Source organism: Bufo gargarizans, chromosome 4, assembly GCF_014858855.1.
Source record: "Bufo gargarizans isolate SCDJY-AF-19 chromosome 4, ASM1485885v1, whole genome shotgun sequence".
Classification (NCBI taxonomy): domain Eukaryota; kingdom Metazoa; phylum Chordata; class Amphibia; order Anura; family Bufonidae; genus Bufo; species Bufo gargarizans.
The window spans coordinates 492,198,585-492,342,763 of NC_058083.1; the positions used below are offsets into that span (position 1 = coordinate 492,198,585).

The 144,179-nt window shown below is 44.7% G+C and overlaps 2 protein-coding genes across 2 annotated transcripts; both read left to right on the forward strand.

Annotated features, from left to right (window-relative positions):
* The first annotated feature begins 5,756 nt into the window (after positions 1-5,756).
* Positions 5,757-11,723, forward strand: CALM2 (calmodulin 2). Its single transcript, XM_044289648.1, has 5 exons — positions 5,757-5,911; positions 6,208-6,351; positions 6,427-6,533; positions 9,740-9,875; positions 10,928-11,723. The coding sequence occupies exons 2-5, from the start codon at positions 6,282-6,284 to the stop codon at positions 10,954-10,956; spliced, it is 342 nt and encodes a 113-aa protein (XP_044145583.1). The 5' UTR covers positions 5,757-5,911; positions 6,208-6,281; the 3' UTR covers positions 10,957-11,723.
* A 6,919-nt stretch (positions 11,724-18,642) lies between these two features.
* STPG4 (sperm-tail PG-rich repeat containing 4) lies at positions 18,643-117,523 on the forward strand. Its single transcript, XM_044291280.1, is given in 7 exon segments — positions 18,643-18,984; positions 44,556-44,621; positions 48,812-49,063; positions 56,422-56,486; positions 70,076-70,130; positions 101,441-101,545; positions 117,386-117,523. Coding segments are annotated over 7 exon segments (1,023 nt in total).
* The last annotated feature ends 26,656 nt before the right edge of the window (positions 117,524-144,179 follow it).

A 144,179-nucleotide genomic window follows, 5' to 3' on the forward strand; every position in this document is an offset into this window, starting at 1 on the left:
TTAAAAAAAACTGCAGAGCCCCTTAATTTTTATATATTTTTTGCCCCTCTTGTCTGCATTGGTTGAGTAGAAGGCTGAACTACTTCAACAAGGCCTCATGCACCCAACCATATTTTGGGTCAATATCATGTGCTGTCTGCATCTGTGTGGCCAGTCCCCGAATTATGGAACGCGCCCCATCTGTTTAGTGGACAAGAATAGGCACTCTAATGGGGGCAGAGGAAAGTGTGCAGACCACAAAACGGCTGTGTACACGGGGCCTAAGGGTGTATTTTAATCTGCCCCTCTGATCCTGTTGGGCCTACAGTGGTCACATGCAAAACCCGTATGTGGCTACTGGCTGGTAGTTGGATCCCTGCTGATATATTAATCACCTGTCCCAAGGATGGGTCCATATCCATTTTGGGGGTCCAGATCCAGCACCCTTGCAGAACAGGTGTTTGAAGAGGTTGCATCACACTGAGCACTGCAGCCTCTTCCTAGGCTAGTGATGTCACTTTCATTGGTCACATGGCCTAGGTGTAGTGGAGTCCTATTTAAGTGAATGGTCCTGGGCTGCAATACCAAGCTTGGATGGTGTGCTTTGAGTAGGCCGGAGTGCCACTGCCTCTTCCGACAGCTGATTTGTGGTGGGTGCTGGAAGTTGGACCCCTGCTGATTCATATACTGATTACCTATAATGTGGATAGGTCATCTATAGTCCTGGGGCTGCCTGGTTTCGTGATGGGACATATGGTCAACCAGCTTGGTCTTTGCTATTCAGGCCATTGCATCAGTGGTCTCTTGCATTGTATGTAATTCATATATCTGCATCTGGATGGATTTTATTTCCTGGGGAAACTTGCTACTATGGATGCAGCCACCATGTAGTCTCAACCAGTCAATGGAGGGCAACATACACAACCCAGAAAATGGAAGTCCTGCGTTCAGAGAACATTGAATGTACTGCTGGTTTTCTATTGTCCCTTAAAATGTCAGATGGCATTACTTTAAGAAACCATGTCCTTCTGTGGAAAGGATGGAATTGATGGCTACCTGGGGACTATCTTCTGTACTGAGCCTTGACTAGGTAAAAGTTCTACAACTGTGGTCCTTTCTCCCTACAAGAGGCAATGTATTGATGTCCTGTGACTTCAGGTTTCCAACTTCATCTGGGTGAGAACTGATCTCTTATCAAACCTGTAGAAGTTTCACAGTATTGTCCATCTAGGCTAGTAGTTCCATACAAGGCTATCGGCAGGCTGTTCTGGAAGAGGAACAGCCTGTCTGTTCACCATATCGGCCTAGCTGGATACTGCCATTCACCACCAGACCCCACTGACTAGAAGTAGATCTGGCATGAGGCAATGTTACTGCTGGACAAACTGGTGCATGCACTGGCTTTTATCTGGCAGAATTCTGTGATCATGCCAGATCCCATTAGTCAATTGGGTCTGAAGGAACAGAAGTCTCTGGCTAGGCCATATGGTGAACTTCGGTACACAGGTTCACTACTTGAATAGCTTGAAGTGTGGAACTAGCCTTGGCTGTAGGCCAGAGAACTATGTAAACCTGCATATTGGTGCGGCATGTCAGAATTGGACTGCCTAGTCACTTTAGGCTAGTTTCACATCAGTGGAGGCTTCCAGTGATGGTACTAATGGGTGGGCATTAGCGTTGCTCTATTTAGCAGGTTGGTGTGAAGGTAGCCTTAATGCTGCGCTGCTATTTTGATAGTTATTGGAAGCTTGTATGTTGGGGCTACTTAGTGACTTGCCGCCACATCTTGTCATCTGTAGAAGTGAGCTTTAAGAGTTGGTCAGCACTTATGACAATAATAAATTGGCAGCACATGCATGCCTCTAGTGGAGCATAGCAGGGGTAGTGAGAATATGAACCCCTTTTCTGCTATATTGTCTTGCAAAGAGGAGTGGCTGAGAAGTCCCACCTACTGGGCATGTGCAACAGCAGGAGCTGGCAGAATAAGTTTATCTTCTCACTTCGCCTCAAACTTCAAGTATGTTCATACTAATCTAATTAGCATGGTCTAAAAATGCAGACAGTATTGGGGCAACTGGCTCCCCCCCCCCCCCATATAAACTGCACCAGGTTGTGAATTGTTGCTGCGGTATTGGGTCTAACTGTAAATGAGTGGAATAGGTTTTTGGAAGAAAATGGCCATGATCTGATCCTCTGAGCTCTCTAGACCTAATGTCTGTGGAGATGGTCTTGAGTGCACTGGTGACCCTTGAAGAGGGGCTGTGAAGTGCATTCACCTGCAGGACTTCCAAAACTGGCTGAGTGGCTTTTGTTTGACAGTCCCATTGCCGTGAATGACACATGCTCCTGCAGGACCCACTCCTATCAGACCTTTTATGGCATATTATGCAATTAATATCCCGAATGAGACAACTCCTTAAACTCCCAGAAAAGCTTGCGATGGGTGCACCGACTGTGCTGTGGTGGTTGGGATTTGATGTGAAGCATGCCTTGTCAGGCCGCGCCAAACGCTATGAACCCTGGGCTTTCAGATTGGTGTTTCTTTAGTAGATAGTCTTAAAAGCCCCCATACCAATTACTGTAGGTTGGCTGCCATTTTTAAAGTAATACACCTGGGGATATGCTGCCTCTGACCCACTTTCTCCAAGGGATTGTCTTTGTCCTCCCCAGAGATCATTTAACAGCTTTATCCTATTCCTGTTAAATACATACACACTTGGCCAAGCTAGATTTAAATGTATATGGGGGAGTTGAGTTGGTGGTGGGGATGGCATTGAGCGAGTCCCTATCTGTCACAGTTCTCCCAGTAGGATAAGCAGATTGCTGTTGGTGGACACCTGAATGATCATTTCTGGGCAGCAGGCCGTGTAATGAGGGATTTGCTTCCCTGTATAGACATGAGCGGGGGCAGCCGTCACTGCATACAGTGGAGGTGATCGCTGCCTGTAAATGCACTGATGAAGGAACACCCTGTTCTTGGTAATGGCTTGATCGCCTCATGCAAATGTGCCTTTATCTACACATCTAAGGCTACTTTCACATTAGTGTTTTTACTGGAGCCGGCAGGGTTCAGCAAAAAACGCTTTAGTTACTGATAATACAACAGTCTGCATCTGTTATGAACGGATCTGGTTGTATTATCTTTAACATGGCCAAGACAGATCGTCATTAACTCCATTGAAAGTCAATGGGGAACGAATCTGTTCTCTATTGTCAGAGAAAATGGATCCGTCCCCGTTGACTTGCATTGGGGGTCATGCTGGATCCGTCTTTCTCTGCATCCCAGGACAGAATGCAAACCGTAGCATGCTGCAGTTTGCTCTCCGGTATGAGAACGCAACCAAATGGAATGCACTTTGGAGCGTTCTATTGACAATGGGTACACAATGGAAAAGTTTTTTTTCTGGTATTGAGACCCTGTGACTGATTTCAATACCAGAAAATATTAATGCTATTGTGAAAGTAGCCTAAGTTGACTTGCCTGATTAGTGGTCGACGTGCTGGCCAGCAGAGATGGCGTGTCCTTGCAGGAAAGCTGTGCTGGGGATGGCATGTCTTGATGTGCACTTGGCCTTGTGAGTGACATTCCAAGAAGTCTCTGCCTCAGCCATAGAAATCCTGGTCATAGTTGTAGATGATGGCCGGTGATGTGAACATGGCGGCTGCTGCTCTATATGCCCTCTGTTTTGTTGTGCTGAGCACTGGAATTGTCATTGTTGTGTTAAAGGGCTTCTGTCAGTAGTTTTGTCCCTATGACACTGGGTGGCCTGTTGCCTGTGTGCTTGGCAGCTGAAGGCATCTGTTAGTCCCATGCTCATGTGCCCACATTGCTGAGAAATTATTCTAAAATATACAACTGAGCCTCTAGGGGCAACAGGGGCGTTGCCATCACACCTGGAGGCTCTGCTCTTTGTGCTGCGCCCTCTGCACTCTTAACGGGGACGTGCAGTGTAAATGTGGTCACACCTACCTGGTCAAAGTGCAGAGGGCTTGGCAGTTGCTGAGAGCCTCCAGGAGTAATGGTAATGCCTCTGTTGCGCCTAGAGGCTCACTTGCATATGTTAAAACATAATATTTCTCAGCAATGCGGGCACACATGAACATGGGACTGACACAGATGCCTTCAGCTGCCAAGTGCACATGTAATGGGTCAGCCAGTGTCATGGGTACAAATCTGCTGACGGATGTCCTTTAAAGGGTTTCTGTCACTAGAATTTTCAGTATTAAACTGGCTGACCTTAGCGATGTGCTAATGTCAGCTGCACTTAACTCTGCTATTCTAATTATCTTTCCCCCATTACTGTAGAATTCCTACTTTTATCATATGTAAATGGGGGGGGGGGGGGTCATTGCTCCTGCACCTAGAGGCTCCCACCAAGTGTTGATTGACAGGGCCAGGCATCGTTCGCATCATTCTGCCTGCCCTGGGGAAATTTTATGCTGTTCAGTATTCTGCGCAGGTATGGTGAGGGAAGGAAGCTTGCAGGCTGCCAGCTTCCTCACTGTGCAGAATACTGAACAGTGCAAGATTTTCCCAGGGCAGGCAGAAGGATGTGAACGATGCCTGGCCCCGTCAGTCAACACTTGGAAGGCGTGACTTGAGGTGGGAGCCTCTAGGTGCAGGAGCAACGCCTGCCCCCCTAGAGGCTCATTTACATATTATAAAAGTAAGAATTCTACAGTAACAGGGGCACGGATAATCATTAGAATAGCAGTTGGGTGCAGCTGACATTAGCACATCGCTAAGGTCAGCCAGTTTAATACTAAAAATTCTAGTGACAGAAACCCCTTAAGCATGCAGTCATCTGCTCAGGGTTGGAGGTGAAGCCTCACTTTTGGGTCCATTTTACTGTAGTTTTATTAGACAATAAATCCTGCTCCACATTTGGGTGACATTTGATTAGACAGTAACTGTGATCCAGTGATTGGAGTGATCAGATTTAGTTTCTGCTTAACAGTTGGGCACTTGCAAGGTCAGGTGTAATATCAGACTGTAGACCCTGGAGTCTACCTTCACTTTTGGTGTTGGATTGCCTACTGGTGTATTCTGACTTCTTCTCTACCTTGGTCTAGTTGGCTGACCGCTCAGGCTGTGGCTGACTTACACCAATGAAAACTGACATCTATAAACTCTACCAGGTTGATTGGGGGGGGAAGAAGTAGTAATAGTTTAGGGTGGAAGAATTCTACATCCAACCACTGGATAGGTGAATGCAGATCACACGTGCACACCGCTACTCCACTCACTGAGGACCTAGGCCTCTTGTAATCAGAGGGATTGCATGTTAACTATATTATGGATGGTGACAGATTGGGTATTCCTAATTTCCACATGGCACTGCTACAGGAGATGCCACATGTCGTCCACACCTATTTCCAGGGGATACCATCTTGCAGGCACTATACATGGAGAGGAGGCTGTGCTAAAATGTCCAGGTGTGTTTGTGGCTATTTTGAAGTCCCATAGAAATGGAGAGGGCAGCACCTTCACCAGCAATGAGCTTGATGTGGGTCCCTCTCCTATCGGACACTTATTAAACTGCATTTGCCATGATGGTTCCCTGTATGCATCTCGGGATACCTGGACTCGTTGAGTCCTTGGTGGCAGATAGGCCAATGCTGCTTCACATGACCTGATGCCAATGGTGGCATTGCTGACAGTGCAGTGAGTTGGAGTCTCATTCCTTGATTCCTGCCCAGACCTGAAGTGGTCTTCCTGCTTTAGACCAGGTGTCTGCAGCTTCTGTCATGCCCATGTTTCTCCTTAGGACAACCGGGATACTCTTATGCTGATATTTGCGGACTGGGTTGTGGTGGTTTTTAGGATGTTGGTGGGTTCACAATAGATTTCTATCTATACTGTGGGTTGTGAGCTTTACTCACTCCTGTCTTATCTTTCAGGCTGACCAACTGACAGAAGAGCAGATTGCAGGTAAGTTTGTCACAATAAGTTAGACATTAGACTTGTTTCCACATGTTGCATAATGATGCCTAAGGTATCAGTGTATGGATGTGACCATGGACATCTGCCGCTGATGGCCCTCTGAGCATTACTATGTAATTGGGGCTGTACATGACCCCTTGGGGCTTTTGTCCTACCCCTGCCATTTTTGTAGAATCTTTTCATTTATGGTTACAGCTGCATACATGAGTAGACTAGTAATAGTAAATCTGTAGGAAACTGGTATTCTATTTCTAGATGTCTTACAGAATTCATTTTCCTTCTAGAATTCAAGGAAGCCTTCTCGCTATTCGACAAGGATGGTGATGGCACCATCACAACAAAGGAGTTGGGCACAGTGATGAGGTCGCTTGGCCAGAACCCCACGGAGGCCGAGCTGCAGGACATGATCAATGAAGTAGACGCTGATGGTATGTGCTCTGGTCCATGCGCTATGTCTTCAGTTAGTAGTGTTTGTCTCTAATCCCACCTTCTGTCTTCAACAGGTAACGGAACAATCGACTTTCCTGAATTCCTGACTATGATGGCTAGAAAAATGAAAGACACAGATAGTGAAGAGGAAATCAGAGAAGCATTCCGTGTGTTTGACAAGGTATCGGCAAATTATGGAATTTAAGTGTCTGCTTGTCCCTATAAGTTAAAAGTAGTCTCTCAATTGCATTGACTGCTTGTATGGTGAGTGGTACACACTTGGCTTACATTTGGCTTTGCATCTGAGACAACAGGCAGGTTGAGATGTTCTGTCATAAGAATGCTGTCCAGTCTACCAGCATTGGGGTATGGAGGACATGGTTCTGGATAACTTGTAGCTGACTGTAATTGCTTTTCATGTGGTTGGGCTTCCAATGGAGAGGTGGTCTTGGTAATGGAGCAGCAACCGTCTCTGAATGTCTGTCTGCAAATATAGCTCAGTCATTGGGTATGGCCGGTCCTGAGTTTGGACTTCAATCAAAGTTGCACTGAATTCTTTCCCACTAAGCTCCTCCTCTAGAACATGCTTGTGGTAGGTCAGATGCCATGTTCAATGTGACAGGCTCCCAAGATTATGCATGCAGATCAGGAAACTACCTAAGCATGTAGGCTTGTTGGGAGCGCAACGTCTACTTGCCCTTGTAGCAGGCTTTGTTCTGAAGACACAGCATTTTTTAGCCTGTTTATTGCAGTATATTGGATGCTCATTTTATGTGACTCTTGCACTTTCTGAAGATGGGGCACTTTTCAGATGGTGTGGTTGTGCTGTAGTTCAAATACTGCAAATGCAGACTGTTCTTGGCACAGTGAAGGTAATGATCAATGTCTTTGGAGTAAATTTGACATGGTTGTTATACTGCCTTTCAGTTGTATGGGACTAGTTCTGACCAAGATGGGACACTTACTATTTGAGTTGTTTAAAAAAAAAAAAAAAGGGAATCTAATTCTAGACTTCTATTCTGAAAATGGCTGTTCCTTGGGCTAGTTCCACACCTGCAGTAAATCTAGCCGGCAGGCTGTCGCTGCAGAGGAAAAGCCTGTTTGAGTCCACAGCAACCTCTGTCAACTCCCAGATTCCTTAACTCGGCCGTTCTTTCACTTGTACAAGTATGTGTGAGAGCTGGGAGTTGTTGCACAGCAGCTGGAGGTTGCTGGTCCAAGAGGTCTGGAGGTAAATGACAGCATCTAGCTAGGCTGTTCCTCTGACACAGGACTGGAACTAGGCTCTTGTCAGCTTTATAAAGTCACTAAATTGGAATCTAAAAGGATGAAAACACCTTTCTGATCTAAAGGGGACCTGTCACCATCATATGAGTGCAGGACAATAGCCCCATGGGTGGCTTGATGTGCACAGCATCATAGTAACCGATGATGGTGTGCACACTATGTATGCCCGCTCACGGACTGTCTCAGAGGGCATACAGGCATGAGCCCAACGGGAAAGCTGTTTACAGCAGAACCTCCCTTGTGACTACAAGATAAAGCAGGGGTTTAAATGAACAAGTTATAAGATTTACTGCATCTCCTAAAACTCAGTATCTAGCTGCTCAGCACCTCACACCCTATACCACATTTGCATGGTGACAAGTTCTCAAGATGGGGTGTGTGGTATGAAGACTGACCATATCCTAGAATATACTATGCACTAACCTTGTTCCTTAACTCTGGTCCTCAGGGCCCACTTGCCGATCATGGTTCAAGATTTCCTTAGTATTGAGCAGGTGATGGAACTAGTTTCAATGCATTAGGACTCGCCACAGGTCTTCATTCTGTGGGATATTCTCAGATCATGACTGGCAGGTGGTCCCTCAGGAATATTGTGCTCAAACTGAGCATATTGGGGACAGTCTTGTGCCTTGGCAGTTGACTCTGCTTAGTGATGGGGCTGCCGTTGCACAATTACTTTCCATAGTAATTGTGTAGATTATAAGAAGCGCCCAAGCTGAAAGCACATATTTGCATTGTTTGTTCTGCAGGGCAGGATTGACACATGCAGCCTTTTTAGTTTGCATACATCACAATCTCAATGTAGACAGGTGCTTCTACCCAATAGTAATAGTAAAATTAGGAGAAATGTGTAGCTCCCGATTCAGCAGGGTGAATTCACTCGGCTCCAATGGCCAGTAGTCCAACGATGCTGACTTGTATTTGGTCAGGACTTGTACATTTACCATGTGCCTAGTGATGTTACACTGTAGATGACTTTTTTTTTGCATAAACACTGACCTTAAAGGGAACCTGTCACAATGTTCTGATATATATTTATAATTTTTTTTCTCTCAAATGTACCATAATACTTGTTTACCCTGATGGTTTCCAGTGATTGCTCCATAATTTTCTCAGGACTAACCTGCCCTATAAAGCTTTCCCACTCATTCGCGTAAATGACTTCTTCGCTTCACACCATTGGCTTATTTCCCTCCCCTAGACTTTGACAGCCAATTTCTGCTGCCCTCACTGCTTGTAATCTCGTCTGAAATCATGCACTTGATCTTTCCAACATAGTTCTGCCCAAAATGAATATTGCGCATGCATGAGATTTTATCGATGGGGCGTTTCTTAGGCGGAGCTGAGGTGCTTGACTCCGAGAAAATGACACTTCTCAGGTCAAAGATATGACTCGTATGTTAATTGGCATAAAGGGCAGGAAAGCTTTATAGGGCAATAAATTAGGACAGGTTAGTCCTGAGAAAATGATGGATGGATCGATCGCTGGGAACTATCAGGGTAAACAACAAGTATTAAGGTACCTTTGGTTTTATGTCAGAACATGGTGACAGGTTCGCTTGAGTAGGACCTTTCACTGCTCCTGACATGCCTACTTTAATGGCTACATGCAGTCCCCATGTAATGACCATTCTGGGAGCATCTATGACTGTTGTGCCACTCATTTATTTGTACTAGAAGTTATGAATGAATTGCCAGCAGTCTGCAGTAAGGGTATGGAGGGGTGGTAACCAGTTGGGTGTGTCCCTGCGCAGTCTGAAAATGGCTGCTCTGATTGGATAGTCTGGGCAGGTACCCCCCACTGGTTACTTCCCCTCTGTACCCTTCCTGAAGGCTAATGGCAATCATCATCACTTGTAGTACAAATAATAAATTAATGGGACCACATTCAGACATAATGGATGCTCCAGAATTGTTACATGGGGAATGCATGAAGATATTAAAATGGGCATGTCAGGAGTGGTGAAAGGTCCTCTTTAATGTACAGGCTAATCTGCCAACCTGTTGTGTAAGGCCACTGTGCACGGTCGTAGCTCTGACATGTGGTGATGCTAAATGCTTGGTTGCTGAGCTTACAGTCTGAGCTTCCATTTTCTACAGGATGGAAACGGTTACATTAGCGCTGCTGAACTCCGTCATGTTATGACAAATCTGGGTGAGAAGTTAACGGACGAAGAGGTTGATGAAATGATCAGGGAAGCAGACATTGATGGTGACGGCCAAGTAAATTATGAAGGTGGGTTCCAGTCTACAATAAGCTTGGGCTTCTCGGTCTCTGGTCCCCGCTGGACTGGAAGTGTGACCTGCTCTCTACACTCATGTGACTGTGGCTGGCCAATCAACGACTGCACGGCACATGATTGTGGCCAACTGACCAGCCACAGTGATGAGTAGACGGCTCGTCACTAATGGGGACTGGAAGCAGATGTGATGGAACTGGAGTATATTTAACTCTCCCCTCTGAAAAGGGGTTCCTGATCTTAGAAAGCCCCTTTTAAGCTTGTTACATGTATGTTTGTAGCCTCTGGTTAAAGTGGTCCAGCCAACACTCTTTTGTGGCCTAGGATCTCCTGCTTAAGGGTTGGGAAGTAAGGATCAGGCTATTTCATTTCTAAATACTCAGACCTTTTGTTCTCGGGCATTAAAATGGTTTTCTGGGATTTTAATACTGATGACTTATCCTGAGGATTGGTCTTTAGTATCTGATCTGTGTGGGTCTGACACCCAGGATCACTACCAATCGGCTGTTTGAGAAGGCATTGGTGCTCCTGTGAGTGCCCCGGCCTTCTCTCAGCTCACCAAGCACAGTACATTGTATAGCAGCTGTGCTCCAATCACTTCTATGGGCCTGAGCTGCTCCTAGGTCACATGACATAGACATGTCCTCAATGGCCTAGGAAAAGCTGAGAGAAGTCTGTGGCACTACTGCAAGCGCTGGTTCCTTCTAAAACAGCTCATCAGTGGGTGGTCCAGGGTGTCCAAAATCAGAGTCTTTATACTACCAGAGCACTACAAGGTGCATGTCTGGTGGGACCCTCTGAGATGGCAGTTGACTGAACACCAATATCGGGTGTATGTCTAAGGTGTACTCCCTTAAACTGTTATGGAGTAACTTGACAAGTGCTGCCACCTTTACTTTCCTGTAAGCAAAGCAACTGTGTTAAGGGCATCTGGTCTCACGTCTTTTGCTCCACTGCCTTTAATGTATCAGAAGAATGAGTAAAGACTTTAGAACATGTTGTAAGATGGTCTTGCTTGTGTTTTCACACTGTTCTTTTTCTCTTGCAGAGTTTGTACAAATGATGACAGCAAAGTGAAGATTGTACAGAATGTGTTAAATTTCTTGTACAAAGATGTTTATTTGCCTTTCTTTGTTTGTAACTTATCTGTAAAATGTTTCCCCTTACTGTCAAAAAAATGCATGTATAGTAATTTAGAATTCCATTCATGTTTCCCATATTCCTGTCACTGTCTTTTTCTTAAACTTTTTATTCTTTTGGTTTCCATGGAAAGTTGATCAGTAACAAATGCTGCATGTGGCTTACTCTGGATTTTACCAAAGCCCTTTGTGCACATGGAAGACCTTGATGAATTTAGTTACATGGGAACATCGGGGCTCTTCAGTTTTAATTTTTTACTTCCTGCCCCCTCTCAAACTTGGATTTCTTCAAGTAACTTGTCTGCTTGTTGGAATGTGGAGTAAACTACTCAAAACTACAGATGGTTAACAATATTGAACTTATGTTGCACTAATGCAAAGCTGGTATATCCAGATACATGTCTTGTTTTCTCCTTCCACCCTTCCTGCCTCTTCCTCCTGTATTGTTTGCTCCAAACCTGGAACATCTTCACATGCTTACAATTTTTATTTTATTTTTTTCTCATTTTGATTTTTGTTTTTCTTTGCATTACACTGATGTGAGGGGTCTTCATAGCATTACCCAGCAGTGAGTTGTAAGCTCCTTCACCAGTTTAAGGTTTACTTTGGTTTAGCCACTTTTCAGAAGAACCTGCTTATGGCACAATTTGCCTCAAATCCATTCCAAGTTGTATATTTGTTTTCCAATAAAAACAAAAAAGTCAACATTGGTGGTAATTTTATTGTATGTCTGGTGACTGTAAGGGTCTTGTTACACATTTTAGTAAGGGGTGCTAGCTAAAAAGATGCTGGATGCTGCTCGGGCCTTGGTAAGGCTACTTTCACACTAGTGTTTGATCGGATCCGTTCTGAACGGATCCGATCATAATAATGCAGACGGAGGCTCCGTTCAGAACGGATCCGTCTGCATTATTTTAGCATATAACAGCTAAGTGTGAAAATAGCCTCGTACGGATCCGTCCAGACTTTCAATGTAAAGTCAATGGGGGACGGATCCGCCTGAAGATTGAGCCATATTGTGGCATCCTCAAACGGATCCGTCCCCATTGACTTACATTGTAAGTCTGGACGGATCCGCACGGCCAGGCGGACACCTGAACGCTGCAAGCAGCGTTCAGCTGTCCGAGCGGAGGCTGAACGCCGCCAGACTGATGCAGTCTGAGCGGATCCGCTCCATTCAGACTGCATCAGGGCTGGACGGCTGCATTCGGGTCCGCTCGTGAGCCCCTTCAAACGGAGCTCACGAGCGGACAGCCGAACGCTAGTGTGAAAGTAGCCTAATGCTGTTGTCTTGTTTTAAAGCTTGGGCTACTTTCACACTTGCGTTTGGTGCGCATCCGTCTGGTATTTGTACAGACGGATCCGCTCCTATAATGCAAACTATGGTATCCGTTCAGATGGAACCGTCTGCATTATATTTTACTAAAAAAGTACTATTTGTATTCAGACGGATCTGTCCAGACTTTCCATTGAAAGTAAATGGGGGGGGGGGGGGGGCAGATCCGTTTGAAAAATGCACCGTATTGTCGCCTTTGAACGGATCCGCCCCCATTGACTTCCATTGTAACTCTGGACAGATCCGTTGGTGTCCGCCTGTGGAGCGGAGGACAGACGGTGCCAGACTGATGCATTCTGGATAGATCTGTTCAGGGCTGCTTGTGAGAGCCTTCAAACAGAACTCGCAAGCGGAGCCCCGAACGCAAGTGTGAAAGTAGCCTTAGATTGTCAGACTTCAAATGCAACCAGGCACAAATCTCTAGCTGCTAGCCAGACTGATGCAAAGAGTTAAAGATGTAACTGTTACTAATGGACCTCTTGGGGGTTAAAGAGCTTCACATGGCCCAACACTAATGTTACACTATTCATCCCCCTATTCACATTGTGTATTGTCAGCAGCACATTCTCCCCCACCCGGTTTATACAGATGACTGTTTTAGGTGATTCATGAAGGATGTAATGAAGATTGTTCTGGTGATCAGCAGCACCGTTTCATACACATACTATTGGGAATGAATGTCTGCTCAACTTACTAGTGGAAGGGGCCCTAATATTTGGTCTGAGGTGCAGATAATGTGATTTATTGGGGGGGGGGGGGGGGGGGGGGGGGAGATTTGCTAAAGGAGGCTAATGCATGACAAACGCCAGCAGCAAAATCCAGTACTTTGCAATGGAACAAATTCAGCTAAGGGTGAAATCTGCTGGAGCAACCTGCAGCATAAACTGACATGCTGCAGATGTCAAATCAACACTGCAGGCCAACTTACGATGCTTTAGTTGTACACCACATGGATGAGAAATCATTCTCATCTAGCCTGCTGGTTCTGTACAATGATGTGAACTTTTCACATAAAAATCTGACTGCAAAGCCACAGCTAATTGGTCACGTAGGAACCCAGTCTTAAAGGTATTGCACACCTGTTGATGGCACTTTGTACTGATTCTTGACGTCAGATCTGTATGTGTAACGTGCAGTAAGCTACTAGTGGGGTTCAAATGTACAGACTGCAATATTTTGCAGTTGTCTTGCTACTTCTGATTCGGCTTTCTGCAGCTGCCATGTACTGTGAAACAGATCATCTAATGCAGGCATACTCAAACTGCAGCCCTCCAGCTGTTGCAAAACTACAACTCCCAGCATGCCTGAACAGCCTACAGCAGTGCATTGTTGGAGTGGTAGTTTTAGGATGCCTGATCTAATGGCTCATTCTCCTGCCACTCTTGACATCTCAAACATCTGGGCTCCCCATACATTGGGCTGCACTTGTCTGTGCAACTTGAAACGGCCTGTGCCGGCACCGCAACTAGCAGTGAATCGCATGTGGTCACACTGTATGGGCAGCATTAAGCTGATTTATGCTCAAATTGAAGTTAAGCTTATATTACATCTGCAGATTTTTGCAGGCAGTTGGGGAGAAGAAAGCTGAAGAGACTATTTATTACATGCAGCAATCTCCACCACAGTATAGGAAGGAGCAATCGCTAATGCAATCTCTCATCCCCCCCCATACTGAATCAGTTTGCCTGCAATTTAGGCTACTTTCACACTAGCGTTCGGCTGTCCGCTCGTGAGCTCCGTTTGAAGGGGCTCACGAGCGGACCCGAACGCTTCCGTCCAGCCCTGATGCAGTCTGAATGGATGCGGATCCGCTCAGACTGCATCAGTCTGGCGGCATTCAGCCTCCGCTCCGCTCGCCTCCGCACGGACAGGCGGACAGCTGAACGCTGCTTGCAGCGTTCGGGTGTCCGCCTGGCCGTGCGGATCCGTCCAGACTTACAATGTAAGTCAATGGGGACTGATCCGTTTGAAGATGCCACAATATGGCTCAATCTTCAAGCGGATCCGTCCCTCGACTTTACATTGAAAGTCTGGACGGATCCGTCCGAGGCTATTTTCACACTTAGCTTTTAAATGCCAAAATAATGCAGACGGATCCGTTCTGAACGGAGCCTCCGTCTGCATTATTATGATCGGATCCGTTCAGAACGGATCCGATCAAACGCTAGTGTGAAAGTAGCCTTACACTGCAGCATAGAAAATATGTTCACAGCACTCAATTGTGAATAGTCCATTTATTCATACATTCAATACAGGGAGTAAAAGTACAGCCGGCCAATGGCAGTTTCGTGTGATGCTGTCTCAAGGCCTCTGAGAAAGCGTCGCACAACACGAAACTGCCATTGGCCAGCTGTATGTGCTGTACCTATACTCCCTGTATTGTGCAGTGCCATGGACATATTTTCTATGCTGCATTTGATTTAGGGGTTTTCCGACACTTAGCGCCCCTCTGATTTATCATTATTGCTATCCCATAACCTGGAGCCCGGTGGTCTTGGTGAGTAGTGTCGGCCATCTATCTTTCTATTTGGGCATTATTACACTGCTGGATCATTCCTAACGAGCATTCATACGAATGATTGTTAGTGGTCATCTTCACTATTATCTGCAGGTGTAACAAGCTTTCTTGGAAACTTTTGTAATTTTTAAATCTCCCTTAGGCCTCTAACACTTGCGTTGTCCCGATCAGCGTGTACTCCATTTGCCGGAATTACACGCCGGATCCGGAAAAACGCAAGTGTACTGAAAGCATTTGAAGACTGATCCGTCTTCAAAATGCTTTCAGTGTTACTATGGCACCCAGGACGCTATTAAAGTCCTGGTTGCCATAGTAGGAGCGGTATACTTACAGTCCATGCGGCTCCCGGGGCGCTCCAGAATTGTCAGAGCGCCCCATGCGCATGGATGACGTGCCATGCGATCACGTGATCCATGCACTTGGGGCGCCCTGACGTCACGCTGGAGCGCCCTGCGAGCCGCACGGATGGTGAGTATACTGCTCCCCGCCACACTTTACCATGGCTGCCAGGACTTTAGCGTCCCGGCAGCCATGGTAACAATTGAGAAAAAGCTAAACATCGGATCCGGCAATGCGCTGAAACAACATTTAGCTTAAGTCCGGATCCGGCCTTGCAGCAAGTCTTCCGGATTTTTGGCCGGAGCAAAAAGCGCAGCATGCTGCGGTATTTTCTCCGGCCAAAAAACGTTCCGGAACTGAAGACATCCTGAATGGATTTCACTCCAGTCAGAAGGCATTAGGATAAAACTGATCAGGATTCTTCCGGCATAGAGCCCCAACGACGGAACTCTATGCCGGAAGAAAAGAACGCAAGTGTGAAAGAGCCCTAAGTTGAGTCAGCCTAGGGACCTAGCAATTCTTGCATGTAGTGCAAGGTTACATGATTTGTTCTTTGATACCTACACTTTCTTGCGGTGCAATTTCATGACTTTATGTGGACACTTAAAAGGGTTTTCCAGAATTTTAGTACTGATCTAACCTCTGGATAGGTGATCAGTGAGGGTCTGAGACCTGGGACCCTTGCTGATCAGCTGTTTGAGAATCCAGCGGCACTGCAGCCGTAGCTTAGCTTTTCCGAGGCCAGTGACGACATGTTAATCTGTCTCATGGCCTAGGAGCAGCTCGGCCTCATTGAAGCGAATGGGGCTCAGTGTAATTCCATGCACAGCCGCTATACAATGTAGGGGGCTGTGCTTGGTAAGCTGTGGCACTGGTGTCAAACAGCTGATCGGTGGGGGTCCCAGGTGTTAGAACCTTACTTTCAGATACTGATGACCTATCCACAGGGTAGGTCATCAATGTTAAGATGTGGAAAACCCTTTTAATACTTCAATATCTGTATCTGACATTAAAAGGAACATGTCACTGCAAGATCTTACCTTCAAACTGCCTGAACGGTCAGCTCATGCTCTTTTCTATAGTTCTCACATCTGAATGCAGTGAAAATCCTCTGATCAGAGCTTCCTGACTGAAATTATAATTGCTGCACTCAAATCCTGCCCCTTTTCTCTGCTGAATGACGTTTCCTTACACAGGCAATGTAATCACGGGCCTCTCCTTGTCTGTGCTAGGAAATGTCAATCAGCGGAGAAGGGGCAGAATTTGGCTGCAGCAACCTTGACATCAGGAGGAAGTGTCGGCCTCCTTGACTTCAAACTCCTAGTTGGCATACAGCAGGAGCGGTGAAGAACTGCTGCATTTGGAAGACAGAAGAACCATGTAAGGACACTAGTTTTAGGAATGCTTTTCCATGACCGTAGTATTGGGTCCTGCAAGCCCGAAGTGACATTTAAGGAAAAACTCAATGAAATCTATAAAATGTGTAAACAATAGAAAACCTGTATTCTATGACTGTCATGGACATTCAGGTGGCCTTATTTTATTTGCAGGCCACAAAAATGTGGATCTATTTTGCGTTCAATTTTGCATGTCTACGAAAAAAGCATTTTTCCGGCCACACCAGTGTAAATCAGGACAAAAATAGAGCATTTTTATTTGTTTTGCCGGGCCGTGAAATGAAAGAAGATGGGGACAGCACACAGAGTGCTGTCTTCGTCTTTTGGGTCCTCATCTAATCTGCAAACTTGCGGATCAGGTGGGTAAGTCAACATACGGTCATCTGAATGGGACCTTAAAGGGAACCTGTCACCGGGATTTTGTGTATATTGCTGAGGACATGGGCTGTTAGATGGCCACTAGCACATCCACAATATCCAGTCCCCATAGCTCTGTGTGCTTTTATGGTGTAAAAAAACCGATTTGATACATATGCATGAGTCCTGTATTTGAGATGAGTCAGGGACAGGACTCATCTCGGGTTAATTTGCATATGTATCAAATCGTTTTTTTTACACAATAAAAGCACACAGAGCTATGGGGATTGGATATTGCGGATGTGCTAGCGGCCATCTAACAGCCCATGTCCTCAGCTCTGTACCTCAAATCCTGGTGACGGGTTCCCTTTAAGAACTTTTGGTGGTTCACAGGTGTTTGAAAAGAGACCAGTAATCAGCGCACAATGTAAACTCTTATGTCGGGGCAGAACTGATAGTGCAAAAATTGGCCAGGTTAGGTCTTGACTGCCATAGGGTAGGTTCACATGAGGGATTTTATCTGAAACCAAACCCACCGTGTATCCTACAGCAGAAACCGCTTATGTGCTGGCTGCTAGACATGAGACACTGGTATGCCTTGCAAAAGAAACTGTTCAAAGCCTGCAGATTTGTAAATCCACACTTATGCAGACTCATGGTTGCTAATTTGTGACAATTATGCACACCATTTATTTGTCACCTTCTCCTAAAGAGTTCTTTAGACGCCTTAGACTGAAAGCCTTTTTCTCAATGAGAGACATTGATACATCTAATTGTCAACCAATTGCATCCACTGATATGCTTATGTGTAAAGATTTTGATTTACGTAACAAAAGTCATTTTTCGCCGCCGCAAAACAATCATGTGGTTGAAACATATATCAGCTTTGTCAGGAAACGAATTGACCAATTGAGGGAGGGTAGCACTGACCAGTTCAGGCATAATCTGTCCCATGCTGAGAGGCGGGCTTTGTCTGAACTGGAACAGAATAAAAAATTGACTATCAAGCCAGCTGACAAGGGGGGTGCCGTGGTCGTCATGGATACCTGTAAATATATTAATGAGATCATACGACAGGTAGGGGACGTTAATGTCTACGAGATATTGAACAAGGATCCTAAATTTGATATAGCATGTGCTATAGGGGTACTATTGGATGAGGCACTTAGTCAAGGAGTCATCGATGATGAACTATATAATTTTCTGCAGGTGAGCCACCCGATTACCCCTGTAATATATGTTCTACCAAAGATCCACAAGAGTTTGGTGGATCCCCCTGGCCGACCCATTGTGTCGGGCAGGGGCTCCATCTTTAATCCCATATCCATTTTTTTGGATAAGGTATTGCGGATCCATGCGACCACGGCCCCCTCCTATATCAGAGACACTGGCCATTTCTTGACGAAGCTGAACGCACTTGTTTTGCCTGCGGAATTTTTACTTGTAAGTTTTGATGTTGTATCGTTGTATACATCCATCGACCACTCTTATGGTTTAAATGTCGTCGATGTGGCCCTGGCCAGCACGGAACTCTCTCCTGGGGCGCGCCGGCTGATCCTCGCCCTCCTGGAGGTGGTCCTGAGGAGAAATTATTTTCTCTTTGGGGACACCTTCTACCAACAAAAGCGTGGTGTGGCGATGGGGTCCAACATGGCCCCCACCTACGCTAACATCTTCATGGCGGAGGTCGAGGATCGGCTAGTGTATCGCTCCACATTTTTTGAGAGAGTTCTGTGCTGGTGGCGCTACATCGACGACATTTTCCTGATTTGGACAGGCACTATACCTGAACTGGAGGATTTCCATGTGCACCTGAACTCTGGGGTCCGGGACCTGCAGTTCACCGTGATGCACTCTGCCCGTGAGCTGCAGTTCCTTGATGTCCGGGTTCAGGTGCACAATGGAAGGATCGGCACTGATCTATTCCAGAAACCTACAGATAGGAATACCCTACTAATGTACGATAGCAATCACCCTCAGACCATGGTGAACTCTCTTCCGTGGAGTCAACTACTCAGGGTACGTCGTATCGTATCCGATGACACCCAGTTTGACTACAGAATAGATGAGATGTGTATGAAATTTTCAAAGAGAGGCTACCCTAAACAATTGATCAACCGTACCAAACACAGGATTACATCCATGAAACGTGGGTCTACATTGGTGAGGAAACCACAGAAACAAGAATCTGCCCGTATCCCTTTTGTGTCCATCTTTGGGGGTGACAGCCGCAATATTGCTGCCATCCTACGTCAGGATTGGCAGATCCTTCAGAAAGGACTGCCAACAGTTAAGGAGTTTTCTGTCCCCCCAATGATGGCATATAAACGGACCCGTAATCTACGCGACAGATTGGTCAAAGCGGACATAGGGGGTAAGGATTTAGACAAACAGAAAAGACTGGCACCACTCAAGAATGGTAATTTCCCTTGCCTCTCCTGCTGCAACTGCAGTTGCATCATGAGAGGTGATGGTTTTACTCATCCTTATAGTGGTAAACGGTTTAAGATTAAGGGACACTTCACATGCAAATCCACAGACGTGGTTTACATGATACAGTGTCCATGTAGCCTAATATATGTGGGTGAAACCACAATGGAACTGAGGGAAAGAATTAATAAGCATAAGAGCACTATTAGAACAGGAGCTATTGACAAACCGGTTGCCAAACATTTTATCGATTGTAAACATGCTATTAATCAACTAAGATTTCGAGTAATTGACAGCGTTGGGTATCTGAGAAGGGGTGGTGACAGGAAGGTGATTCTTAGGAAAAAGGAACTCAAGTGGATCCATACCCTCAGATCCCTTCAACCTTATGGGTTAAACTTGGAGTTTAACGTTACATCCATCGACTGATGTGGGTCGCTGGATGGTCCTCTTCAGTATAGGGACATCATTATTAATTTTTTATAATTAATTTTTTATATGTGTTAACACATCCCTAACATAGAGATTGTTATATTTGTATGATATAATGCCTTTTATTGCATCTGATGGGTGTTATTTTGGAAAATGTATTATACATAACGATTTTGCATGGTTGCGGTATACTGTGCTGGACATGGTCTCCACCTCTGTTTGATATGTGCATCGTCTAGTGAGAATGTGGCGATCATTATAGTGATCTTGATCTGGCAATATCAATCCAGCCACCTATGTGCATCGATTGGGTACATGTTATCATATTGATTATGCACATCGCTTTAGGTTAAGTTGCGCTGGTCACGGCGTCGCGGTTACCATGGCTCCGGTGTTTGCACTGTGTCTCCATTGGCTGCGCCATCCACGTGACCTATGAGATTGACGCACGGTTGTGCGCACCATATGGGATGTCACGTGAGAGTCGCGCAGACGATGACGACAGTGTGTGCTTCTGGCTGCCCATTGGCCGGAGACGTCAGTGCCGGCCGTAGTCATGGTGACTGATGACACTTCCGGCATGTGAAGCCGGCGAGCCGCGACTGCGCAGTGGAGGTGAGAACACGCTGTGGCGCACATGACGAGGATGGAGGCCATGCCGGCTTCAGTAAGTAGCAACTTGCATAGGTTCATTCCATTACAATAATTGGCTATGTTGATACAATGTGGGGCGTGTCTTTTAATGTGGGGGGGTATTTATATGCCTACCAACACTGATGTCATTAGGCTTGATAAAGACTGGTGAACAGTCGAAACGTTGCCATTTGTGTCTGGAGGTACGAATAAAGAAGTTTTTGATACTGCTACATGCTGCCGGAGCCATCTTCCTTCCTACATATGTATTCCAAGGCCTGATGGATCAAGGGCCTACGGCTAGGCTGCTGCATTGATCAACGCATTATCTTGAGACCATAAGGTGCTGCTTCTACACCTTCACGCTTCTCCTAAAGAGTGTCTGTCAGCCATTTTGATGCAAAACAGACGTGGGCACAGACATCGTAGTGCTGAGAATGAAATTTTAATTGAGTGGGCACTGTTACTGGAAGCGCTTCAGTGTATAAGCTGTGTAAGGGCTGTTGAGTCTGACCAGGAGACTGCTTCTGCTGTGTAAGGGCTGTCGAGTCTGACCAGGAGACTGCTTCTGCTGTGTGAGGGCTGTCGAGTCTGACCAGGAGACTGCTTCTGCTGTGTGAGGGCTGTAGAGTCTGACCAGGAGACTGCTTCTGCTGTGTGAGGGCTGTCGAGTCTGACCAGGAGACTGCTTCTGCTGTGTGAGGGCTGTCGAGTCTGACCAGGAGACTGCTTCTGCTGTGTGAGGGCTGTCGAGTCTGACCAGGAGACTGCTTCTGCTGTGTGAGGGCTGTCGAGTCTGACCAGGAGACTGCTTCTGCTGTGTGAGGGCTGTCGAGTCTGACCAGGAGACTGCTTCTGCTGTAAGGGCTGTCGAGTCTGACCAGGAGACTGCGTCTGCTGTGTGAGGGCTGTCTAGTCTGACCAGGAGACTGCTTCTGCTGTGTGAGGGCTGTCGAGTCTGACCAGGAGACTGCTTCTGCTGTGAGGGCTGTCGAGTCTGACCAGGAGACTGCGTCTGCTGTGTGAGGGCTGTCAAGTCTGACCAGGAGGCTGCTTCTGCTGTGTGAGGGCTGTCGAGTCCGACCAGGAGGCTGCTTCTGCTGTGTGAGGGCTGTCGAGTCCGACCAGGAGACTGCTTCTGCTGTGTGAGGGCTGTCGAGTCCGACCAGGAGACTGCTTCTGCTGTGTGAGGGCTGTCGAGTCCGACCAGGAGACTGCTTCTGCTGTGTGAGGGCTGTCGAGTCTGACCAGGAGACTGCTGCTGTTGCAGCAGGGGGGAGAGACGGCGGCGGTGGCTCCTGCACGGGAGAAATGCCCAACTGATTTCAAAGTTCATTTTCTCAGTCCTACAGATTAAGAGCAGTGACAGATGTATTATCCCCTGGGCCCTACATAGGTCTGTCAGCAGTTTTGCATCAACAAAACTGGTGACAGATTCACTTTGTCCAAGTTAGGGCGGGTTCTCATGTCTGTTTAAAACTGACAATCCTTGTATCTCATTTTATACATATTATCCTAAAATATGCTCATATTAGGCCGGCGCACAATCTGTGACTTTTCACCACTCAGGCTAGGTCTAAAAAAATAAATAAATAGGCTGGTAGGCCTATCTCGGTCATCATTTTCTACGCTTGTTTCTAGGAAGCTGGCTTACATTTAGACTGGTGCTGGATGCGGCAAAGTTATGTAGATGCCTGTGCCTCTTCATAATTTTGACAGATCCACCATGAAGATATAGGGGATAAGACCGGCTTCTAAAACCTTGGTCTTAACAAATGACCACCTTGGTTTTTTGTGAGTCTAATAGATTTAATACTTGGCTGACTTTTTGGGGGCTTAGTTTGCTTAATAAGCAACCTACAGTGTCTCAGTTTTACAGGATCCATATCGGTACGGCGGTGTGCATGCCAGTAATGAGTGCCGTTTGATACTGCCATTTACGTTCAGCAATCATTGTACTAGATGTAGGCGAGCTACTTGCATTTGTTATCTTTGCCGGTCTGTAGGCACCCTACCTTCCTAGTGCTCAAAAACCTCTGTCTGCCATATATAGTAAATGAGTAGGGAGAAGACCTATTACGGTCACAGAGACCTTTGGAAAAGTACACGTCGGTAAGATTCTACTCCACTGTTTGCGTTGGGGGCTCCATTCGTGGAAGATTGTTGGAGATTCCATCGACAGAAAATGCATGAAAACGATCTCTTTTTAAACAACTATATGCTGCTTGGTCGTTCAGTGGGTGATCAGGGGTACCTTTGCACAGGGCTATTATCAGGAATGAACTTTTGTTTGCTATAATCTCCCCAATATTAGTCCCGTGTAAGTGGACCTTTAGAGAAACCATAGGATTCCCTGGAGATTACATCATTCATTGATCCATTCTTCTTGAGGGAATGCTCATCAGAAACGACATGACATATGAGCAGAAGAGAAGCTCCCGTTTTAAGCTGCAGCAGTTATAAGGATAGAGGAGCCCGGGAGAAATCTTTAGGTCTTTACAGAAACCTTATTATCTATGCAGAGAGCCAGAGGAGGCAGGTCTGTGCCTCATCATAAATTACATGCCTCCTCCGGCAGTGCAAGCTCTATGAAGACAGTGAAGCACATACCAGATGATAAATCAGGGCCTGATGTTGTCATAGGTACATTAAAGGGGTGGTCTAGGATTTTACTACTCATGCCTATCCTCAAGATAGGTCATTAAAACCCTGACCAATGGTCTTCCAACAGCCCACTTCCCTTCCAGCTGTTTTGGGGTAGCATCGGAGTGGATGCTACCAGGGGCGTTGCTAGGGTCTCAAAAGATCCAGGGCCCAAGCCCCAATGAATATGGCCCAGTTCTCTAAGTCGCCACCCCCCTCCCCCCACATTTAGCTATACATCAGCACATACCTGTCACATCCAGTGCCTCCAGGTGACGTCTCTGATGTAGATCTTCTCTGTCATCATCTTCTCCATTTGGTCCGTATAACGTCTTTCAGCCGCCTCGTCTCTGCAGAGTGTGACACACAGACATCTTAGTTTCCTCACATTTCTATCATCATCTCCCAACCTGGAGTCCCCACAGTGTTATCCAGCTGCTTGCTGTGCTCCCCAATACCCCCAAATACTACTGCCCCCCCCCACCGTGATAACGCTCCCCAAGAGTGCCACCAATTAGTAGAAGAGCCCTCAGTAGTAATAAGGCCCCCATAGTGCTCTTAGTAGAAATATAGAAATAACAATAAAATAAAAATATCACCCCCTCCCCAGCCATCTCCAACATGCAATCCCATGTAAACATCACCCCTTCAACATAGTCCCATGTAACTAACATTACTCCCTCAACATTCAGTCCCATGTAAGTAAAATCACTCCCTCAGACCCCTTTAACACTCAGTCCCATGTAAATAACATCACTCCCTCCCGCAGCCGCCAATAACATACAGTCCCATGTAAATAACATCACTCCCACAGCCGCCTCCAACATACAGTCCCATGTAAAAACATAATCCCCTCCCATAGCCACCTTCAACATACAGTCCCATGTAAATAACATCACCCTGCCCCAGCCCTCTCCAACATTCAGTCCCATGTAAATAACATAATCCCCTCCCATAGCTGCCTTCATCATTCAGTCCCATGTAAATAACATCACTCCCTCCCACAGCCGCCATCAACATACAGTCCCTGGTAAATAACATCTGTCTCATGTAAATGTCATCCCTCCCTTCAGCCCTAACATACAGTGCCAGTTAAATAACCACAACTCCCAGCATTGCTCTGCTTCTCCCTTCACTTACCTCTCCTCATGTAGCAGATCTCACCACAGCTTCTTCCCCCAGGTCTTCTCCTCTTCACTGCAGTCCTCTCCTGCACTGGTCACATGATGGTGACATCATTGCAGGTCCTTCTCAACCACTGCCTGTTTTACTGGTCACATGACCTGTGATGTCACCACAGGTCCTTTAGCTCTTCCACTGCATTCAATTGTATTGCTGTCCTGAGGAGGGCAATACAGTTGTTTCTAGCTGGCAGGCAGGCCATTCGGGGCCTGGGCCCCTGATGTTTTGTCCCAGGCTCTAAATGTCTGCCTGCCAGCTCGATACAACTGTATTACCCAGGCCCCGATTGTTTTAATCTAGCAATGCCCCTGGACGCTACACAGCTCTGTGCATTGTGTAGTGGATAAGGCTGGTAACCGTCCATTTCACAATGGATGGAGCTACAAGTTAACAGCTGGTTGGTGAAGGTGCAGGGTGTTGGATGCCCACCGATCACACATTGTGGTCTATCCTGAGAAAATGGCCATCAACAGTAAAATCCTGGACAACCCTTTTAAAAGGCCCTTTGAATGGGCCAAGAATCTTAAAGATAATCGCTGAAGAGGGTCCATAGGAATAAGCGATTATCTGGTGGTGTAAATGTACTGCCGATGAATGAGGGAAACACTCATTCATCAGGTAATCCGACTTTTTGTGCACACACAAAAATCGTCGGCAGCAGACTGTGCTGTGTAAACAAAATCTGCTGCCGGCAAATGACAGTATGGGGAAGAGCAATGACGTTAGCGATTGCTCCTCCCCATACTGTCTCATGTAAATGCACCGGCCTCCTTAACCACTTCAACCCCGCTAGCTAAAACCCCCTTAATGACCAGGCCACTTTTTACACTTCTCCACTACACTACTTTCACCGTTTATCGCTCGGTCATGCAACTTACCACCCAAATTAATTTTACCTCCTTTTCTTCTCACTAATAGAGCTTTCATCTGGTGGTATTTCATTGCTGCTGACATTTTAATTTTTTTGTTATTAATCAAAATGTAATGATTTTTTTTGCAAAAAAATGATATTTTTCAATTTCAGATGTAAAATTTTGCAAAAAAAAACGACATCCATATATAAATTTTTTGCTAAATTTATTGTTCTACATGTCTTTGATAAAAAAAGAAATGTTTGGGCAAAAAAAAATGGTTTGGGTAAAAGTTATAGCGTTTACAAACTATGGTACAAAAATGTGAATTTCCGCTTTTTGAAGCAGCTCTGACTTTCTGAGCACCTGTCATGATTCCTGAGGTTCTACAATGCCCAGACAGTAGAAAAACCCCACAAATGACCCCATTTCGGAAAGTAGACACCCTAAGGTATTCGCTGATGGGCATAGTGAGTTCATAGAACTTTTTATTTTTTGTCACAAGTTAGCGGAAAATGATGATTTTTTTTTATGTTTCCTTACAAAGTCTCATATTCCACTAACTTGCGACAAAAAATAAAAAATTCTAGGAACTCGCCATGCCTCTCACGGAATACCTTGGGGTGTCTTCTTTCCAAAATGGGGTCACTTGTGGCGTAGTTATACTGCCCTGGCAATTTAGGGGCCCAAATGTGTGAGAAGTACTTTGCAATCAAAATGTGTAAAAAATGGCTTGCAAAATCCGAAAGGTGCACTTTGGAATATGTGCCCCTTTGCCCACCTTGGCTGCAAAAAAGTGTCACACATCTGGTATTGCCGTACTCAGGAGAAGTTGGGGAATGTGTTTTGGGGTGTCATTTTACATATACCCATGCTGGGTGAGATAAATATCTTGGTCAAATGCCAACTTTGTATAAAAAAATTGGAAAAGTTGTCTTTTGCCAAGATATTTCTCTCACCCAGCATGGTTATATGTAAAATGACACCCCAAAACACATTCCCCAACTTCTCCTGAGTACGGCAATACCAGATGTGTGACACTTTTTTGCAGCCTAGGTGGGCAAAGGGGCACATATTCCAAAGTGCAACTTTCGGATTTCACTGGCCATTTTTTACAGATTTTGATTGCAAACTACTTCTCACACATTTGGGCCCCTAAATTGCCAGGGCAGTATAACTACGCCACAAGTGACCCCATTTTGGAAAGAAGACACCCCAAGGTATTCCGTGAGGGGCACGGCGAGTTCCTAGAATTTTTTATTTTTTGTCACAAGTTAGCGGAAAATATGATTTTTTTTTTCTTTTTTCCTTATACAGGTCATTCTAAAAAAAATTGCATATTGTGATAAAGTTCATTCTTTTCTGTAATGTACTGATAAACATTAGACTTTCATAAATTTTAGATTCATTACACACCAACTGAAGTAGTTCAAGCCTTTTATTGTTTTAATATTGATGATTTTGGCATACAGCTCATGAAAACCCAAAATTCCTATCTCCAAAAATTAGCATATCATGAAAAGGTTCTCTAAACGAGCTATTAACCTAATCATCTGAATCAACTAATTAACTCTAAACACCTGCAAAAGATTCCTGAGGCTTTTAAAAACTCCCAGCCTGGTTCATTACTCCAAACCGCTATCATGGGTAAGACTGCCGACCTGACTGCTGTCCAGAAGGCCATCATTGACACCCTCAAGCAAGAGGGTAAGACACAGAAAGAAATTTCTGAACGAATAGGCTGTTCCCAGAGTGCTGTATCAAGGCACCTCAGTGGGAAGTCTGTGGGAAGGAAAAAGTGTGGCAGAAAACGCTGCACAACGAGAAGAGGTGACCGGACCCTGAGGAAGATTGTGGAGAAGGACCGATTCCAGACCTTGGGGGACCTGCGGAAGCAGTGGACTGAGTCTGGAGTAGAAACATCCAGAGCCACCGTGTACAGGCGTGTGCAGGAAATGGGCTACAGGTGCCGCATTCCCCAGGTCAAGCCACTTTTGAACCAGAAACAGCGGCAGAAGCGCCTGACCTGGGCTACAGAGAAGCAGCACTGGACTGTTGCATGTCATTCGGAAATCAAGGTGCCAGAGTCTGGAGGAAGACTGGGGAGAGGGAAATGCCAAAATGCCTGAAGTCCAGTGTCAAGTACCCACAGTCAGTGATGGTCTGGGGTGCCATGTCAGCTGCTGGTGTTGGTCCACTGTGTTTTATCAAGGGCAGGGTCAATGCAGCTAGCTATCAGGAGATTTTGGAGCACTTCATGCTTCCATCTGCTGAAAAGCTTTATGGAGATGAAGATTTCATTTTTCAGCACGACCTGGCACCTGCTCACAGTGCCAAAACCACTGGTAAATGGTTTACTGACCATGGTATTACTGTGCTCAATTGGCCTGCCAACTCTCCTGACCTGAACCCCATAGAGAATCTGTAGGATATTGGGAAGAGAAAGTTGAGAGACGCAAGACCCAACACTCTGGATGAGCTTAAGGCCGCTATCGAAGCATCCTGGGCCTCCATAACACCTCAGCAGTGCCACAGGCTGATTGCCTCCATGCCACGCCGCATTGAAGCAGTGATTTCTGCAAAAGGATTCCCGACCAAGTATTGAGTGCATAACTGAACATAATTATTTGAAGGTTGACTGTTTTTGTATTAAAAACACTTTTCTTTTATTGGTCGGATGAAATATGCAAATTTTTTTAGATAGGAAATTTGGGTTTTCATGAGCTGTATGCCAAAATCATCAATATTAAAACAATAAAAGGCTTGAACTACTTCAGTTGTGTGTAATGAATCTAAAAATATATGATAGTCTAATGTTTATCAGTACATTACAGAAAATAATGAACTTTATCACAATATGCAAATTTTTTTAGAAGGACCTGTAAAGTCTCATATTCCACTAACTTGCGACAAAAAATATAAAATTCTAGGAACTCGCCATGCCCCTCACGGAATACCTTGGGGTGTCTTCTTTCCAAAATGGGGTCACTTGTGGGGTAGTTATACTGCCCTGGCATTCTAGGGGCCCAAATGTGTGAGTAGTAGTTTGCAATCAAAATCTGTCAAATCTGTAAAAAATGGCCGGTGAAATCCGAAAGGTGCACTTTGGAATATGTGCCCCTTTGCCCACCTAGGCTGCAAAAAAGTGTCACACATCTGGTATCGCCGTACTCAGGAGAAGTTGGGGAATGTGTTTTGGGGTGTCATTTTACATATAACCATGCTGGGTGAGAGAAATATCTTGGCAAAAGACAACTTTTTCAATTTTTTTATACAAAGTTGGCATGTGACCAAGATATTTATCTCACCCAGCATGGGTATATGTAAAATGACACCCCAAAGCACATTCCCCAACTTCTCCTGAGTACGGCGATACCAGATGTGTGACACTTTTTTGCAGCCTAGGTGGGCAAAGGGGCACATATTCAAAAGTGCACCTTTCGGATTTTGCAGGCCATTTTTTACACATTTTGATTGCAAGGTACTTCTCACACATTTGGGCCCTTAAATTGCCAGGGCAGTATAACTACCCCACAAGTGACCCCATTTTGGAAAGAAGACACCCCAAGGTATTCCGTGAGGGGCACGGTGAGTTCCTAGAATTTTTTATTTTTTGTCACAATTATTAGGAAAATTATGATTTTTTTTATTTATTTATTTTTCCTTACAAAGTCTCATATTCCACTAACTTGCGACAAAAAACTCGCCGTGCCCCTCACGGGGAATACCTTGGGGTGTCTTCTTTCCAAAATGGGGTCACTTGTGGCGTAGTTATACTGCCCTGGCAATTTAGGGGCCCAAATGTGTGAGAAGTACTTTGCTATCAAAATCTGTAAAAAATGACCGGTGAAATCCGAAAGGTGCACTTTGGAATGTGGGTCCCTTTGCCCATCTTGGCTGCAAAAAAGTGTCACACATCTGGTATCGCCGTACTCAGGAGAAGTTGGGCAATGTGTTTTGGGGTGTCATTTTACATATAACCATGCTGGGTGAGAGAAATATCTTGGCAAAAGACAACTTTTTCAATTTTTTTATACAAAGTTGGCATTTGACCAAGATATTTATCTCACCCAGCATGGGTATATGTAAAGTGACACCCCGAAACACATTCCCCAGCTTCTCCTGAGTACGGCGATACCACATGTGTGACACTTTTTTGCAGCCTAGATGCGCAAAGGTGCCCAAATTCCTTTTAGGAGGGCATTTTTAGACATTTGGATCCCAGACTTCTTCTCACGCTTTAGGGCCCCTAAAAAGCCAGGGCAGTATAAATACCCCACATGTGACCCCACTTTGGAAAGAAGACACCCCAAGGTATTCAATGAGGGGCCTGGCGAGTTCATAGAATTTTTTTTTTTTTGGCATACGTTAGCGGAAATTGATTTTTTATTTTTATTTTCTCACAAAGTCTCACTTTCCGCTAACTTGGGACAAAAATTTAAATCTTTCATGGACTCAATATGCCCCTCAGCGAATACCTTGGGGTGTCTTCTTTCCAAAATGAGGTCAGTTGTGGGGTGTTTGTACTGCCCTGGCATTTGAGGGTCTCCGCAATCATTACATGTATGGCCAGCATTAGGAGTTTCTGCTATTCTCCTTATATTGAGCATACAGGTAATGAGATTTTTTTTTCCGTTCAGCCTCTGGGCTGAAAGAAAAAAATTAACGGCACAGATTTCTTCATTCGCATCGATCAATGTGGATGAAAAAATCTCTGCCAAAAAAAAAAAAAAGGAGGGGAAAGGCGTCTGCCAGGACATAGGAGCTCCGCCCAACATCCATACCCACTTAACTCGTATGCCCTGGCAAACCAGATTTCTCCATTCACATCAATCGATGTGGATGAATAAATCATTGCCGGGAATTATTATTATTTTTTTTTATATACAAAGTGTTTGCCAAAGCATAGGAACGCCGCCTCCTCCTCAGCTCGTATGCCTCGGCAAACGTATCTGTTACTGCAGAGTAGAAATCTCGTCTTGCAGCGCCGCATACACCGACTTGCGTGTAATCTGACAGCAGCGCAATGCTTCTGTCAGAATGCACATCAGTGCTGCAGCTAGTCGATCGGTTGGTCCACCTGGAAGGTAAAAAAAAAGAAAAAACCAGGCCGCAACGCAATAATTTTATTAACTTTGGAACAGAACATATAAACTTTAACTTTTTGAACTAAACATTAACCTTTTTGCTTACTGGTGTTTTTTTTTTTACCTTTATAGAACAAACCTCTCCTTCCCCATGGGTCAATGTGCAAAGCGCAAATCGCCCAAAGATGTGGCGAAGTGCGTTATGCACTTTGTCCCAGGTGAAAGGAGACGTTTGCAGCAGCTGTGAGTGAATGGGCCCTAATAGCCCTGTGTGCCTGTCCTGGTAAGATGATCCCTATGCTAGGTGTACCTGTGTGTGGTACTTCCGGAAACACTCCCCTAAGCATAGGGCAGGGTGGTCAGGACAGTCAGGACAGAAATAGCGGGTGTCACGCCTTATTCCACTCCTGCTACAGACACAACATCTTTTTCGGGGTGACGGTTGGGTTGAGGTACCAGCAACGACATTGGGGAAATGTCGCTTGTGTAGACGGCTAACTACACTGGTGGATGGGGCCACGGAACCTCCTGGGTACAGGAGGCTCTCGATGATCTCTTCCTGAAATTTGAGGAAGGATCGTGTTCTCCCAGCCTTACTGTAGAGAACAAAACTATTATACAGAGCCAATTGAATCAAATATACAGACACCTTCTTATACCAGCGTCTGGTTCTGCGGGAAACTAAATACGGAGACAACATCTGGTCATTGAAGTCCACCCCTCCCATGTGAAGGTTATAGTCGTGGACTGAGAGGGGCTTTTCAATGTTACGGGTTGCTCGCTCAATTTGTATTGTCGTGTCTGCGTGAATGGAGGAGAGCATGTAAACGTCACGCTTGTCTCTCCATTTCACCGCGAGCAGTTCTTCGTTACACAGTGCGGCCCTCTGCCCCCTTGCAAGACGGGTGCTAACGAGCCGTTGGGGGAAGCCCGCGCGACTAGTTCGCGCGGTACCACAGGCGCCAATCTGTTCTAGAAACAAATGCCTAAAGAGGGCCACACTTGTGTAGAAATTGTCCACATAAAGATGGTACCCCTTGCCGAATAAGGGTGACACCAAGTCCCAGACTATCTTCCCACTGCTCCCCAGGTAGTCAGGGCAACCGACCGGCTCCAGGGTCTGATCTTTTCCCTCATAGACACGAAATTTGTGGGTATAGCCTGTGGCCCTTTCACAGAGCCTTTACAATTTGACCCCATACCGGGCACGCTTGCTTGGGATGTATTGTTTGAAGCCAAGGCGCCCAGTAAAATGTATCAGGGACTCGTCTACGCAGATGTTTTGCTCTGGGGTATACAAATCTGCAAATTTCAGGTTGAAATGGTCTATGAGGGGCCGAATTTTGTGGAGCCGGTCAAAAGCAGGGTGGCCTCTGAGACGGGAGGTGGTGTTGTCGCTAAAGTGCAGGAAACGCAGGATGGTCTCAAATTGTGTCCTGGACATAGCAGCAGAGAACATGGGCGTGTGATGAATTGGGTTCGTGGACCAATATGACCGCAATTCATGCTTTTTAGTTAGACCCATGTTGAGGAGAAGGCTCAAAAAAACTTTCATTTCGGAAACTTGGACTGGTTTCCACCGGAAAGGCTGGGCATAAAAGCTTCCCGGGTTAGCGGTTATAAATTGTGTGGCATACCGATTTGTTTCTGCCACAACTAAGTCTAAGAGCTCCGCAGTCAAGAACAGCTCAAAAAATCCCAGGGCCGAACCGATCTGAGCTGTCTCAACCCGAACTCCAGACTGGGCGGTGAAAGGGGGAACTACAGGTGCGGCTGAAGTTGGGGACTGCCAATCAGGGTTTGCCAGCACCTCAGGGATTCTAGGGGCTCTACGGGCATGTCTTTGCAGTGGCTGCGACGGGGTCACTACTGCACGTGCCACCGTACCAGCTTCAACTGCCCTTCTGGTGCTCGCTACTTCACCATGTTCTACGGCAGTGCTGGTACTAGGTCCAGGAAGGGCTGCGCTGCTGGTGTATGCCTCACCACGTAATCCGACAGCGCCAGCCCCACTCTGCTGCTCTTGAAGCGGATCCTGCGCAACCTGCGGTCTAGCGACACAGGGCCGGGTACGCCTGGTGCTATCAGGGACCTCAGCCTCCTCGTCCGAACTTTGGGTCAGAGAGCCACTGCTTTCTACAGGTTCGTATTCTGACCCGCTAGATTCATCAGATGAGGGTTCCCATTCCTCATCCGACTGGGTCAGAAGCCTGTAGGCCTCTTCAGAAGAATACCCCCTGTTTGACATGTGGGCAACTAAATTTAGGGGTATTCCCTGAGACTACCCAAGAAAAAAAGCAAGCCTGTCTTACAAATGGGAGGCTAGCGAAGTACCGGAGGCCGCTGCGGTTGATAAAAAATATCAAAACTGATTTTTTTTTATCGCCGCAGCGCGTGTAAAGTGAATGTGCAGTGATCAAAAAAAATTATTTTTTGTCACTGCGGTGGGGCGGGCGTGGGTGAACGCACGTGTGGGCGACCGATCAGGCCTGATCGGGCAAACACTGTGTTTTGGGTGGAGGGCAAACTAAAGTGACACTAATACAATTATAGATCTGACCGTGATCAGCGATACGCTAATCAGCGAATAACGGACTGCGGTGCGGTGGGCTGGGCGCTAACTGATCCCTAAACTACCTAACCAAGGGGCCTAAACTATACCTAAAACCTAACGGTCAATACCAGTGAAAAAAAAAAGTGACAGTTTGCACTGATCACTTTTTTCCTTTCACTAGTAATTGACAGGGGCGATCAAAGGGTTAATTGGGGTTCAGGGGGGGTGATCTGGGGCTAGTATATGGTGTTTGGTGTACTCACTGTGTAGCCTGCTCCTCTGCTGGATCCAACCGACGAAAAGGACCAGCAGAGGAGCAGGCCAGCCATATAACAGATCATATTTACAAATATGATCTGCTATCTGGCTTGTCATTGGTTTTTTAAAAATCAGCAACCTGCCAGCCGCGATCATTGGCTGGCAGGTTGCTGACGAAATGCTCCTTGAACTTTTGCCGGCCCGCGATGCGCATGCGCGGGCCGGCTGTGACCGAAATCTCGCGTCTCGCGAGATGACGCACGGATGCGTCCAGGAGGAGTAAATCAACCACCTCCCGGACGCATCCGTGCGTTAGGCGGTCCGGAGGTGGTTAATCAGCGAGCAGTAGATTGTCGGGAAGTAACGCTTCCTTCCCTAAAATCTGCTGCTCTGTTGTCCCGTTTAAAGGGACCTTAAGGCAGATGAGCTTTAGTTATTGCATCCGTCATTTTCATCACGGATAACATAGCAAAGAAGTAAACTACTAAACAAAGAAGAAAAGCTCACGACATTCAAAGTGCATATATCCTGAGCTTCCAACAGGCTAAAATATAAGTATGGCAGTGCCTGGTACTGCAGTTGAACAAATTTTAGTCCCATTCACATGAATGGCCTGACCAGTAGCAACATGCAATGCCACACTTATATTAACACTGTGTCGGGTACTGCGGGGAAGGTGCTCCAGCAAGGAATGCTGCTCCTTAGTTCTGGTAGTCAGTGGGGGGTCCTAGGAGTGGAATCCTCACCAATCATACATTAATAGCCTATACTAAGGACTAAATATCAAGTATATCCTGGAAAATACTACTAATGCCTACAACAGGGATCAGCAACCTCCGGCACTCCAGCTGTTGTGAAACTACAACTCCCAGCATGCTCCACTCACTTCTATGGGAGTTCTGAGAATAGCCAAGCAAGTGTGCATGCTGGGAGTTGCAGTTTCACCACACCTGGATTGTCGTCAGTTGCTGACCCCTGGACTACAAGAATATTTCATGTGATGTATAATGTTATATTATTACCTTACATATTACAGGTTTGACTACACTGTGCATTGTGGTCGAGCTCCTCTGTATAGCCTGCAGCTGGGTGTCATGGCAAACTCTAGCATTACTGGTATGTGGAAGCTGCTGGGGGCCATTGTCTTGGCTGTCCGGTTGGTCCACATGTCAACATATTGTAGGTAAGTTTAGAACCCATTGCTGTAGTTACTAAAGTAGAGTACTAGAGTAGTAAAATGTCTGCACTGAAGATAAGAAGGAGCAATCAACAGATCAAAAGATATACGAAGGTAACACATATCCTTTATCTTTCATGGATGGTGGTAGTTTATATCTATGATGTCAACTTTGGAATAAGTATGGGCTTTTGAGGGACAAAGGTGACAGAAGGTTCAGGCAAAACTGGAAGATACACATGGCCGCTCCAGTACTGGGAACATTTTGCAGATTTTGAAGCTACTCTTCAATATTGGAGACAATTGCAGTAGTAGATTCATGTGTACAATGTGAATTTTTTGGATTTTTTTAAACCTTCTGATCGAGTGATCGATTTAAACCCAACATGAAACTTCTTGGTCTAACAAAAATACAACATTCTTAGAGTTTTTGTAAATGCTCAGATTACAATTTTTAGCCTGAAGACATAGGAATGAGTGCAAGTTTCATTTTTCATTTTGTCGTTTTTCTTTTGCCTTTTCGATAGTGTAGTTGACACTGTAGCAACAATGCTTAAATATTCCAGAAAACACTTCAAGTGAAGCTGTCACATTGAACATGGTGTCTGAGCTTCAAGCAGCATGTTATAGAGCAGGAGGAACTGAACAGATTGATATAAAGTTTTGTGGAAAAGGATTCAGTATAACTTGTATTTTATTTGTGAAATAACACATTATATGCTTTGGAGTCCAGTGGGTGGTCTTATGCACTGATTGACAGCCTCCCCTGTATGCGCAGTCATACAGGGATAGCTGAGGACTCTTAGCACTCTGCTCAGTATAAGCGCTCATGCGTATGACCGTATGTATTTTGTGGTCCGCAAAACATGGATCCACAAAAAAACTCATTAGAACCTAATTGTTTATTTGCTGTTCATTGCTAATAGCTACACAGTTTTGCTGATTGTTGGGTTACCTCCCCCTTTTTGGCCCTAATGAGTCAATTGACACTGTCTGCTGTTCTAAAAGTTCAAACAAAGAAATTCCTAGACAGGGAGTAGAATACATGCAGTGACGTCAAAAAAGTATATCCAGAAAACCATAATTTTTTTGTAAAAAAAACTAACAAAAAGAAACATAACATATTCACACAAAGTCTTCTGGCCATTTCACTTTTTTCACTTTTTGTTATGTTGCAGCCTTGTCCTAAATAATTTTGCATTATTCTGCACTCAATACCCCATGATGACAAAAGTGAAAGCAGAAAGTTGAAATCTTTTCTAATTTATTGAAAAGGTAAAACTAAAATCTTGCATTGACATAGGTATTCAATCCCTTAACTTAGGACTTCGTTGAACAACCTTTGGCAGCTATTAAAGCCTCCAGTCTTTTTGGGTACGATGTACAAGCTGGATTTGTGGATTTCTTATATGCAAATCCACTCAAGCTCTGTCAGGTTGGATGGGGACCATCAGTGGGTAGATATTTTCAGGTCTCTCCAGAGATGTTCGATTGGGTTCATTCAGGTCTCTGGCTGGACCACTCAAGAACATTCACAGAGTTGTCCCTAAGCCACTCCTGACTTAGGGACATTGTCATTGTCTTGTTGGAAGGTGAATCTTTGGCCCAGTCTGAGGTCCAGAGCACTCGAGGTCAGGTTTTAATTAAGAATATCTTTGTACTTTGTGCTTTCCCTCATCCCTGACCAGTCTCCCTGTCCCAGCCACTGAAAAACAATCCTACAGCATGATGCTGCCACCACCATGCTTCAGTGTAGGGATGCTATTGGGCAGGTAATGAGCAAAGTATAGTTTACTCCAGATATAACGCTTACAATTCATGCCAAAAAGTTAAATTTTTGGTCCATCAGACCAGAGGATCTTGTTTCTCATAGCCTGAGAGTCCTTTAGGTGCGTTTTTTGCAAAATCCTGGCAGCTTCCAGGTGTCTTTTACTGAGGAGAGGCTTCTTTCTGGCTATTCTGCCATAAAGCCCAGATTGGTGAAGTGTTGCAGTGATGGTTGACCTGCTGGAAGTTTCTACCATCTGTAGCTCAACCAGAGTGACCATTGGGTTCTAGGTCACCTCTCTTACCAAGGCCCCTTTCCCTCAATTACTTAGTTTGGTGGGGAGGCCAGCTCTAGGAAGAGTCTTGGTTGTTCATAGCTTCTTTGATTTAACAATTAGTGAGGCCACTGTGCTCTTTGGAACTTTCAGTGCACAAGAAATGTTTTTGTACCCTTCTCCAGATATGTGCCTCCACACAACCCTGTCTCCGAGCTCTATAGGCAGTTCTTTCCTACTAATGGCTTGGCTTTTGCTCCGACATGCATTGTCAACTGTGAGACCTTATATTGTTGGGGTTGTAAGTCTTTCCAAATCATGTTCAATCAACTGAATTTACGATAGGTGGAACAATCAAGGTGTAGAAACATCTCAGAGATGATTAAGAGAAATGGGAGGCTCCCCAGAACTAAATTTCATGTGTCATAGCAAAGACTTAATACATTTCCAAAATTAGGTCAACAATTTTTTAAATTTGGGTTATTGAGGGTAGATTGATGGGAGAGTTGATTTTTTTTTTTTAAGCACAAAGTCACAACATAAAGTGTGGAAAAAAAGTGAAAAGGTTTGAAGACTTTCTGAGTATACAGTATGTCATAATATAATTTGATAGAAATGTCCCTCTACAAGGGTCGGCACATGAAAGAGAGTTATCACGTATCCACAGGATCAGTATTATGCATGTGTGGGCACCGATACTTTGAAACCAGGGACACAGATCCCCCATTCTCATGATCATGGGAGACCTGATGGTCGGATCCCCAGTAATCATCTATTCATCTGCTATTTTCTTGATAGGTGATAAGTCTTTTGTGGATGATCCCCTTTAAGGGCCGCACCCTATTTGGGGCCATCAGGTCTAAATGATGAGTTTGTCAAACTCCTTAGATGCTGCAGTTTCTATTGAGCACATCTAAGGGGTTAAATGGGTGAGATTGGAGGTTTCTTTTGACCTTCAGGAACTGACACATGCACATTCAGATGTATGGAACAGATTTACAGAAAGGTCTGCAACAAATCTACTGCACATCCTAATAATGTTGGGAGTCATTCTATTTTGTGCAATATAGATAATAAGCCCCTGGAAAGAGGGGGCCATCTCTGGTTGGTCACAACCTAGGAGGCAAGACCACAAGATCTGCCTTATTATTAAATAAGAGGGCAGGGAAATGACCTAGATCAGCGGTCCCCAACCACCGGGCCGCGGCCCGGGACCGGGCCCTGGAAGATTGTTTGCCGGGCCGCGGCCATACAGAGGAGGCGAGACGCCAGGGCAGGGGGGAGGGCCCGCGGCCCCACAAGTGCTTTTTTTCAGTGCGGCGGCCGGGCCCTCCCTATATTTTGAGTGCGCCTGCGCTGCATAACCTGTTGTAATCCCGTGACCTCCTGCGGCGGGTCTCGCGTCGCGGGATCACTGCTGGAATGACACGCGGTGCGCCGCAGGCAGAGCCACGGGATCGCGCATCGAACTGAAGCCCGCCACAGCCTGCAAGTACGGGGGCAGATGGTCAGTGGCACTAATGTTTGAATTTAGAAAGTGGTGAGCCCGCACCGGCCATATGAGGGGAGGGCAGGGCAGGGACAGCAAATAATGAGGGGCAAAAACTGAAATTATATATATATATACATATATATATATATATATAGATAGATAGAGAATGGGGGCTAAATGAAATATAGGTAGAGAGGGGCCTCTGACAAAACATTGGCAATTATAACTGGGTTATTATTGCCAAAGTTTTGTCAGTGGCCCCTCTCTACCTATATTTCATTTAGCCCCCATTCTCTATATATTTCCTTTTCATATTGCTCCCTCATTATTTGCTGCCCCTGCCCTAATATCATATCACATTATAATAACCGGCACTAATGTCTGAATTCGGAAAGGGGGACCCACGCCGGCCATATGAGGGCAGGGGCAGCAAATAATGAGGGGGCAAAATGAAAATGAAATATATACAGAGAGGGGCAAAAAATGAAATATATAGGAGTGGGGGCAAAATGAAATATAGTGAGAAAGGGGGCGACCTGACAAAACTTTGGCAATAATAACCACGTCGGCCACATGAGGGGCACGGTGGTGCTCATGGTTATTATTGCCACAGGGGGGGGGCAAATTTAAAGGTTGCCCTGGGGCCCATATTAATTCTAGTTACCCCACTGCGCCAGACGCATGCGTGCCCGACGCGCATATCACACACAGCGTGCGGCCGTACAGCGGGTCGGAAAAAGAGTGTTCGTTCCTTCTAATTGTGATGCCGGCCAGCCACTGCCACCAATATGAAAGCTGAAAAGGGCTAGTGAGGGATGGTTAGCTCAGTGCAGCAGAGACCCTAGTCAGTTTTGAGCCACATTTTAATAATACATGTAATAGTTATCTATTTTAACATGAACCTTGTGTTTTTTTTTTTTTTTTTTTTTTTTAATTAAAGTTTTATTGTTTTTCAACAAGAAACAAGGGGTAACAGGGTACCAAGGTAAAAGCACGCAGGCCTTATCAGAGTCATGAAGTAAGACGAATACATTACAGCATATTCCACTTGATAGTATCACATTAATCTAGACTGCATATTCAGGTCAATCATAAGCAATACGATATCACGCGCAGCAGCCTCACATTGGGGAGTAAATAGCATATCATTAAACAGTATCAACCTTGCTCGACCTGGCTATGGAGAAACACCTTAATTTTGTTCGTATATGTATAGAACACAACAGTCGAGGACCAATGTACAGCAGGGGGGGGGAATAAAGGACCAAACCTACGTGCGACATCTTGACTCCCTACATTGGCTCCCACCTCCCTTTGTAGATAGAATAAGGACTTCCGGAAGGGGAGTCAATAGTGAATCTGCTGGTCACCCAGAACTGTAGCGCGACTTCGCCATGCTAGATAGTAGTTCATTTTTGTGGATTCCTGAAATCTGCCCAGAGTGCCCAATTCTTCAGAAAAGTGCCATGAGCACGCATTTCCCAAGAGGATAATTCTTCAAACCTTTGGATTTGATCTAATTTTTGGATCCAGTCTTCCACAGTTGGGATGTGGGACTGAAGCCAATGTTTGGGAAGCAAGAGGCGCGCTGCTATAAGCATTTGCTTAAACATATAAGGCAGTTTCCCCCTGTGATCAGATGAGGGGAAAGAGAGAAGAGCCAGCTGTGGGGAAGGTTGGATGGAGGTCCTACAGATCTCGTTTGAATGGGCAAATATCTCAGTCCACCATTTATGAATAATAGGGCAGGTCCACCATATATGTATGAATGTACCCCTTTCCCCATGGCACCTCCAGCATACGTCCGAGGCCGAATTGGAATATAAAGATGTTTTATCAGGCGTATTGTACCATCTGGTGAGAATCTTATAATTATTCTCTTGAATTCGAACGCAGCGAGAGGCCCCATGGGGAGAGCTCAGGAGACCAGGAAGCTTGTCATATGGAATAACTACATCTAGATCCCTCTCCCAACCCATAATGAATGCCGGTTTTACGAGCAAAGGTGGCGAGCGGATCCTACCATGAATCATCGATATAACTTTCTTGGGAGGGGAGTGAGAAGAGATGATTGATTCAAACCACCCTATGGGGCGATAAAGGTCTCCTATCTGTACATGTTGTTTTAGATAAGCTCTAAGGTACGTAATAGCAAAGGTGTCACATGGGCGGGGGTTTAAAAGGCCTTTCATCGAGTGGTAATCCAACCATTCACCTGTATGTAGTGTCAGAGCCACTAGCTGTAAAGGTGTGGATTTAAGCTCTTGAGAGGTAGCAGCACGTAAAGTAAGAGGGGCAGTGTCTATGATGTCCTTTACTGTCAGAAGCGGGGAGGGGAAAGGAACGGAGTTATGTGAGGACAAGAACCATTTCCAGACCTCTAGCGCTGTTTTTATTAATGGGTAAGGGGCATATTGACTCGGGTTGATCGTTTGGGAACCAAGAAGTAAAGCCCTAGGGGAGCTTTGTAGAATATCCACTTCTGCTTCCACTAAGAGCGAGTGGGGGGGAGGCCGCAACCATGCCACTACTCGGGCTAGGAGGATAGCCCTACCATGGTTTTCAGGATTTGGCAGGCCAATCCCTCCCTCATGTCTGGGCCTGGCAAGCAAAGAGTACGACAGCCTTGCTTTTTTGTTATTCCAAATAAAGGCCCTAAACTTTTTAGCTATTTGCTCATAATAGTGTCTGGGGACTGTGATGGGCAATACCTGTTGAAGATAAGTTAGGCGTGGAAGGATCAGTGATGCGAGGAGGTTCTTGCGGCCGAACCACGAGAGAGTTGGGTTAGACTGTGCCAGTTTATCTAATGCTTCGAATATGGATTCCCTTAGGGGGGTGTAATTAAGGGAAAAAAGATCCTGAATATTAGGGCTAATTTTGACTCCTAAGTAAGTGATCGTGGGTGAGGACCAATTAAAGGGTGAACCTACCCTTAGCTGATTTATTGTAGATTGGGGCACCCCTACGCAAAGGACTAAGGATTTGTTAGCATTGATTTTAAAATCCGAAGCTGCACTGAAGCAGTTTAAATGATATTGAATACGCGGTAGGGAAGCCTTAGGGTTGTTTGTCATTATGAACCTTGTGTTTTGTTATGCGCGTGAATCAGTCAGCGCCGACCATCACCCACTAAGCCCTGCCCACCCCCGAAGCCCCGCCCAAGACCTAAGCCCGCCCCCCGGTCCCTGGGAAAATTGTCTGACATGAAACTGGTCCTTGGTGCAAAAAAGGTTGGGGACCACTGACCTAGATGCCATGTAAAGGGAATGGCGAGGGAAACAAACACCGGGAAGGGGGGGGGGGGGGCATTATCCAATTATCCCTTTGTGACTTTTTGGGGGTGTAGAGCTTGCCACTTTGCCAAAAAAAAAGTGGGTCAGGAGTAGGGTAATGCCAGGGGCTGCTATAGCCAGACTGTTACATTTATTATAATTTATGCCAGGAATCTAGTGAGATTATAGTGGAAATCTACACAAGCTGCCTTGCTGGTGTGGACTTTCATTTTGGAGCATGGACCTGCTCAGTTGTGCCTAAATTATGTTTGAGGTGTGCGCCTTTTAATAATTGTGACAGATCGAACTCACTATTTGCTGAACAGAAATTTGTTGAGAAGAAACCTGGGTTTTGGTTTTGTTTCAGCATCAGTCCCACCAGGGGTGTAGCTATAGGGGAAGCAGGGGATGCGGCTGCTTTGGGGCCCATCCAGGAGGAGGAGGACTAAATGATTTGGTCAGGGCCCCCTCAACAGTATTACACAATGAAATTATATACAGTGACAGTACAGACAGTGTAGGAAATGGATGGAACAGCTGCCGAGCCTGGTCTGAGAGAGCGATCTTTAGGCTGGGTTCACACCTGAGCGTCCTGACCTGAGCGCTGTGTATGCGCGATTCTCCGGCGTCTCACCTACGCGGCTCCAGTAGTATGCGAACGCCCATTGTCGCGCGTTCCCGGAAGTCTATGTACGGGAACGCGCGACAAGACGCCCCAAAGTCGCTCATGTACTTTTTTGAGCGTCGGGCGTTTTACAGCGCGTTCGTACGCGCTGTAAAACGCCCAGGTGAGAACCATTCCCATAGGGAAGCATTGGTTTCTCCTTGTTGAGCGTTTTACAGCGCGTAGGAACGCGCTGTAAAACGCTCAGGTGTGAACCCAGCCTTACTGGCCAAAGGAATGGGGGCGGCATGAAAGGAAGGGGTTGTAAAAAAATTACTGGGGGATGGGGCCCCATTCAAAAATTTGCTGTGGCGCCCAGTCATTTCTAGCTACGCCACTGAGTCCCACCAGCGGGACCATCCACCAATCTATCCAAAATGTATGAAATCCAGACAGGAAAATAGTCCAGATGACAGTAGATGCAAGGACGTACAAGAATGAATGGAGAACACAGGAGATGAGTTCCCGCCATTGCTCTCTGTAATTATTGGCACACAGAGAACTTCCCTAGTCCAGCTGCTGTGCTCACCGTGTTTAGTTAATGTAAATTCGTCCTGACGAGTGATACAAAATAAATAGGGAGTCGGATTTAACTATAGCGATGAACACAGACATGGAAAGATAGGGCTGCTTTGCAATATTTGTTAAGCTTGGTGGGAAAACTGGTCCAACAGGGTGTCTCAGGGTTGGGTGTGACAGCCACATGACTACCACCCATTAACACCCTAATCATCATGTACCTAGTGAAGGGTAGCATCCCAGCGTGATCAGATAAGTGTCCGAAACCAGTTATTTATATATTAGTTTTCAGGCACAAGGGAGATGATAAATCTCCCCCTTAGGGATCATGTACAAGCCCATATGTATTTTGCAAATCCGCAAAAAAAATCGCATCTGTTGTTTTATGCGGATCCATTGTAATAATGCCTATCCTTGTCCGCAAAACGGACAAGAATCCTATCTTTTTGGTGGAACGGGAATGCACATAGAGTCATTTCCGTTTTTTCGAGGACCTATTGAACTGAATAGTTCCGCATATGAGCGGCAAAAAAGACGCAGAAAAAAATACGTTTGTGTGCATGAGCCCTTAGTGTTTTTTTTTTTTGTTTGTTTCTGGTGCGTGTATTGCAGTAAAAATGTCAGTTTCAGATGTTAGCTGACAGTCTATGGGAAATATGTAAGGCAGGACACACAAGATTTTTTTTTTCTATTGGCATTTTTGTTAAATAGGTGAATTTTGGGTCTGTGGTGTGTATTGAAAAACTCAGCATCCTGAAACGTTTTTTTCTGGTGTTTTGACATCTCCTCTATAGGGGTAAAAATGGCAGAAAAAAAGTGGTTCACACGGTCATAAAAAAAAAAAAATTGCTAAAAAAAACCTCATGGTGGTTAGAAAAAACACAAGTGGCTTCTATGATGCTTTTTTTAGTGGTAGGAAAAAAAAGCAAGTGCAAATTCTTGCGTGTAGGGAGCCTTAGGAAGTTATTTCTTCTCATGTAGTGCTCCTTCTCAATTTAAATAAGAGGTTCTTCAGTAGCTGCAGTAAGCATTAGGCTTCATGCTCATGACCGTATCCGTAGTTCAGCCCTAAACCACAAATCCACATAAAACGGACACCTTCCATGCGCATCCTGTATTTTTTCTCACTCTCATCATCCGCATTCATGTGGTCGGGCCACAAATGATAGAACCTGTTCTATTATTGTCCATTTGGTTGTTTTGCAGGATGCTCACGGACCGCATTTGTATTTTGCGGATCCGTGTGTAAGAGGTCTAAATGACTATTCTCATCCACAATGTTTGGCAGAACGGTCACACGGATCTGCGAAATATGGATGTGTGCACAGCCCCATAGAAATGACTGGGTCAGCGTGCTATACGCAAGAAAATGCAGATGTCACACAGAACAAAAATATGGTTGCGTGCATGAGGCCTTATAAGCTCTCTGCCAGACTTAAAGGGGTTGTCTCATCTGAGACAATGGGGGCATATCGCTAGGACCCGCACCTATATTGAGAACTGAAACGGCAAGGCGGTGGCTGGAGGACTCCGGTCCGGCCATTACCAAGCGCTCTCCCCATAGAAGTGAATGGAAGCGCACCACGCATGACAGCCACCGCTTCCATTCACTTCTATGGGTCAACGGAAATAGCCAGCTTTCGTCTATTTTCTGCAGCCCCATAGAAATGAATGGAGGGCGGCTGTGAATGCTCAGTGCGTCCTCCACCACTTTTGGGGCTCCGTTTAGGAGATAGGTGCAGGTCCCAGCAGTGGAACTTACACCTATCAGACAATGTGGGCTTATCCTGGCAATATGCCCCCATTGTCTCAGACGAGACAACCCCTTTACAGAACTCTTCTGGCCTTCAGGAGTGAATAGGAAATACCTAACTACCTCTTTACTCTCCAAAAGAAGTTCTGCAGCAGCTAGGATGTATGTTATGAGGAATAATATACCTACTGCTATGTTATAAAGAACATTACATGCCTCTGTGATCTCTGTACATAAGACGTCACCAGGAACTGTGACATTTCCACTTGCGTCAGTGGCTAGGTGTTTATGTGTAAAGTATTTGCAGCTCTGGGTGTGATTGTTGTGGAGCAAACAAATGTATTCAATGGGACAAAAAGAACCATAGCAACCAATCACAGCACGGCTTTCATTTCTCAAGAGCAGAATGTGAAATGAAAGCCGCGCTGTGATTGGTTGCTACGGGCAACTTTCCCCATGTAGTATTTTACATGTATTATAGGAACTATGGATCCTATTACTGATGTACTGACGTGTATATAGTTTAGCTCATGTGATGTTATCTGTGGTAAAATAAATGATTTATTGCAGCTCATTGGGTACATGTTCTTGTTAACAGGCTCCAGAGAGCGAACAGGAGAAGCTGTATACGGAGAGGGATGCATGGTGGCTATATTCATTCAGGGTGAGCATGCATGTGTATACATTATATATTGGAGTGGTACAAGGTGTTATGGATGGCTAGGCCCAGACCTACCCCTATTCTGTAGTTACAATCATATATGCAGTATCTGGGCATATTACTGAAAGGAGGCACATATCAGGGCATATTACTGTGCGGGGGCACATATCAGACATATTACTGTGAGGGGGCACATATCAGGGCATATTACTGTGCGGGGGCACATATCAGGCATATTACTGTGAGGGGGGCACATATCAGGGCATATTACTTTGAGGGGGCACAAAACTGGGCATATTACTTTGAGGGGGCACAAAACTGGGCATATTACTGTGAGGGGGGAACATAACTGGGCATATTACTGTGAGGGGGCACATAACTGGGCATATTACTGTGAGGGGGCACATAACTGGGCATATTACTGTAATGGGGAACATATCTGGGCATAACTACTATGAGTGGGCACATATCTGGGCCTCACTACTGTGAGGGGACACTTATCTGGGCATAATCTGTGAAGGGGCACAATGTGGGCATAAATACTGTGTGGTGGCATAAAGGGGGAATAATTACTATGTGGGAGCAATTAGAGGACTGGATGGGATTAGGTGTATAGTTATGCTTTGGATGGAGTTAGAGAAGTGGCCTAGTGCAGAAAAATGTTTGCTGTGAGAAACTTAGCGCGCCACACATAGTGCCCCTCTTCCTTCTGTTCAAAAGTTGGGACGTATGGACACAGGGCAGGAAGCAATTTTTTACTTCTCTATTCATTCCTATGAGACTGACATTGAGGTTCCCGTAGGAATACATACAGAAACTCGCTTCTTGTCCATAAGATGCTGTGTTATTTGAAAAGTCAGAATGTTGGTCACATGACACAGCTGAGGATCAGAAGGGAGGTTATAACTCACCCGTAAGAAAATTACCTTCACTACATGTTGCATCATGTACTTTACTAACAGGTTAGAGAATCAACAATTTTGTGGGAGTACTTCTTTAATACTTGGGGGATTTAATACTTGGACTATGTTTCAGCATGATCTAGGCGTGGCCGGAACTAACAATCCTGGCCCAGCCCTCTTTGGAGCTTAGAGTGGGGCCAGGGCCGGCCTTTGGGGTGTGCGGCCGCACAGGGCGCCATAGCAACAGGGGCGCCGGGCGGCCGACAGCCCGCAATGTAATATGGGCAGGCGAGGCGGCACTTATGTTTTCCCACGGGGCGGGCCCCCGCCCCCTCCATCTCCCCCTCCCCTGTATTCAGCAGGGGGCGCACGTTGCGGTTTAAAAAAAAAAAACTTGCTTATATAAGTTCGGGCGGCTGGCGGCGCCCCTCATTCTGCGCCGCCTGAGTGGCTGAGGCTGAGCGCCTGCCTGCGCCTGCTGTGTGCTGTTAATGTAGCGTGGCCGAGCTCTGTTCGATCCGCGGTACAGGAGCTTTTGTTTCCTGTACCCGGCCGGACTGACAGGAAGTGCTCACTTAGTGTGCACTTCCTGTCAGTCCGGCCGGGTACAGGAAACAAATGCTCCTGTACCGCGGATCGAACAGAGCTCGGCCACGCTACACTAGAGGTGGAAAAGAGAGTGAAAAGGGGGAGGGGGGGAGGAAATAATGAGAGTGAAGGGGGGGGGGGAGAAATAATGAGAGTGAGGGGGGGAGGAGAAATAATGAGAGTGATGGGGGGGGAGAAATAATGAGAATGATGGGGGGGGAGAAATAATGAGAATGATGGGGGGGGAGAAATAATGAGAATGATGGGGGGGGAGAAATAATGAGAGTGATGGGGGGGAGAAATAATGAGTGATGGGGGGGAGAAATAATGAGTGATGGGGGGGGAGAAATAATGAGAGTGATGGGGGGGGAATAATGAGAGTGATGGGGGGGGAATAATGAGAGTGATGGGGGGGGGAGAATAATGAGAGTGATGGGGGGAGAGAATAATGAGAGTGATGGGGGGGAGAGAATAATGAGAGTGATGGGGGGAGAGAATAATGAGAGTGATGGGGGGGAGAGAATAATGAGAGTGATGGGGGGGAGAGAATAATGAGAGTGATGGGGGGGGGAGAGAATAATGAGAGTGATGGGGGGAGAGAATAATGAGAGTGATGGGGGGGAGAATAATGAGAGTGATGGGGGGGAGAATAATGAGAGTGATGGGGGGGAGAATAATGAGAGTGATGGGGGGGAGAATAATGAGAGTGATGGGGGGGGAGAATAATGAGAGTGATGGCGGGGGGGGGGGAAATAATGAGAGTGATGGCGGGGGGGGGAAATAATGAGAGTGATGGCGGGGGGGGAAATAATGAGAGTGATGGCGGGGGGGGAAATAATGAGAGTGATGGCGGGGGGGGGGAAATAATGAGAGTGATGGCGGGGGGGGGGAAATAATGAGAGTGATGGCGGGGGGGGGGGGGAAATAATGAGAGTGATGGCGGGGGGGGGAAATAATGAGAGTGATGGCGGGGGGGGAAATAATGAGAGTGATTGGGGGGGGGGAATAATGAGAGTGACGAGGGAAGGGGGGGGGGGAGAGAGTGACAATGGAGTCCCCAGAGCCAGACTGCAGCCAGAGCCAGACTGCAGCCAGAGTCCAGATCATCTTATTGTCCTGGTGGTAAGTAGACAATGCAATATGTTTATTATTTAATTGTTTAGTTATTAATACTACATTGGAAACTAATTTTCTCAGCTGGACACCGGCCGACATGCGCTGGGAGCCTCACCAGCGGTTAGGGTAGGGAAAAAGCACTGGCCCGTACGTAAATTTTTCCCTTCCCTAACCGCTGGTGAGGCTCCCGGTGCATGCGCAGTGTCGGCCGGTGTTCAGCTGAAAACATCCATCCGATCACTGCGCATTGGCCCATAGTTTTTCCCTACCCTAACCGCCGGCGAGGCTCCTGGCGCATGCGCATTCTGCTGTGAAATTTCCCTAACCTGTCGTTGTGCGCCTGCGCGATGCTGCACACCTCCTCACGTCATGTCCGGTGCGACCGGAAGTGACGAGGGTAGGGAAATCTCACGAACTAGGGAAGTATAACATTACACCGGCCTTTGGGGTGTGAGGGCTGGTAACTACTTGGTTGGATAGTCAGCCAGCCTATGCCATGATGCCAGCAACAAGCATTTTTTTTTTTTTTTTTTTTTGGGGGGGGCGCCACAAGGTTAGCTCGCACAGGGCGCCTGAACACCTAAGGCCGGCCCTGAGTGGGGCTCACCCCTCCCCCTGGTTCCAGAAGATTCCAGTTAAAGTACTTGTGAGAAGGGTGGAGGTAGGGGGCAGACATAATGTGCTCCTCTCCTTCAGACTCCAGCTTCAAGCCCTGGAGTTATCACCAAGAGACCCAGGAGATGAAAAATACTAAGTTTTGAAGGATTTGCATGGCCACAGAATCTGAGTCAGCAAGGTAACCTTGATGCATTCCAGACCCTGCTACTGCAAAAGGGATAACATGTTAAGACACCCTATGCATCCTCCAAATATTGGACACTACAGCCACGGTTGCCAAAGCACAGCTAATAAACAGAGGTCCCTCTAGCCAAGATGTGGCGCAATTTGAAGTATTTAGGTTTAGAGAATTGATCTGAGTCCAGCCCAAAAGGGTGTTGGCGTTACAGAAGAGAGCCTTGGCTTTATGGAAAGGGTGTGGCGCAAGACGCAACTGTCTCAAAGTAAGCCAACCAATAGTTGGTATAGAGTTAGACAAGTGTCTTTCCCTGTAGCACATGTATCATCCAGCCTGAGCCCCTGTGATAAATCTAGTGCGGGTCTAGACGGACGGTCTAAGCCAGGGATGGGAAAACTGCGGCTCTCCAGCTGCTGTAAAACTACAACTCCCAGTATGCCCAGTCTGCATACAGCTATCAGCCTACAGCAGGGCATGATGGGATTTGTAGTTTTACAACAGCTGGAGAGCCGCAGTTTGCCCATCACTGGTCTAAGCTTACACCATATACAGGATTAGTAAATCTGCCCAATTATTTGTAGTGTGTTTTATATTACACTATGGGTTTGCAGCTAACATCTGACCACAGAATTATTTGGGAAAAGAATAATGAAAAAACACAGCGCTAAAAAAAGTTAAAAACAAAACAAAAACGCTGTTAATTCTAAAAATGCTATGTGTGAAACCAGCCTTATATAGTCGCAGTGTCATAGGACATCAGAGTCATAAAAACTCTGTTTTTCTATCATCAGGAATCCCCTCGTCCAGGGACCTATAATGTCCGTGATTTTCTCCAAGATGCACAACTTAATCCTGTTAGGCAAACATACAGCTTCAAAGGGCAAGGACGGAAAAAACCCTTGAGCACTGCTGGATCTGGGGAAGCTTTATTACCCGGCTGCTACAAGATTCCAGAATTCAGTGATTTGGTAGAACAACTCCCACGTCTCTCTTCTTTCCGCAGCACCTCAAGAAGTGCTGCTGTCTACGGGGTGAGAGATAAGGTAAGGCAAACATTGCCATTTGGGTGCAGTCACACCGCATTTGCAGTTTTTGTAAGACGTATATCTCAGGAGATTTTAGTTCAAAGAAATCTCTATTAATGCAGTCAGGGCCGGTGCAAGGATTTTTGTCAACACAAGCGAATCGACATTTTGGCGCTCCCCCCCCCCCCCCATCATTTCACATTTCTGCCCCTCATGATTCATGTCCATTTCTTGCCCACCCATCATTTCACATTTCTGCCCCTCATGATTCATGTCCATTTCTTGCCCCCCCCATATGCTAGTATCGTAGTGCCATCCTCTCTCCCTGCCCCCTAATGTGCCAGTATCAAGTGCCTCTCTCCTCTCCCCCATGTGCCAATATCATAGTGCCATCCTCTCCCCCTGCTCCCTAATGTGCCAGTATCAAGTGCCTCTCTCCTCTCCTCCCCATGTGCCAATATCATAGTGCCATCCTCTCCGCCTGCCCCCTAATGTGCCAGTATCAAGTGCTTCTCTCCTCTCCCCCCCCCCATGTGCCAATATCATAGTGCCATCCTCTCCCCCTGCTCCCTTATGTGCCAGTATCAAGTGTCTCTCTCCTTCCCCCTCCATGTGCCAGTATCATGCGCCAATAGCCCCACCCCATGGCAGTAAAGTAACAGTCCGGTATTTAAAAAAAAACTTTTCTACTTACCTCCATGTCAGCGATGCGATGCAGCCTCTTCCTCTTCCTGTGTTCCCAGCAGCCTCTAGTGTTGAAGATTTAGCCTGTCTTTCATAAAAGCTTGTGATGGGATTCAAACCCTTGACCTTCTGTATCAAAGGCAAAGCACTTACCCACACAGCTATGACAGCTGTACAGACAGTTATTTAAAATAAATAAAAAATAAATATAAGACTTCTACTGTAGATAACTTTGATGCCTAGTGTACAACCATAAACATGATAGTTGCCCCAACACACCCAGCTCTGCTACATCCATACAGTGTGCTGGGGCAGCTGTCATGTGTATATACACTAGGTATCAAAGTTATCTACAGTAGAAGTCTTGTATTTTTTTTTTTTTTTTTTTAAAGTAACTTGGCTATACAGCTGTCATAGCTGTGTGGTTAAATGCCTTGCATCTGATGTGAAAGGTTGCGAGTTTGAATCCCAGGAGAAACTTTTCTGAAAGACATGCTAAATGAGATTTAAATTCACCAGGGTCTTGTAGCTCAGAGTGTGTGTGTGCGCTCCCTCAGCCTGTCAGCTGCGTGCCGCTCTGTGACAGAGACAGTGAGGACTGGGGGGCGGCCGGGCTGCTCGGCACACAGGCTCAGCAAGGTAAATGTAAGTTAATTGTTTTCCGCCGCGGCGCCGCCCCCCCTTCTTTGCGCCCTCAAGCAGCCGCTTGGGCTGCCTCATGATAGAGCCGGCCCTGAATGCAGTCTAGGGAAGGAGCGGACTCTCAGCATGGTTCTCTCGTAGTGCTCTGTGTACATGAGTCATATGCAGATTCTTTGCCTAAGGCCTCTTTCATATTTCCAACTCCATTTGACATTCTGGGAAAATCCACCCGTGTTTTGTCCGCGTGTCTGTGTGCCACTGCTGTTCTGTCAGCGGTTTTCACAGCAGAACATCATAATACACACTTCAGCTGCTGCAGAACATCATAATACAACCTATAGGTGCGGCAGAACCTCATAATACACACCTCAGTTGCTGCAGAACCCAATAATACACACCTCAGCTGCTGCAGAACCTCATAATACACTCCTAAGCTGCTGCAGAACCCCATAATACACACCTCAGCTGCTGCAGAACCTCATAATACACACCTCAGTTGCTGCAGAACATCATAATACACACCATAGCTGCTGCAGAACCCCATAATACACACCTCAGCTGCTGCAGAACCCCATAATACACACCTAAGCTGCTGCAGAACCCCATAATACACACCTCAGCTGCTGCAGAACCCCATAATACACACCTCAGCTGCTGCAGAACCTCATAATACACACCTCAGTTGCTGCAGAACCCCATAATACACACCTTAGCTGCTGCAGAACCCCATAATACACACCTCAGCTGCTGCAGAACCCCATAATACACACTTCAGCTGCTGCTGAGCAACATAATACACACCTCAGCTGCTGAACCTCATAATGCACACCTCAGCTTCTGCAGAACATCATAATACACACATCGGCTGTTGCAGAACCTTATAATACACACCTCAGTTGCTGCAGAACCCCATAATACACACCTTAGCTGCTGCAGAACCCCATAATACACACCTCAGCTGCTGCATAACCCCATAATACACACCTAAGCTGCTGCAGAACCCCATAATACACACCTCAGCTGCTGAAGAACTCCATAATACACACCTCAGCTGCTGCAGAACCTCATAATACACACCTCAGTTGCTGCAGAACCCCATAATACACACCTCAGCTGCTGCAGAACCCCATAATACACACCTCAGCTGCTGAACCTCATAATGCACACCTCAGCTTCTGCAGAACATCATAATACACACAACGGCTGTTGCAGAATCTCAAAATACACACCTCAGCTGCTGCAGAACCTCATAATACATACTTCAGCTGCTGCAGAACCTCATAAGACACACCTACTCTGCTGCAGAACATTATAATCCAATGCTACAGAAGACAGGCTTTGATCAGATCTGTGTGAGGAGCCTTCACCGCAGATCAGGTCATAAATGCTGAACAAGATTTTGTAGCATGCCAGACTCCATGGCCCTATGGATAGCAGCCATGGCATCCATCATATCTTATCACAGTCAAAGAGTTCCATCAGATGTTGTCATCTGTAATGTGCCAAACCTGGCACTCCCCTGATTTTCATTGTTGTGCTCCTATGACAAAGCAGAACAGCAAGACTTACTAGCACAGATGTGAACAAAGCCTAGTATACATCTCAGATGCTGCAGAACATCTTAGCGGCAATAGTACTCATCATGACCAGGCTGTTATTATGGGACATTATTCGACATTACATGACATAAAATTAGAGGGCAATACATGGAGGGGGTAAAAGAGGAGATCCCAGCATGTCCAGACTGTTATTATGGGACATTAGTCGACATTACATGAAGAGGAGTATAAGAGTAGACAACTATCACTCCCAGTATGACCAGCGTGTTAGTATGGGACACCAGTGGACAATATATGGTTGGCATATAAGAGGACAAAACTACAACTCCCAGCATGACCAGACTGTTATTATGGGGCATCAGTGGACATTACAAGGAGAGATGTATAGCAGACGAGAACTACAACTCCCAGCATGCCCATACTTTTATTATAGGGCATCAGTAGCCATTACAGAGATAGAGGTATAAGAGGAGAGAACTACAACTCCCAGTATATCCAGACTGTTATTATAGGGCATTAGTGGACATTACAGGGGCATGGGCATAAGACAACTACAATCCCAACATATCCAGAAGGTTATTATGGAACATCAGTGGACATTATAGTGAAAGGGGTATAAGAGGAGAGAACTACTACTCTCAACATGCCCAGACTGTTATTATGGGGCATCAGTGGACATTACATGGAGAGTGGTATAAGAGGAAAGAACAAGGGGGGGAATTAGTACTGTGTGGGGCTACTAAGGGGACTGGGCAGTTTTGGGCATGTATAGGTAGACACTGGGTGGAGTTAGAGGCTTGGCTTCATGCCTCAAAAAATGGGGCATCAGTGGAAATTACATGGAGAGGAGTATTAAAGGAAAAAACGACAACTCCCAGCACTACTGGACTGTTATTATGGGCTTCAAAGGGGTTGTCCGGGACCAAATATTTTTTTTTTAAAAACACGTTTACTCACAATGTACATCTAAATAAAAGTGCCTCCATATATTTTCAGCTATTTTCTCCACTTCTATGTGGCTCCAACGGTCCCCCACTCATTGTTTATATATCTGTTTATCTTTCTCTAACTTCCGGCTGCCCTGTGGGTCCTGGGGCAGCGTGGCATCAGGTGGTTACAGCTGTCTCTCTGCTCCGTTGTAACTCTGCCCCCTCATCAATATTCACCTCCATTCATTCTAAAGCTCCTTGCCCAGTGACGTCACCGGACTAGAGGGGCGGGGCTTAGTGCAATGTCGGCCAGCCTAGTTACCGCCCCTCCATCCACCTCATAAATTACTTATGCTGCCAGTGACGTCACCGGGCTCCCTGAGCAGCAGAAGAGGAAGCTTTGCTTGCCTGCAAGGGACTCGGTACGTCAATGAGGAGAAGAAAACAGTAACTTCCAGCCATGAATTTCAAAGATGAAAGCGAGGCTTCAGAAATCTGTGCCAAAGGTACTACATGCTTGTATGTAATGTGTAGGCCACACTTGTACTATTAGAGCAATATCCCCCAATCCTAGACAACCCCTTTAAGAGGACATTACAGTGACTATTAGGAAAGAATTTCAACTCCTAGTATTTGACAGCCTGTAGAGGGTGAGAACCCATTAACCTCTCTTCCACACGCAGCACAGGAGCTGCACCCCCTCATATCACATGGTGGTGACATCACACAGGTCCTTCTCCACGGTTTCTCCTCTGCACTGCTGAGCTCTCTCTCTTCCTGCACTGGTCACACCGTAATGAAATCACACAGGTCCTTCCCACCTGGTATTTTCTCTTCTGAACAGCCAGCTAGCCAAGCAAATTGCCTTTCTCCCCCATCTGTGGCGAGGTGGCACCCTTAGATAACTGCCTACCTTTGCCTATTACTTATCGCAGCCGGTTCTTCAGCCACAGATATTGCAGCTAATTGTTAAATCATTGTCTGGACAATACTGTACGGGTCATAAATTATAGATTTCTGTAGCCAAGGGTGGTTTTATATTGTTAAGAGTCAGGCTGTCAACTAGCACCAAGCTCGCGAACCTTGTCACCTTTTCTTACAGCCGGATCCCTGTGTCCTATTTCTTCCTTCACTTGGCAAATAAGAGACAGCTAATATACCTTATCCTCCGGGCTGAGCTACAAATAGCAGACACAAAGTAGAAAAAAAGGACATGGATCACACATCCACATGCCACGCATTGATCTATTGCATCTCAGCATAATAAACATGTCCTATGAGGCACCTTATATAAGTTTTGATTGAAATGCATATGCCCACTAACCACGTCAAGGTGGATCCGGTGCCAAGGGGGCTTATAGCCTAGGGATGGGCGGTTAATTAAATGATTTATGAGCTCAGCTGTCTGTGCGTCCACAGGAGGCACAGACAGCGGATTGTAATGGTGAAGCAGAGGGCCGCAGGCTCCCTGCTTCACCATTCATCATCACTCCATCCAGCATGTAGAAGAGGCCCACCTCACTATCTGACCTCAATCTCAGGAGTTACTGTGCCATCCACAGCTCTGAGGAGCAGGGCCTGGGCAGCATGTCCTGATGGCCCTGCCTCCTTACAGCTCAGTCCTGCCGTGTGGTGGGCAGCCTCATGAAGAGTTTGACACCAGCTCAGCCAGGCCTGTCTCCTAGCTCTGCCTCCCGTCTAGTGATGTCAGTAACCCCGCCCCATTGAGTGTTGCGGTACCTCAGCCCCTGGTAATGGCCAGAAGGGAGATAACGCCATTCCTGACCATGTAACTCCCTAGATGCCATGGACAATAGTGACCTCAGCATCTAAGTAGTTAAAAGACTCCCTGTCACCATCAGCCCCAATGTACCGATGCACTGCCATGGGAGATGGGGGCCACTGCCATGACTGTTTGCCTATTAGATTGTGCCAAAGACACAGCCTAATAGACTGTCGGTCACTGTTACATTAATAGACTATAATGCATTTGCATACAAGTTACTGTATACCAGTGCATTATAAAAGCGATGTCTCCGAGTGGGGTTAAAAATAATAATAATTAAATAAGTACTGCCCCAGTACTAATAAGGCACCCCTAATAGAAATAAGGCCACTCTATAAGGCACTCCTATGGAGCCTTCAGTAGTAATGCCCAACACCACTGCGCAGAATATTTATAATGTTCCCTGCAGTGCCCCCTGTAATTATAATGCCTGTCCTCTCCCTCCAGTCTTCTATACAATACAGTCCCATGTAAATAACATCACTCCTCTCCCTCCAGTCTTCTATACCATGCAGTCCCATGTAAATAACACCAGTCCTCTCCCACCAGTCTTCTATACCATGAAGTCCCATGTAAATAACACCAGTCCTCTCCCACCAGTCTTCTTCTTCATACAGTCCCAAGTAAATAACATCTCTTCCTTACAGTCTTCTATAACATACAGTCCCATGTAAATAACTTGAACCCCCTCTTTCAGCCCCTCCAACACATAGTTCCATGTAAGTAACATTACTCCTTACCCTCCAGTCCTCTAAAATATCCAGTCCCATGTAAATAACACCAGTTATCTCCCTGCAATCTTCTATAACATACAGTCCCATGTAAATAACACCTCTCCATTCAGCCAATCTAACATACAGTTCCAGTTAAATAGGGGAGGAGGTATAATGGGGAGAACCACATCTCCCAGCATTTGTCTGGCACTCACATTCATTCAATGGCATCACAGGTCTCCACTGCTGTGCGCTGCCCTTTTCTGCACTGGTCACATGATGGTGACCTCATCACAGGTCCTTCCACCACTTCCAGTGTTAAAAAGATCACATGACTGATGTCATCGCAGGTCCTTCAGCTATGGAGTATAGGCAGAACGGGCAGCAGATTCACAGTAAGTGCTAATCAATCCCCCCACCCCAATTCCTCCACTGCCCTCCACCCCAAAGTGACCTGGTTACCCTGGCAGAGGAGGGAAAAAATAATAAAATAAAAAAAAACACCTCACTGGGAAGGGCCCCTCTCTCTCTCTGGTCCCCTGTGCAGCTGAACAGGCGATATGTCCGCCCCTGGTTAGTTCGTTAGAAACATCACAACCATATAGGAAACATATATATACCTATACAAGGCTATCCAGTCATATGCAAAAGTTTGGGTATAGCCATTATCACATCACACTTTGAGGTTAATGAAATGAAATATCACATTCAATGAAGTATGACAAGTTTCGGCAAAATTCTGCATCATAAGGTCTTGATGCATACAGCAGTCAAGTGCACGGAGCCCGTCCTGCTCTGGTGTGCCACCATACATTACAGTATTATGGAGGCAATGCTCCTAGGGGAGAATACTCATTGAACACTTTTTATTTTTCTGTCGAATTTATATACAATTCCACAGGAACGCCCCCAGTATGCTTCCATATGCAATAAAAGGCATAGGGACGTGAAGAAGAAGGCTATGAGTACTATACTACGACGTTATACAACAGAATTCTATTGGTAACGAACCCGTATGATCTTCTATCTCACTCATAATCCCTATTTCATGTCTCATTTTCAGGACGTAAACACAGATCCCGGTCAGTATGATCTCAGCACTCCACCTGTAGACCATCATCAGTGCAAGTAAGTAGCAGCATACCTACTGATAACCACGTGTACACCGGAGGATCCCTGTAGTAGCACATACAATTCAATAGATTTCAGTTTTTCCTGCACTGGGGTAGGAGTTCCACCACATCCAGATCAGACACAGCTCACTTAATCAAAATATACAATACAGCCACAAGTCGTAGCGGTATAATATCGTGAGTCAGATGATTTCTACTCACAGTTTCTTTGGTTCAAACTTTCCTTCAGTTCTTTACTACCTAGCTTTCCATAGATCACAGCATATTTTCTGGTAGCCATCACAGAGAATGCAAAGTTTTCCATTCTCTTCCTCAGACAAGACATTTCTTGCACATGATAAAGGGGGCTTGACCTCGGAAACTTTGTGTCTGAAGAGGAGAGGGGAAAACTTGGAGTTCTCTGTTATGGCTGTCCGAAAATATTCTGTGATCTATTCTTATGGTGAGCACCATGGCTACCTCATGTGTTGTCTGACTAGTGATTTGTAAAGTGGTAGGACTATGTTCTGATCACGGGCATCTATGCCCCTTTTGATGCAAAACATTATCTTATTGGCCTTGGCAGCAGCTGCCTTAGTGTGTACCATTAATAACCGCCCTCTGTTTTCTATCACTCAGCCAGTTACTTACCCACATGCAGACATTTTCTCCCAGTCCGAGCATTCTCATTTTATATACTAACCTTTTATGTGGTACAGTGTCAAATGCTTTGGAGAAGTCCAGATATACGACATCCATTGATTCGCCGCTGTCAAGTCTAGAACTTACCTCCTCATAGAAACTGATTAAATTAGTTTGGCATGACCGATCCCTCATGAAGCCATGCTGATACGGCATTATTTGCCTATTTTCATTGAGGTACTCCAAGATAACATCTCTTAGAAAACCTTCAAACAGTTTACCCACGACAGATGTTAAACTTACCGGCCTATAGTTTCCGGGCTCTGTTTTTAGACCCTTTTTGAATGTTGGCACCACATTTGCTATGCGCCAATCCTGTGGAACACTCCCTGTCAGTATTGAGTCCCTAAATATCAGAAATAAGGGTCTGGCTATGACATTACCTAATTCCCTTAGGATACGGGGGTGTATGCCATCCGGTCCTGGCGATTGGTCTATTTTGATCTTTTTAAGTCGCTGTTGTACTTCTTCCTGGGTCAGACAGGACACTTTTAATGGGAATTTACTTTTACATTCTGCATGTCATCTGACAGTTTATTTTCCTCAGTGAATACATTGGAGAAAAAAAATATTTAATAGCTTTGCTTTCTCCTCATCGCTCTCTGCAACTCCCCCCTCATTACTCTGTAATACCTTCAGATTTATACTTTTTACCATTTATATAATTGAAGAACATTTTAGGGTTAGTTTTGCTCTTTTTGGTAATTAATCTCTCGGTCTCTAGTTTAGCTGCTTTTATTAGTTTTTTTTACATATTCAATTTTTTTCCTATAGTTTTTCAGTGCTTCCTCGCTGAGGAACGCCTCTGTGTTAGAATATACTGTCGGATCTGAGTTTTCACGAAGTGAAAACTCAGCTCTGAAAAAACTGTATGCAGACGGATCTGCGGATCCGTCTGTGCTAAAGTAGCCTACGGACACGGATCACGGACGCGGATGGCAATCTTGTGTGCCGCCGTGTTTTTTTACAGACCCATTGACTTGAATGGGTCCGTGAACCGTTGTCTGTCAAAAAAATAGGACAGGTTATATTTTTTTGATGGACAGGAAACACGGATCACGGACACGGATGACAAACGGTGCAGTTTCCGAGTTTAACGGACCCATTGAAAGTCAATGCGTCCGCAGAAAATCACGGAAAACTGAACAAAGGACACGGATGCACACACCGGTCGTGTGCATGAGGCCTTAGGCTCATGCACACGAACGTATTCTTTTTCTCTTCCGTTTTTTTACAGGTTTGTATGCGGAGCTATTCACTTCAATGGGGCTTGAAAAAACAGATATGACTCCGTGTGTATCCCATGTCTGCATATCCTATTCTTGTCTTTTTGCAGACGAGGACAGGCATTGTTACAATGCCTGTCCTTGTTACAATGCCTGTCCTGCAAAAACAACGGATGCAAAACGGACGTCAAACAGATGTCATCCGTTTTTTTTTTGCAGATCCGTGTTTTGCGGACCGCAAAATATATACGGTGCATGACCCCTTAGGGTGACGGATTCTAATTTACTGATGTGGCAATGGAGGACAAACCTAACAACATTCAGAATCAAATCCCGGTTTTACTGCAGTTAGCTTCAATATCCCTGTCAGCGCTCATGCACATGGCCGTTGATCAACTGTTCCTTGCATTGGGTACCGCAATTTGCAAATTCCACAGATGGATCGAGACCACTCCGTAGTGCTTCTGTGGGGTTCGTGCCTCCATTCCGCACCGACTAGGAATGAGCGAATCGACTTCGGCTCCGTACAGTATTAGAATGTATTGGCTCCAATGAGCCGAAGTTATTACGTTAGTCTTGCGAAACTTTGCGTAATAACTTCAGAAATTAATTTCTACTGTAAAAAAACATTTCCCGAACTCGGGTACGGTTCCAAGTGGTACATTACAGTATTCAAACAAAGTATTATGCAAATCGACTTTGGATGTTTCATCCGAAGTCGATTCGCTCATCCCTAACACTGACCTTCCGGATTGCGGATCCATTCAAGTGAATGGGTCCGCATCCGTGATACATGGTGCAAACGACCGGGGCCCACATATTGCAGACCCGCTGTTTGCGGGCCCAAATACGGGCACAGCCAGGCAACAGCCGTGTGCATGAGCCCTCATACACAGCGCCCAGGAAGCTGAGATATGAGGAGCTGTCCGCCGGGGTGCTTTATGCTGTAGAGCTGCTGTGTACAAAAAAAGAAAATATTCAATTTGGTGCACCTGCTTCCAGACCCCACACTCTTCATTAACAAGCTGCTAATTTATGCTGCAAAGTATTATACAGCAATGCAGCTCGTGTCCTAAAATATAATGAAACACCGTAGAGGTGATTGCGGCATCCTGCCGTTCTCCAGCTGTCGCCGGCCTCCGCTATAACATTTGGCTGACGTTTCCAGCCACAAAAATAAAGTTGAAATAAATTATCATGCTATACCAATAAAGAAAACCAAGAATTTCTTTCATTTCAAGTTAAAGGGGTTGTACGGGAGTAGAAAAGCGCCATACCTGGCCACAGGTTGTGTATGGTATTGCAGTTCAATCCCAATGTGCTGACGGTTTTGGAAGAAAACACGCTATGCTTTTCTCATTATATACAATCCCCTTTTAGGTATTTAAGGAAATTTATTTCAGGTCTTTGGCAACCAATTGGATTAATGGTGTCAGTTTCAGAGTTTTCATTTTAATTTTTTTAAACATTTTTTAATAAAGCTAAGACCTGATTGCTGTGATAGGAAACTGTCCTATTTTTGCATTGTATTAGGCCCCTTTCACAAGAGCGATTTTTCCATGTGGGTGCGATGCGTGAAGTATATGCATAGCACCCGCACTGAATCCTGACCCATTCATTTCAATGTGGCTGTGTACATGAGCATTTTTTTTCACGCATCAGTTGCGTAAAAAAATGCAGCATGTTCTATATTCTGCATTTTTCACGCAGTCCTGGCCCCAATGGGGCTTCAGTGAAAAACGCATTGCATCCGGATAAAATTCGTATGCAGTCCGGATGTAATGTGTTTTTCACTGGTGGTTGCTAGGAGATGCTGCTTGTAAACCTTCAGTTTTTTTTCACATGCGTGAAAACACATCAAAACTGATTGCACCCACTCGGAAAAAAACTGAACGCAATTGCAGACAAATTTGCTTGTTAAATGGTGCGAGTTTCACTGAACGGATCCTGAACGCATCCTGATACAATCTTTATCGTTCGTGTGAAAGAGGCCTTAGGCCTCATGCACACGGCAGTTGTTTTGGTCCGCATCCGAGCCGCAGTTTTTGTGGCTTGGATGTGGACCAATTCACTTCAATGGGCCCGCAAAAGATGCAGACAGGACTCCGTGTGCTGTCCTCTTCCATTGCTCCGTTCCGTGGCCCCGCAAAAAAAAATATAACACGTCCTATTCTTGTCCGCGCTTTGCGGACAAGAATAGGCAGTTATATTAAATGAACGGACGCCATCCGTGTTTTGCGGATCCGCGATTTGCGGACCGCAAAACACACAACGGTCATGTGCATGTAGCCTTAGTTATAATAAATCTCCCCCAACTGAATAATTACTTCCAAAACTTAACATAGTTGCATATAATTATAAAAACATGACTGTTCTCTTCTGAAAACAGCGTCACACCTGCCGCGAGGTTGTGTATGGCATTGCAGCCCAGCCCGATTCACTTACTCCCAGCCATTTTGCTATAATCAATCCAGAGCAGGAGCTGTTCAATACTCAGGGTCACTAGATGATGTTGCCCTTAGTTAGGGGAAAATAAAACTAGGAACGGATTCCCTTTAAACAGATTGTCTCTGGTTTAGAAGACCCATTTTAACCTCTTCCCGACATAAGCCATACATATAAGATGGTACCCAATCCTGTTACACAGCAGACACACAGCAACAGTGTTGATGATCAGAGACAAATCCGATCACAGACATGTAACCCCTCAGATACCATGGTCAGTTGTGACCACAGCATCTGAGGGGTCATATAGCAGGCTGCTCCCATTAAGTGGAGCCGTTCAGTATGTATGGCAGCTGGGAGCCTTTTGATGGCTCCCAGTACTTGTTATAGCAAAGTTCCTATTGAGTGCGGAATAGGTACACAGCAAGTTTCCCATACACTGCAATTGTAAACCATTTTACATATATATATATATATATACAGTACAGACCAAAAGTTTGGACACACCTTCTCATTCAAAGAGTTTTTTTTATTTTCATGACTATGAAAATTGTAGATTCACACTGAAGGCATCAAAACCATGAATTAACACATGTGAAATTATATACATAACAAAAATGTGTGAAACAACTGAAAATATGTCATATTCTAGGTTCTTCAAAGTAGCCACCTTTTGCTTTGATTACTGCTTTGCACACTCTTGGCATTCTCTTGATGAGCTTCAAGAGGTAGTCACCTGAAATGGTCTTCCAACAGTCTTGAAGGAGTTCCCAGAGATGCTTAGCACTTGTTGGCCCTTTTGCCTTCACTCTGCGGTCTAGCTCACCCCAAACCATCTCGATTGGGTTCAGGTCCGGTGACTGTGGAGGCCAGGTCATCTGGCTCAGCACCCCATCACTCTCCTTCATGGTCAGATAGCCCTTACACAGCCTGGAGGTGTGTTTGGGGTCATTGTCCTGTTGAAAAATAAATGATGGTCCAACTAAACGCAAACCGGATGGAATAGCATGCCGCTGCAAGATGCTGTGGTAGCCATGCTGGTTCAGTATGCCTTCAATTTTGAATAAATCCCCAACAGTGTCACCAGCACACCTCCTCCTCCATGCTTCACGGTGGGAACCAGGCATGTAGAGTCCATCCGTTCCCCTTTTCTGCGTCGCACAAAGACACGGTGGTTGGAACCAAAGATCTCAAATTTGGACTCATCAGACCAAAGCACAGATTTCCACTGGTCTAATGTCCATTCCTTGTGTTCTTTAGCCCAAACAAGTCTCTTCTGCTTGTTGCCTGTCCTTAGCAGTGGTTTCCTAGCAGATATTCTACCATGAAGGCCTGATTCACACAGTCTCCTCTTAACAGTTGTTCTAGAGATGTGTCTGCTGCTAGAACTCTGTGTGGCATTGACCTGGTCTCTAATCTGAGCTGCTGTTAACCTGCGATTTCTGAGGCTGGTGACTCGGATGAACTTATCCTCCGCAGCAGAGGTGACTCTTGGTCTTCCTTTCCTAGGGGCGGTCCGCATGTGAGCCAGTTTCTTTGTAGCGCTTGATGGTTTTTGTGAACGCACTTGGGGACACTTTCAACATTTTCCCAATTTTTCGGACTGACTGACCTTCATTTCTTAAAGTAATGATGGCCACTCGTTTTTCTTTACTTAGCTGCTTTTTTCTGGCCATAATACAAATTCTAACAGTCTATTCGGTAGGACTATCAGCTGTGTATCCACCTGACTTCTCCACAACGCAACTGATGGTCCCAACCCCATTTATAAGGCAAGAAATCCCACTTATTAAACCTGACAGGGCACACCTGTGAAGTGAAAACCATTTCAGGTGACTACATCTTGAAGCTCATCAAGAGAATGCCAAGAGTGTGCAAAGCAGTAATCAAAGCAAAAGGTGGCTACTTTGAAGAACCTAGAATATGACATATTTTCAGTTGTTTCACACTTTTTTGTTCTGTATATAATTCCACATGTGTTAATTCATAGTTTTGATGCCTTCAGTGTGAATCTACAATTTTCATAGTCATGAAAATAAAGAAAACTCTTTGAATGAGAAGGTGTGTCCAAACTTTTGGTCTGTACTGTATATATATATATATATATATATATGTATATATATATATATATATATATATATATATATATTGTGGGGATTCACTCTGGTAGTTGGGATAAGCGGGGGCAGTACAGAGGCAAAGTACAAGTTCATAATTCAAATGTCCGTGTTTATGCACACATAAGGTCAAACAAAAAACACTCTTTGCAGGGTTGGTGTTTGTCCACACCAAATAGAAAGTTCATGCATAACAAAAAGCGTCACTTTGTTGGTGGTTCTGCCTCTAGCAGTCTAAATACAGGCTTTAGGTGGCCTGCTCTCCCAACACACGAGTCTCAGCTTTTTAGCCCAGCACATGGCTTAGGTCACAAAACACAGAGCGTTCCCTGCTGCTGAGCCCAGCTGCCTTTTTAAGGATAGCCAGGTGCTGTCAAAACCCGGCCTGGAACGTGGGAAGTAGTCACCCACTCAGCACTTTGACTACTCCCATTAAGAGCCGCCCCGGATCAGCTATTTACAGCCATACTAAATAGCAAAAGTGTCAATCAGCATTAGCTGCCGCTGACACATGAAAATACCGGTTCTTACTTCTTTGGTGCATCCAAAATAAACACACTATTAAAACATAAAAGCATGTATCCCATATGGTGTGCACCATAATGGAAAATAATAAAAAATGGCTGAATCACCTTTTTTTTGGTAGCTTTGCCTTAAAAAAAATTGATTTGCAGATTGATCCACAAAATAAGATCCCTTACACATTTCCATAGATGGAAATACAAAAATGTTATGTATGTCAGAAGTTTTTTTTTCTTTTTTTTATATGTAATCATAGTGACCCACAGAATAAAGATAAAGGGGGGATATATCATGCCCTGCTTTCCAGAATTCAAGCTTCAAAAATTCATAAAATAGGGCTCTTGCTACATTGAGATCACTTAAGCAAACAATTAGCGGCTTTTTGCATTTTTTCACTACCCACTCCAGTTTTGAAAAATTGGGTGGGAAAGTGGGCATGGCATCTTATTAGTTTTACTGTAGATTTATCGCTAGAACTTTTTTTAAAAGTTGCAAAAAATTCTCACTGCAATAGGGGTGAAAGTTTAGAAAACTAGAGTAACATTTCTAGACTAAAGTGGTAGGTTTAAAGGGAATCTGTCACCAGTTGCCTCCCTATCCACCTGGGGTATTACATTCCCCCTTACTTAAAACCAACCCGTCCTCGGCTTGTGCTTAGGTTGTGTTCTAACGTACCCAAGGAAGATTAAAGTTCTGCATAAGAACCTACATGGACTGACATAGAGACGGCTACCACTAGATTCCTGCCCGTATGAGTAGGGTGTCTATTCACAGTTTGCCCTCTCGGTATAACTAGTAAACCAAAAAAGATACTGCACTAAGCGCTCAAATACTCCACACAGGCCTGGGCCAGAGTCGTATATGGAGCGTGGGGGTGTCATGTACTGTAATCCCTCCAAGATACTATGAGATGGCCGCATATAGAAGGGTGGCTTCATCCTGTAATCCCTTCCTAGCACCAAGGCCTTATAAAAAGATTTTCGCACGATCACCTTGATGACTAAACAGGTAGCTAAACATACATATCCATAAGGCTGCACACTAAGCCGTAGAACACACCAAAGTACGAGGAGGAGCCGGTTCTCTCCCAGAACTCCGAGGGTTAATCCCTCTACACACACATTTTTAGCAGCAGGGTTACCATTGACGTTGTTAAACCTGCTTGTAACTCTACATTGACGTCCTCAGAGGCAGTCCATATGAGCTAGAAAGTAAGGTGCTAGCTATCTGGCTAACTACATTAAGTCCAGAGTCCATTTAAAAGTGCAAAGGTTCACAGTGTTGTACCTGTAAAAGAGTACATACAATGGGCTAAATACTTGAACGTTGCTGAACCTGTAAAACAGAAGTGCAAAAATACTGCAAATACATAATGCAATAACACAGTGCAATCAAATTCACATTGGAGTCTTTTCCTTTAATGCTGGCGGATCAAGTGCACCAAACTGAAAAAAAAAAAAGTAATCAAACTTACCTCCTCCATTTGCTCGAGACGGGCTGGCCGCTGCCATCTTGCTTGAAGATCTCGGCCGAAATCCTGTGTGGCGCGAGATTACATCATCACGCCGGCCGGCGTGATGATGTAATCTCGCGCTGCACGGGATTTCGGCCGAGATCTTCAAGCAAGATGGAGGCTGGCTGCCCGTCGCGAGCAAATGGAAGAGAGGTAAGTTTGAATTTTTTAGTTTTTTTATACTATTTCAGGTTAAATCGATTCACTAACACGAAGCACGAAGAAATTCGGCTTCTAGGCGAACCAAATTTATTCTGAAATTCAGATCGAATTCCACTTTGTGGGATTCGATTCGCTCATCTCTAAATAGAATGGAAGCAATTATGATGAGAACCCTTTGAGCAAAATGGGGTTCTCGCTTAACCTGTGAAGGGGGAGAAGGGATTGGGCGCTGACATGCGCAACTTGGAGGTATTTTCTGCAGATGGGGGAGTCCTGACAAGCATGTCCATATTGATGAGGGCCAAACAAGGGCAACAAAACAAACAAAATGGCCAACAAGTCCTCACCCTTCAAAAAAAAGGCCATTATGTGGCTCCCATTTGTCCATGATTTTTCTCTTTTAGATGCAATAGAGGAGCTCCTTAGAGGAGGTATTGAAATTCCTCCTCGCTGCTGGAGCTGCTGAACGACATTAGAGGGCGCTCCTGCCTCTTGTAGGCCAAACTCGCTGCCATGGTGGTGCTCCGCTGACCTCTAATGGAGGACTGCGGTAGTGACCGGGTGGTCACGCTGGCTATGGTGGCAGGGGAGCTCGAGATCTCTGGCTGTAGGGGCTGTGGCCAAGGGATCTCCAGTGGTGTTGATGGAGAACGGTGCCCTCTTACTGCGTCCGATGTCATCTTCCATGGTAACTGGAAATTGGGTGGTAGGAAAAGGCGGCGGTTGACAAGCATCCCAGTGTACTAAAGGGGGGCGTGGGGGGCAATCCACCCTGGTTGTCGGCTCTTAGGGGGGTGCCAGAAGCAATGAGCGCTTCTATCAATACAGATGGAAGCGCTCAGGAGCACTGGGAGCTGCGGTCCTGTCCTTCACCGCTCAGCTCCCAGCGCTTCTTCCCTCTTTCAGGCCTGCGGCGCACGGGATGGTGAAGCAGGAAGACTTCTCCCTGCTCCACCATTTAGCCTGCAGGCACAGATCGCGCTGTGGGACTGTGTGGGCGGAGCCTTCAGCCCGGAAATCTGCATAAGCTCTGCCCGCACAGTGCTGCAGAGCGATCTGTGCCTGCAGGGAAGAGAGGTATATGAGCTTCCGGAACGGGATAAGGTGAGTAGTTAATGTGTTTTTTTTTTGTTTGTTTTTTATACAGAGGGGGCACAGAGGGCTTTATTACTATGGAGGGGGCACAGATGGCTTTATTATTATGGAGCGGGCACAGACAGAGGACTTTATTACTATGGAAGGGGCACAGATGACTTTATTACTATAGAGGGGGCACAGAGGACTTTATTACTATGGAGGGGGCACAGAGGACTTTATTACTATGGAGAGGGCACAGGGGACTTTTTTTTTCTATGAAGGGGGCACTGAGGACTTTATTACTATGAAGGGGGCACAGAGGGCATTACTACTATGGAGGGGGCACAGAGGGCATTACTATTGTGAAGGGGGCACAATGTGCATTTCTACTATGGAGGGGGCACAGAGCCAGACGGCATTACTACAATAAAGGGGCAGAGAGGGCAATATTACTGTGAAGGTGGCACAGTGGGCATTATTACTGTGAAGATTGCACAGTGGGCATTATTACTGTGAAGGTTGCACAGTGGGCATTATTACTGTGAAGGGAGCACAATGGGGATTTCTACTATGGAGGGGGCACAGACAGCATTACTAGCACAGGGGTATTACTACTATTAAGGGGGCACAATGGACATTATTACTGTGAAGGGGACACAATGGGCATTATTACTATGAAGTGGGCACAGTGGGCATTATTACTGTGAAGAGGGAACAGTGGGCTTTATTACTGTGAAGGGGCACAATGGGCATTATTACTATGAAGTGGGCACAGTGGGCATTATTACTATGAAGTGGGCACAGTGGGCATTATTACTGTGAAGAGGGAACAGTGGGCTTTATTACTGTGAAGGGGGCACAATGGGGATTATTACTGTGAAGGGGCACAATGAGCATTATTACTATGAAATGGGCACAGTGGGCATTATTACTGTGAAGAGGGCACAGTGGGCTTTATTACTGTGAAGAAGGCACAATGGGGATTATTACTATGAAGGGGGCACAATGGGGATTATTACTGTGAATGGGGCACAATGGGGATTATTACTGTGAAGGGGGCACAAAGAGGGCATTACAACTGTGAAAGGGGCACAGAGGGCATTAGTAGCACAGTGGGCATTACTACTATTAAGAGGGCACACAGGGCATTATTACTGTGAAGGGGCACAATGGGCATTATTACTGTGAAGGGGCACAATGAGCATTATTACTATGAAATGGGCACAGTGGGCATTATTACTGTGAAGAGGGCACAGTGGGCTTTATTACTGTGAAGAAGGCACAATGGGGATTATTACTATGAAGGGGGCACAATGGGGATTATTACTGTGAAGGGGGCACAAAGAGGGCATTACAACTGTGAAAGGGGCACAGAGAGGGCATAACTACTGTGAGGGGGCACAATGTGGGCATAACTACTGTGAAGGGGCACACATCTGTACAAAACTACTGTGAATGTTGTACAATGAGGGCAATACTACTGTGAGGGGGTACAATTTTTTTTGGGGGGGGGGGGTTCGAGAGAAAGGACCCACCTCGGGTGCCAAACACCCTAGGCATGCCACTGGCGGGGGTAGACCCAGGTTTAAAAGCTCAGGCTGAGGCTGTGGATTTTCTTGGAAGTGGAGGACTCCCTCTGAGGTCTTCTGGAGGCAGCGCACGCGGCCTGCGGCTGCTGGATCCTTCTGCCAGCACTCAGCGACTGGCAACGGGACAAGGGGTTTGGACAAGAGGGTCACCCTGGCAGCAAATGGTCCCTTGAGGGAGCCCATGGGGGTGTACTCCAAGTGGTCCCCCGCGTATAAGCTATGACGGGCCTGGGGCAGGTTTCACACGAATAGTTCTTGGCCACTCTCGTCGTACACCAGGAAACCAGAGACGAGTTCCACGGAGAACCACAGGATGGTCCCTCTGCGCCTCTTCAGCTTCAGATCCCCTGGCCGTGGGTAGTCCAGGACGTGGATCACCCAGTTCTCGATGCTTTTTTTGTACTCCCACATTTTCTGGGCATGAGCTGTAAGTATAGCTCTGCTGTGTTTGCTGCCACCTGCTGGTGAACCAGGCACATTACATTTGAACAGTTACATAACATTAGAAATGCACAGTGTGGAGGACCTTGAAAAAAATGCACAAGATGACATGAGGTTAGACCAATAAAGACAGTAGCAAGGTGCAGAAATGGTAACACCACTCTGGGGTGTTACAAATGTAAGACAGCTTCTGGATGTAGAAAATGATGAATGAGACAGGCCTACCGGCCTGTCCACTTCCCCACCCACACCATGCACACAATTTTAGACCTGGAGTGAGCGGGGAGAAGTCTCAGATAGCCTGAAATATGCCTAATAAAGGCATGAAATACTCCTAAGGCCTCATGCACACGGCCGTTGTTTGGGTCCGCATCGGCGGCTCGGATGCGGACCCATTCATTTCAATGGGGCCGCAAAAGATGCTGACAGCACTCCGTGTGCTGTCCGCATCCGTGGCTCCGTTCCGCGGCCCCGCAAAAAAAATATAGCATGTCCTATTCTTGTCCGCGATTTGCGGACAAGAATAGGCATTTATATTGCCGGCGCCTGTTCCGTTCTGCAAATTGCAGAAGGCAACACGGGCGCCTTCCGTTTTTGGCGGATCCACGGTTTGCGGAGCGCAAAAAACGGCATGGTCGTGTGCATGAGGCCTAATATAGGTATTTTTCAGTATAATAAATGACCACCAAAACCCGTAAAACAATGGTGCGATTGCATTTTTTTTCTCCAATTGTACTACATAAGTAAATGTTTGCAGCCTTGTAATACAACATATGGAATATAAATGGTGCCATTAGAATGTATAACTTGTCCCACAAAAAAACAAATAAAAACTCATACGTCTAAGGGTACTTTCACACTAGCGTTATTCTTTTCCAGTATTGAGTTCCGTCACAGGGGCTCAATACCAGAAAAGAACTGATCAGTTTTATCCTAATGCATTCTGAATGGAGAGCAATCCGTTCAGGATGCATCAGGATGTCTTCAGTTCAGTCTTTTTGACTTTTCAGGACGGAGATAATACCACAGCATGCTGTGGTTTTATATCCGTCCAAAATTCCGGAACATTTATTCCCATTGAAATGCATTTATGCCAGATCAGGCCCGAGTGTTCCGGCAAAACGGATCCAGCATTGCGGTCTGCGCATGCTCAGACTGCAAAAAATGTGAAAAAAAAATAAATGCTGGATCCGTTTTTCCGGATGACACCGGAGAGACGGATCCAGCATTTCAATCCATTTGTCATACGGATCAGGATCCTGATCCGTCTGACAAATGCCATCAGTTTGCATTCGTTTTGACGGAACTCCCTGCCGGAATCCTCTGCTGCAAGTGTCAAAGTACCCTAAGTGAATAGAAAAATAAAACATTATTGCTTTTGAAAGAAAATAAAGCTTGAACTGTTAACAACAGAAAGTGGTTCAAATACCCTATTAGAGCATTCTGATTTAATATAGGGGAGTCTCCCATTCGAGACCTTTATCTATAGGTCACAGCTGAGACGCTACAAAGGGCACAATATTGGGGATATTTCTATACACTGGTATCACCTACATTAATATGAGCAACCTTTCCTGCATAAAGTCCTGAAATAACTCAATGACAAAATCTGTTTGTGCAGTTGCCATAACAGTGACAACCTGGTAGCCCCAAATTAATCAGGTTTTTTCAAAGAGAGAAATGTAGGGTATGGCATGAAAATGCATTAAAGACAATTGACCTGTTAGGTATGTGAGTAGCCATTGTCTGTGTGCTGCACCTGTGTGTGCTGTAATAATATTAAGCCGGCATTTTCTGTTTTATCCCTGCAGGCATTTTATGTTTCGATCCGCAGCACAGAGATTCCCCACAGTTTACTTTATTCCTGTAAGTAGTAAAACCATTACCAGTAGGTGTAACAACCTGCAGAGATGCATGACTGTTTAGTGCCGATATGTTAACCATGCCAATTAGGAGGTGCTGCTAGGAAAGGGGGTCCTACAGAATAAATTTCCCCATCTTTCTGGTTCTAGTCAAGTCTTCACATTCTTTGGGACAGTAGGCCTGGTTGCACGTTTGCCCTCCTCCTTTCATTATTTTTGGGCCAGTTCTTCACTACCTGCAGTGACAAATTCAAGGAAATCCTGTGCAGTACCTTAAAGAGGTTCTCCACGAATTAAGAAAATTAAAATACTTAAATATTACTTTATTATAAATATATTTACCAAACACCTTTCATGAGATATAATGGCTTTTTTTTTGTCTAGGGAGCAATCATCAGGGAAAATAAGATGGCCTTTATCCTATTAGTACACACAGTAAGAAAAAGAAGAAAATTCAGCTCTCTCCGGTGAAAAAATGAAAAACTTTAATCCAGCAAGTTTAAAATCCATACAGGTGTACAAATAGCAGTCAACGCGTTTCAGACCTCAGAGAAATATGGGTCCTTCCTCATGATAAACGTTTGTCATGAGGAAGGACCCATATTTCTCTGAGGTCTGAAACGCGTTGACTGCTATTTGTACACCTGTATGGATTTTAAACTTGCTGGATTAAAGTTTTTCATTTTTTCACCGGAGAGAGCTGGATTTTCTTCTTTTTCTTACTGTATATACCGCATCCAGGAGCGGCATCCGTGCACCTCTGGTGATTTTACTACTGCAGGTGAGAGCTGCCTTACGTTTTCTTCTATTAGTACACACAAAACCTGTCCTAATCACACAGGAGGACAAATTACTTCACAACACTGAGCTTAAGAGCTGCCTCATCCTCCTCTCTGCTCTGCTTGTCAGAGATTATGATCCTGAATACAGCAGATAAGATCTTCAGCTGAATCTCTGTAGGAATGAAGTTCATGAGGAGACATGAAGTACAGAGAGGACGGACAGGACAGACTGTGGGAATGGAGACCTGCATACAAGAGCTGCTGCTCATTAGCCACATCCCCATCTCCTGTGTACCTTATGTCTCTTCATGAACTCCATTCCTACAGAGACTCAGTTTACAAGGAAGGAGGCAGTCTCTCATTCCCTAGGGGGGAAGGGTTAGAGAAGAGGGTCTAGGTTGTCTGTTCACATTCACTTTTGCCTCTTTTGACTTGTCGTGCTGGATGCTTGTTTAAGAAAGGACCTGTCATGACATCATCACTATGTGACCAGTAATATATGGATGTTAATGGTCACATGGCAATAATGTCACAGGTCCTTTATCCTACCAGTATGCAGGAGGAGTCTTGCTGCAGGAGAAGTCTGGTGTAGTTTTATGTGGAGATTTCCTCTGGAGAAGGTGAAAGAGGGTGTTATACTGTATACTGTGGGGTGTTATACTATATACTGTACACTGTGGGTTTTTATACAATATACTGTATACTCTGGGGTGCTATATACTGTGGGGTGTTATAATATATACAGTATACTGTGGGGTGTTATACTATATACTGGGGGTGTTATATTCTCTATACTGTGGGATGTTATACTATATACTGGTTACTGTGGGGTGTTATAATATATACTGCATACTGGGGGTGTTATTTACTGTATACTGTGGGGTGTTATACTATATACTGGTTACTGTGGGGTGTTATACCATATACTGCATACTGCGGGGTGTTATGCTATGGGATATTATACTATATACTGTACACTGTGGGATGTTATTCTAAATACTGTATACTGTGGGATGTGTGACATAGCAAGGGGTTTTGTTTGGGAAGACAGGTATTTTCCTCCCAACATGGGCAGCTGGGCTTTCAGGCAGGTGAGGTCAAATACCAGACCGGAATTTAAGTGCCGGTCCGGGTTTTGGCAGCACCTGGCTGTCCTTTAAATAGGCAGCTGGGACTCGTCTTCTCTCTTACCTCAATCACTTTACATTCTTTACTGGAAACCTAGAAGCGAGGTTTATTTACTTGCACTTTGTGATTATCATTATACAACAGGTGGTATTGTAAAATGCACTTGTGTATATGCCTTTTGTTGATATATTAATCCCCTGCTGGGGATAACATGCTTTATTGTTATATTAAATCATAAAACTCAATAAAATCGTTTAAACATAAATAGGCAGCTGGGCTCAGAATCAAGGTCTCTGTTTTGGGATCTGAGGCATGGTGCCGTGCTAGAGGGTTGAAAGCCGCATGCGGGGAAACAGGCCCCCTAAAGCCTGTTGTGGACGCTGAAAAAACCTGCTAACTAGGTGACTGTTTTGTGCTTTGGACTTTCCTTTGTGTGAATGAACACTAAGACTGAAAAATGTTGCTTTGTTTTTTCTCCTGTGTGAATAAACACTGAAGTTTTGTTTTACAAACTGTTACCTTTGCCTCTGTTCTGCGTCCGCTTACCCTGCCTACCAGAGCGAATCCCCACAATTGGTGGCTTGGAGCGGGCACATGCAGTGAGGCTGGCGTAAACGCCGAAATATTTTTTTCAGGTACGGCTGGATGTCCTGGATTAAACCAGCTAAATTTAAACCTGTGTCACATGACAAAATGGAGGCTATAATAAAACCTCTTGTAGAGGCTAACCAACACCACCAAGAAACAAACCAACTGCTATTACAACACATGATGGCTTTACAGACGTCAGGAGCGTCCCAGTGTATCTATGATGTTCGTAAAGCGGTCCATGCGGCGATCCCCAAGATGACACCATCAGATAATGTCGAAACCTACCTCACGATGTACGAGAAGGTAGCCGCAAGGGAGAATCTACCCTGAGATCAGTGGGCTGAGGTCGTCGCTCCGTTCCTGACATCTGGTTCCCAGCGGGTGTACGTCGTCTTGCCAGACGATCAAGCGGCCGACTACCAGAAAGTCAAGGGTGAGATTCTGGCAAGACTGGGGGTAAATGTGTTGGTCCGGGCCCAGCGGATGCATCAGTAGGGGTTTAAGTCGGCTGAGCCCGTGAGACCCCCGTATTATAACTTACAAAATTGACTACAGCCTGACGTGCTGAGCCCCACTGCTATGCTGGACCGTCTGTTGGCTGATATGTTCTGGAGGGTTTTGCCACCACCTCTCCAGCAATGGATCGGCCAAGTCTCTCCAGGTAATGCTCTCGAGATGGTCGACCTGGTGGAGCGCTATGAGGCTACCCGGAATCTACAGGGGGGTTCTTTTGGGAGGGGGGTAGTCAAATCCCGTAACTCTCCACCACAGACCCGGCCGTTTGTGCCCACCAAACCTGCCCGGGATGTACCCCCTGTGGACCCAGCTCCAATAGTCTGTTGGCAGTGTCGGGAGTGCTGCCATGTACGAGCTGACTGTCCACATCAGGTGGAACCCATGGACACGAACTATGGCTTTAGTCAGTCGTTATATGCTAGGAAGCTGTGTGCAGTGGGTGCCCCAGAGACTCTGAATGATCTATGCCAGGTGGAGGTGGAAGACACTCCAGCGGTGGCTCTGTTGGACTCAGGGAGTCTGGTGACCCTGGTAAGGGCTCCCCTGGTACGGTCCACTGAGTATACTGGCTGGAAAGTCGGGGTCATGTGTATTCATGGTGAATTAAAAGACTACCCCACTGCTATGTTGTCTCTATCCACGGTTGCCGGCAGGTGGACCCACGAGGTGGCTGTCACCACCAATCTACACTACAAACTTATAATAGGGAGAGACTTTACGGGCTTCCCGGCACTGTGGCCTACTGCGAGAGTGACTGATACCCATGAGATAGGGGTAACCCTAGAAGAGTGGCCCAGCTCAGGGGGGAGACCAGAACCCTGGGAACCTGAGTCCGAAGGGCCAGCGGTAGGGGTGACCGCCACTTCGGTGGAAGAGGGGGGAGACATGGAGGACTTGCCACCAGGTCCTGTCTCCGGGGATAATTTTGGTACGGCCCAACACCGGGACCGAACCCTATCCATAGCCTGAGAAAATGTATTAATAGTAGATGGTGAATCGCAGCAACCAGGGGCAGAGTCGGTGTTCCCCCGTTGTGTGGTTCATCAGGAGATGTTGTACTGGGTAAACCAGCTGCAAGGTTAATCCATTGAACAGTTGGTGGTTCCCCAGGCTTATCGCAAACTCGTGTTAGAGTTCGCCCACCAACATGTTCTCCCACAGTATACAGTATAACACACCTACAGTATACAGTATATAGTATAACATTCCACAGTATACAGTATAACACCCCACAGTATATAGCATAACACCCCACAGTATAAAGTATAACATCCCACGGTATACAGTATATAGCATAACACCCCACATTATACAGTATATAGTATAACACCCCTCAGTATAAAGTATATAGTATAACACCTCACAGTATACAGTATAACACGCACAGTATACAGTATATAGCATAATCTCCCACAGTATACGATATATAGCATAATATCCTACAGTATACAGAGTGGTGGCAAAAATTCTGTCTGTGTGCCAAAAATTTTGCTACTCGAAGTTTACAGCAACTATAAGTTGGTGTAGCTTTACCCAAAAAATACTCCAAAATTTTGGCACATTTAGGCCACACCCATTCCTATGAAGGCATGCTCCCGTTGTCGGACGAGGAGTAAAAAGCTTTAGAAAGTGTGTCAAACAGTTGGTAAATGTGTTGCACCAACAATTGCTCATTTTCAGTAGTAAAGCTACCTTCCCAGGGGTGGTCACATTGAAATTTGAAACAGGTTTCCTGCATTGTGTGTATAGACGGTGTAGCAGCATGTGTGTGGTTTATGGCAGTTGCAATAACTGAGAGCTAATGGTCAGAAGACTCCAGGACGTGATGATGTTGATGCTGTCCCTGGAGACTAATGAGTGGCAGAGAAGCTGTGTGCATAGCGTTGCTATTCTTCTTCATATAGGCTTCCAACCATACCAAAGACCTGACTCCTTCTCCTTCTTAATAATAATGTGATGACTCTGGTGACCCTAACATAGTCTACACAGCAAAGCTGAAAAGTGAGCCACAGAAAATGCAGAAAACACGAAGTGTCAGCTTCATTTACATCAGCGTCCACTCATTTACCAACTGTTTGACACACTTTCTAAAGCTTTTTTGTCTGACAAGGTGAGCGTGCCTTCATAGAAATGGGAGTGGCCCAAATGCGCCTTATAGTTGCTGTAAACTTTGAGTAGCAAAATCCCTTCAGTGTTACAACAGGAACAGTTCAGGTTTTTTACATAAAAAATATATTTAACTCAAAAACATAATTGGAATAACATGTGATTTTCTGATACAGTACATTCCTTGTAATAAACCAAATTCTCCAGATGGTTAGGGCTACTTGGTACAGCGCAGTGTTATTTGCCTTGGCAGCGGCTGTCTGGCACTGGTTGCTAAAGTTAAGTCGAATGTCTACATCTACAACAAAGATCAGCAGCACGCCAGCATGCACACTTGTTTGGCTGTTCTTGTAACTCCCATAGAATTTAATGAAGCATTCTGGGGGTTGTAGTTTTCGAACAGCCGGTGTGCTGGAGGTTGCTGATGCCAGGTCTACAAATACATACTTACCAACGTTTCACTTGGTAAAATCGGGTAAAAATTATGTTAGCTTCGCCCATTTTTGGCCCAGGACGGCGCAAATTTGCCAGGACTGCCTCTGATAATCAGGGACATGCCCGCCAAATTTGGGACAGTTGGCAGCTATACAAGTATCTCCCATTCCCTTATGCCCCTTTCAAAAGGGCGAGATTTCCGCACGGGTGCAATGCGTGAGGTGAACGCATTGCACCCGCACTGAATCCGGACCCATTAATTTCTATGGGGCTGTGCACATTTTCACGCATCACTTGTGCTTTGCGTGAAAATCGCAGCATGCTCTATTTTGTGCGTTTTTCAAGAAACGCAGGCCCCATAGAAGTGAATGGGACTGCGTGAAAATCGCAAGCATCTGCAAGCAAGTGCGGATGCGGTGCGATTTTCATGCACGGTTGCTAGGTGACCCGATCATTATTATTTTCCCTTATAACATGGTTATAAGGGGAAATAATAGCATTCTTAATACAGAATGCATAGTACAAAAGGGCTGGAGGGGTTAAAAAAAAATTTAATTTTTTTTTAACTCACCTTAATCCACTTGCTCGCGCAGCCCGGCTGCTCTTCTATCTTCATCTTTGCTGTGCACAGGAATAGGACCTGTGGTGACGTCACTGGGCTCATCACATGGTCCGTCACATGATCCATCACCATGGTAAAAAAAGATAATGTGATGGACCATGTGATGAGCATAGTGACGTCACCACAGGTCCTTTTCCTGTGCACAGCAAAGATGAAGACAGAGATGCCGACTGCGCGAGCAAGTAGATTAAGGTGAGTTAAAAAAATTTTAATTTTTTTTTAACCTCTCCAGCAATAAATGGGGAGATCTCAGGATCCATATGAGGTACAGGACTGGTTCAGAGTTTGTTAGAAAGAAGCAGTCATGCACTAAATTATGTATGATTTTCATTTTGTACATTAATCATGAGCTTTTGTCTAGCTTTTTGTACTTTTTTGACAAAACCCCATCATGTTGTACCTGTTGTAAAATCATTCTCATGCTCCCTGGCTCCCTGTGGTCTTCTGGTCTCTGTCCTGTAAAATTCTGCGACGGACGGGGCCACGTGCTTTGCAGTAGCCAATGACTGCCCTCAGCGCTGACATGTCCCCAAATGGCATGTCACTGCTGGATAACGTGCTGCTTGGAGACTCGTCACTGCTGAGGCCACTCATTGGCTGCAGCAGTGCACATGACTTCATCAATTTGCAAGTTTACAGGGCTGAAAGACTGATGAAGGGGACCAGGGAGCTGGAATGGAGTGACTGGGAACAAGTATGATTTTTTTCAATAGGTACAACAGACTGTGGTTGCTAGTCCCCAAAGGCCGAACAACCGCTTTAAGTGTTTTATTGCATATATATATATATATATATATATATGTAGACACATACGGTCAGACCTACATAATATGCATGCAGTAGTGTTGTTAACACACTTTTTGTATATTGCCAAGCAGGGGCGTTTCTAGGTTAAAACATTCGGTGCCTGGGCCCCTGATGTTTTGCCCCAGGCCCTGAATGTACTGCCTGCCAGATAGATCCAACTGTGTTGCCATCCTCAGGACGGCAATACAATTAAATCTAATGCCCTGCGAGAGCTGAAGGACCTGTGATGACATCACAGTCCATGTGATCAGTTCTAAATGAAGTAGCTGAAAAGGACCTGTGATGATGTCACTATCATGTGACCAGTGCAGGAGAGGACAGCTCAGCAGTGAAGAGAAGTCCTGGGAAGAAGCTGTTGTGAGGTCTGCTACATGAGGAGAGGTATGTGAAGGGGTAGATTACTCAGTGTGAGAGGCAGAGCAATGTTGGGAATTGTAATTATTTAACTGGGACTGTATGTTAGGACTGAAGGGAGGGAAGTTATTTACATTGGACAGTGGGGTGGAGTGATGTTATTTATATGGGACTGTATATTGGAGGGTGCTGGAGAGATGGTGTGATGGTATTTACATAGGACTCTATGGCAGAGGAGGGAAATAATGTTATTTACATGGGACTGTATGGTGGAGGGGCTGAGGAATTATAATTTCTGAGGACAGCAAATGGAGGAATATAACTACAAGGGGCACTGCAGGGTGCATTATAAATGCTGGAGTGCTTCAAGGCGAGCATTATAACAGTAGGGGGCAATATAAATACTGTGGACCCTGTGTGGGCATTCTAACAGTAGGGGGCGATATAAATACTGGGGCACTTCAGGGTGAGCATTATAACAGTGGGAGGTATTATAAATACTGGGGGCACTGCAAGGACATTTTAAATCCAGGGGACATTAACCGTTCTTATTACTACTGGGTGCTCTATAGGAGGGACTTATAGATCTGCATTATTTCTACTAAGAGCACTATGGGGGGCCTTATTACTACTGAGGGGTCTGTAGAGAGCTTTATTACCACTGGGATAACAATAGGGGGCCATATTTCTACTGGGAGCTCTAGGAGGGTATTATTAATACCAGAGGGCTCTTCAACTAATAAAGGCACTCTTGGGGAGCACTATCACTGTTGGGGACACTATAGGGGGCTGTATTACTAATGAGGGCATTCTAGAAGGGAATTACTATTGGTGGGACTATGAGAAGTACTATTACTAAGGGGGCATTTATTTTTCTTCAGGATAGTATTTGGGGGTAGAGCAAAGTGAGGAAGCTAAGATATCTGTGTTTCACACTCTGCAGAGACGAGGCGGCTGAGAGAAGTTGTCCGGACCGAATGGAGAAGATGACAGAGAAGATCTACATCAGAGGAGACGTCACCTGGGAGGCCCTGGATGTGAAAGGTACGTGCTGCTGTATAGCTGTCTAGCAAGTACAGTCGTGGCCAAAAGTTTTGAGAATTACATAAATATGGGAAATTGGAAAAGTTGGTGCTTAAGTTTTTATAATAGCAATTTGCATATACTCCAGAATGTTATGAAGAGTGATCAGATGAATTGCATAGTCCTTCTTTGCCATGAAAATAAACTTAATCCGAAAAAAACCTTTCCACTGCATTTCATTGCTGTCATTAAAGAACCTGCTGAGATCATTTCAGTAATCGTCTTGTTAACTCAGGTGAGAATGTTGACGAGCACAAGGCTGGAGATCATTATGTCAGGCTGATTGGGTTATAATGGCAGACTTGACCTGTTAAAAGGAGGGTGATGCTTGAAATCATTGTTCTTCCATTGTTAACCATGGTGACCTGCAAAGAAACGCGTGCAGCCATCTTTGCGTTGCATAAAAATGGCTTCACAGGCAAAGATATTGTGGCTACTAAGATTGCACCTCAATCAACAATTTATAGGATCATCAAGAACTTCAAGGAAAGAGGTTCAATTCTGGTTAAGAAGGCTTCAGGGCGTCCAAGAAAGTCCAGCAGCGCCAGGATCGTCATCTAAAAAGGATTCAGCTGCGGGATCGGAGTGCCACCAGTGCAGAGCTTGCTCAGGAATGGCAGCAGGCAGGTGTGAGCGCATCTGCACGCACAGTGAGGCGAAGACTTTTGGAAGATGGCCTGGTGTCAAGAAGGGCAGCAAAGAAGCCACTTCTCTCCAAAAAAAACATCAGGGACAGATTGATCTTCTGCAGAAAATATGGTGAAAGGACTGCTGAGGACTGGGGCAAAGTCATATTCTCAGATGAAGCCTCTTTCTGATTGTTTGGGGTATCAGGAAAAAGGCTTGTCCGGAGAAGAAAAGGTGAGCGCTACCATCAGTCCTGTGTCATGCCAACAGTAAAGCATCCTGAGACCATTCATGTGTGGGGTTGCTTCTCATCCAAGGGAATGGGCTCACTCACAATTTTGCCCCAAAACACAGCCATGAATAAAGAATGGTACCAAAACACCCTCTAACAGCAACTTCTTCCAACAATCCAACGACAGTTTGGTGAAGAACAATGCATTTTCCAGCACAATGGAGCACCGTGGCATAAGGCAAAAGTGATAACTAAGTGTCTCGGGGACCAAAACGTTGACATTTTGGGTCCATGGCCTGGAAACTCCCCAGATCTTAATCCCATTGAGAACTTGTGGTCAATCCTCAAGAGGCGGGTGGACAAACAAAAACTCACTAATTCTGACAAACTCCAAGAAGTGATTATGAAAGAATGGGTTGCTATCAGTCAGGAATTGGCCCAGAAGTTGATTGAGAGCGTGCCCAGTCGAATTGCAGAGGTCCTGAAGAAGAAGGGCCAACACTGCAAATACTGACTCTTTGCATAAATCTCATGTAATTGTTGATAAAAGCCTTTGAAATGTATGAAATGCGTGTAATTATATTTCACTACATCACAGAAACAACTGAAACAAAGATCTAAAAGCAGTTTAGCAGCAAACTTTGTGAAAACTAATATTTGTGTCATTCTCAAAACTTTTGGCCACGACTGTACAGTAAAATGTCTTCAGTGCTAGTGTTTGCAGGTTGGGGGGGGCGATTAGTTGACTTAGAGAATTAGGCAATATTCATTGGGGGCTTAGGCCCCGAATCTTTTGAGACCCTAGCAACGCCCCTGCTGCCAAGCCCATTCATGCCTCGCACACTCAGGGATCAGGTAAATAATGCATTGAAATTTTAGATTTGTTTGCCTTACACGGTTTAGGTTACATCCGCTTGATACGGGCGCAGTGTTTCCATGGCTCCCTTTTCCACAACCTGTTGTTTGTGAGCTTGGGGAGGATTAGGTCTGGGAGTCCCTATTATCAGCACTTTAACCAGATCAGATGGAAAAGTCAATGGTATAGCAGTCGAGTATTATTTATAATCAGCAGCACATTTAGAAAAGCTAAGAAACAGAGAAATCCCATTACAGTGATGTTCTATGGGAAATAAATGTCGTTCCTTACTACAGCTATGGCTCGTATCACAGAAAATACAAGTGTAATTGACTAGTAATTCTCCTTCTAAATCAACAGTTCTTGTGATGCGATAGCCTGTCTTTTCTTGGCTTTTTTGGGGCTTGTAAAAAACATTATGAAATTCTTGAGGTTTTTACAAGTTTTTTTTTTGTTTTTTGTTCCACATTTTCGTTTCCTATATATGTCTACGAGAAAACATCTTTAAAAAAAGCCACACCCAAAGCATGCAGGGAATCACAAAAACATAAAGGGGGCACAAACCGGAGGAAAAGGTCTTCAAACACCACATTTACAAAGACAGGCTTTTTACGACTGTTTTTGTTTCCCTTTTTGCGCTGCCTTTACTGGCAGAAGACACGCTTAATTTATGACGAGGTGTGTGCCTAATCATGTGGCGGAAATACTGGACCAGCCCCCGACTGGAGTACTTTTCCGCCAACACCTTGACGCACGCCTTGCCATAAATTAGTTGAATCTTATTGCAGCAAAGGGGAAATTCTAAGCCGGTCTTAGTTAATGACCCTCAGTAGGTACACATTTATCCATGTATCACTCCAGGTTTTTAGGCTGGCCCTTGTAGTTCCCGATCTGATGTAGACTGTGTTCTCTCACAGCTATTAAGAATCCAGACGGAGGCCTAAGGTCTTATTCACACAGTCATTGTTTGTGAGCCAAAACGAGGACTAGGCCACAAAGATAGAGTATAAGGGAAAGGTCTACACCTCTTCTGTGTTTAGAGTTGCACCTGGTTTTGACTCACAACCACTGATGGAAATCACTGACAAAAACATTGAGGTGTGCAGTGGCGTGCCTAGGGTATTTGGCACCCGGGTTAGGTATTTTCTCTGGCACCCCCCTTCCCCCCGCCGAAACCATAAGAAACTTTATTTTTACATTTAAATATACTGAAATATTTATTTTGTTTGAAATAAAAAAAATTATCGCTAGTAAATAGAAAATTGCTGGTAAATGAAATTTTTAAGGGAATCTGTCACCATGAAAATGGAAGGTGAAGAAAAAACTGCTGTTTTTGCACAACTTTTATATTTATTTTTATAGAGCGGACTGGAGTTTTCAGTGATGCCGGTACATCCTGCCCTGATAGCTGGGGCTAAGCTGTCAGTGACAGCCGGACCCGTGCCGCTGATCAGACAGGCACAGCTCCTGCACCTGCCCAATCAGCCCACCATACCTGTACAGCGCTGGGTCTCAAGTCACGTCCTGCAGCAGCACTGGCTGGCAGCAGCCTTGTGACTCCTCAACACCCCCCCCCCCCCCCTATTGAAAATTCAAGGCAGCATGGCCCATAACTGAAAAAATACCTCTCTAGTCTGTCTAGTCTGCTGCCTCTTGTCTGCCACAGTGCCACTGTCTGCACCACTCCTAACTGCCACACACCACAGTGCCACTGTGCCTCTGTGCCTGTCTGCACCACTCCTAACTGCCACACACCACAGTGCCACTATGACTGTCTGCACCACTCCTAACTGCCACACACCACAGTGCCACTATGACTGTCTGCACCACTCCTAACTGCCACACACCACAGTTCCACTGTGACTGTCTTCACCACTCCTAACTGCCACACACCACAGTGCCATGGTGACTGTCTGCACCACTCCTAACTGTCACACACCTTAGTGCTTTTTGCAGGCTCAGCTCGGCGGCAGTGTATCTGCAGACACACACAACACTGGTGAGGTGGTCACTTCACTAGAAGGCACAGGCCGCACAGCACAGCTGTTTTCTTGCTCAGGAGCACTGGAGCAAGAGGCTACAAGGAAGATGGGAGGTTTTCCCACCTGGAAGGCGAGCAGGTGTCCGGCGGCGAGCATACAAGTGAGATAGGCGTGAGCGCGCTCCCTGGATTATCAGAGCGCGCACCGGGGCGGATTAAGTATATCATAGTCCCAGGGACTGTTTACTCATCTTGGGCCTCCTCTGTCCATTTGCCCCGACTGTCCTCTCTTTCGCGTTGTGCCCCATATTTTTTCTGGTAAATATTAAAGAAAACTATGCCACATATATAGTGTCGTTGTCCATTACCCCTAAGGATGCCAGGGATCTGGCAAACATTTTGGGGGCAGCGTATGAAGCGATTTTAGAGGACGGCTATCGTCGGTGCTGACCCTAAACCATATAATCAATGCGATGAATCAATGAGAAGGAAGCAATAGAGGGATGAGTGGTGACAATGCACAGAACCACAATGCCCCACAGTATGCAATACATAGTATAACACCCCACAGTATGCAGTATAGCATCCTATAGCATACGGTATAGCATCCTACAGTATACAGCACCCTACAGTATACAGCACCCCACAGTATACAGCACCCCACAGTATGCAGTAAATCACCCTATAGTATACAGTACCCCTCAGTATGCAATATATAGTATAGCAACCCACAGTGGGCAGTATAGCACCCTATAGTACACAGTACCCCACAGTATGCAATATATAGTATAGCACCCCACAGTATACAATGCCCCACAGTATATAGTACCCCACAGTATGCAATACATAGTATACCACCCCACAGTATGCAGTATAGCATACAGTATAGCACCCCATAGTATACAGTACCCCACAGTATACAGTACCCCACAGTATACAGCATACAGCACCCCACAGTATACAGCACCCCACCGTATACAGTATACAGCATCCCACAGTATACAGCACCCCACAGTATACAGTAGAGCAGTATAGCACTCCACAATATACAGCACCCCACAGTATACAGCACCCCACACTATACAGTAGCTTACAGTATAATAGCATAACAGCCCCTGTCACCTTTTCCTGATGTAATCTTCAAAAAACCTTCACAATTATGGCAAACTTCTCCTGCAGCAACACTCCTGATAGAGAGAAAGGACCTTTCATTAACTCATAGCTATGTGACCAGTAATATCGATATGCTACTGATCACATGGTGATGATGTCATCAAAGGTCCTTTCTCCTAAGAGAATCATAGCTCTCCTTCCTTGCCGAGACATTGGGCCGGGCGCTGCTGCTCAGGCAGCACCCTCCTGTATAGCTAACAGCCTGACACCCGGGGCGGATGCCCCCCCCCCCCCCCTCTAGGCACGCCACTGGATGTGTGAATAAAGCCTTAAAGGGGTTCTCCGGGCTTTTAATATTGAAGACCTATCCTCAGGATAGGTCATCAATATCAGATCGGCGGGGGTCCGACACCTGGCACCCCCACGATCAGCTGTTTGAAGAGGAGGTGTGCGCCGTGCCAGCGATGCCTCCTCTTCACTGTTTACCTTCTCATCGCTGCCGTCGTCTCTGCAGCGGTGAGCAGGTGTAATTACACCTAAGCCGTCCCATTAATTTCAATAGGACGGATCGCTCCTATACAAGTGTATGGGAACGATCCGTCCTATTGGAATGAATGGGACAGTTAGGTGTAATTACACAGAGGCAGAGGCGACGCCGAGAAGATAAATAGTGAAGAGGAGGCAGCGCTGGCACGGCGCGCGCATCCTCTTCAAACAGCTGATCAGCGGGTGCCGTGGGTCGGACCCCCACTGATCTGATATTGATGACCTATCCTGAGGATAGGTCATCAATATTAAGAGCCCGGAGAACCCCTTTAAGGTCCTCTTACACGGACCAATTATTGCGTCAATTATTGGCGATAAGTATTTGCGCAAACTCTTCCTGATAATTGCTCTCTGTAAAGGTGCTGGTGATCACCCAATGAACAAGCAAACGGTCATTCATAAGGTGATCATATCTTTCGTCCGGCACCCAAGATCACTATTTCTGGGCTGTTGTTCAAAAACATGGAATCTGTATGGGAACAAACGATCTCAGTAACGATCGCTCATGCCATACAGAGGAGATGATTGCTGCATGTAAATGCAGCATCATCTCTGCTGACAATCAGGCAATAATCAGGAATGTTTAGTTCGTTCCCAATACTTGCCTGGCAAATCATCCCAGACCATTAAAAAGCGTAGAGCAGCATCAATCTTCCAATCTAACCATGTATCGTTGTTGGCTGGATTTTTGTTAAAGAAGAAGGGCCTAAAGGAGCAAATGAGCGCCATGTGAGGTGAACCATTTTGGTTTTGGTGCCCCCCTCCATTCCCTATTTTTTAGCCTGTATTAGGTTTTATAACTGATGCCAGTGACATTTTCTTCAACTCTAATGGTAGTCTATGTCTGCAGCTCTTTCATTTCTGTAAGTTGTTATTTATAAGGTATAAAGTGCCCGTAATATGATATTATGTCTCTGGTGGCTCAGGATATATGATAATGAGTTTCTGCCGCTAATACCCGTGCAGCACAATCTCCTGTAACTTTTAACCATCAGCAAATGATGCTCTTTATTCAAGTAGAACACAAATCTCTTCTGGAATATTGCTTCTCTCACAATTTATTCCCGCATTCAAGGTACAAAGCTTCCTCTATTCCCTTCAGTGATGTCTTTGAAATTAATTCTAAGTTTTTTTTCCCGTCCTTACTTGGGCGGGAGCCGGTTTTCATTTTTGGTACTTCAGATCGCATATTCTAATCAGTGCTGACATTTAACCAAGTGATACCATAAAGTGATTAGAAATGCTAACTTTTCAGAAAAGAAAAGTTCATTTTAATCTGTGGCTTGTCATTTTAGTTTTCTATCGCCTTTATGTATAACTGGATTTTATCGCAGAGAGATAAACATCAAGGCCTCCGTCTAATCTAGTAAAATGTAGTCCAACCAGCTACTACCCTTTCCTCATAGAAACTTCTATTGTAAGAATAAAGCAAGAAAAAACAATGCAGCAAATTATGCATTACAGAGTATCGTCAGCCGACGTGTCTGTTTTACTTAAAATATAGGAGATATATTAAAGGGGTTATCCGACCCCTGAAATGCCCCCCCATATGCCTGGACCCCTCACACATAATGTACTTACCTCACTCCCCGGCATCCGCGTTGCTTCTGAAGCCCACACGGCTGTCGCTCCATCCAGCGTCGGGGGAGGGGGGGGGGCAACCTATAAAAGGCGGTGACAGGGACGAGCCTCCTTAGCGTCACCGCGGTGCAAGGGAGGCTAGTTCCTGTGACCGCCTGCCCAACCCCCCCCCCCCCATAACGCCGGATGTTTTTATCCGCGTGACGGGGACATACAGCAGCGGCGGGTGCCGGGGAGCGAGGTAAGTACATTGTGTGTGAGGGGCCCAGGCATATGGGGTTAGCCGTCTCACACATTGGTGAAATATCTGTAGCATATGCCACCAATGTCATATAGATGTGGGTCCCACTTCTAGAACGGGGCTCCCAAAGCGAAGGAGAACGCACAACGAGCATGTGCGGCATGCTTTCCATTCACTTCTCCGGGAGTTCCAAAAAGAGCTGAACAAGCATGCTCAGCTATTTCGAGAACTCCCATAGAAGTGAATAGAGAGCACACCCCTCAAACATAGCCACCTCTCCATTCACCTCTATGGGAGTTCTGTAAATAGCTGAGCCAGTTCTCAGTTATTTTCGGCATTCCCATAGAAGTGAAAGAAGGGTGGCTGCGTTCTGCTCCCTCGTCCGTTTTGGGGGCCCCTTTTTAGAGATAGCATAGGTGAGGGTCCCAGAGGGGCTATCTCTGTCAGCCCCTCCCTTGTTCTTGATTGGCAGGGGCAGGCAAGAAGACTATCCAGGAACCTGGCCATGTCCTTCAATAAGAAGAAGGAGGGGCTGGCAGACGAAGCAGGAGGATGAATGGTGCACAGAATGACTTGGGTTTGTTCTCAGTACACTTCACTGCTTATTTGCATATTGATTATCACTAAGAAAAGTGGTGGCATACATGTCTGGGAGCAACTTATCCTCTCTTTGAATATTCCCATTATAGGGGAATTAAGCAGTAAATAGCTTTTTGATCAACAGCTATCATATATTTTATGGTCATCTCTACGTAAAAAGTGGATTTTTATATTTATGCACTGCTGAACCCTATTCAAGTGAACAGGGCTGAGTTGCAATACCAAGCATCGCCGCTATCCAATGGCTGTCCGTGGCACTGTGCTTGGTATACTGCCCTGCTGCTTCCCCAATCAGCTGATCGGGGGGTGCCAGGAGTCAGACTCCCTCCAATCTCATATTGATGACCTATCCTGAGGATAGGTCATCAATATAAATAAAGCCGACAGCGACTTTAAAGGGAACCTGTCATCACCTTTATGCTGCCCATACTAACGGCAGAATAAAGTAGAGACAGGTGAGTTGATTTCAGAGGTCTGTCATTTAAAAGTTAAAAGTAAGTGGTTGCCGAGAACCAACATCACAATCATTGCAGACTGGGCCTGGAAAAGAGTCACATCTACCTGAGAAGAGTCCTGGTTATTCCTAATCTCCTGCTCTCCTGCCACCTGCTGATGACTGACAGTCTTCTACCTAGTTTTCTCTCTTCCTCTCTAGGAGAGAACTGCCAATCATCAGCAGATGGGTGAGAGAGCAGGAGATTAGGTATAACCAGGACTCTTCTCAGGTAGATTTGACTCTATTCGAGGCCTGGGCTGCAATGATTATGATGCTGGTTCTCAGCAACCACTTACTTTTAGCTCAGGAGTGACACACCGCTGACATCAGCATTTCTGTCAATATTTAAATTGATGACAGGTTCCCTTTAAAGGGGTTATTCCATGATTAGTGCAAAGAAATGAAAAGGAACTTCACTCTCTTCTGGTGTTGCGCCCGGGATTGCTTAACACCCGATGTCAGGGAGCTCACTATTGCAGGGGCCTACTGTTTGTCACCAGAGATATTATACTAGGGAGTACCTTTCTGTGTTGTTTATCTAGCTGGCAGCTGGGTAAGGGGTGGGGGGAGTGGGGGGACCTTTCTTAGGGGCATATCCTTTCTGCTGAAGCTCTCTCCCTGTAACTGTCATAGCTTCTTACAGTTGAAGGATGGACAAAGAAAAAAATATATAGACCCAGTATTTGGCCCAGGGTATATTAATGTCAAAGGAACCAATAGATAAGAGCTGTATAAACCCTGTTTTTGACCTGTTTCCTAAAACTTAACTTTTATTACATTCAATAAAACGTTTTGCCCTGAATAATGTTATTTCAAAAATACAATCCCTTGAAGTTAATTTCTTATTGTAATCAATAGTGACTGATCTATAATATAAGTGGCAAGTATAACTTTGCCAGTGGTAGATTGTAGCAGGTGTTCCAACCGGATAATGATTAACACTCTCCTGGAGTATTATAGATCAGTCACTACTATACTACTGATTACTATGAGAAATTAACTGAGAGGGATTGTATTTTTTTAATCACATTATTCAGGGCAAAACATATTATTAAATCTAATTAAAGTTACATTTTAGGAAACGGGTCAAAAACAGGGTTTATGTGGCTTTTGGATATTGGTTCAGTTGAAGGATGGAACTGAGGAGGTGTGTTCACCTCAGAGATGTTACTTAGGTGGACAGATGAATAAGGAAAAGAACAAACAGCAGGTGGCACAGTACAGATTCATTTTATTGAATAACTCTGGCTATACTAAAGGGATTTATTATGCTGAAATACGCCTAAATTAACTGTTGTGCCGCTATCTGTGACTTCGCCCTGCACACGTCAGATGTAAAATTGTGGGCCTGGCCTGGGCAGGGAAGGGGACGGGCCGGTAGAAAAAGGTTTAAATGTAAGACAGCTCGGAAGCTGTCTTACATTTAGAACTGGTGCTGGATGCGCTGAAGTTATGGAGAGGCTGTATCACGACCGGCGTGCCTATCACATACGTGACACAAAGGGAGGGAAAAGGGAAGGCTCTGTCCAAGGGAGAGGGAAAGGTGGTGACCCCTATCTCACCTTGAGGCTGGCACCTGACTGCCCTGACGTCCCTAGACGGGTTCCTCACCCGTACGCCGATCGCGTGCCTAAAACCCTGGATTTCCCTAAGATGAGCCCTAGATAGTGAATAGGGCGGTGGGAACACTAGTCCGCACCACTAACTCTAAAGGAAAACACCAAGGGGAGGACAGACAATACAGACTAAACATATAATCCCAGGTGGGCGACAACAGGAGACAACAAAAAGCCCAACAGGGATCCGGAGAGTAACACTCTGGAACAACAACCAGGATTCACAGCTCCAGTGGGTCAGTATAGAAGTCCAGGCAGGAAGCTCTATATCTGGCAACCAGAGAAGTGTGAGAGGAGAATATAAGGAGATTGGGAGTGACAGACAAGAAACAGCTGAGGAGGAGAAGCTACGGATCCCTGAGTGAGACAAAAAGGATAGTAAGGCAAACACAGAAAACTATCATTAAGAAACAACGTGATCTTAAGACAGAGCGCGCAGCCACCCGCTGCGACTTCCTGACCCCGGGTATAACGGAGTTAGACGTGGCTCTGAGACACCCTCGTGACAGGCTGGCAGCACTTCATAACTTCAGTGGATCCTCCACCAGCTATGAGGCTTTATTTAGACCAGCGCCTAAAATGCCAGTCTTTCATTATATGCAATTACAAGAGTGTAGAATATTTTTCGTGGGACAAGGCCTTTATACCTCCTCCAGTCCCTCACCCCGGCTGTAATTACTCACCTTACTGTCATATTTAACCTCTGTCTCTTCTGGTATTTTTCTGTCCTGTTTCAAACATTCTGTTCTAACCCCACTACTAAAAAAAACATCACTTTACCCAACCTGTGTTGCCAACTATCGACCTGTCTCTAACCTCTCCTTCATCTCTAAACTTCTAGAACGTCTCGTCTACTCTTGCTCAATAAGCAATCTTTCTGAAAACTCTCTTCATGATCCCTTACAATCTGCCTTTCGCCCTCTTAACTCTACAGAAACTGCCTTTACTAAAGTGTCTAACGATCTTCTGACAGCAAAAAGGAATGGAGACTATTCTCTACTTATTCTACTGGATCTCTCTGCAGCGTTTGGCACGGTAGACCACAAGCCCCTCCTCACCATGCTCCACTCAATTGGCCTTAAGTACACTGCTCTCCTGGTTCTCTGCCTATCTCTCTGGCCGCTCTTTTAGTGTATCATTCTCTGGCTCTACTTCTTCTCCTCCTCCTCTTGATGTTGGGGTTCCTCAAGGTTCAGTCCTAGGTCTTCTACTATTCTCTCTCTACACAGCCCCCATTGGACAGACTATTAGTCGATTTGGCTTTCAGTACCATGTCTATGCTGACGACACCCAACTATACACTTAATCCGCTGACATCACCCCTGTTTTACTCCAAAACACCAGTGATTGTCTGGCAGCTGTCTCTAATGTCATGTCCTCTCTGTATCTAAAACTGAACCTCTCAAAAACTGAACTTTTTGTCTTTCCCCCATCTACTAACCCACCTAAACTTGATATTTTAATTTCAGTCTGTGGTACTATCATAACTCCTGGGCAGCACACCCGCTGTCTCGGGGTCATGTTTGACTCAGATCTTTCCTTTGTTCCCTATATCCAATCACTTGCTCTCTTTTGTCATCTGCACCTCAAGAACATCTCCAGAATCAGCCGGTGGACACGGTCAAAACTCTTGTTGTTGCCTTAATTCATTCTCGTCTTGACTAGTGTAATTCATTACTAATCGGTCTCCCTCTCACTCTCCCTCCTTCAATCTGTCCTAAATGCAGCAGGCAGGCTCATCTATCTGTCCATCCGCTATACTGATGCCCCTAGCCTGTGCCAGTCACTTCATTGGTTGCCCATCCACCACAGAATACAGTTCAAACTTCTCATCCTAACCCACAAAGCTCTTCACAGTGCTGCACCTCCATACATCTCCTCCCTCATTTTCGTCTACCACCCTACTCGTGCTCTCCATTCTGCCACGGATCTAAGACTAACATCTTCCATAATTCGTACAAATCTGCCTTAAAAACATATTTTCATCATTCTTCCTAAACTGACTCTTCTACAGTAACCCCCCCCCCCCCCCCAACTCTTTAGACATGAACTCTGACAGTCCTACACCAAAAGCACTAGCACTCACAGATTGGCCTAACAATCAACTACCTTTTGCATCACCCCCACTTCCTCATAGATTGTAAGCTCTTGCGAGCAGGGCCCTCACTCCTAATATTTCAGTTGTATATTAGTCAGTAACTTTGTGATGTCTTTAGTTTTGTACGTGAACCCTCTAAATTGTAAAGGGCTGCAGAGAATGGTGGCTCTATATAAATAAAGATTATTAATATTATTATTATCATTTCAATGGGAAATATAAATAAATTCAGCATTAAGTAGCAGCATTTCAATGTAGTAATATCCAATATAAAAGTATATGACAAGCATATTAATTTATATCCGCATAATTGATAGTGAGAGTGGTAAAGCCGTCTGTAATCTAATTGTAAAGGTTTCACATAAGCATCACGTGAGACTTAACTACGGTATTGATCATAGTGACCTTTGACTTTGTAATAAGCCATAGAACTTAGCCTAAAGGCTGTTGTGCTTAAGCAGTACATTGTATTCATTCCATAAATTCCCAGCAGCAGTCATGTTAAGAGACAAAAGTCCAGATAATGCAGTAAGATGAGTCATACAACCTATTATTTAGCTAAGCCCTACTTAGTGCGATCCCCTGTTGTAAATCTACTACATGCTGTAATGGGATGCCGAGAAAGACCTTTCCCAAAAGAGCTGGATTGCAAATTTACAGTAACTTTTGGTTTTTATACCTTGTAGATATTCCTAGAATCTATTTACATGAAATACAGAAAATAGGAAAGCAATATGGGAATATACAGAAAATCTAATTTTACGCTTTAATTAGGAACATTGTAAAGTGCAGTAAAGTTAGGCGTTAGGCAAGGCTCATATGTAGACTAACAATGGGCAAGCATGTGTGTAGCATAGGGGCAGCCTATGTGGTTGCTAATGTGCCCCTGTAGGGCAAGGATCCAGTCCAGGTTGGTTTTATAACTTATATTAGTTGGTAGGAACCTCCTCTCTACATTGCACATCCACATTGTTAGTATGTAGATAGTCTGGAGAATCATTCCAGGGGTCACAGAAAAATGAGACAAATATTAAATCCTGTCTCAGGTAATTAGAGATGTTGTGTACCATGCTAAAGAATAATACCACCAAACAGCTACTGAATAATATGTCCATATAGCTAAAGAATAATACCACCAAACAGCTACTGAATAATATGTCCATATAGCTAATGAATAATACCACCATACAGCTACTGAATAATATCTCCATATAGCTAATGAATAATAGCACCAAACAGCTACTGAATAATATGTCCATATAGCTAATGAATAATACCACCATACAACTAATAAATACTATTACCATACAGCTAATAAACCATACCACCATAATGAATAATACCAACATACCGCTCGCTACTGAATAATATCTCCATATAGCTAATGAATAATAGCACCATACAACTAAGTCTACTTTCACACTTGCGTTTTGTGCGGATCCGTCTTGTATCTGCACAGACTGATCCGCACCAATAATGCAAACGCTTGTATCCGTTAGTAACGGATCCGTTTGCATTATTCATAAAAAAAAAATTCTAAGTCAAAACGGATCCGTCTTGACTTACATTAAAAGTCAATGGGGGACGGATCCGTTTTCAATTGCACCATATTGTGTCAGTTAAATACGGATCCGTCCCCATTGACTTACATTGTAAGTCAGGACGGATCCGTTTGGCTTCGCATAGTCAGACGGTCACCAAAAACGCTGCAAGCTGCGTTTTAGTGATCATGTAAAAAAACGCGACGGAGACCAAACGCAGCCAAACTGATGCATTCTGAGCGGATCCTTTTCCATTCAGAATGCATTGGGGCAAAACTGATTCGTTTTGGACCGCTTGTGAGAGCCCTGAAACGGATCTCACAAACGGAATTCAAAACGCCAGTGTGCATTTTTTTTAACAAATATGGAATGATAAGTGATAACTAAAGGGGGCTGAAGCATACTCAGGATTAGCAGGCCTTCTCTACTGCATAGTTTGGTGAACGAAAGAGGTAAAGTGGATTTTTGGCATAACCTATAATAACAAGTCAAAAGTAAATTTAGCATAAGCCAAATTAATTGGTAGAGAGATCCTCGTCCAAAGAGCTTACAGTTTGCAGGGAGTAAAGAGCAGATAGAAGAGATAAGAAAATCATTATACAACTGTCAACATTCGCGTACACACAAAATAAAAGTTCAACATATCCAGAAAAACATGCAGTTTTCCCGCAGAAACCAGTCTATGGCCAAGAGTCATTCTGTTTCTAGGGAGAAAACTCGATCACTTGTTTCTAATCTTGGGCAGCATTTGAGCCTGGAAAGGAAAGAGCTAAAAGGACACCCTAATGAGCATCCCTCCTGGGTCCTCTTTCCTATAACACATTACATGATGCACCATTGAACCGAAAATGATGCATTTATTGCTGAAAGGAGCACTACTGAAGGGGGGCAAAACTATCGTGAAGGAGCACAATGTGTGCATAACTACTGTGCAGGGTGCACAACATGGGTATAACTACTGTGAGGGGGCACAATGTGGGCATAACTTCTGTGTGGGGCACTAAAGGGACTAAGGTGGCATAAGTACTGTGTGGTTGCACAATGTGGACATAACTACTGTGAGGAGACACCATGTGGGCATAACAACTATGAAAGGGCCACAACAGGGGCATAACTACTATGAGGGTGCACAATGTATGCATAACTACTGTGAAAGCGGCACAACATGGGCATAACTACTATGAGGAGGCACAATGTGAGCATAACTTTTGTGTGGGGGGACTAAGGGGGCATAAGTACTGTATGAGGGCACAATGTGGACATAACTACTTTGAGGAGACACCATGTGGGCATAACTACTGTGAGGGGGCACAATGTGGACATTACTGCTGTGAAAAGACACCATGTGGACATAACTACTGTGAGGGGGCACTATGTGGGCATAACTCCTGTAATGGGTTACTACTGTAAAGGGGCTATAACCACTATGAAACAGGCACAGTTTAGGCATAACTACTGTGAAAGGGGCACTACTGTAATTTGGGCATAACTACTGTAAAAAGGGCGCAATGTGGGCATGAATACTGTAAAAGGAACACACTGAACATGTAGTCCGATCTTGGGCAGCATGTTATAGAGCAGGAGGAGCAGAGCAGACTGATATATAGTTTTATGGGAAAAGATTCAGTAAAACGTGTAATTCATTCATTCTAGGCTTAGGAGTCATGTGGGCGGTCCTACCACTGATTGACAGCTCTCTCTGTGCACACTTATTGAGGGAAGGCTGTCAATCAGCGATAAGAACACACACTGGACATCTAAATAGGGTAGTTGCACACTAGCGTCTTACATCTCTGGCAGGCTGTTCCAGCAGGGGAGCAGCCTGCCAGAGATGTCTGGATTCGGCACTTCCGGAAGTTACCGATCACCCGCCAGCCCAATTCACTATAATGGGGACCGGCAGTGATCCGGCTGCAACCTGGCAAACATGCTGAGAAGGGGCCATACAAATACAGCTGCGTGCAGCGGTATTTGGCCGCTTCTCAGCATATTTGCCAGGTTGTGGCCAGTCCCCATCATATTGAATGGGGCCGGGCAGTGATGCGGTTGCTTCCGGCAATGCTGGAATGCAGAGGGATCAGCCTGCAGGATCTCATTACCGCATATGTGGAACAGGCTTAACCCTAGAGTGGGCAGGAATTTGAATGAATGAATACAAATGACATATTCAGCTCCGCTACACTTGTCATATTTATACGTTTTCATTTTTAATAAATTGTAATAAATCGATATATTGCCATATGTTATAGCTATACACTGACTGATCGCCAGCTCTGTTTTCTCAGATGCTCCGACACATAATGGAATTAGTTCCGTCCTGAATTGTTGCTCAGCGACAACCCAGAACTTCGGCGTTATCTGGCACAGGGAGTATGGTTACAAGCTGGGTACTATGTACACGGGGAGGACTTTGCACTTATTAAGGCGGCTAGTATAAACAGGTCAAACTCTTATGAGCTGACAGTTCATTCGTTTACAGAGAGGTATTACTGACTTACACATGTGTTACAGATTTTTATAAAATGAACCAAGAAACGCCGGTAGCAAATATAGCGCCTGTGCGTCCTGAGTATCATATTTCCTATAGGCCTTTAGCAAACATGTAGAGCTGTTTTTTTATATATATATGTATATATATATATATATATTTTTTTTTTTAAACCTCAACTTTATAATTTATCATTTTCAGTATCCGGGGACAGTTTTAAGACTGTTTGTGTGCCACATTTATGATTTAACGCATCGGAATAGTAACGCATGGTTAATGTTCTGTGCGCTAGGCATATGTAATTACACCAGGGGGGAGGCTGGCGTGGCAGTGCTACATTTAAAATTGTTGCGCTAGATATAGTAGACATTAAACTGTTCTATACAACAAGCATGATCTTAATTCCACATCACTTTTGAAAATGGCGCAGGATACCAAATGCCACAAGATTTCGCACAAAAAGAAGCTTTAAACAAATGTCTGCCAAAAAAGACATAACACATTTGATAAATGTCCCTCTATGTGTAAAAGCAACCTAAGGGTCCCCACACAGTTTGGCTATGGTGTTTACCAGTTTTTTTGTTGTCACATTGCGGTTTTTACCAAGTTTTTTGTGACAGTCTTTCTGGGGTTTTTTTGCACTCAGTGGCCCAGATTTACTAATCCTGGGCTTCTTTCACACCTGCGGCCGGGTGTCTGGGTGCAGCGGTATTTGTCCAGCCGAATCCTGGAGCCAGATCGCCTCTGGACCCCATTATAGTCAATGAGACTGGCGGGCATTCCAGTAACGTCCGGTAATGCCGGATCCAGAGAGCTCCAACAGGTTGTTCTCTGCCAGAACAGCCTGTTGGAGTTCCTGTTGGCAGTGTGAAAGTAGCCTAAGGCCTCTTTCACAAGGCGAGATTTCCGCACGGGTGCAATGCGTGAGGTGAACGCATTGCACCCGCACTGAATTCGGACCCATTCATTTCTATGGGGCTGTACACATGAGCAGTGATTTTCACGCATCACTTTTGCATTACGTGAAAATCGCAGCATAGAAGTGAATGGGGCTGCGTGAAAATTGCAAGCATCTGCAAGCAAGTGCGGATGCAGTGCGGTTTTCACGCACGGTTGCTAGGAGACGATCGGGATGGGGACCCGATCTTTATTATTTTCCCTTATAACATGGTTATAATGGAAAATAATAGCATTCTGAATACAGGATGCATAGTACAATAGGGCTGGAGGGGTTAACAAAAATAAAATAAAATATTTAACTCACCTAAATCCACTTGTTCGCCCAGCCGGCATCTCTTCTGTCTTCTTCTTTGAGGAATTGGACCTTTGATGACGTCACTACGCTCCTCACATGGTCCGTCACATGATCCATCACCATGGTAAAAGATCATGTGATGGACCATGTGATGAGCGCAGTGACGTCATCAAAGGTCCATCACCATGGTGATGAATCATGTGATGAGCGCAGTGACGTCACCACAGGTCCTTTACCCAGGTCCTGAAGAAAGAAGACAGAAGATAAGCCGGGCTGCGCGAACAAGTGGATTAAGGTGAGTAAAATTATTTGAATTTTTTTTTTAACCCCTCCAGCCCAATTTTACTAAGCATTCTGTTTTAAGAATGCTATTATTTTCCTTTATAACCATGTTATAAGGGAAAATAATAGAATCTACAGAACACCTAACCGAAACCAAACATGCCGATTTTTCTCACGCGCATGCAAAATGCATTGCAATGTTTTGCACTCGCGCTGAAAAATCGTGCATGTTCCCGAAACGCACCCGCACCTTTTCCCGCAACACCCGTGTGAAACCAGCCTAGGGCCTCCTTCACACGGGCGTCGCGGGTGAGGGCTGGATGCGTTCAGGGTGCATTGCGGGAAACCCGGGCGAGTACGCACGCAATTGCAGAATTGCAGTCAGTTTTGTGTTCCGATGTTCAGTTTTTTCCGTGCGAGTGCAATGCATTTTGCACGTGCGTGAGAAAAAATTTAATGTGGTACCCAGACCCGAACCTGGACTTCTTCACTGAAGTTCGGGTTTGGTATCCTGTAGATTTAATAATTTTCCATTATAACATGGTTATAATGGAAAATAATAGCATTCTTCAATACAGAATACTAAGTATAATGTCAATTGAGGGTTAAAACATAATAAAAACATAACTCACCTCATCCTCTTGTTCACGCAGCCAGCATCGTCTTCTTTCTTCTTCTTTCAGGACCTACAAAAGGACCTTTGATGACGGAATTGCGCTCACCACATGGTGAGAGTGGTGACATCGGCGGAGGTCCTGCTGAATGAAGATAGAAGGATTTTCTATCATTCAGAAGGACCTGCGCTGACGTCACCGCGCTCACCACGGTCCTTTTGCAGGTCCTGAAAGAAGAATAAAGAAGATGATTCCGGTTGCGCGATCAAGTAGATAAGGTGAGTTATTTATATATATTTTTTAACCCCTCAATGCACATTTTACTAAGCATTCTGTATTAAGAATGCTATTATTTTCCCTTATAACAATGTTATAAGGGAAAATAATACAGTAAATAGACTTGAATGGGGTCCGGGGTTGCTCATCCTTATCATCTCCTAGCAACCATGCGTGAAAATCGCACCGCATCTGCACTTGCTTGCGGATGCTTGTGATTTTCACGCAGCCCCATTCATTTCTATGGGGTCTGCGTTGTATGGAAAACACAGAATATAGAACATGCTACGATTTTCATGCAACGCACAAGTGATGCGTGAAAATCACCGCTCATCTGCACAGCCCCATTGAAGTGAATGGGTCCGGATTCAGTGCGGGTGCAATGCGTTCACCTCACGCATTGCGCCCGTGTGAAAGGGGCCTAAGGCTAGGGCTACACGGCGGCATGTGTTGCGCGACATATAGGGTACAACTACACTTCAACATGTGTAACGCGACATATTTTGTAATGCTAGTCTATGGTGTTGCACTGCGACACGACAGTAGCACAAAAATCTATTTTTCCCCTATAGAAAGGATGATGTAAAAATGCCTGAAAAAAAAAAAGCCTAGAACTGTAGCATGCTTATGTTTTTGACAGAAAGAAAAGACAATGATACCACCTAATGAAGAAAAACGATAATACCAAAAAAGCACTTGTGTGTTTCATTTTTTTTTATAGACTTTCAGCTTACTGCAAAATAGTGGCAAAAAGCAGTGGTGCAAAAATGCTGTAAAAAAAAAAAATTCCACTAAACAGAAAAATGCCACACAAAAAAAAAACTGTGTGGAAGCATTCTAGACTAGTTTTCAAATTCCCAATTAGAGTAATGTGAGTTAGAGGAAATCTTATCCTATGACACTGGCTGACCTGTTCCATGTGCGCTTGGCAGCTGAAGGCATCTGTGTTGGTCCCATGTTCACATGTGTCCATATTGCTGAGAAAGATGATGTCTTAATATATGCAAATGAGCCTCTAGGAGCAACAGGAGCTTTTCCCTTACTCCTAGAGGCTCCGCTCTCTCTGCAACTGCCGTGCCCTCTCCACTTTGATTGACAGAGCCAGGCAGTGTAAATTGGATCATTGCATTAATTCATGTATAGAGGCAGTGATCTAAAGTGTTTTTCTTAACTACACTTTGTTAGGGAATTATGTGAACTTTTTAGAAGACAAAGTGTTCTATAGCACTTTGAACGCTACCTGTAAGATGCAGAGGCAGGCCTTTCAGCCTGCCTCTCCTCTCCCTGCCCCAGCTTCTGCCTCCCGTCCCCATCTTTATCTCCCAACATGTCTAACATATTTTACAAAAAGACTAAAAGTCTAATTGCATGCCTCGCTTCATATTTCATCTGATGCCAATGCTGATCGGTGGCAGCAGTGCTCCCCTCTATCTTCCCAGCATGTCTCCGGAGAGGAGTGGAGTTGCGGCGATCAGCACTGACATTAGGCACTGTGTTCCTGTATACTTACTGTCAGCACTGATCGCTGTAGTCCTGCTCCTCTCACGATCTTCTAAATGCTAACCAGGGACATGCTGGGAAGATAGAGTGGAGTGGAGCTGTCAGTGATCAGGCTTGCAGCAGATGAAATAGGAACGGAAGCATATAATGTTTGTTTTTAGTAAAATATATTCGAATTATGCGGAAGAATTGTGGCTTAATATTACATCTTAGGCCACACCCATTCCTACTAAGTCGCGCCTTTACAGTAAAACAGGCCCCTTTGGAGACCTATACACAGAAGACTAGTTACATCCCAAAAATGTTGCAAAATTTTGGCACAGTTGACAAGGTCTAGGTGCACTGACATTAGTAAATGAGGCCCAACGTCTTTACTGATATAAGTGACTCCCTGATATATTCATAGAGGTTTTTCCAGAGGAGATTCTATGCTTAAAATAATGATAATTTGTGTGGAACATTCATAAATATTCCTTACTAAAAAGCTCACTGATCGGATGTGTTGAATGTCACTCTGTAATTAGTTGCTCTTTACCAGCAATTACATTTGGTACAATGTGTATCTCACTGTCAACTTGGCAGTAAGCAAATAGCAGATGAATCCACAACCCCCAACAAAAAACTGGAAAAAAACTAAGAAACGAAAAATCGTTGTATGCTGCTCTCAACAAAATATGGCTGCAGAACAAATATGGCTGCAGAATAACCCTTCAGGGCACTGAAGGGTTATTCCACAAGGTCGTCACTAGTTCATCACATGCCCGTGTGCCAAGATGCTGGCCATGCATTGACTTCATCACGACTGTCTGAGCCAATGACTTGGCAACTTAGGCTGCTAGCGGAAAAAGGTCTGCGACCGGCATTGCGGGCGGCATCAGAGAGCGAGGAATCAGATGAGATTTATTTATTTTTTTATCACTTTGGAGGCAGATAGTACTGTACAGCAGTAAAAGTATACTTCCCAACTTTTGAAAAGCACAAAGAGGGACAACATGTGTGGCGTGACAAATTTTTTCACACTAGGCCCACCTCTAAAACCCTGCAGCAACTTTGAGAAGGTCGGTCCTGGGGAGAAGAGGACACTGGCAGCTTTCTTCTATACCTAGAAGTCATCTCAGCTCTGATTGTGTCTATAATAATAAACTGGGGCGTTTCTTTAATAATCACGTTTTATATAAACATAGGCTGGTGGAGGAGCTGTACATTGAATATATGTATGTAGTGCAGGAAGTCTACTGTGTTATGTGCCACTTGTGCAGGGGGTGGGAGACTAGGGGCTCACCTTGCTCAGGGGCCCACCGGGGGGATTCACCTGTACCCCTGTGGGCCAGTCTGAGCCTGGTTGAAAGTACTGGGAGCAGTAAAATAGGGGCACGAGTAAAAGTATTCGGGATACAACAGGATACAGCAAAAGTATTGATGGCACAACAGGGGGGCAGAATAAGTATTGGGGGAACAACTGGGGCAGCATAAGTACTGAGGCACCACTGTTAGCATTATACCTACTAGGGCAGTATAGGGGCATAATGCTTACTAGGGGAACTATAGGGAGCATTATACCTACAGGTGGCACTTCAGGGGGCATAATACCTACTGGGGGCACTATAAAGGGCATAATATCTTCGAGCATTATATCTACTGGGGGTACTCTAGGGGATATAATACCTACAGGGGGCACTACTGGGGGATTATTACTACTAGAGGCTCTACAGGGGGCCATTCTAACTACTGGGGACACTATAGGAGGCATTATACCTACTGGGGGCCCTACAGAGGGGTTATTGTAACTACTGGCTACATTATAGGGGCATAATACTTACTAGGGGCACTATAGGGGGCATTATACCCACAGAGGTAGTACAGGGGGTATACCTACTGATGGAACTATACAGGGCATAATACCTACTGGGGACACTATAAGGGGTATAATACTTGTGGGCATAATACATACTAAGGGTACTCTAGGGTGCATAATACCTATGGAGGGCACTATAGGAGGCATTTTAACTACTGTGGCACCACTGGGGGCATTACACCTACTGGGTGCTTTACAAGGGGACATAATACCTACTAGGGGAATTACTGGGGAACATAATAAATACTGGGGACACTATAGGGGGCATTATAACTACTAAGGGCACAACAGGGGGCATTGCAACTACTGGAGGTACTAGAGTGGCCTATGTAATTGCAGGGAAAGTTATACGTATTGGGGACATACAGTGGGCACTTTACCTACTGGGACATAATGAGGGCATTGTAAGTACTAGTGGGCACTACAGGGGGCATTGTAACTGCTAGAGAATAGACGTTGCTTGAAGCTGCAGCGGGTGTCTGCTTGCTGTTCAGCTCTATTCAATGGGCTAAGCCGTGAGGTGATCTGTTGCATCCAAAGTGAACTGCCGTGGCAGAAAGTGTGGCAGTTTCAGAAGTGGTAAAAGCGGTGGATTTTGACAGCATCAAAATCCACAGTGTAAACACACCCTAAGGACTCATGCACACAACCGTATGTATTTTGCGGTCTGCAAAAAACGGATCCGAAAAAATACGGATGACGTCCGTGTGCATTCCATATTTTGTGGAACGGAACAGCTGCCTCCTAATAGAACAGTCCTATTTTTGTCCATAATGCGGATAATAATAGGACATGTTCTATTTTTTTGAGTAACTTCAGGTTTTTTTTTGCGGACCCATTGAAATAAATGGTTCTGCATATGGTCCGCAAAAAAAACCTGAATGGACACTAAAAGAAAATACATTTGTGTGCAAGAGCTGTAATGCTGTAGAACAGTCTTCCACCAGAACTGGTTACAGGCTCCAAGGGAACAAGATAAATAATTATAATAATATTATACAGAATACTTGGTCATTACTACCAGTTACTACAAATGTTTAATTGTCATAGCTACATAATGATAACAGTCAAAGGATTTTCTTTATTTTCTAGAAAGAAGGTCCAGGACCTGGCGACTATAATCTGAAGAGCGCCTCCTCTCCTAGTATTTCATCAAGCTTTAAATCCAGCGTGCCCAGATTCAGCTCCTCATACAGTGTAAGTATAAAAATATGTAAAAGAAAAATATATTGCATTACTTTTCTACATATAGATAAGGTATAAGCAGAGCTGCATTAGCAATACTGCAGGGTTAGGGCTCATTCACACGGTCTCCAATGCACGGGCACCATCTGTGTGGCTGCCGCGACGTATCCAGACCCATTCAACTTGAATGGGTCCGTGATCTGTCCACACCGCCCAAAAATTGAACATGTTCTATTTTTTGCGGTGCGGAGGCACGGAGAGAGACCCCATAGTGCTTCCGTGGGGCTCCGTGCCTCCTTTCCGCACGGACCTTCTGAACTGTGGACTCATTCAAGTGAATGGGTCTGCATCTGTGATGCAGGGTGCACATAGCCGGTGCCCCCATATTGTGGGCCGCAATACGGGCACGGCCGACCAATGGCCGTGTGAATGAGCCCTTAAAGGGGTTGTCCGGGAATTGTTTATTAGCTATCCCCCAACCTAGTGAGACCTGTGAGGACAGCTAAACTTATGTGCCCCTCGACGCTCAGTTCAACCTTCGTGGCTCTCCGGCTGACTTCACCAAACTTGTGGTACCACCTGTAAACTTCCTGCATGGATGTGGTCACATGCGCCTCTGCAGCCAATGACTAGCCTCAGAGGTGACATTTTCCCAAGCGGCATGTGACCTAGCAGTGACATGCCTCTTGGGGACATTGGCTACAGTGGTGCACATGACCCAGTATTACAAGTGAGGGCCATGGGGCCCGAATGGAGGATCGGGAAGCAAGTAAGTATAGCTTTACTGGTCCGGTGGGGGGAGGAAGAGTGCTGAAGGCATCTAAAAAAAAACTAAAAAAACTGAAGTCTTCCAACATTCCCTGCTTGTTCAGTGTCTGCACAGAGCCTGTTCTGATGACTCACTTTCTGGGAAGTATAGTCTTTACATCAGCCACTTCATGGCCATTCTTTGCAGCCGTAATCTGCTTTGGCTGATAGATGAGGGTCCGGAATGGGGCATCCCTATTTAATATCTCAGAATATAGTAAGAGAAGTGGGTTTTCTAAATCAGGCAAGTGCAACGTTATATTACACTAGGCCACTGCACACGTAGAAACAGTCAGCTAACCTGAAATTCTAATGCTCCATAGAAACAATCCTGGGCTGTTATCAGTTGTTGTAAAATGTCCGGTTTTACTTATGTCAAGTATTCTGGGATGGCTGAAACACTGAAGTCAGTGCGTTGTTAAAATCACACTGGGTAACTTATGTAGCGAAGTGATTGGCAGTCGCTTGGATGCGAGGAAGTGCAGTTGGTAGGACGCCAACATTTCAGGACTAGTTTACATGGAGTGGCCTTTATGCTGCGCTACATTTAGTGGCAGTGGAGAATGGCAGCTGTTTTATTATCAGGTGCTAAGCCATTAGAGCAGCTGCAAATTACACATTTCCTCTCACTGCCGACAAGCAAACAAGTTGTACGCCCTCATAAAAATGTATGTACTCTCATAACTGCTTCCGGCCTTCTCTGGGCTACGCACAGCCTTATATTCTCCTGCACAGTTATGGTTTTGCCTCTTTCTATACATGCGTTATTTTTACTCTCACTTCATTCTAATGTTATTATTTTTGGGGGGTAATAATATTTCTTATTTGTCATCAATTATTTTAGCAAAAATACTAATAATTGTTAGAGAAACAAACCCAGCAAAGAACTCTTAAAGGGCTTGTCCAGCTGTTACCTATCCGCCTATCCGCCTCACATGCCCTCTGGTCAGCTGTTTGGGTGCAGTATACTTGCCAACGTTTTAGGTGCCCCTGGGAACGCATAGTCACCGCTCAGGGACGCCAGCTTATGGGTGGGGTTTACATTAGCTCCACCCATGTTAATGAGGTAAATCAGAGACAGTCCCGCCAAATTTAGGACAGTTGGTAACTATGGTGTAGCTCTGGCAAAGGAACTACAAAGCTCAGTCAACTGTATAGTGAACACAGCTCGTCTCTACAACGCTGATCCCATTGATTTCAATGGGAATAGTGCTGTAGTAAAGAGTACTGTGTAGTTTCAGTGCCAACTTCTGGCGTCAAGCTACAGGAGTACACCCAAACAGCTGATGTGGTATGTGGATCCCCCACCAATCAGCTAAATAGTACTGCTTTTCTATTTCCATGAGCCCCAGAGAAGTGAATGGATCGGTGACCGCGCTTGCGTGTTGCTCTTCGCATTCACTTCTATGGAGCTTCCGAAAATAGCTGAGAGTGCTGCTCCCATAAAAAATGAACGGAGGGCGGCAGTGCATGCACATTCCACTCTCCTTCACTTTGCAGGCTCTGTTCTAGATATAGGTGCTGGTCCACGAGGTGGGGCCCGTACCTACCAGACATTGGTGGAAGGGGGCATAACTACCATAGCCCAGGGCAAGAGGGGGCCCAGTCTTAGTTAGGATCATACCCTCTTCTACTGGGGGTGAAAACTTTGTCAGGACTCTACTACCCTCTAAAGCAGGCATGCTCAACCTGGGGCCCTCCAGCTGTTGGAAAACTACAACTCCCAGCATGCCCAAACAGCCTACAGCTATCAGCCTACAGCACAGCTTTTAGCAAATGAAGCAGTGGAAAAATGGCCCAAGGGTCATTGAAAAGGGTTTAGGCGGAAACCCTTCTGTCCTGTGTGGGGGGCCTGGTTTGATCCTTGCTATGGGCCCGTACTTCTCTATGTATGCCACTGATTGGTGGCATATCTGAGCGATATGCCTCCAATGTATGAGATGGGCCAACCCCTTTAAAACTCAGAATGGGGTCATATTAAAATTTCCATGGCAACTTTTATACATTTTACCACTGACTATACCTTATGTCTGAGTCGAATGGACCCCCTTAGTTGTCGGGGCCCCATAGCAGTTGCTATACCTCCTACCCTGGTAATTTCGCCCAGGGTAGTTATGCCTCTGTACCACCCCTGGACTGTCATGCGCTGTAATATGGTGCCCATATCTCTCTACTAAGTATTTACAATTAGTCATATAGACTACTTTTTGCCTTGATTTAACATATGTCTTAATGATATTGTTTTTCTGTTAGTTTATGTAAAAATCTGACAGAATAAAAATTGTCACATATGTATAGAGACGTTTGTATACACCCCTGAGGAGCGCTGTATGGTGGCCACCGAGTCCCCTTGTACAGGCTTTCTGCTGTGTTCATGAAGACTGTCAGGTCCCTTTGGGCTCTGCTTCGGCCTCAATTTAATCCAGATACGACTAAAAATACTAGTATTCAACCTGCAAACACAAACCCCGTGCCAACACCCCGTGAGTCATAAAAGAGCAAGGGAGAGGCGCAGCTACAATTTGGACAAGGGCTGTAACTTGTCAGGTATAAATACATTTATTTATCCAATATTAGTAATGTAAGCACTCTACTACTCCTCTCCTCCCTCTGCAGTGCATTCAATAGAGGCAAAACAAAGGTGTAACATCAAATGATTACCCACAGTTATAAACATTACCTCTAGGCGACGCATTCAGCGGTAATTTGTGAGTTAATTATTGTTTGGTGAGTTAATGACTAGTTAATTAACCTGTCGCTGGCGTTTGCTTATTGTATCATATTTTCTATAGAGTTGTTTGGTTTGTAAAATCAATGAAAGTTGGCATATGGCTCATTTTACATTATTGCGGCACCACAAAGTGAAAACTAATTATAACGCGGCATGTAAGGTGTCGTTAAAAGTGGAGAATGGAAACATCTATTATTTGATTCTTGGTTTTAATCATAGCTTGTCTTTATTGGCACGGATGTCTGGTAAGGGGAACTGTGGAAAGGTTGCTCTGGGCATCTATTGTATTAAGAAGGATCTTGGCAATAGAAGACTGGCACGGTAATATATACTGATGCAGCAGAGCTGAGGCTGTAACATAGTAACATAGTATATAAGGCCTAAAAAATACATTTGTCCATCCAGTTCGGCCTGTTATCCTGCAAGTTGATCCAGAGGAAGGCAAAATAAAAACTGAGGTAGAAGCCAATTTTCCTCACTCACAAGGTGAATAAAATTCCTTCCCGACTCCAATCAGGCAATCAGAATAACTCCCTGGATCAACGACCCCTCTCTAGTAGCTATAGCCTGTAATATTATTACACTCCAGAAATACGTCCAGGCCCCTCTTGAATTCCGTTATTGTACTCACCATCACCACCTCCTGAGGCAGAGAGTTCCATAGTCTCACTGCTCTTACCGTAAAGAATCCTCTTCTGTGTTTGTGTACAAACCTTCTTTCCTCCAGACGCAGAGGATGTCCCCTCGTCACAGTCACCGTCCTGGGGATAAATAGATGATGGGAGAGATCTCTGTACTGACCCCTGATATATTTATACATAGTAATTAAATCTCCCCTCAGCCGTCTTTTTTCTAAAGTGAATAACCCAAATTTTGATAATCTTTCAGGGTACTGTAATTCCCTCATTCCTGTAATTACTTTAGTTGCCCTCCTCTGTACCCTCTCCAGCTCTGCTATGTCTGCCTTGTTCACAGGAGCCCAGAACTGTACACAGTACTCCATGTGTGGTCTGACTAGCGATTTGTATAGTGGTAGGACTATGTTCTCATCACAGGCATCTATGCCCCTTTAGATGCAACCCATTATCTTATTGACCTTGGCAGCAGCTGCCTGACACTGTTTTTTACTACTTAGTTTGCTGTTCACTAAAATTCCTAGGTCCTTTTCCATGTCAGTGTTACCCAGTGTTTTACCATTTAGTATGTACTGATGACTTGCATTATTCCTTCCCATGTGCATAACCTTAAATTTGTCAGTGTTAAACCTCATCTGCCACTTATCTGCCCAAGCCTCCAATCTATCCAGATCCCTCTGTAGTAGTATACCGTCCTCGTCAGTGTTAATTACTTTACACAGTTTAGTAACAACAAAAAACAAAATTGCTGCACACCGTTATATATACAAACAATAAAGCTAAGAAATAGGGGTCATTCTAAATAAAAGTGGTACAATACCGACTATAAATGAGTAATGGTAGCTCTTAGTGCACACAGTTTAGTGTCATCTGCAAAAATTGATATTTTACTGTGCAAGCCTTCTACAAGATCATTAATAAATATATTGAAGAGAATAGGGCCCAATACTGACCCCTGAGGTACCCCACTAGTGACAGTGACCCAATCTGAGTGTGTACCATTAATAACCACCCTCTGTTTTAAATCACTCAGCCAGACATTTTTAAATCACATACAGACATTTTCTCCCAGTCCGAGCATTCTCATTTTCTCACTCTGTTCCGTTCCGCATGTCCGTTTAAATATAAAACATGTCCTATTCTTTTCCGCAAAATTCGGATCCTGGTACAATACAAAGTCAATGGATCCGCAAAAAACAGAAGACATTCGGATGTCATTCCGTATGTCATCCGTTTTTTGCGGAATCCGTTCCTGGAAACACATAACAAATTTTTTATTTATTTTTTTTCTATTTTTTTTCAAAGAAATCCAAACAACTTTATTTGATTATTGAAATGTATACATGTTTCCGTTTTTTGCGGATCCGCAAAAAACGGATGACATACGGATGACATACGGAAACATTTTCAGGAACAACGGATCCGCAAAAAACGGACCGAAAATCGGGATATAGGAAAATACTGACGTGTGAATGTAGCTTATGCTAACTGTGATCTGTGTATCCTGTAATCCAGGGCGGAAAAAGTTACTCTGGCAGTATTGGTAGTAGTTGACGGGTAATAGGCTTGTCCCATTTTCCCCTGGCTAGGGTAGTAGAGTAGTGGCGCCCAACCATTTTTCGTCTGAGGGCCGCACTTGACATAGTATAAATTTCGCGGGCCAGGACCAGGTAGCTTTGATGGAAAGAAATGCAAACACTGTGATGGGGCACGTGTGAGCATTACTCGTGTGAAGGGGAAAATATCTGGGCATTTTTTATGTGAAGGGGCACATATGGGCATTTTTTATGTGAAGGGGCACATATGGGCATTTTTACTGTAAAGGGGGCGCATCTGGGCATTTTTACTGTGAAAGGGGCACATGTAAGCATTACTACTGTGAAGGGGGCACATCTGGGCATTTTTACTGTGAAGGGGGCACATGTGAGCATTATTACTCTGAAGGGGGCACATGTGAGTATTACCCCTGTGAAGGGGGAACATCTGGGCATTTTTACTGTGAAGGGGGCCCATGTGAGCATTAGTACTCTGAAGGGGGCAGATCTGGGCATTACCCCTGTGAAGGGGGCACATCTGGGCATTACCTCTGTGCAGGGGGCACATCTGGGCATCACCCCTGTGCAGGGGGCACATCTGGGTATCACCCATGTGCAGGGGGCACATCTTGGCATCACCCCTGTGCAGGGGGCACATCTGGGCATTAGTACTGTGAAGGGGGCACATCTCTGAGCATTACTACTGTGAAGGTGAGACATGTCTAGACATAGCAAGACTAAGGAGTGGAATGCAGGAAACTCTCTCTAGAAATGCCTTGTGGTGCAATATTATGAGTCCTCTCTTCCTCATTAATATTGCTAAGGGCTCTTTCACACCTGCGTTATGGTCTTCCGGCATAGAGTTCCGTCGTCGGGGCTCTATGCCGGAAGAATCCTGATCAGTTTTATCCTAATGCATTCTGAATGGAGTGAAATCCGTTCAGGATGCATCAGGATGTCTTCAGTTCCGGAACGGAACGTTTTTTGGCCGGAGAAAATACCGCAGCATGCTGCGCTTTTTGCTCCGGCCAAAAATCCTGAAGACTTGCCGCAAGGCCGGATCCGGAATTAATGCCCATTAAGAGGCATTGATCCGGATCCGGCCTTAAGCTAAACGTTGTTTCGGCGCATTGCCGGATCTGACGTTTAGCTTTTTCTCAATGGTTACCATGGCTGCCGGGACGCTAAAGTCCTGGCAGCCATGGTAAAGTGTAGCGGGGAGCAGGGGAGCAGCATACTTACCGTCCGTGCGGCTCCCGGGGCGCTCCAGAGTGACGTCAGGGCGCCCCAAGCGTATGGATCACGTGATCGCATGGCACGTCATCCATGCGCATGGGGCGCTCTGACGTCACTCTGGAGCGCCCCGGGAGCCGCGCGGACTGTAAGTATACCGCTCCCCCGCTGCCCGCTCCTACTATGGCAACCAGGACTTTAATAGCGTCCTGGCTGCCATAGTAACACTGAAAGCATTTTGAAGACGGATCCGTCTTCAAATGCTTTCAGTTCACTTGCGTTTTTCCGGATCCGGCGTGTAATTCCGGCAAGTGGAGTACACGCCGGATCCGGACAACGCAAGTGTGAAAGAGGCCTCAGCACGTTCTGAGGAGCAAACCAGGCGGCCCACATGGGCACCAGACATAGTGATCACATATTAAGAAATAAGCTCAGGTCCAATTACTTACACCACTACCACACCTCGCCAGTCACATCCTTCATAGACCTCCTGCTCCCATCTGACTCGTCCTCACCTTCTTCTTCAACGTGCTCTGATGGCTTGCTGAGAGTCCAGAGGGGGTCTGTACGGGCGGGTGGGTTCATTTCTTGCCCCCTCTGTGCATATATATGTCCATTTTGCCCCCCTCTGTGTATATATCTATATATCCATTTTACCCCCTCTGTATATATATCCATTTTTGCCCTCTCTTTATATATATTCCATATGTCCCCTGTGTACATATTAAATTTTTGGCCCCCACTGTATATATTTAATTTTTTTCTTAATTTTTTGCGTTTTGCCCCTATATATTTCATGATATAGGTTATGTAACTAACTGGGCAGTGCTTCACCACCGGCCAGGTCCGACCCGACTGGCATGAAACCATTAAAAGCACTTGTGCCGCAAAACTAGAAATAGTACTGCAACTGTGCGCAAGCACGGGCCGCATGATACAGCTTCACGGGACGGATGTAGCCCGTTGGCCGTAGGTTGGGCATCACTGTAGTAGAGAGTTCCTCTCAACAAGTTAGGGTACAGTGAAGACCTGTTTGATGTGTGCTCATGCAAATTGGGCCAAAACAGAATCCTGCACCAGGAAAACACTATTCCTATGAAAGCTGTCACAAAAGCAGCTCTGCTAAGGATCAACCTCTGAGGAAAGAAGCATTGAATTTCTGCAGATGGTTGAGTACCAAAAAGGCAGTGTTTGGACGAGACAGCAAATGTAACACAATCTTACAGTTTTGGACTTTACTGCATGTAGTGACGGTTAACTGGTTTCAGCATCTGCCACACTTCTGAGATGGACTGGCCATCTGTTCTAGGACTGTACCCCGCAGCTGGGAACTGCAGAAATACAGAGAAAGGATTTTCACTCCTTTGGCCATTTGAAAATCTTGTATGGTATTTCTAGAGAGACTTAGAGGGCAACAACATACTGCTTATCCCTAATACAGATCCTTCTGTAAAAGTATTGCTTTGTGAAATACTGGAGAATTGTGCCTTCTGCCTATAATTGCACTGTGACACCCATCATCCTCAGGAAAGATACTGTTTTCACCTTTCCTCCTGCCTTGCACCCTGCCAACCATCCGCTACCAAGGCCACCACCAGTCAAGAGCCACAAGCCTAGGGTGTGACCTGGGGGGAGCAAAGGGTGCACCCCTCCATTCAGTGCCCATGCAGCTCAGGAGAGCGCTGGAGCTAGGATTAGCTACTGTGAGGCCTACAACCACTTTCATTGCCTCAGCCACCACTCCCATCCTCTCCACTCCTCGCACCTCCCCTTGTAGGCTGGCACACGGTATGGAGAGCTCCTGACTCTCCCCTGACTGATGACGTTTCAACTCCTGATCCTTTTAATTTCCTAAGGGATAGACCACCCGATATATTTGACAGCAGCTTTTTCATCTCTACTCATTGAAAACACATACAAGCATGGTAGAGGAGTCTAGAGTCAGGGGGAAGGAGCTGACCTTTACCTGATAGACCACACTGATGTCATAATGGCTGTGCAAGACTTAGATAAGGAAAGGACCCACTTAGTACTTATTTATTGCTACCAGGTTAGCAAACTGAGTATCTTTTTTCTGCAGTTAGCGGGACTGGTTGCTATCTTGTTGGGTCATAAAACACTGGACAAATTTTATGCCATTGTATCATCACGGCTTTGATAATATGCAGTGTAATTATCATTGGCTGAGCAGTGAGCAGGTCATTTTGCTAAGCATGAACTGAACATATTTGGCTAGCATGTAGTAACACATTGTGCGGGTGATAAGATACCACGTCCTAATCCTCAGTAAATTTGAACGGACAACGTACTGAGTAATAACCCTGGGTCTTAGTCAGCCTTAGGTCTTAGTCATTGATTAAGTCATCATTCTACTTGCTGCAGAAAACAATGGCAAAAATAACCAGTTGAATTCACGTGACTTGCAGATCGAGTTTTCTTCAGCAACAAAACAAACATAAAGCCTTTGGAGATAATGTCCATTGAGACAAAGACAGCTAATAGCCTGCTCAACAGAGACATAGCCTAGAGTGGTCCGAATGGTGGTCTGAGTACATGTTCTGCACAGATCATTACCGTGAAGGAAGTCATTTTTCTGCTTACAAGCTGGCATGGAATTAGTCGGTCTGGCCCAGCAATTATACCTTCCTCCTCATTAGCAGATTGGTTTTCAGGCAGTGCAGAGGCCAACATGTTAATCCCTCAGCTGTCTGAAAACTTAGCAACAACCCAGCAGCAATATGTACGAACAACCTGACAATAGAACGACATCACTATCATGTGTTCTGGGCAAGCAGAAAGGTTTATGCTTTTGAATAGGGTACAAATAAATGCAGCTTGCTTAAAAAGAAAACCAAATAACAATGATAGACCCTCATAAAAAATAAGAACACATATGTTTCCAAAATATCATAACAATAAAATTATTTTTTTCTCTAATGGAAAAAATGAAGACAAGGGCTACCATCACCAATAACCCAACCAGAAGCCACCTTGCTTCAGACAACCCAGTGTAACGTTGGCATATTGGTTGCATTACATGATTGCCTATTTAAACATCTCCATTTACTATGTGTAGGTACATGAACTCATTGGAATAACAAGGTTCTGTCTTTCTGTATCTGCTATGGACAGAAGATTTAGGAGGTTGTCACTCTATAAGTCTAACACTGCAGCATGGGACAACCTGAAGGAGTGCCCTTTGGTGACAAATACCTGTGCAGAACTTCATGACTAGCTAACAAATTCGGTTAGCTAGTCATAAAGTGGCAAAACCCATCACCAAATAATTTTTGCTGTGGGAGCCTTTCTCATACTGTGATACTTGATAATTTGTGAACCCTTCAGAATTTTCTATATTTCTACATAAATGTAAGCTAAAACTACATCAGATTTTCACTCAAGTCCTAAAAGTAGATAAAGATAACCAAATCAAATAATTGAGTCATAAATATTAGACTTGATCAATGGTCATGTCTATGAGTGGCAAAAGTATGTTAACCTTTGCTTTCAGTATCTGGTGTGACCCCTTTGTGCAGCAATAACTGCAACTAAATTATTTCCATAATTGATCAATTGAGCAATTTTAGCTTGTTAAAACAGCTTTAACTCTGTTATGTTGGTAGATTTCCTAACATGAACTGCTCACTTCAGGTCATTCCGTAACATTTCTGTTGGATTAAGGTTAGGACATTGACTTGGCCATTCCAAAACTTTATTCTTCGTTAACCATTCCTTGGTAGAACGCAGTGGCGTAACTAGAAATGACTAGGCCGCACAGCAAACTTTTGAACGTCCCCACTTCCTTTGCACCCCCTACTTCCATGCAACCCCCACTCCTGTGACTAGTCAAGATCGCTCTCTCAGGCCAGGCCGCCACTCCATCTGTTTTCAACATGTATAAAATATATTTAATGTCACTCTATTTACTATCACTGTATATAATGTCATTGTATAATACTGTTGAGGGGGCCCTGACAATAAAATATTTTATACCTCCTCCTGGGTAGGGCCCCCTTCTGAGGTCAGGCCCCAAAGCAGCTGCTTCCCCTATAGCTACACTCCTGGTAGAACGACATGTGTACTTAGGGTCGTTGCTTTGCTGCACTACCCAAGTTCTCTTAAGATTCAGCTTATGGAAAGATGTCCTGACATTGAAACTTTACAATTTTCTGGTATAATTCAGAATTCATTGTCATATCAATGATGGCATCTTGGCCCAGATACAGCAAAACAGTCCCAAACTATGATACTACCACCACTGTGTTTCACTGATGGAGTGAAGATTTTATGCTGGAAAGCAGGGTTTTCCTTCTCCAAAAATAGGGTTTCTCATTTAAACCAAAAAGTTCTATTTTGGCCTTGTCTGTCCACAAATAATTTTTCCAATGGGCTCCTGGCTTGTCCAGGTGATCTTTATCAGACTGCAGACCGGCAGCAATGTTTTTTTTGGAGAGTAGTTCTCCTTGCAACCCTGCCATGTTGTTCAGTGTCCTCCTGACGGTGGACTCATGCACATTAACTAATGTGAGAAAGGCCTGTAGTTGCTTAGAGAATACGTGTCAAGATTTGAACCCAGAAACTCCTGCATCCCAGACAGTAGTTCTTCGTACTGAGCTACTGGAATTTCTAGACCGCACCTTTCCTGATTCTGATGGAAAGTTTTCTGCCCCTTTATAGTCTTGCCTTTATTGCCTAATTAACTCAACCCTAGGACTTCCTATTTAAGCCCTTGCCATTTCCTCCTTGCCAGAATATTGTGCTTTCACGCTCTAGTCCTGCTACTGCTCTTACAAACTGAATCGCTTATTTGTGTACAGGACTATTACCTGACTATGCCTCTGCCTCACACTACAACTATCGCCATTCATCTGTGTACCGAACTTGGACTATTACCTGATTATGCTTCTGTCTCATGCTACAATTATTACCATTCATGTGTGTAGAGAACTTGGACTATTTGACTATAACTTGTCACTGGACTCCTACCTTGCTTTCCAGACCTTGACGATTCCACATACCAGGTGTGCAATTGTGTTAATACTATTACAATATCTTGGGCTTCTTTGTGACCTTAATGACTATAGGTCAACCACTCCTGGGGAAGTTAATAATGGTCTTGAATTTCCTCCATTTATATACAATCTTTCCGGCTGTGGATTGATCCAAACTCTTTAGAGATAGTTTTGTAACCTTTTCCAGTCTGATGAGCATCATCAACTCTTCTTCTGAGGTCCTCCGAAATTACCTTTGTTTGTGACAAGATACACTTCCATAAACGTGTTGTGAAGATCAATCTTTGTTCTTTTAATAAAACAGATTACCCATCCCATTGACTAAAAACACCTGGCTCTAGTTTCACCTTCAAATTATCTGCTAATCACATACTTTTACCACTTACAGACATGTGATACTGGATCATTTTCCTCAATAAATAAATGACCAAGCCAAATATTTTGACTCATTTATTTGATTTGATTATACTTATCTACTTTTAGGTGTGAAAATCTGATGTACTTTTAGGTAAAATTTACGCAGAAATACACAAACTTTCAAACACCACGGTATATGTAAACTACTGACTTAAATGAGTTGTCTGGCTGCTAAAATTTTTTTAAATCCAGCTCAGATCAACGTAAAACTATTAATCAAGGGATTCTCACCTTCCCATTCCCCCATAACCTAGTGTTCCATTGCTGGTCTCCAATTCCTGTTCCATATCGGGTCACTACTGGGGCCAGTAATTGTCTGTGCGGTCATCTTCTGCATGTTAAGAGAGACCAGAAAGGGGAGGTCAGTCAGGCACCCAGTCAACATTAGAACTTGCTCGTTCAGTGGGTAATGTGTAATGCTATATTCCCCCTGTGGTGGCACAGCACGAGAACTGAACACTCGCCGACCAGTTCTTGCATAACTTACAGCTGATCACTGATGGTCCCAGCAGCTCAACACCCTGCCATCAGCTTACTGTATAATAGATAGAAACTTATAACGCAAAGAGATAAAAGTCCAATGGACAGGAATACTTTTTATAGACATCCAAATTAATATTTTGTGACGTGCTGGGACAGATAAAATTGCTATAACTACTCCGGTATTGTACGTTCCATTAGATATAAAGAGAACACGTAACAGACTGCCATTCGTAGCCACACTTGCTTTATCACATTATCAAGAGAAGAGGAAAGTTGCTATTTTTATTTTAGCTCCGATCATCTCCACCGGTGTCAGCGCAGAAGGATTTCTCAAAGGGAATTTATTTCCAGCATGCGGCTTCATTGCCCTCAGTATTAGTTGTTATTACATAGTAGTACATTGAGGGAGAACGAGAGACAGAGCCAAATATAGTTGTCTTTCTTCGGTGATTCACTCTCCTGTGTATCATTAGTTACTTAAAGGCAAGCTGTGCTTCCACTGCTCCATGTGTCACTTTCGGCACGGGAGAAGTGTCAGGAAAATGTTAACAGTAATGGTGACTGACAGGTTAACACTAGTACATGGGGATGTACAGATGTTTTTGTAAATGGCGACTTGCTAGTTGCTTTTTCTATATGAACTAAACTGAGATTTGGAGGAGCACAGAACTTAAAGTCTATCTCCTCTACATCTAAGGGCTCATGCGCACGGCCATTGTTTGGGTCCGCATCAGAGCCGCATTTTTTGAGGCTCGGATGCGGACCCATTCACTGCATCTGTTGCTCTGTTCCATGGCCCTGCAAAAAAATAGAACATGTCCTATCCTTGTCTGCTTTGTGGACAAGAATAGGCATTTCTATCATAGGCCGCCCGCTCAGTTCCGCAATCTGCGGAACGCATACAGCCAGCATCAGCGTTTTGCGGATCCGCAAAACACAGCGCGTTCGTGTGCATGAGCCCTAAGGCTCCTGTATTAGACAGCCCGATTTTTCCAGTTGATTGTTGGAAAGGAAGGGTTCCTTCCCAGCAATCTGCTGCCGGCAAACAATCATTTTTAAACTTCTCAAAAGATTTCGAAGATTTGGATTGCCCGATGATCGATCGTTTGCTCATTTATCGGCTAATCGGCGGCAGTATTACACTGGCAGATCATCACTAACGATTAGCGTTTATTGGCCCGACAATCTCCTGGTGTAATACAGGCTTTACTGTGCGATTGGATACAATCTTTTGTTTTCTGTTATCAATGGTTTCAGGTTAGGCAGAGGTAGACTGTAGTTTTATGGATGAGATTACTTTATCTCACGTATCTCTGTTGTTGGACCCACCAGAGGAAATTATTCTGAATCTATAAACTCCATCCATACAGAACATGTGCCCATCCACTTTTAATTGTAATATTTGCTGTTATCATTGTGCGCACAGGACATAAGGTATTTTGTGCTGCGCTGAGGTCTTTTGCTCTACTGGGGCAGTATTTTGTGCCGTACTATGCTGGCCCCTCCTACTTGTGTCGGCCCTGCCTTCTGTCAATTTGGACATTTTTTTTTCCCCAGGGCCACTTTAAGTTCCCAGTCCACTCCTAATAGATGCCCTAAATTAAATGGGTCTGTCAGCATGACAGATTATAATATATAAATCAGTATAGCTAGGTCATTCGTATCTGCTCTTACTCGTTGGCTGCTTTTCAGCTCTGCTCAGTTAGGCTAGGGCAGTTTCACACCTGTGATGTTAATTCTGCCGGAACAGCCTGCTGGAATTCTCTGGATCTGGCACTGCCGGATACAAACGGAATGACTGCCTGCCCATCTAAGTATATGGGGTTTGGCGGAGATCCAGCCACATTTTGGCAAACAATGCAGAGAATTGGCCGGACACAAACTACTGCACGCTGTGTCTGTAAAAGAATAAATCAAGGCAACTGGACTTACTGTAGATTTCTTGAAAACGTTTCACTCAATCTTCCAACGAGCTTTCTCAATTCTGAGTGATTGTACAAGAATTCTCTGGGAATAAATATGTAACTGAATCAACATCTGGTAATTATACAGCTGCACGCTGTGGTTTGTGTCCAGCTGATCTCCAGCATTGTCTACAGGAACAGTCTTCCTGAATTCACACCTAAGGTGTGAAACTAGCCTTAGAGATTTGATCTTTGACTCCAGTTTACCTGTAGTGCCTACAGGAAGTCTGAGATAGTCTGAGACACACCTTCATAAAGACATGGTTGAGTGACTTCTGTTTGGAAGAACATGACCCGACCTTAACCCCATCCAACACCTTGGGGATGACCTGAAACAAAGACTGTGAGCTAGTTATTCTTCTCTAACATCACTGCCTGACCTCAAAAATGTTCATCCAACACCTTGGGGATGACCTGAAACAAAGACTGTGAGCTAGTTATTCTTCTCTAACATCACTGCCTGACCTCAAAAATGTTTTTCTGGATTAATGGGCAAAAGTTCCCAGAGGCACACTCCAAAGTCTTGTATGGAGCATGAAGGGTGGAGGGCAACTCCATATTAATATCTATGGATTTAGAAAGGGATGTCAGAAAAGCCCCTGTAGTTGTACTGTGTAGGTATAACAATAATTTTGTCCATAAACATGTAATAAATAAGTATATGACATATTGGCTATGAGATGGATACATTAGACATGGACGCACTTAAAAATAAAAAAAGTATACCGTATTCCTGTACCACAACCCTCACCACAGAGCTGGAATGTGAATGATATAACATAATAGTAGAGCTTCTTAGGTGTTTCTGAATAAGGGCACATAAGGCAAAGACCATTGCCGCACAGCCTGGAGCAAAACGTTAAAAGCCAGACAGGAGACAATGTATTCTATCATGGGAACTAATGAAACTCATCTCTAGCCCCTTAATTTAGCCTGGATAGAGCCACATGTTCTCCAGATCTCTGTGCTTTCTCAAGCGTTTTGTGCTGCTGTTCGGATCACTTAACTCAAATTTTCTTTTTCTTCTTATTTTAGAAAACTCCCGGTCCAGGAACGTATGATCCAACGAGACAGTTACCGAATCAGCCACCCACAGTTGCCAAAATGGGTCGCATGCATGGCCTTTTCTTCCGTAATTCATTTGACTTTTAAATTGTGAATCATAGAACATAATTAAAGATTTGCTTCCTTCTGCTAAATGGGTTCTGCCTCTAAAACGTTAAGGCACTATGTATATACCAGGGTGAAGCTGACAGCTGCATATGACGAGCAATTCCAACTGTCCCAGATCCTAATGTACTTGGTCAGTCTAAATGTTGACGTGCTGCTGCCTCAGCTGCATCTACACATCCATTTTATAGATATGGATATCCCATCAGGACAATCCCTGTCCGTATGTCCTATTAATTGCCTATAAGGGGTAAGCAACCCCCGGCACACCAGCTGTTGTAATACTACAACTCCCAGGCATGCATACTTGCTCTGCTCTTCTAAGAACTCTCATAGAAATGAACAGAGCATGCTGGGAATTGTAGTTTCACCACAGCTGGAGTGCCAAAGGTTGCTGATCCCTGGCCTATAAGTAATAGTGATACACAGCTAGCAATCAGAACCTTGACTACGTCACGTGAACACCGGTCATCTCAGATGTCAGCCACCACCATGAAGTAGATATGTGAATGTTGAGTCATCGCATGGCATCAGCTCTTCTGCCAAGTTGTGATTTTTGCATGAAGACAAAGACAATTTTATTGAGGCCTCATGCACATGACAAAAAAAACCTGAATGAATGGAGCCAGAGTGGAGATGCAGAGTCTAGACTCTTAGGGCTCGTTCAAACGAATGTGTGATGCCCGTTGCCGTATTGCGGACTGCATTTGCGGATCCGCAATACACGGGCACCATTCCGTGGTCATTCCGCATAACGGATGCAGACCCATTTATTTCAATGGGTCCGCAAATCCGGAAATGCGGAACGGAACACTACGGAGTGCTTTCTGGGGTATCTTTTTGCGGAAAGAAAGAATCGCGGACCCATTAAAGTGAATGGGTCTGCGATCCCCATGCGCCTGCTCCACGGATGGTGCCCGTGCATTGCGGACCACAATTTGCGGTCCAGAGCACGGGTTTCACACGTTCGTGTAAAAAGAGCCCTTACAGTCATAGGTTCTTTGTGCGGCTATGGTGGTTGCAGAATATCTCCATAACATAACATGCAATGAAATATACTAAGTGAAAAACATTCTATGTGCCTTTGTATGCAGCTAAAGTTACAGTAGATTTTTAGTGTGACCATATTATCCTTCGCTTGAATGGGAGCAGAATTGCATTAACCAGTTCTGACTTCTACAGTGGATGGCCTTGTGTAGTGTCTCTGGTGTCAGAGCTACTGCAAACCAGCTGAGTTGCAGGGGTGCAGAGCACCACCGATCTGATACTGATGACCCAGAAAACCCCTTTAGCTGACACCTGACTCTCACGCTGACACCTGACTCTCACGCTGACACCTGACTCTGACACCTGACTTTGCTGTCTGATTTTTTTCATAGGTCAGGGTCAAAGTCGAAATGAGTTATAGATTTTCTGTTTACTTTTATGCTAAATCACACAGCCAAAAAAAAGTCCATAGCTGACTACACTAGAGCCTATAGCTCTATGGTATGTGCAGTTACAATAATAGGCATTTTACTTTTCTGAAATGCTGATAAAAACATGGTCATTTTACTTATTTGCAACTGATTTTCAGTTGCCCAAATTTCTGTAATGTAACCTGAAGAAGTGTAATGGCACCATTTTAGCATAAGTTCACCACCCACAAAACATAAACAGCTTATGATTGTTGAAGACCCTTAATACAAAGGTATTATTAACAAAGTGATGTCACAGAATGAGAAAAAAATGCACACAGTGATGTCACAGTACACGGATAATGCACACAGTGATGTCACAGTACATGGATAATGCTGAAAATAATGTTACAATAGAGGGTGAATGGACATAGTGCTATCACAATAGTGGTATAATGTGCACAGTTATGTCACGGTAGAGATAATGCAAACAGCAAGGCTTCAGCGAAGGGATAATGTACATAGCAGGGGTAACTATAAAGCTTTGTAGATTAGAATAATATAGGGCCATATTCAATTTTCCACAGCCCCTTCCATCAGCCATATTCATTACGAAGTGCCTATTTTATCTGAGTGGAAATAAACCCCTTTAGCTGATCGGATCCATCGAACCTGCTATACTTGCATCCCCGGTAGGTCTGCCCAGTGTGCCCACATGTATGGTGCCTTCCTTCCAGAGAACAGGATGAAAATGTAATATGTGTAGAAGCTTCCCTCAGGTATGTTGTGATCATGGGAGATAAACCGCTGACAGAGGGGTCTGACCGCACCTTATTCATCTTTCCCCATTGAAATAAACACGTACATGTGTATGGTGGTGTGAGGAGACACAGCTGTCTCCTATCATTAGCATGACCACCAGTCCTTAGTCCTTATAGCTACCTGGAAAGTCAGCCAGGCTTACCGGAGTGGCCTGAAACTTTACTGACCAGCCCTGCTACGGTCATAGCATTTTTTATGTGAATTAATTTTCAATTATAGGGGTTCTCAGCCGAAAACTCCAATCGTTGTAAACTGTGCCTCATAAAAAAAAAAAACACTTGCTGTTCTGGAAGTGGTTTGGTGACCACTGTGGCCAATTATTGGCCACAACATTTTAGCATATGTGACCATTGAGACCAGTGATTGGCCACCATAGTCACAGGACCAAGCCACTTCTCGCCCAGTGGGGACTGGAAGCAGCTGGGAACAGGGTAACTACTGCACAGCAAACAGGTGACATTTTTTTTGCTGGCCACAGGTTATGACAATTAGGGTTGTCAGTTTCTACGCTGGACAACCTCTTTAAATCGTGTTGCCACATTGATCATCTGGAAATGTTACAGCCATGTCACCTTCAACATTTACAAAGAACTAGGGGACCAAAGGCATGCTTACTATACTATGGCGGGAGGAGAGCCTGCACTAGTTGGCCAAAACCTCTTTGATACTCCATGGTAAAAACCTGTAATCTCATCTACGCGTTAACTACAACAGGTTGGGGAATTATCCCATGGAAATGGCTTGAAGAGGGAAAAAACAACAAGCACCTTTGTCCTGGGTGGAAAAACCAGCATCATAAAAAGGTGGTTATGTGGCCCTCTCTCTTCTGTATGCTACCATCGACCAATAAACATGGCTTATATGGAGGTAATGCAGAACTGAAACGTCACAGGGGGATTCACCACACTGCACCTTTAAAATAACATGTCGCTGTAGAAGGACTTGTTTTACCGGGTTACCAGAGCAACCTCCATCTTGAGGGAGAGCAGCTTTGGCGATGAGATACTTGATGTATTTTTATTTTAATTACTTTATACACAGTAGGACGGTAACGGAAATGAAATTATGCGCACAAGCAGCGAGAGGAAATTGATCTATACTAACCTCGCTGCTTACGGATTTGCTGAAGTCTTAAAATAGCACTATTATTTCATTCTTTTTTTTCTTCCAAACTTCTCCTGCAATGATAAAGAGGTGGTCATTTTCATACCTAACATCTCCATTCTCTATATGGGCCACAGTGTAATGTTTGGAGATGCTTCATTCCAGTTATCTTTGTCAATGGGTTCATTTGTTTTTGAAATTTGTGATATATGGCAGGGCAGCGATTCAGCCTTCACAATTAATTTATTTTGTCAATATTGTTTTTAATTTTATCTTAAAGGGAACCTGTCACCTGGATTTTGGGTATAGAGCTGAGGACATGGGTTGCTAGATGGCAGCTAGCACATCCGCAATACCCAGTCCCCATAGCTCTGTGTGCTTTTATTGTGTAAAAAAAAACACGATTTGATACATATGCAAATTAACCTGAGATGAGTCCTGTCCCTGAGATGAGTCAGGGACAGGACTCATCTCAGGTTAATTTGCATATGTATCAAAGCACACAGAGCTATGGGGACTGGGTATTGCAGATGTGCTAGCGGCCACCTAGCAACCCATGTCCTCAGCTCTATACCCAAAATCCTGGTGACAGGTTTCCTTTAAGTGATTATTTACCCAAAAGGTAAGATTAGGAAATGTTTACTAGGTACATATTGGCCCAAATGTGCAATTATATCTGCAATTCTGTAGGTTTCATGGAGGTAGGGTTCTGTAAAGGTCGGGGAACTCCATGGGATAATATTCTTAAAGGGGTTGACCAGGCTACAGATATTAAGGACCTATCCTCAGTATACATTGCTGAGGATCCAAAAAACGGCACCCCCATCAATCTGCTTTTTCAGGCAGCAAAAACGGCGGAACCTATACAGTGTAAACAGCAGAAGAGGACGGCTCTGTACACTGTGTGGTACTGTGTGTGAGCTGCAGTACCCCAGCACGGCCACTACTCAATGTACGGAGATGTCTGTTTCCAGCTCTGTAAGTGTATAGTTGCCTGAAATAACTGATCAGTGGGGATGCAGGATTTCGGACCCCCCCTGATCTGATTTGGGTGTCTAGTCTGAGAATTGGTCTTCAACATGTAAGTCCAAGATAAAAGTAAAGAAATGTTTAAGAAAAATAAGCAGATAACTAAGACAGATAAAGCAAGTCCCTATATACAGGTCCTTCTCAAAAAATTAGCATCTTGTGATAAAGTTCATTATTTTCTGTAATGTACTAATAAACATTAGAATTTCATATATTTTAGATTCATTACACACCAACTGAAGTAGTTCAAGCCTTTTATTGTTTTAATATTGATGATTTTGGCATACAGCTCATGAAAACCCAAATTTCCTATCTCAAAAAATTAGCATATTTCATCCGACCAATAAAAGAAAAGTGTTTTTAATACAAAAAAAGTCAACCTTCAAATAATTATGTTCAGTTATGCACTCAATACTTGGTCGGGAATCCTTTTGCAGAAATGACTGCTTCAATGCGGCGTGGCATGGAGGCAATCAGCCTGTGGCACTGCTGAGGTGTTATGGAGGCCCAGGATGCTTCGATAGCAGCCTTAAGCTCATCCAGAGTGTTGGGTCTTGCGTCTCTCAACTTTCTCTTCCCAATATCCTACAGATTCTCTATGGGGTTCAGGTCAGGAGAGTTGGCAGGCCAATTGAGCACAGTAATACCATGGTCAGTAAACCATTTACCAGTGGTTTTGGCACTGTGAGCAGGTGCCAGGTCGTGCTGAAAAATGAAATCTTCATCTCCATAAAGCTTTTCAGCATATGGAAGCATGAAGTGCTCCAAAATCTCCTGATAGCTAGCTGCATTGACCCTGCCCTTGATAAAACACAGTAGACCAACACCAGCAGCTGACATGGCACCCCAGACCATCACTGACTGTGGGTACTTGACACTGGACTTCAGGCATTTTGGCATTTCCCTCTCCCCAGTCTTCCTCCAGACTCTGGCACCTTGATTTCCGAATGACATGCAACAGTCCAGTGCTGCTTCTCTGTAGCCCAGGTCAGGCGCTTCTGCCGCTGTTTCTGGTTCAAAAGTGGCTTGACCTGGGGAATGCGGCACCTGTAGCCCATTTCCTGCACACGCCTGTACACGGTGGCTCTGGATGTTTCTACTCCAGACTCAGTCCACTGCTTCCGCAGGTCCCCCAAGGTCTGGAATCGGTCCTTCTCCACAATCTTCCTCAGGGTCCGGTCACCTCTTCTCGTTGTGCAGCATTTTCTGCCACACTTTTTCCTTCCCACAGACTTCCCACTGAGGTGCCTTGATACAGCACTCTGGGAACAGCCTATTCGTTCAGAAATTTCTTTCTGTGTCTTACCCTCTTGCTTGAGGGTGTCAATGATGGCCTTCTGGACAGCAGTCAGATCAGCAGTCTTACCCATGATTGCGGTTTTGAGTAATGAACCAGGCTGGGAGTTTTTAAACATAGAAACATAGAAACATAGAATGTGTCGGCAGATAAGAACCATTTGGCCCATCTAGTCTGCCCAATATATCTGAATCCTATGAATAGCCCCGGCCCTATCTTATATGAAGGATGGCCTTATGCCTATCCCATGCATGCTTAAACTCCTTCACTGTATTTGCAGCTACCACTTCTGCAGGAAGGCTATTCCATGCATCCACTACCCTCTCAGTAAAGTAATACTTCCTTATATTACTTTTAAACCTTTGCCCCTCTAATTTAAAACTGTGTCCTCTTGTGGTAGTTTTTCTTCTTTTAAATATGCTCTCCTCCTTTACCGAGTTGATTCCCTTTATGTATTTAAAAGTTTCTATCATATCCCCTCGGTCTCTTCTTTCTTCCAAGCTATACATATTAAGGTCTTTTAACCTTTCCTGGTAAGTTTTATCCTGCAATCCATGTACTAGTTTAGTAGCTCTTCTCTGAACTCTCTCTAGAGTATCTATATCCTTCTGGAGATATGGCCTCCAGCCTCAGGAATCTTTTGCAGGTGTTTAGAGTTAATTAGTTGATTCAGATGATTAGGTTAATAGCTTGTTTAGAGAACATTTTCATGATATGCTAATTTTTTGAGATAGGAATTTTGTGTTTTCATGAGCTGTATGCCAAAATCATCAATATTAAAACAATAAAAGGCTTGAACTACTTCAGTTGGTGTGTAATGAATCTAAAATATATGAAAGTCTAATGTTTATCAGTACATTACAGAAAATAATGAACTTTATCACAATATGCTAATTTTTTTGAGAAGGACCTGTATAACAGTCAGGATTAGATGCTAACTAGCAACTAATCCAGCTAATTTACCAGAGAAGTGGCCTTGATTGGTTGGATCTGTGTTTGAGACATTGTGTGTTGAGTCTAGTTTCAACTTACGATGGGTCAGAAAAGACCACTGTATGTTGAAAAGATTGTATCCTGAAGCCATTGTATCTTAAGGGACCACTGTACAGTGCTAGGTATAGTGTGGCCCCACAGAAGGGATCAGCAAGAGTAAACTCTCCAAAAGGCATTAGCAGCATAATAATGTGTCCTCCATATCGCACCAGCCCTTATACATTGGCAAGTACAATTTGCCACTCATTCAATGCTTGCCACCATGTACCCCTATTTAAAGCCAAACATGAAATGCCCTTGAAAGCTAGCAAAAATGCCACTAATGTCAACCACAATGCTCTGCAGAGTCAGTCACAATGGCTTGCTCCCATTCCTGTGACAGCAAAAATGCTTCTTCTTCTTCTGCAGCAACTGAGGTGTGTATGACCATGCCATCCAGAGTGTTCCCCCATATAGTGCCTGGCATAGGGCCACATTTATCACAGCTGTCTAATAGTAAGACTGTATTTGTGGCCCACAGCAACCAATCAGAGCTCAGATTTATCCATAATAGATTGTTTGTACCCGGATAGTGCCACTGTAGGCCCTGCCTATATAGGACCATGTAGCACAGCTTATCTCTGTATAATTGGAAGATAGGACAAAACTGTATTATTACCAGGGGCTTCCACTGGATGGTATACTTAGATCTTGGTGTCTTTTGTTATGTATTCTAAATGAGTGTATATTAGTGCTCTTGTGACTATATCATCTGTATAAAAAGGTGTTATCATTTCATAGGAAATATTAAACTTGGACTTGTATTTTAACTTTAGCTTTTTATTCAAATATAAAGCAAATGTTCATTGTCTGCTAGTCATGGAAATAGTTAAACCATGGGCTGGAAGATAATGTCTAGGGGAAATGAGGTGGAATGATATCTCCCACAGGATTATCTTGCATTAGCTGTAGACTAGACATTGGATATTTTTAAATTTCAGCAGCTAAAATGAAAATGTTAGTATGTTGGTAAAAAGTAAAATCTACTGGAAGCCATCACCGCAGATGCTATGAGGTGAGCATGCAAATGTGGCAATATTGGAGGTCATCGTTCCCTTCTACAATAGCTGTTGCAACACCTTTCAAGTCACCAGTGTTCAAGGCAAGTGGGAATGGGTAAGTGCCATTACATCTTTAAATCCTAACATTCCTTCACGTTGCTTGGTTAGCCAACCATGATGGTAGATCCTGTCCTCATCCCGTACCTAAACCCAAAGACCCAACACCAAACAAGGAAATCATAAACCATGTATTGTCTACCTGAAATCCAATCTAGAACCCAAATTAATCTCCAAAGTTCAAAATTCTCAGCCTTTGGTTTAAGGTATATCTAATTTGCTGGTATCTTGACCCTAGACCCAAACCTAACCTGAAAACAGCAATCATCTTTACCAAGAATCTGGGGTTGAACCCAGTGTAGGACTTTCATACAAAGTTTACTTTAGTATGTACCATATTTCTCACTTTATTATTGTTATTTTTTTATGGTTCCTTCCAATTAATTGCATTTAATCTATAAGAAACTAAATGCATATGAATAATCCAATCCTAATACCAAGAATCTCAGTATGAAGGCCCCTTTACATGGGTAATTATCGGGAAGGGGGCTTCCTAGGATAATTGTCCTGTGTAAAGGTGCTACAATTACCTGATGAACAAGCAAAACATGGTTGGGGCAGTCACCTACATCACTGTTTCTGGGCAGCAGATTGTGATGTGTAAACAGTGATCTGCTGCCCAGAAACAGTGAATGTGTATGAGGATGAGCGATCACTCTACCAGAGCAGAGGTGATTGCTGCATGTAAAAAACGGGAAATTATCGGCAAGGAAATGAGCTTGTCGGACATCCCATACTAAAACTATGGGTATAAATATGGAGTTATGCCCCATTTTGGAGCTAAAAACCCTACTCTTCTTGGAAGCCTGTCCATAAAATTTTGGAGTGTACTTGTGGGAACATTTAGCCAAAAGAGCATTTGTGTGGTCAAGCCCTGGCATTGGATAAGAAGGTCTGGCTCACAATCAGCAATCTACCTAATTCCAAGAGCGTTGGATAGGGTTGATGTTAGGGTACTGGGAAGGCTACTCAAGTTCCTCCTCACCCCACTTGTCAAACCTTGTCTATATGGATCTTGGTTTCTGCACAGGGAAGCAGGTGTTAGCCGTGTTTGTCAACCTGATTTTTGGCAGCAAGTCCGCATTGTTTTTTGGATTTTGTTTTTTGTTTTGGGATTTTGTTTTTGTAGCATGCACCATGTTCACCTTGTTTAATTTTGGGATGAGTTGTAGTTTTCAGTTAGGCTATTTTGGGGTACGTAATGTCTTTTGTAATCACTTTTTACTGTGTTGTTTTGGGAGGTGAAATGGGCACTAAACAAAAGTTTTGCCATTTTAATATTTTATATTTTCTTTACAATGTTAATCATACAGGATAATTTTTTTTATTTTATTCTACAGGTTTTTATGGCTGTGATGATGCAAATTATATATAGTTTTTATAGCCTTTTTAAAGATATTTTTAGCCTTTTTTAAGATATTTGTAAGCAAAAAAAAAAATAGTTACTTCATTGTTTTTATTTTTCAAAACACATACTTTCCAGGTGCTCCTGAATATATGCGGCAGTGCCGCAAAAGATAGGGTATGTCCTACCTTTGTCAAAAACATGTGGATTGTGGACCCATTGAAATCAATAGGTCCGCACTGCAATGTAGTGCACATGGCGGATCTGAAGTTTGTGGTCTGCAAAACACAGCCATCACACAGTTGTGTGAATGCAGCCTCTCTAATACTGCCAAAATATGCAATTCAATGTCAAGGACACAACTCCTGAACCTGGGTCCAGTTATACGACAATCTGCCCGAGTTTTACACACAGCATTTTTTGTAAAAATGCTGCAGTTGTAGTGGTAGTTTTTTAGGCAGTTTTTTTTAGCCAAAGACAGAAATAAATACAAAAGGAATGAGGAAGGACTTCTGCTTTTCCTTCCTGCTGGATCAAATTCTGTCTTTGGCTCAAAAAACTGCATCTAATGTTCTGGGTGGATATTCTGTGAATATATGTTATGTCACCGTTCCTTTTAGCTCAGAAGGGTTAATCTCACTGACTGAATGGAAACACTCGAGCGCTGCCAACACGCTAGCAGGCTGTATGTTAGAGACAGCGCAGAGAGAAAAGTTATAATTATTCTCGATATATATCTAGAAATGCATAAATATTCACAATGAATGAGGTGAGAAGAGCCAACCTCACAACTTTACTCCCAAATCTGAACACCTAAACCCACTGGGGAGGACGTAGTACTAACATCTCTCTTATATTGTGCTGAACCGTGTACATGAAAATTAACACTGTTCTTTAGATTGTGAATTTTTATTAATCTCTTTTTTCTCTGCAATCTATTGCTCCCTGTTACCAGCCATTGCATACTGGGGAAGGACTGGCCGTAAATGTCTTCAATAAGATTACAGGCAGTAAATCTAAACAGTATCTTTGCCCACAATCACTAAATCTTCTTACAGTTTGGAGAAGTACCAGAAGCATGTACAGAAAATAGCGCCATACAGTGCTAATATGGTGCCCAACAGTGCACTTACCTTCTCCACTCTTCAGTGATCCTCTCCTCCTCGCTAAAAAGAGGCCTTGTGTGAACAGCCAGTTATTTTCCCGTTCAGATATGATGTCCATTTCGTAGGCCAAATACTATTTTTTAGCATTGGCACATAGAAAACACTACAAGTATACTAAATATACTACAAGTGCAGCTTCTCTGTCCTGTGGCTCTGTCACCCAATCCTTGCAAACCATAATGACCTCACAACGCAATTCTATCCATAATGAAGAAATGTTCATGACAAAGAATGGATGGCATGGCCTTTATAATATGCAATGCCTTGAAAAAGTATTCATGCCCCTTAAACTTTTCCAAATTTTTTCACATTACACCAAACTTTTTGGGGGGATTTTACGTGATAGACCAACACAAAGTAGCGAGTATGTCTAAAGTGACAAGAAAATGACACATGGTTTTCAAAATTTTTAATAAATAAAAATCTGGATAGTGTGGTGTGCATTTGTATTCAGCCCCCCAGAGTCAATAATTTGTAGGACCACCTTTCCCTGCTGCAATTCTTTCGGGGGATGTCTCTAACAGCTTTACATGTCTAGAGGCTGACATTTTTGCCCATTCTTCTTTGCAAAATAGCTCAAGATCTGTCAGTTTGGAGAGCGTCTGTGATCACAAATTTTCAAGTCTCATTATCCATGGAAGGAAAAGGATCAGACCTTCTCAATTCACACCCAAGGCTGAAATTATGGTCTCCACAGGAGGTTATAAAATGAGCAAGGTAATGGACAGCTCTTCTGTTTACTGTGTAGTATATAAAGCATGAATATTGCCGTGTGTGTTAACATACAAAACATTCTAGAGGAAAGAGAGAAAAGTCATCTGCACCCAAGGGAAATCAGGATGTACCCCAAACACATGCAAAGGACACTTGTTAAAATGTAGACCCACATTTGGACACCATTATATATAGCTCCATAGCCTCTACAAAAAATTGAATGATTTTTCAAAAACTTTGCTTTATCTGTCTTGTACTGATCTTCCATTTTAATGCACTGTCTTCCACAACTGCATTTGTACACTGCCTGTCCCAAAAAAAAGTTACCACCTGGATTTAACTAAGCAAATAGTTATGAGCCTCCTATTGGATAATTACTGCATGGGCGATTATCTTTCAGCTGGCAATAAGTTATTTAACCCTACCTGGTGCAATGTCTTGCTTCTGATTTCTTAAACAATCATGTCGAAAGACACATCTTGTGGTCGTGGAAAAGATGTTAGTCTGTTTGAGAAGGGTCAAATCATTGGCATGCATCAAGCAGAGAAAACATCTAAGGAGATTGCAGAAACGACCAAAATTGGGCTAAGAACTGTCCAACGCATTATTAAAAACTGGAAGGATAGTGGGGACCCATCATATTCGAGGAAGAAATGTGTCGTGAAAAGAATCCTGAATGATCGTCATCGGCGATCACTTAAATGTTTGGTGAAATCAAATCGAAGAAAAACAGTAGAACTCAGGGCTATGTTTAATAGTGAAAGTAAGAGCATTTCCACATGCACAATGCGAAGAGAACTCAAGGGATTGGGACTGAACAGCTGTGTAGCCGTAAGAAAACCACTAATCAGTGAAGCAAACAAGAAAAAAAGACTTAAATTTGCTAGGGGGCATAAAGATTGGACTCTGGAGCAATGGAAGAAGGTCATGTGGTCTGATGAGTCCAGATTTATCCTGTTCCAGAGTAATGGGCGCATCAGGGTAAGAAGAGAGGCAGATGAAGTGATGCACCCACATGCCTAATGCCTACTGTACAAGCCTGTGGGGGCAGTGCTATGATCTGGGGTGGCTGCAGTTGGTCAGGTCTAGGTTCAGCAACAATATGTGCTCCAAGAATGAGGTCAGCGACCACCTGAACATACTGAATGACCAGGTTATTCCATCAATGGATTTTTTTCTTACCTGATGGCACGGGCATATTCCAAGATGACAATGCCAGGATTCATCAGGCTCAAATTGTGAAAGAGTGGTTCAGGGAGCATGAGACATCATTTTCACACATGGATTGGCCACCACAGAGTCCAGACCTTAACCCCATTGAGAATCTTTGGGATGTGCTGGAGAAGGCTTTGCGCAGCAGTCAGACTCTACTATCATCAATGCAAGATCTTGGTGAAAAATTAATGCAACACTGGATGGAAATAAATCTTGTGACATTGCAGAAGCTGATTGAAACAATGCCACAGCGAATGGTGCCGTAATCAAAGCTTAAGGCGGTACAACTAAATATTTTTGGTGGCAACTTTTTTTTTGGACCGGCAGTGTAATTCAGCATAATACTAAGCTGCATCTCTCGCAGCTTGATCAATATCTGTACAGCGATGGCAGGGCCAATGAAGAATTACATGGAGCCATTCAACTGAGTGGCCATCTATGAATGAATCTGCCTGTCTTTAGTTCTCTGTTCTGGTTCATACAGAGGGGCTCGAGTAGGGGATCCCCTTTTGTAACATCCTTAATAAGGCACATGGAAAGTGGTTGTCAAGATGAAATAAACCCTTTAAAGCAATTCCCTATTATGATCTGCAGAGTATCTCTAGGGCTAGTTTCCCATGGGCATTATGCAAGCACATGTTTTGTAGCCATATCTGATGCCCCAAACTAACAGCATCGTCGGGATCTATGATGGAAGCTGGGATCGATCTGCAGATAGGCCGGGAATTTTTGGGCATAGCAATATGCCTTTATTACACTTGTGTGAGCCTTAAGCTGAGTAAGGGTCCATTTACGTTGGCCAATACATGGGGTAATGATTTCAAATAAACTGTTAGTTCCTGATCATTCTCTGGTGTGCAATGGGCCTCAAGGACAGTGGAGAGGAAGGGAGTAGTCATGCTTACAGTGGTGTTTCTTGTTCTGACACTCAGTGGGCTCAGTGATGGGAGGGGTGCAACCATTCTTCCCCTCAGGGCAGACTCTGGTGGGTCTCTGTCTGGTGGTAGTGGAGATGCCCCTGGTGTTAGTGAGTTTTGGGGTGCAAGGCAGGGGTCCCTTCAATGGGTAGTGGGAGACAATAATTAGACAGGTTGTAGTGAAACAGATGGACTGTACTGCAGCCAATCAGTGGATGGTTCACACAGGCACTGAATACATTAAGTGCAATCTTCACAGTCATCATGTGCAGTTTCCCAGTGTATGGAAGGCAGTGGGCTTAACAGAAGTTTCCTTTAAGTCTCTCTCTATATAGTCTGCACAATCTTTCCAAATCAACCAAACTTGCCTCTCTTTCACTCTCATTATACTGGCACCTCTGCGGTATGCTCAGCAGAATACAGTCTATGAACAGATGACCAGTCTGTTCATTTTGTATGATGGGGACTTGAAGCTGATTACTCCCACAAACATGCAGTGAAGTCCAGAACTGGCAGTTATGTGTTACCTTCATTGACTGACAGGTTCTCTGCCTTTTCACCTCTATGGCCACTCAACCTGTAGAACTCTGTTACTCTTTCCCTCAAGGGCTGGCGCATATGCTGTGACTTTACTGCTTTTCAATCCTCAGGGCTGAATACCCTGGAGCTGTTGTTCTCTCCTGCTCCACTCACAGCTACACTAAACTGAACTGATGCAATTTCCTCTCCTAAAGGAAGGCATGTTGCCAGCCTAAAGTAGTGTCACACACACAGGGGGTGGGGTAGTGACCACTGAACTCCACCCTCACCCCTGTCCTTCCCTTTTTGCCTCGCAAGTCCTAGCGACAAGGGACAACCGGTCGACAAAACCTTAGCTAGGATAGTGCAGGGAAGACAAACAACACATAAACAGAAAGGTCAAACAAGCTGCATCAAAACCAAGAGAGCAGATAAGGTACCGGAGGAGCAAGCAGAGAATCACCAGAACAAGCCAAAGTCAAAACCAGGAGAGCACGCAAAGACCAGAGGATGAGACGGACAGGAAATCAGAAGCCAAGCAGGAACAAACAAACCAGTTGAGTATCATGCAGGAAGGACCTCAATAACAGGCAATCTGTGGCCAGCAGATGGCCTGTTTAAATAGAGCACCAGTGGAGTCATGTGACATGGCCAGCGTCACATGACTCCTGAGTTCCAATACAGCCGAGCGCCGAGTGATCAGCTCGGTGCTCAGCCCCAGAGTGGTTATCACAGGGACGGGGATGCCGGACGCGCTGATGACGTGAGCGGGCCTCGGCCATCCCCGCCTCTTGGAACCATGCACAGAGCGCATCGTGACAGTACCCTTCCCCTTCACACGGGACCTCCGGACCCAAGGCCCCCAGGCGGCAGCTTCTCAGGATGTTCCAAATGAAATTTTTTAACAAGTCTGGCATCATGAACATCCTTAGCTGGAACCCAGGACCTTTCCTCTGGTCTATAGTCTTTCCAGTGTACCAGATACTGTAAAGAGTTGCGGACCCTCCTCACATCCTACATTTTTGAAATCACAAATTCCTCAGATCTATTAACCAGTACTGGCGGCGGAAAGGGCTGTGAAGGAACAACAGGAGTAACATGTTTTTTCAGCAAAGATTTATGGAAGACATCATGGATGACACTGGATTGATTACCTCCATAATCTCGTATGGACCTATCAACCGGGGTGCAAACTTTTTGGAGGCCACCTTGAGGCTGGGTTCACTCCTGAGCGTTTTACAGCGCGTTCCTACGCGCTGTAAAACGCGCAACAGGCAAGAACCAATGATTCCCTATGGGAATGGTTCTCACCTGAGCGTTTTACAGCGCGTACGATGCGCTGTAAAACGCACAACGCCCCAAGAAGTACATGAGCTTCTTTGGGGCGTCTTGTTGCGCATTCCCGTACATAGACTTCAGCGGGAACGCGCGACAATGGGCGTTCGCTTGTCTCTGTATGCGCGATTGCAAACGCTCGTACAATCGCGCATACAGAGCGCTCCTTCGCGAACGCTCAGGTCTGAACCCAGCGTAAGAGGAACATTCTTATTGGATAGCCACACCTGATCCCCAACCTGAAAATCCATCCCCCTAGAACGTCTCTTATTAGCTTTGATTTTTTATTTTGAGCCTTCTCTAGGTTCGACTGAACCCGGGCCCAAACTGTGCACAGTTCAGATGAGACCTTATCCGCCTCAGGGTTAGACGAGGAGACAGATGACCCAGAATGAAAACGAGGATGGAAACCATGGTTACAAAAAAATGGGGAGACACCAGCGGAGAAATTAACATGGTTATTAATCGCAAATTCTGCCAAAGGAAGGTAATTAACCCACAACTGTTGATCACCAGAGACATACGACCTGAGAAATTGTTCCACAGACTGATTAAGTCGCACCGTCTCCCCGTTACTCTCAGGATGATAGGCAGACGAGAAGAACAATGAGATTTGGCACCTCTGACAGAAGGCTCTCCAAAATCTCGACACAAACTGGACACCCCTATCAGACACAATGTTCTCGGGTACACCGTGCAAACGTACAATTTGTTCCACAAAAACAGAGGCCAAAGTCTTAGCATTCGGAAGTTTAGCAAGGGGAACAAAATGTACCATCTTACTGAATCTGTCGACCACTACCCAAACCACAGTCTTACTCTCAGCAGGTGGCCGATCTGTGATGAAGTCCATAGAAATAGGGGACTAGGTCGCAGTTCACCAGCAGAACGAGTTCTAGGGGTTTTGGACTTGGCATACACCTCGCAGGCCAACACATAGGACTTGATATCCTTAAACAGGGAAGGCCACCGATAGGACCTGGATACCTACTCTTTAGTACACTTGATACCAGGATGTCCCCACAAAACAGAGTCATGACACTCACCCAACAGCCGGAGGCGGAATTGTTCAGGAACAAACAACTTATCTGTTGGTGTGAGTGCCGGGGCCAGATGTTGTTCTGCCTCAATAAGGGCCATAAGGTCTTGAGACATGGCTGCTAAAAAAACACAAGCTGGTAATATGGTTTCAGGCGGTGCGTCCGTAGGCTGAAACGCACAGAAACTCCGGGATAGGGCATCTGCCTTCACGTTCTTACTTCCTGGCCTGAAAGTGGTAGAGAAATTAAAGCGTGCGAAAAACAATGCCCATCTGGCTTGACGGGGATTCAACCTCTTACTGATCACAAAAATCTGATGTTTCTTGAGTCTGATAACAACGGTAACACAATGCTTAGCCCCCTCAAGAAAATGTCTCCACTCCTCAAATGCCCATTTAATGGCCAGCAATTCACAATTTCCCACATCATAATTTCTCTCGGTTGGAGAATTTTTTGGGGAAAAGAAGGCACAAGGCCTTAAATTGGTAAGACTAACGGGATCTTGAGAGAAGACCGTCCCCACTCGGTCCTCAGAGACATCCACCTCCACAATGAAAGGTCTTTCTTGATCCGGCTAAATCAAAACTGGGGCGCAGCTGAAAGCCTTCTTAAGTGTCTCAAAAGCTTCAGTAGCCTCAACAGACCAGTTCTCCAGGTCCGCCCCTTTTTTGGTGACGTCGGTCAAGTGCCTAGCAATTACCGAAAAATTATTTATAAATCTACGGTAATAATTAGCAAATCCTAAAAAACGTTGTAAGGCCTTTAAGGATGATGGCCTTACCCAGTCCAAAATTGCCAATGCCTTGCTGGGATCCATTTTAAAAGCATGAGGAGTGAGGACATACCCAAGATACAGAATCTCTTGTACCCCAAAAACACATTTCTCCCATTTGGACGCCAATTGACCTCCAACACTTGTTTCACATGAGACACATGACTCTCAAAATCAGGGGAAAAAATCAAAACATCATCAAGGTAAACAATTACAAATTTACCCAAGAATTCTCAAAAAATATAATTCATAAAGTTTTGAAACACAGCTGGCGCATTGCTGAGTCCAAAAGGCATTACAAGGTATTCCAAGTGTCCAGCTGGTGTATTGAAAGCTGTCGTCCACTTGTCTCCCTCCTTAATTCGAATCAAGTTATATGCCCCCTTCAGATCAATTTTAGAGAATCAGGAAGCCCCCATTATCTGATTAAACAAATCAAGAATCAATGGAAGGGAGTATTGATTCTTGATCGTAATCTTATTCAACTCCCGTTAGTCGATGCAAGGTCTGAGGCCTCCATCTTTCTTTTTGACAAAGAAAAATCCCGCCCCCATAGGAGACACAGAAGGCCTAATGTGTCCCTTACTCAGACTCTCTTCAATATAATCTTCCATGGTCTTGCGTTCAGGTCTGGAAAGATTAAGATACGTCCCTTGGGATATCTGGCCCCCTCTACCAATTCAATAGCGCAATCATAAGGTCTATGGGGCGGTAGCAACTCGGGGTTCGAGGAGGAGAACACATATTCCTTTAAAGGTAAAGGCAATGTATTGGATTCTGCTGAGACCCCCGCTTGCACTACAGACAAGCACGAATCACATTCAACCCCCCATTTCACAAATTTCCCCTTGGCCCAGTCAATAATGGGGTTATGTAACTTAAGCCAAGGAATTCCCAGTACCACCTCTACTGGTAAGTTTTCTAGAACCAACAGAGAACACATTTCAGAGTGACACCCCCCCACAGTCAAGGGTATCTGAGGGGTAGAATACTTCACAGTAACACCCACCAGGGGGGTGGAATCGATAGCCATGATGTGGATGGGAGTGGGTAGTATCAAAATCGGAATACCCAACTTTAATGCAAACCTCATATCAATAAAGTTGGCAGCAGAACCTGAGTCAATGAACGCATTACCAGAACATTTGTTAATACCCATAGAGACAGTAATAGGTACTAATAACTTTTTCTTGACCACATTAGGAAATACCTGGTTCATAAGCTCCCCCATCTTGGTAGATTTACCGGAAGAAGGTTTCTTGGAGCATTGGTTTATCCAATGGTCTGACTCGCGAGAATAGAAACAAGCCCCTTGTCGGCGACGCTGATCTCTACGAGTCATCCCGACCTGCATGGGTTCCTCAGAAGAGAAATCTGCTCTGCTCACAGGACAGACCTCTGACTGGAGCACCTCCTTGGAAAAAAGCAAACGTTCCTTCCGTCTCTCCCTAACACGTCTGTCAAGTCGAACAGCGAGTGTCATAGTCTCCTCTAATGTCTCAGGAAGCTGGTAGTTCACTAACAGGTCTTTGAGATTTTCAGACAACCCGTGACCTGATCTGGCTTTTTAGGGCTGGTTCATTCCAGCCAGAAGGAACACACCATCTCCTGAACTGGGTACAATACTCTTCGGCAGGTTGGTCTCCCTGTACCAAAGCCTTAAGAGCGGTCTCAGCTACCATGGCCCTGTCAGGTTCTTCATACAAGGTACCTAGGGTCTGAGACAACCTGCGTCAGCAGGCAAGGAAAAAGCCCAATCCTGGGGATCTCCCTGGAGACGGGAGATTACAATGCCCACGTGCTGGCTCTCAGAACCGGATGACAAGGGGCGTAATCTGAAATAAAGTTTACAATTCTCTTTAAAAGAAAGAAACTTTTTACAGTCACCTGAAAACGGTTCTGGAAGCTTAATCTGAGGCTCCATGTGATGACTAGATACATGCGGAGTGGATGCACTCTGTCCTGACTCATGTAACTGGAGTTTCTCGTCTAATTCCTGAACCATCTGAGTCAGATTAGAAACATGCTCCATCAGGGTAATCAAAGGATTCATGATAACAGTGGTAATGTGGGCCTGTTATTCTGTCACACACACAGGGGGTGAGGTAGTGACCACTGAACTCCACCCTCACCCCTGTCCCTGCCTATTTGCCTCGCAAGTCCTAGTGACAAGGGACAACTGGTCGACAAAACTTTAGCTAGGATAGTGCAGGAAAGACAAACAACACATAAACAGAAAGGTCAAACAAGCCGCGTCAAAACCAAGAGACCAGATAAGGTACCGGAGGAGCAAGCAGAGAATCGTCAGGACAAGTCGAAGTCAAAACCAGGAGAGCACGCCAAGACCAGAGAATGAGACGGACGAAAAATCGGAAGCCAAGCAGGAACAAATAAACCAGGTGAGTATCATGCAGGAAGGACCTCAATAACAGGCAATCTGTGTCCAGTAGATGAAATAAAGCGCCAGTGGAGTCATGTGACGTGGCCAGTGTCACATGACTCCTGAGTTCCAATACAGCCGAGTGATATGGGGATGAACAACCACTACTACGATCATTATTCCCAATTCAGTTCCATTGCCAACAAACAGTGATTTTATGTGCCGAATAAACAATCATATTACCTGACAAACAAGTATTTTGCTCATATGTCTGGTGATTTGCAGCCTATTTACACGGGGCAGTTATCATGAACGAGCATTCTTAAAACGAGTTTTCAAAAAAGGTTGCTCTGCTTCTTTGTCTAGTCATAACTGTGAAGAAGTAAGTCTTTTTTGGGCTTCCCTATAGCCATATAATTGCCTGTTTCGGCTGCACAGCTAGATTCATTTTACTTAGAAGCAGGGGGTGTCTCCTTTCTGTGGAAACTTCCAGCACTTTACTCCTGTGATGTCCTTTCCCTTACTTCCTACTATGTTTGTTTTCAGATCCAGAGCTCAGAGAACAGATAGGGAGGGAGAAATCACACTTACAGACACACAGGACGCTCCTATAATCTTCAAAAGCAGTGTAAAAGCTGTTATTTTATCAGGGTCAGGATCTCAGCTAGCTCTGACATGCCCCCATTTTGTGTGAGCCGTCTTCTGAGTCTCTGTTACTAGAGACACGTCTTGCATGAGAACAGGCAACGGACTGTAAATTAGATGGAAGTGAGATTCCTAGTGGCCATGAGTTTACACCATTCTCTATTAAATTAAATTGTGTGAACGTACAGTATATTTTAAAGGATTTGGTTATATTTTACAGATTCTGAGTTGGCGCTAAATTATAACTTTCATCAACATCTATATTTAAAATTCTGCAAGCTGTCAAGTCCTAGATTCACAACATTCCCTGTTTCTTCAATGGTTGCATATGGCTTAAGCTGGCCATGTGCTTAAAGGGAACCTGTCACCATGAAAATGCAATGCAATCTTCAGGCAGCATGTTATAGAGAAGGAGGAGCTGAGCAGATTGATATATAGTTTTATGGCAAATGAGTCAGAGAAACTTGTAATGTATTCATTTGTATCTCTGCTCTTTCTGAGCTCAGTTGTACACGGGGGCCATCTTATCAGTGAATGACGGCCTTCCCTGCATTAGCGTGTATACAGAGATAATAGGACATAGCAGGACAATATTTGAGCAGCTTATTCTCAGGGGACCCTTCAAATAAAAAGGGATTGTAAAAAATGAACAACGTTTCTTTTTACGGATACTGTAAAAAGTTACAGGGCTTTTCGTTTAACAGTGATGAAGATTTTTTGCATATGACTGGACAAGCTGTGTATCTGGTAGAATTAGGATGGGAAGGGAAGGTTTTCATTAAGGGTCCATTCACACGTCCGCAAAATGGGTCCGCATCTACGATGCACTTCTGCATCCTCATCCGTGCTTCCGTTTCTGCAAAAAAATAGAACATGTCCTATTCTTGTCCGCAATTGTGCCAATGTAGTGACATGAATGACAGTGCTCCTGCCACAAATAGATGGTCCCACAGTGACAAATAGGCCTATCTGAAAGTCGCTATCAGGTCAAGTTTAAAATTACCTGCATATATCATTTAGCTGGGTAATATAATCCGCTTGACACCAGCTGAGACAAAACGCCATTAGACTCTACGATGAGTTGTCTCTTTAATTATAAACCTCATAGTGATCCATGTAACAAGCTGGTTTTGTAATTCCCTCTAGAATGGGGTTAAATGCCCTCACTGCATTCAGGGGGTCACCATCAATACGCATTATTTGTGCTAAACCCATGCATGAAAAAAGTAGTCTTATGACTGGTTGTTTTCCTCAAGTTAATCAGTAGTTATGACATTTTTTCTTGAGAAAAACAGGGGTAGAATAGAAAAAAAAATAGACCAGGACCGCAGATGCGGAAGGGTTTTAGGATGCCATTAAGCCACTTGGCCTTGGCCAGGGAATTTAGATTTGGTGATATGGTAGTGAACTGAACATTTTCTGTAGATGAAGGAAAGCCTAGCTATAGCTCTGACCAGGGGCGTAACGATCGCGGTCGCAAAGGGTGCGACCGGGCCCAGCAGGGGAAGGGGGCTCAACCCTGCAACTTGCCTGCACCCCCAGCCCCTGTGCGTCCCATGCATCCCCTTCCCCTGGGCCCAACCCCCCCCCCAGAGGGGGTAAAAAAATTACAACGCATTCAAACCTATAGTGGGGGGGGGGGGGGGTGTCCCCAATTCAAAGTTTGCCCTGGGGCCCAAAGAACTCTAGTTACGCCACTGGCTCTGACATAGACTATTCGAAACAGATGGCTTCTGTCTGGCATTATAGCTCACCTCTATTGAAGAGAATGGAGTCTAACTGCAATATCAGGCACTACCTGTAGAGAGGTGTGGCACTGTTCTTGGAAAAAGGAACCATATTTTTTCTAATCTGGTTAAACCCTTTAAATCGTTTACATACTGTTCACATACTGACGCATATTTATCAGCATTACACCAGCTTTTATATGCCATGGCCCGGGAGGATTGGGAGCGGATGATAGGAGTGGTAGTGGCTCTGGCTGCAATTATCATTCACAGTGGCAATCCTCACACTGATGCTCCCTAGGGCAGGCAGAGATAGGAGGGCGCACCCTTTCTTTCCTTGGGGCACACCCTGATGTTGGGGCTTCTGCCTGATTGCATTTTGGGTGCCCTTAATGTTGTGGATTTCGTGCAGGTGCAAGGAAGGAGATGTAGGTGCAGAAGCCAGCGAATGGTGCTGGAGTCAGTAACCGGACCAGTTGTAGAAGATAAACGTCTCTCTTTACTACGGTGCCTAATGGGATTTGTAGTACATTCAACTGTATCAGGACACAGTTCCAAACAATTCTGAGTGTAAATCTTCCCAGACAGCAATGTATGGATATAGGCCAGGGTGGAGATTGTAGTACTCCTTCCTCTATCTCTCCAAAGTCTAGTGCTGTCAATATTTTTCTTGCAGTGGTGGCTGTAATTACCAGCTGAGGGGGACAGGATTGAGATAGGGTAGGGCAGACAGTGTCCAAGTTTAAAGGGCGTCTTAGCAATATCCATCTCACTGCAGTAAAGTCTCCATCAGTCTTAAACAACAAATACCTTACTGACTCACTGAGCTAGGGGCAGACCTAAGTCCAACACCTCAGTTCTCACAACAGCAGAGTCAGGATTATTAACCTCGACTGTTCCATAGAGAAATATGCTTGTACATATACATATTAAATAACATTATGCAACAAAAAAATACTTTGCATGTACCTTATTCTGGAGTACTGCACATACATAATTTGATCTGCGTACACAGTGTTGAAGAAATGACTATACTAAAGTTCCATAATGGGGTATTTTCTTCTAATTTTCTCATAGCTATTACACAAAGGGCCCTTCCTGATAACTGCCCCATGTCTAGGTACTGCGGATGACCCCTGAAATTAGAAAACGCTTGTTCGTGAGATGAAAACGTTTCATACAACATTTAAAAATTGGTCGGCAGCACATCGCCCTGTGTAAATCGGGATGTGCTGCCGACAAACAAACAACCTCTATGGAGATGAATGATCACTGTATAATTCTCATTTCTTCTGAATCCATTCATGAATCAAAAAATGCATCAAAAACAGCATCAAAACATCAGTAGCATCAGTATTTGTGAGCCAAATCCTTCCATTACACTTTTTCTCTGTAGGTGCCACTCATGGTTTTGGCTTACAAATACTGACCGTGAGAAAGTGGTCTAACAATTATGTTTCTACAAAAATAGTCCCTCATAGTTCTATAAACATATGATTATACACTGACACATTTTTTACAGTATTAAATATGCAATGTGAATGAAAGTTTAGACTACAGATATTTGCATGGACTGCTCTGTGCGGGGCTGGAGAAAGTATGCATATAGTAAAATATGTCCTACAAACACACACTCACATGCAGCACTCAGGAGCAGACTGGGAGTGGACTGGAAAAAAAACCTTAAAAGTGGCCCCATGCTATAAGGGAGTACAAATTGTAGGAGGGGCCAACACAAGCCAGAAGTAGGCAGGGACAACAGAAGTGGGAGGGGTCAGCAATACTATACTGCAGCACAAAATACCGCGCCAGCAGAACCAAATACCACAGTGGAGCATAAAATACTGCCCTATCACCATTCTGGAGTGGACGACAGTTGAATTCAGGAGGGCCCCTGCGGCCGTTGGCCAGGTGCATAAGTATCAGATGCTCCGAGGATTAATTAATGCTGGAGGCATCAAATCGTTATGCACCTAGCCGGCCTTAAGGAGGGCTTGGGAGGTCCCCTGGGCATCTGCCCACCAGGGAATTCCCCCCCCCACCCCTGTGCCACTGGATTAATGTGCTTCAGTCGGTTGACCATACCAATACAAGTCGATTTCGTGCCTTAATTTTGCTGTAAAATGTGGCATCTTGAGGAGGTAATCCAGGATTGCCTTCTTTTTTAAATGCCCCTCTTCCCTGCCAAACCTATCAAGGGAGGCATACTTACCTGCTGCCCCAGGCTTCCCTGGGTGTCTTCACTGTGCTTCTGTCTCCACATGTGAACTTCTAGCATGGTGCACGTCCGCTGCTGCTGCCAATGACTGGCTGGAGCGGTGACACTTCCCTCAAGCAGCACATGATCGCAGTGATATGATATGCCAGTTGGGGTCACGTCATTGCTGCGGCTAGTCATTAGCTGGAAGTTTACATGTAGGGACCAAAGCACAGTAAAGGCACTGGAGTCTAGCGGTGCAAATCGGGTAAGTATGTCTCCCGTCATAGGTCTGTCTGATGGGGAAAGCAGATTTAAAATGGATGCAATCCTGGAATACCCCTTTAAGCCACTCCTCCTTTCCCTGGATACCAGTGCCGTTTTAGGAATCATGCCAGAGTCGAGTTTGGCATTTCCTTCACTACGGTAAATATTTAGCTATTTGAATCCGCCCCAGGATTGAAATAACTGCGCTGTTAGTTCCCACACTGGCACCCAGCACCTAGGTAAAATGTCTAGTAAGGCCCCACCCTAACTATAACCCTGCCCACGCATAAGTCATAGTTATGTGCATAGACACTCATTTATTTGATCCGTGTTTTAGATTTTTTTTTTTTTTAAAGCTAAAAAAATAGAGCACAATAGAAAAAACACAGCTAATAAAAATACACATGTGTGGCCATAATTTCTAAATTTATTTACACATCTGGAACTGGAATTTTTACACCCAAACCGCCTTTAAAAAAAAAAAAAAAAAAACAGGCAAGAAAACTCAAACAGCACAAAAGTTGGAAAAAAACGCCGCCCAGAAAACTATGTATGAATATAGCCATGATATAGTATTTGAAGTTCGTGTCCATATTATCAATCTGCCATTTACATCCATATTACCAAAATTTTCACACTCTTTGCAGTCTATGGGGTTATTCATATGACCTTTTTTTAACAGCCAGTGAATAGCAGCCGTCAAAAAATAGGACATGTCCTATTTGTGTTCATTTTCATGGCCAGACGACCCCTTTGAAATCAATAGACCCATTTTTAACAGCCGTTTAGGAAGGAGAGCACCCGTCTAACAACCGTTCAAAACGGGTATAGTAGTGAAAAATGGGCCATTCAGGGGTTAAAAAAAATAATAATAATAATAATACTCATCTATTCCACTTGCATTACCGCCGGTTGCGGACATTAGCTGTGGGTGCCTGCTGTATGAAACAGCAGGCACCCTGCGGCTATGGCGCCTGGTCCACTCAGGAGCAGACGCCGTCTTTGATTTCTGACCGCCGATGTAAATAGCCATATGGCGCTCAGGAAGGGGTTAAAGGCCATTTATTACAACCATTAAAAACAGATGCAAAATGGCCATTAAAAACTTGCAGACGGCCAGTAAATGGATGGAAAACGGTTGAAAAATGCCCATGAAAAACGGACAGTTAGTCAGTTTTTCATGGCAATTTTTGTTTTACTGCCGTATAAATGTAGCCATAGACTGTACGGATGCTGAAGGAAATGCTCTGCATCTGTGTGATTTGGTATGTTTATTCCTCTAAACAAGCAAGTTTTTTTTTTTTTTTTTGCAAATGGTTGTCAGGTGCGGTTATGATACATAAGTAAAACATCACTCAATTAGTATGATAGAAAGCTGCGTTCAGTGCCAAGATCTGAGCCGCTGTGACAGGAACCCAGACTTGTGTTTTCCTGACCTCATTAGTCAAATAATTACAGTAATAGGGACTGAAGTGTAGCCTGGACTGACATTTTGTTCCTACTGCAATTTTCATCCCCAGGAGTAGAATAATAAAATTGTCATGAAAGCGGTATATTCCAGGTATTTTTGTATCAAACATATGCTGTTTTTGGAACACTGTGTATCTTTAATGAACAGTACTGAACAAAATGCAGGAGAAAACTTCACTTTCCTGACATTACGGGTTATTACTATGGTGCAATGCATGCACCTCCTACCGGGCATTGGCTATTGGCACCAATATTTGCATGAATGCACTTACCCTGCTTTCACACCTGAGCGTTTTTTGTAATAGTAAACGCGCGTTTGACGCGCGTTTGTGTGATTGACTGCAGTGTCCTATGGCCACAAACGCGCGTCAAAACGCCCCAAAGAAGCTCAAGTACTTCATTATGCGTCGGGCGTTTTACAGCGCGATCGTATGCGCTGTAAAACGCCCAGGTGAGAACCATTCCCATAGGGAAGCATTGGTTTTCATCTGTTGAGCGTTTTACAGCGCGTTTGAACGCGCTGTAAAACGCTCAGGTGTGAACTTAGGGTTATGGTTACAGAAGAGACATGATGGAGGCATCAGTAGGGAAATTACTTTGATAGGATGACTTACTGGATAGGATAATTTGGGTGGGATTCTTAGACTGCCATTAGTGTTGCCATGGATTGACTGGGATCCAACGTTTAAGGCATCCTTGGTTTTTACCCGTAAAAAGGGGGGTATGGACTTTGCTGTGGAAAGTCTTCAGACCCTTCCACTTTTTTTCACATTTTGTTTTGCTGCTCCCTTGTGCTAAAATAAAATAAAAAATCAAGTTTTCCCCCATGAATCTACACTCAGTATACCATATTAGGAAAACAATCAGAACAAAAACCAAGTCATTGGAAGGAAAGAACTGCCTGTAGAGCTCAGAGACAGGATTGTTTGGAGGCACAGATCTGGAGAAGATGACCTCAGGCCTCCATCATTCTTAAATGGAAGTAGTTTGGAATAATCAGGACTCTTCCAAGAGCTGGCTACCCCTCCAAACTAAGTAATTGGGTAGAGGGGCCTTGGTAAGAGAATCCAATGGACAATTTGGCTGAGCTTTAAGGCTTGTTTCACACAAGTTAGTTCAATGCGTTTAACTGACAGTGTGTGTCTGCGAGA

Excerpts from the sequence above, each read along its gene's own strand:
- CALM2 (XM_044289648.1), top strand. The coding sequence starts at position 6,282 with ATGAGGTCGCTTGGCCAGAACCCCACGGAGGCCGAGCTGCAGGACATG. Across the intron at positions 6,352-6,426 it reads CAATGAAGTAGACGCTGATG|GTAACGGAACAATCGACTTT; the intron begins GTATGTGCTCTG and ends TGTCTTCAACAG. Across the intron at positions 6,534-9,739 it reads CATTCCGTGTGTTTGACAAG|GATGGAAACGGTTACATTAG; the intron begins GTATCGGCAAAT and ends CATTTTCTACAG.